This window comes from Oreochromis niloticus, linkage group LG6, assembly GCF_001858045.2.
Source record: "Oreochromis niloticus isolate F11D_XX linkage group LG6, O_niloticus_UMD_NMBU, whole genome shotgun sequence".
Classification (NCBI taxonomy): Eukaryota; Metazoa; Chordata; class Actinopteri; order Cichliformes; family Cichlidae; genus Oreochromis; species Oreochromis niloticus.
Window position 1 is genome coordinate 17,307,655 of NC_031971.2, and position 101,462 is coordinate 17,409,116.

Sequence of the window (101,462 nt, forward strand, 5' to 3'; positions counted from 1 at the left end):
AAACCTGAAGCTACCGCTTGCTACCAACCAATATGTTGAACAGCCAGTGAAAAGGAAAAATGTTGTCAGGAAAAGATCAGAATGACATACAGCCCCAGCACAAAAGGACCGATTTCTGTCTGATCCTAGCTAAAGCTGAGATGATATTAATTTCTTATTTGCCTTGTTTAGCCCAGAGCTGATGCAAAGCCGGAGACACAGACGGCACCTCTTCGCCCCAGAGACCAGCGCACTCGCGACAGACCAACCTTCACTCCACGGGGTCCCAGATCTGGTAATGCTAACACCGATCTCCTCAGATTAAAGATTCCTCAGTTTTGTTTTTTAAAAATCTGGTTTATTTATACTTTCTGTACGTCTGTGTCGCTGTTAGATGGCGTTGCATCTTCAGACTCTCAAACAGGAAAACAGCACTTGAGTTTTGTGAACAAAGGTAAATATTACTATCTCTGTCACTTGTTTTATTTCTTACTACTACATGATGTTGATCCGATATATGATTCTACATTTTCGTTGCCTGTTGTTCTGACTTGCAGGTAGCAGGGGCGATTCAGAGTCTGGTGACATGGATAGCAGGCGAATCGTTCGGTACCCTGACAGCCACCAGCTTTTTGTTGGCAATCTTCCACATGACATTGATGAAAACGAGCTCAAAGAGTTTTTTATGAGTATGCTTCTTTTTTTTTTTTTTTTAATTATTATTATTATTCTTTAATATATTTATTTTCTGCCACATTAAAAAAATGCAAAATTGATAAATGTTTTTTTTTTTTTTTTTTTATCCTCTGATCTTTCAGCATATGGAAATGTGGTGGAACTGCGAATCAACACCAAGGGCGTTGGCGGGAAGTTGCCTAACTTTGGATTTGTTGTCTTTGACGACTCGGAGCCTGTGCAGAGAATCCTGGGGGCCAAGGTAGAAGGGGCATGTATCAACATTTCATTACCCACTTTGTTTCATTTGGTGGTGGATTTTGGTGACACGCATTGCTACATTTCATTTGATGCTAGAGTTCACCTACGTGCTCAGTTTGAATAAACATAAGTCATTGTTTTCTGTGATATATTTGTTTGCATCCCTTGTCCTGTCAGTCACATATTGAGATTTTAAATATGCAAAGAGGAAAGCAAGATGATGAAGCCAAATTGCTATCGTGTCTCCACCCAGAGAAAGGAAAAAAACTTCAAGGGTCTTCTCCTTGAGCGTGTCTAGGCTGGTTTCAGACTTTCTGTTCTCTTCCTGATGGCTCTGTGAAAAATCTCGTTCTGACTGCTTGCACTAGTGCATCTGCAATTTAGCCACTGACAGACAAAACACAACTCTGGTGTCAAACTGGCCCAACTTTCATGCCAAGGATCATAACTGGGTCTTTGTCAGGACGATTGTAGTGTCCAATCTTGAATCTGTGGCAACCAGTCTGCCGCATGTTTGTTTTTGTTTTCTCTGTGAATCCATGATGAGACGATAAGCAGATATTTTACTGCAATTTCCTGAAGTCTCTGCACTACCTTATGCCTGCTCACAGCCCACTAAAAATTGAAAAAATTGGGGACCACAGCAACAAAATGTCTGCACGCCACCAAGCCCAGTCATAAGATTTTACCTCTTCTTTAACAAAATTGGAATTCAAGTTAAAGAGTGGCCATTTTGACACAGTGGAGAAGATCCAGCACAGTGTTTCATAAGTGCAGGTGTAAAGAATCAAATTTTCAGGGAGTGAACAAAAATGGCAGCTGTGCCTCAAGTAGTCCTGCAGACATGCTCAAGAAGACTCCTTTTTATGGGGTGGGGAAAGATTTTGCTGTTTGAGGCTGGGGTTATCAGTGATGCCCATGAGACAATAAAAATCCAGAAAATTGCATTTGATATCTAAATTGATGCCATTACACAGTAGCAGGTAATAGCGGGGTTTTATTGGTCAGTGAGGTGGTAAGGGTAAACCTTAAAAACACGCTTTTCAAGTTGGCGGCAATGTCAATCTCACCACTGTCGTTTCATTCTGGGTCGCTGCCACCTGAATGAAACAGACCTGGAGAGTAATCCTTAAATAGTCTGGGAGAGGAGCAAAGTGAAACGGCAGGAAAATGACCTTGCCCTTCTTAATTTTCCCTGCAGCCCATCATGTTTCGAGGCGAGGTGCGTCTGAACGTGGAGGAGAAGAAGACGAGAGCAGTGCGTGAACGAGAGACCCGTGGGGGAGACGAACGTCGGGACATGAGGCGCAACGATCGGGGTGCCGGAGGTTCACGAGGCGTCGTGGGAAGCGGGATGATGCGTGATGGAAGGGGACCGCCGCCTCGAGGTAGCATGGCCCCAAACCCGGCATGGGCTCTGGAAGAGGCTCCAGTGGCCAGGGAGAGGGCCGCTTCACGACCCCTCGTCGCTGAGAAGAGCAACCCTCCCCCCTTCAAGTGTGGAAGTAGTATCATGTTCTTCATCTTCAACCGTTCTCGTTAACGAAAAGAAATCTTCATGTATAAAAGTATATATTTGTTTTTTTTGTTTGTTTTTTGTTTATTTTTTTTGTTCCCTCTTTGCTTTGGAATGTGACACGGCCTGTCAACCATTTGTTTGTGAAATAGACAAAAAACAAAATAAGCAAACAAAAAAAATGTCGCTTATTAGTTGTGAGCTGAGCATCCTTTTCAGGTTTCTCAAGAATTCGCAGACTTTAATTTGTAAATTTGCGAGAAGAAGAAGAAGAAGAAGAAGAAGGAAAAAAAAGGCAAACCAACCAGGAGTAATCTGCCACATTAGGAGGGACTGATGAGACTTAACCACAATAATACAGCCCATCAAAAGAGATTATATATGCCTTGACTTAACTGGGGCGCTGCTTCAAGAAATCCCCTCTATTGCACATTTTATATGGTATGGTGTTCTGCCCACAGGTCGAGAAGAGTGAGATGCAAAGTTCTGTGCAGTTCCTGGGGGGGAAGCTTGCCTTTTCCTTTTTTGAGAGACCACTGCTTCAAATTGCATAATGCTCTCATCAATATGCACTAATGGGTACTTTTGTCATGTTACGTTGACATCCATGCTCGGAACGCAGCTGGAGAGACCTGTTTTGTCTCAAAGCGATACGACTTAACCGGGGCAGGCCTCACTCGCAGCCCGTCGGCTGTGACCAATGTACTTTTCACACTTTTGACCCAAAACAACCTTTCAATTACTGCTGGATGGACAAGATAAGCAAATCTACATGACACTTTTCTCTCATGAATCCAAAAAAAAAATCCTCTAATCCTGGACTTACACCAAATGAGTGAGGAAACAAGGATAAATGAGAAACAAAGCTGAACAATAGAAAAGTGGTAATGATGGCGGCTTGCTCTTGTTTTTTTCTTTTTTTCTTTTTTCCCTTTTGATTCTGAGTGTTTAGTTTTTCTTCTTTTATTTTTCTTTTTTTAAGTCCTGCCAGCTAGACTGCGAAACTGGGATGGTAAACACCTCTCTCCCTCTTCCCTCCCTTCCTGTCTTAAGTGCGGAGTAATTGAATAAATGTACAGCAAAAATCATAGTTTACTGTATGTTTTGCTTTTCTGTGTATATTCATTTCTCTCTCGACTTGATAAAAGCATGATGGTGCCTTCTCTTTCACCTTTTCCAGTCTTACTAAAGCTAAAAGTGGTTTGGGGCTGCTACACAGCTGCTCTTTTCTTTCTTTTTTTTGAACTGGTATCTGCTGAGAGCAGATTTTGAAAAAAAAAATACTTGCAGTATTCATAAGATTTGTTTTTCAGGTGCATATTTCATTTTCCATACTGTTTTATTACTACAGATAATCTGCTGTGAGTTTTGTACATTTGTTGTAATTGTGTGTTGTGGGTTTTGTAGAGACAATAGGTGCCTCATTCTCTGTTTTGTTAAAACAGCAAAGAGGTGCAGTCCCACATCTGAAGAACTTCACCCTCCAAAAAAAACAAAACAAAAAGCAAAAGGTACATTAAAGATGGTGGCAGTGAATTCTTGGTCTTTTGGTTTAACAGGTCATAGCTCCGCACGACCACGATTTCATTGAACTGACGCTTCGGCGATGTCTCAGAATAAAATTCAGACACTGGCCGTAGTTTTGATCGACTCATGGCAGCAATCGGGTTGACCCCTGGACTCACAAGTTGTCAGACTGTTGTTTTATTTTTTTTCCTCAGCAACAATTTTTGTAAAGATCTGTATGCGTGGGGCTCGTCGGGCCCCTCCAGCCTACAGACGAGCAAATAACTGCACTCACTTTTCTAGCGTTAAAACATTTGTATTTTCATATGCTGATTATTCACTGTGCATATTTTATTGAGTTATCTGAATGCTATACATGTCAGCTCCTCCTTGTCCATTAGCATGTTTTGTTTTTTATTACCACTCGGTAAGGGAGGGAAGACCTTTTGGTTTCAGCTGGAAAGGAAAACGTGTTTTTCTTGTTTTGTTTTTTTTTTTTGTTATCTTGCACTGAAACGGGAAGTAAAATGATGATGTAGCATTTTTCTTGACAAATATACTAATGAGGTCTTCCTTGTCTGGTGGTATTGCACTATTTCCAACATTTCTGGGACAATCTCGTCAGTCTCAACACAACAACCTCTCCAAATTTCTCATCTGGCTACGAAAAGGAAATTGGTCCTCGTAATTAGTGTGAAATGTCTCCTTCCCACTCACAGTTGAAACAAGACGTGGTAAACAAGCATGGTATAGTCGAGGTAGATTTTCACAGTAATGCTTGGTAATTTTGTGGTATAATGTTTTCAGATGTGGAAATGGCTTTTAAACTTTAAACTTGGCAACAGCTTTCGACCTAACATTGCAGAAAAATGACAGCTCCTCGAGTGCCTCAACCCACCCACCACCCTCCCCACCAAATGTCTATTTGTCAGGTAATTGCTTAACGCAGGCACTTGACTGCAATCATACTTTTTACAGCAACGGTCAATGAAGAGAGTGGTGAAGAAGAGCCATCATGCTTTCAAACCGATCTCGTGCTTTCTCCATGTCAGTGGTGGTAAAACGTTTGAAGGTAGAAATTTACAGATGGGTAATTCTTCTTTTCTTGCTGAGGTCTTCAACGACTCATCCCTCTCGAAACTTTAAAGGATCCTCGAAAGGAAAAAGGAAGAAAAAAAGTGTTAATTTATTTTTCTGTGATTTAAAAGTGCAGTTAATGGATCCTCGTTGTAAATCATTCCAACCCTTTCTTTTTTTGAATGGAAATAGAAGTATCTTCTTGGCTTTAGCAGGTGTGGTAAACATTTGGCTGCCATCTTCATTTTACTGTGTTTACCCTTGTTGCTATTACAAAACTGTTGTAGGTGGAGACTTTTTTTTTTTTAAGTTTAGGTCCTTATTTTATTTCTTTCTTCCTTTCCATTTTGAATGTGTTGGACTTAACATACAATAAACTACTGATAACATCACCGCTCATACAGTTTGTCATGTTTACAGGAGACTCCTCTCATAGGCCGTGTAAAGTTTAAGCCTCCAAAAACACACACACACTATATTAAACCTAGGGTTATGGAGGAAAAGAGAGACTCCCTGTAAAGTTTCTTGCAAAATTGCTTCTCAAAATAGCCTTAAAAGGTGTCAGAAAGTCTTAAGTTTGGTCATGCAAACTCTCATTTTTCTCTCTTCCAGTTTTTTCCTGTTTTTTCCTAGTTTCTGTTAGTGGTTGATGGCTGTCAGCCACATCAGTTTCCTGCTGCTTAATCCTAATACTACAACTGATTAGTTCTAATATTATGATTGCTAAATTATATTACAGTCAGTGGCTAGGTTATTGTTGGTGCAGATATTTGCTCAGCCAATCACATGGGAGCAACTCAGTGCATTTTGGCATGTAGACACGACCTGATGCTCAAACCAAACATCAGAATGAGGAAGAAAGGTGACTTTGAACGTGGCATGGTTGTTGGTGCCAGACGGTCTGGTTTGAGTATTTCAGAAACAGTTCATCTACAACTACAACCACCTCCAGGGTTTACAGACAATGGGCCAATAAAGAGAAAAATATCCAGTGAGCAGCAGTTCTCTGGGTGAAAATACTTTGTTGATACCAGACGTCAGAGTAGAATGGTCAGACTTCTTTGAGCTGATAGGAACAACAGTTAGTCAAATAACCACTCATTAAAACAAATGTGTGCAGAAAAGCATCTGTGAACACATGTCGAACCTTGAGGCAGATGGGCTACAGCAGCAGAAGACCAGACTGGGTGCCAGTCCTGTTATCTAAGAACAGGAACTAAAATTGGACAACAGAAGATGTTAAAAAAATATTGCCCAGTCTGATTAATTTCGATTTGTACTCTGATATTTAGGTGGTAGGTTCAGGGTTTGGCGTAAACAACATAAAGCATGGATCCATCCTGCCTTGTATCAATGGTTCACGCTGCTGGTGGTGGTTAATAGTGTTCAGGTTATTTTTCGGCACACTTTGAGCCTCTTACTACCAACTGAGCATTGTTTAAATGCCACAGCCTACCCGAGTCCATCTTTTTATGACCACGGTGTACCCATCTTCTGATGCCCATTTCCGGCAGGTTAATGGGTCATGAAAAATTTCAAATCATCTCTGCATCAGTTGTTTGATGCCGTCATGCCAACATGGACCAGAATTTCTGAGGAATGTTGTAAGCACCTTGGGCCTATCTGACAGGGGCAGTGCTTCGAGCAGCTGAAGTACAAAAGTAACTATGAAATGAAATAATGTAAATAATGTGTATATACAGTCTAGAGGAATATATACAAAATAAGAGAAAAGCACACAGTGGAGAGCAAAGTGCTTGAGAGTAGTGCAAAGAAAAAAAAGACTTGGTCTCAGCAGAGTCTGTTTGTGAGTGACCTGATGAGACCGTGGCTCAGATTGGTAAGGTGTGGTGTAGGGGTACAGTGTTTGTTAGCGGTCCGAATGGCCCATCGGAAAAAGCTGTTAGTGACCCTGGAGGTCGACCAGAGGGCAGTGGGTCAAACTGGTGGTGGGCAGGGTGCAAGTAATGACCCTGGTTTTCCTGAGACAGGAGCCAGTGATTTCTTGGGCGTTGATAATTACCTTGTTCACAGCCTTCCTGTTGTCAGAGGTGGAGCCTGCGTACCAAACACCCAGGCAGTAGGAGAGCACGCTCTCCACTGAGGAGCAGTACAAGGCTCCTTTATTTTTTTTTAAGGAATTTAATTTTTAAGGAATAAGGAATGCTCCAAATGTTTTCAGTTGGTGAAAGATCTGGACTGCTGGCAAGCCTCTTCGCCACCCAGACTCCTCTACTGGTATAGAATAGAATAGAATAGTAAGTGAGTAAAATTTATGTATATAGCACTTTTCACTGATAAAAATCACAAAGTGCTTCACAATAAAACCAGAAAGATACATAAAATAATAATGTGAAACAATTAAAAAAAATTAATTAAAAGCTTGTTTGTATAGAAATGTCTTCAGTTACTTTTTTTAAATAACCTGTTATTGTCATTGTACAATGAAACTTGTGGACAAAACCATGCTGTTATATTAGATGTATTAGATGCTGCAGTATGAGGTTTAGTATCATTTTACTGAAATACTCAAGGCCTTCCCTGACAAATAGGTCATCTGGATAAGAGGTTATGTTGAAGTCCTGTATATACGTTTCAGCACTGATGGTGCTGCTAATCTCATGGGAACTAAAGCACCTCCATACAATTAGAGATGTATGATTTTTAACCGAGTCTGGAGAATGTGGCATCCATGTTTCGTTTTGTTTTGGGGTTTTTTTTTTTTTTTTTTTTTAACTTCGGTTAATGTCTGGAAGTGTTCCTGAGCCCATGCAATGATTCCCTATTTTGATCCCGATTGACTGATTTTCAGCCGTGTCCCTTGTGTACAGAGATTTCTCCAGATTCTTAAAATCTTTTTATGACATTGTGTACTCTAGACGATGAGATATTCCAGGTCTTTGCAGTTTTACATTAAGGAACATCATTCTGTAATGTTTCCAGAATTTATAGAGCCATATTTAAAATATATAAGTTCATTTTTTTGTAGATTAGTAAACCTCTGAAGATGCAGATGTTGTCGTTCCCATAGCTGACAGAAAATGTGTCCAGGCTTCTCTCTGTGAAGCTTTTAAAAGACACTAGAGGACCACATGTTGCTTTTGCTTTGTCATTTGTGTCATGGCTCTGATGTGCAATGATGAAACTCTACTGCTTTTATATTATTGTACTGGATTGCTTCACTAATTTCAACATAAGTTTATTAAAGACACTGAATTACTTTTATGACTGGGTGCATTTGAATCGGTTTGTGGTGCTTTTCTTGTCTGTGCTGTGTGGAAGCAGCTGTGCGCAGGGCTTTAGAAACAAGATTTATGCAAATCAAGATTCACACATAATAAAGGACACGATCAGTAACAATGAACCCAGCCATCAGAGCAGATGGTAGATGGGGGTTAAGGGCACTGAAGACACAGTTACAGAAACAGTTTTCATTGCTGTAGGAAAATAAAAAGGTAATTCTTTATTTAAACAGGCAAAAGTGTGCTGTTGTGTTTGTTGGGAAATGATGTTTGGTGGCATGAAAGTTTACTTATTCTCTGAATGTTGTCTCTCCGGCTCTTCATGGTGAGCCAGAAGCAGCTAGACATCCATGTGTAGATGTTTACAGATAATTGAATGAACGTTGTTGTGCTTATCTCAGCGTTCTTGTAGATTTTTTCCCCCTCTTTATTCTCATCCAGATCACACACCACTCAGCAGATCTGGATCTATATAATGTTCCATGAGAAAAACACCATTTTTTCTTTGGGTCCAAAGTCCCCTGGCAGGTTAATCCAGCTCTGGGGTTACACGCAGGTTAAAATCGAGTAGATCTGGTTTCTGGTTTCACTTTATTTTACTTTGGTGTGTGCTTCCTCTGAGTGTGTTTCTGTAAACTTTGCTGTTTACCTGCTGTTTTCTGTAAGTACCTACACATATAAACTTAGTCACTCTGCTTAAGGATTGTTTAGGTGTGTATTTGACAGTTATACCATACCTATTAGTTATATTTCAAAATTAAAAGCATACAAAAAAAAATTTGTTAATAAAATGCATTAGACTGTACAGGTTCAAGTGCCCAACCGTCCTTTCCTGAATGCCTTTCCTGAGGTTCGCACATTTATGTGTGACAATTTGATTTCCCTCGGATTGAGTTAGACATATGACAGCAATTATAATCTGAAATAGTAAAATTCTCCAAAGTAGGTAACAAAGTTATGAATCAGTCATAAAGTGCACACGCCCAAACAGTTTTCACTTTGTTAAATCACTGCACGCTGACTAGGAAGTTTGGGTTGTTTGTATGCGCTGATCCAACCCTGAATTACACCATTAGAATTACCACTTACACAATAAAAAAGGCTGCTGTGTGCTTATGTCTGTCTGCAGGCTAATAATCAATTAAAGGTACAGTAAGTGATGTTTTTGAGGTAACAGAATATTGTATTCACAATTAAAAATTTATGGGTTCTTGTAAACTAATTAAGAATTAATACATAAAAAATGCATAAGAGGTTGCCAGTTTTTGTATATATATTTTTGTATATTATAGGCAGAGGTTTTAACAATGGACAGCTTTCACCTCGTGCTCATTCAAGTATAATAAACTGAAAGTGGAAATATTACTAACACTGAAACTGTTGGTATTTATTACACCCACTTCTGTGTAATTAAAAAAAAAATCCTCCTAACTACCATTTATAATTGTATATATTAATTCAGTATTAATACTTCCTTGATCACCAGTTAACCTAACATGTGTTTGTTTTTGGACCGTTGTACTTTGGAGAAGGTGAAACATGTCAACTCCATAAAGACAGACCCCAGCCAGGATTTGAAGCAGGAACTCGCTGTGAGGAAGTAGTGCTAACCACTCTGCCATGCTGCCATAATACACGTCTTGTATCTGTCAAGGCACCCTCTGACCTCTGTATGACCTCTTTTCCTTATGTGCATCATACATAATGGCTACTATATACACAGAAACAACAGTTTACAGTTTCAAGTTTACAGTTGTATTGTTACAATTGTTGAGAAATCAATAATTTCTCTTGATTTGATGCCCACTGATCTAAAATCAATGCAATGATCTAAAATCCACCTGGATAGTTACAGATCAAATTTAATTCAGAACAAACTCAGTGTATAAAGGATTGTAGCTCCTGTACAACAGTATAAATTTTAGAGATATTTGTATTCTTTGTGTTTTTTGCCACTAAATGACACATTTTACTCCAGTCGAACAGGTTAAATTTTACTTGAACAGTGTGTGAGAGTTAAAAACTTTAACCCTCTAATGATAGATTTAATTGATAATTGTTTATTTTATTGCTGCATTGCCTATCACAGAGCATAATCATTAGTTTTCTTGCCCTTTAAATAACCGGCTGGGTCTTCTGCTGCTGAGCCACGTATCGCCACGTTTGCGAGCATGCGCAGTGCCCAAACGTTAGTGTTCCGGGGTAGGTCAGTGTACACAGTGTAAAAAATATATCATTGTGTACTCTCTTACGTGTCTATTATACTGAGCACAGTGAGAGGCGGCAGAGGGGTGTTTTGTGAAGAAAGAGAGGCTCTGAATACGGCACCGAGATGAACTTCTTCAGAGGAGTGATAAGTGGGCAGGCAGCCGGGCCGCAGCCGTCCGGAGCGGAGACGGTAGGAAAGCAGCTGGGCTAGCAGCGGCTAGCTAACGTTTCTCCGCTGTGCGCCGTACAAACTGAGAACAGGGGGATAGAGTTGTGTTTTTAAGCCCGTTATTTTTTGCTTCGTCACATACAAACACTTAAGAGAATGTGTGAAGATACATTTCACTTGGCGAATGGCTGGCAGCGAGCTAGTTAGAGGGCTAATGAGCTAACGTGGCTAATCTGTCAGGCAGCAGTGGGAGTGTGTGTAACCTGCTGTGCAGCCACAATGAATGGAGAAATCCATGAAAGACACGGACACCAAGAACCAGCCCGTTAGGACTGTCAGCTGTTTACACGTCAGAGTTTTGTTTTGATTAAGTTTAATCTGCAAATCTACTGAACATATTGGGGTGATCTCGTAAAATGAGCTAGTGTATAACATAAAAATGGACCTTGTCGTGTACGTAGGGCGGCAGCGGACTATTATCTTTAGTACTGATTGCCTGCTAATCAATTGGTTTAAAGCACAAATAAATAACTGAATATCTGGCTGTACTTCAGCCAGATACTCCAGACAGCCATGCATAGTGTTCCATGCAGGAATCTCCTGACACATTGCTGACATTGCAGCAGACAGCCACATATAATCAGATCTTTGTATAGTGACTGCTCAGGGAGGAAGCTGTCACTCCTGAGAATGCACAAAACACTTGAACAGAAACCTTGTGAAATTTTTTTTTTTTCCACCTTGTTACTGCTCTTTCTGGGATCGGAGGTGTTAAATTAATTTACTGTTGACTTGTCGACATATTCTTGTCCCATCCTGCAGTAAAACTTATCAGTTTTCCAGGAAAATGTGCATTTTTTAGACCTGCGATTCCAGCCGCGTTTTGCTTTTGCTTTTGGAATAGGACCTGTATGAAAATGAAAGCAGTAAACCACACTACAATAAGTGCATCTGGTGGGCCTTTTTTTTTTTTTTTTTTTTGGCTGGGTCGACTTGTCCCCTTTGTCTCTGCAAATCAATACAAAGTTGTCACCTTCATCCCATGATGGGAGTAGTCTCTTCCAGGGTGACATGAAGGATTGCTGAATGGTTTGAGTATTAGAGTGATGCAAGTCATTTTCTGTGGCCTTTGCAGTCAGCCAGATCTCATTTTAGACAGACAACTTAGACACTTTGTCACACTGTCACAGCCGACTTTGATTTCATGGCAGTTTGCATTAAACATGTGTTGACTCATCATCTTAGTAATAAGAGCTAAGCAACTTGAGATACAGGAGATATCGTGCATTCACACTTGCGCCTTTTCATAAGTGATATGTAAATCTTACTGAAGTGACCAAGGTGCACATTAAGACACAAGCTGTCAGATGGTGTTGGATTAAAATAAAAGATTTCAAAACTTGAAAGGGTTCAGAAATACTAGTGTTTTTTCCTTTAATTTGTCAGCTGTCTGTGTGTGCTAAATGTAGTTATGTACAGTATTTTGTTTTGGGATTTTTTGCTTCTCCTCACAACTCCACCACAGAACCATTGGGGCTTAGAAACCACAGCTCTTTAAAACATTCCAAAAATTCTCTCAATTTCAGAGACATAAAATTACAGAAATTATCAGCAAGCATTGCAATAATAATTAAAAAATAATATGTCCATTAACAGATCCAGAAGCTGTGCGATCGAGTTGCCTCCTCCACGCTCCTAGAAGATCGGAGAGATGCTGTCCGTGCTCTTAAGTCCCTCTCCAAGGTAAAGTACAAGTAGAGACTCACTAAAAGGGCCTGCAGCTGTATGCAGTCAGTTGCTAGTTATATGGATTCTAACTTGCCTTGAAAAATTGTAATTTCTTGAAGGTTTTATTGAAATTATTTAAGAGAAGAGCTGTGAAACTTTGAGTTGAAATCACTGCACTAACATCATGTACATAAAGCAGTCTGCACATATCTTCTGCTTTGTCTCTCTGCGATAAATGTGCTGTCAGTAGCCTTGGATAAAGCTCTTGTTTGTCACATTCTACTGATTAAAATGAACTCATCTCTGACCTCCACCAAGTCACTTCTGTTCATGGACAGTTTTGCCATTAGCTGCACTGTCAACCATGAGTAATGAGTTTATCAGGCTTGAATAAGGGGTTTAAGAAGCACAGGGTTTCACGTTAACACACGTGGGTGTCAGTCCTGGTCTGCCACACAGATAGATGTGCAGGTTTCCTGTATGCCACAGAAATCCAGAATGTTTCTAACTTTTCATATTGACTAAAATTCCTTTATTTTAGGTTCTGGTTGCATTACCAATCCTATGAGCATTTTTTAAATGTTTTCTAGAAATATCGAATGGAAGTTGGAACACAGGCAATGGATCACTTGATTAACATACTACAGACTGACAGGTACGTTAATACTCATACTTGTAATGCTTGTGGATTACAGCTCAGTAAACATGCTAATGTTTGTCTCCCAAATACAATAGATCAGACTCTGAAATCCTCGGCTATGCTTTGGATACGCTCTACAACGTCATCTGCAATGATGAGGAGGAAGAACAAGGTATTACACCCCACATCCTTAAAAAATATGTAATTTAACTTGAATTCATAACTGGAAGATCTAAACTCTGATCTAAAGATGTTTTTAACTATATTGAAATGAATTCCTCCTTATTGTGAGGCTTCTGTAAATGGTTTGAACTGACTTTAAACCCATGTTTGTTTTGCATGTGTAAATGAGTTCAGTTCATGTTAAACATGGAAAGCTGTCAGTTTGCATTCCCTTCTTCTATACACTGATGATGACTGCTTTATGTAAAGACTCTCGTCTCTCTCTTCTCTTCCATGTTTTAACCTACAGATGAATCAGAAGGTAAAACTCTTTGACTGTGCATGATGCCAACCCCTCTAACACCAACGGCACTTATGAATCACACAGTCTCCTTTGTTTGGTTATTGAAAAAGAGCACATTTTAAATTTATTCCCTGCAAAGATTAAAATAAGCTGATAAATGAAAATGGTGTTGTCATGGCATGGGTTAACAAGTCTCTGTCAGCTGATACTGGACTTGGAATGAATGCTAGCTTTTGGGTGAGGCGTTGAACTTCTCTTCCTCCCTGCCCTCGCAGACGCAGTAGCCCCTCTCCCTGTCTCAGGGAAGCATAAGAATGTGTCTGTGCCTGGTCAGTACTCAAACTGTGCCTTTGTCCAGTAGCCTTAGTGCTAACTAGTTATAACTAACTTCACTAAAATTAGAGGGCACCAGAAAATAAACAGGAAGGCACTTTGGTGTTGACAAGAATGCTTCACTAATGCTTCATTACGCCCCGTCTTCTGGCTGTCCCCCCCCCCTTCACATTTTAATACCTATGTAATTTTGCACTGTTGTTGTTGATGTTATACCAATACTAATTATACCAATTTTTTTTTTTTTTTTTTTAGAAAGCGTTTTTATTTTCCTCTTTTACGTCTGTATTTGGATCTTTGGGTTAACAGGGACACCATTTTCATCTAAACCTACACTAACTGTTTTAGTCCACCTTGACCAATAAGTCTCATGCTTTACCACAAGCACTGCACATGGGGGAGATTTCTATCTACCTGGCAGTAGTGATTTACTTTTTAGCTCCGATTTGGTTTTAATTGCCATCAGCAGCCTGTCTCTGTGTCTTTATGCTGTCAGGTAGTATGCGTTGCGGTTTTTCAGAGTGTTTTCATTAAACATAACAGCCAACTGGTGCTGAAAACTTTGTTTAGAGCAACGACACAAAATAACCCAGTAAAGACGGACCAAGGGAAACCAGAACAATAAGCTGCAAGAAGCTAAAGTGTTAAGTAAAGCCAAAGATTAGGGCTAGTAAGGAAATTATCTGCAGGCGCTCCACCTTGAAATTTAATGTATATTAACTAATTAATTAACTAAGATAAGTTTATCTCAGTTAATTAATGTTAATCAATGATCTCCATTTTTAGTGTTGCAGGAAGAATGAAAAATAGTTTAGCTGCTTAAATCTAAAATGTATAACAATATATAAATGGAGGAAAAAAAAATATAAATATATATATACAGTATAGTGCAAAATGGAGTCAGAGCAGCACATAACGACCTGTTCTACTACAGTTAAAAGTGGGAGTGAATCATCAGTTTTTCAGTCAGGAGGCATATATGAGGACCTGTGGGTAGAAGCTTTTATCGAGTCTGTTTGTGGCAATAGCTATTTGCATAAAGTCATACCACTAAAAGTAGACAAGAACACTCTTTTTGTAATCTCGGTAATGGATCCTTAGCTGGGAAAAGCATCCATTTATTTTCAGTTCTTTGCTTTAAAGTGCTGCACCCATCCCTAATTAACTGTTTATCACTGTGGGCTTAGAATACACTTCCTTTGGCGGTAACCCTGCTGTCCTCTCCTGTGTGTAGCCTCTCTTGTCTTCCTGGTTTGTTCACATTTGTCACCCTGAGCACGTCTCTCATTCTCATGGTACCTGTAAAGTCGCTCGTCATTGGTAATTGAAGTTATACATGTGATCATCACTGCTGTGTTGCTCAGGTTGATTTATATGAACAAACCAGCTGGGTCCACACACTACATGGATGACTCCTGAGACGGTGACTCATTTTCAATCTCGCTTCACAGATGAGAACGCACAGAAGCAGGCAGACGACCTCAGCCTGCAGTTTACAGACACGTTCATCCAGGATCCCGAGCACGTAACCCTGCTCCTCACTCTGCTGGAGGTACGGAGCGGTTTTTGATCGAGCAGCAGAAACTTAAACTATTGTTAAATTTTTCCTGACCCCCGTCTGATGCTTTTTCTGCATTTTCAGGAGTTTGACTTCCATGTACGGTGGCCCGGAGTGAAGCTGCTGACTGCTCTGCTGAAGAACCAGGGTCCACAGATCCAGGGTATCATTCTGGTCAGCCCCATGGGTGAGTTTCTTCTCTCTGCATTATATCGAACTTTGTCACGTCGGGAATTTATCGCTTTAACAGCAACATTTTTTGTTTCTGTTTACTCTCACAGGTGTTTCCAGATTGATGGACCTGCTGGCAGACTCCAGAGAAGTAATTCGCAATGATGTAAGCACACTTATGTTTTGTATTAGACTGAACCCCTTTGAAACTGAGCGTTGAGTAGAGGTCTGTTTGAGTCTGTGACATTTTGTTTTCTGCCACCATCAGGGCTTGTTGCTACTTCAACAGCTGACTAAAGGCAACGCTGCCATTCAGAAAATTGTGGCATTTGAGAATGCTTTTGAGCGCCTCCTAGATATCATCACAGAAGAAGGCAGCAGCGATGGAGGTAAAGGGATTTTTACACAGAATTTTTTCTCTAAACACAGTGGGTTTTTTTGTTTTGGCTTGTGATATATCGTGACATCTGTCCTCTTTCCTGTGTGCAGGTATTGTGGTGGAGGATTGTCTGCTTCTTCTCCTCAACCTGCTAAAGAACAACAGCTCCAACCAGAACTTCTTTAAAGAAGGCTCCTACATCCAGAGAATGAAGCCCTGGTTCGAGGTTGGCGACGATAACTCTGGTTGGTCTGCACAGAAGGTCACAAACCTTCATCTCATGCTGCAGGTAATATGTCTAATTGTTGTCTTGATCTAAGTACCAATTAAAAACAGCAGAATATTATTTGTTAAAACTCTTAAATAACTGTTAAATAATGTTGTAATCCCAGCTGGTGCGAGTCATGGTGTCTCCAGTGAACTCTCCTGGAGCTACAGCCAGCTGTCAGAAGTCCATGTTCCAGTGTGGCCTACTGCAGCAGCTGTGCACCATCCTCATGGCCACTGGTGTCCCTGCAGATATCCTCACTGAGGTAATCGCAACAAACGCTCGTTAAGTTTGACACCATTGAGGCATTCAAAAGCTTCTTCACTTCCCACAAGCAAACAAGTACTGAGGCATGCCTGAGAGTTTAAAACGGTCCAATTTCTTTCAAGTCCGATGAAATGATTAGTGTGGCTAGTCAAGAGTATTCATGAGGGATGATGGCATCTGATTACAGTATCACACTCGATTTAAGTGAGGTCCTAAAATTTATGTTTATATGGTTTATACAGCAGTGGAACTTAAGCACCTCAATTCAAAGAGTAAGAGGTGTGGTCCAGTACCTTCCTTCATGTCATGCATTAGCACAGCTGCATTTAGGACAAGGGTTTAAATTCTCCTGAAAAACATGTTATGTTTTGGGTCGGTCAGTAAAGTAGAATGGCTGCAGGTGCCTCATTGATAGACAAATGTAATCATATTGGAGGAAGAAAACCAAAAATTAAAATGACTTCAGGAAAATAGAGCTGGGAGGATCCCATCCACAATGAGGATAGCAGTGGTGTGACTTGAATTGTTTGCTGACAAATAGTTATTATCCTAAGCTCAATGTCCACACTAAAATCTTGGTCGGCCAGACAGTGATTTATATGTTGTGTCTGGGATACTGTGAGCCCAGAGACTGTAGGGTACACTGGGAGTTTCTAAAGATTAAAGGCATGCCTGTTTATGGGGGCTAATTAAAATCTAGAAAGATCCAGATTGACATTTGGAAAAAAAAAAATTCATCAAATTAAAATGATGGGAGCTTCGTGCATCGAAGGAGACACTTAGACATGGAAACTGGTTTGATATGTCATGATACTTAGAGTAACAAAGCTGAAAAAAGAGAATTTTTGTTGCTCAGCAGTGAGCTTATGCAGATTAATTATCGTGACTTTGATTTGGATGCTTTCTTTCAGACCATTAACACAGTTTCAGAGGTTATCAGAGGCTCTCAGGTCAACCAGGACTATTTTGCTTCTGTCAACGCTCCGTCAAACCCACCAAGGTAAAAACACAACCAGTGGACTCACCTGTTAAATCTCCTTTATCCATCTAAATCCTGTGGTGACCTCTCTTCTTCATGTCCCCACAGACCAGCCATTGTGGTGCTGCTCATGTCCATGGTGAACGAGAGACAACCATTTGTGCTTCGCTGTGCAGTCCTTTACTGTTTTCAGTGTTTCCTCTATAAAAACCAGAAAGGCCAGGGGGAGATAGTTGCTACACTGCTGCCCTCCACCATTGATGGTCAGTAACAGTTTCAGGTCCTGTAAATAAATAACACTTGATCTGTGTTTTTAGATGGTTCACACTGTTTTAAGTGCTTAATAGCTCACTTTTTCCCCCCTTTCAGCCAATTCCATCTCTGCAGGACAGCTGCTGTGTGGAGGCCTGTTCTCAGCAGACTCTCTTTCAAACTGGTGTGCTGCTGTGGCCTTAGCTCATGCCCTGCAGGACAACCTCACCCAGAAAGAGCAGCTGCTGAGGGTTCAGCTTGCCACCAGCCTGGGCAAGCCCCCTGTGTCTCTGCTGCAGCAGTGCACCAACATCCTGTCCCAGGTAGGGCAATGATGATACAGAGGAGCGTGCTGATAGGCTGTGTGTCTCTGGTTGCCATAGGTTTCTTAAAACAGCACTATTGTCGATCACAGTGAAGAGAACAGTGTCACATTATTGTGGTTTTGCAGGGTGATAAGATCGTCCGGCGGGTGAGTAAAGTGTATCTGTGTGTGAGTGTTTGGGTGGCACCTGTCTGTGTTATGTTTTTGGCTTGGCAGCTGTAGTAGGGGTCTTGTTGGCCCACTTGTTGGGGGATCTTGCTTCCTTGTAACTCTTTACTACCCGATCTTTGTCCCTAACTGAAAGCTTTGACCCAGCGCTTCCTCATTAGGGTGACGCACAAGTGAATTCCTCCTCACACACTTGTAAGATGTAGTTGCTGTCAGTGTTTTCACCGGGGGATTGTGGGGAAGTACACAAGTGGACACCCGAGAGAGGTTCAGAGAAAAGGGACACATTGGCGGTTTTTAATTGTTTATCTCTGGTGCTATCATCCTGACACACACTTTAAACTTTGAACTTTGCTGTGCTGCAAGCCCTTATCTGTTTGTTCAGGAAGTGAGTACTGCAGCAACTTTTGGGCCTTCTCCTGTTCAAGTGAGTGACTGTCACTGCTCTTTGTCCTGTATTTTTGTATGGTGCACAGCAAAACTGGCAGATGATTTATAGGACTGTGTATGATTTTTAGGTCTTCCTTTGGGTTCAGATATTTCTGAACTGGAAATCCTAAATAATGGGATCAAAGAGGCCTTGTAAAACATAACCTTGGTACCAAAACAGATTTAAAAACTAACTTCATGCTGCTGAAAGGCTCCAAATTACTGCTGGTACTTATCTGTTGTGAAACAACTTGATAAAGGCTTCACGTACTTTGAGCTCCTATTGTTTGAGGCCTGAGGTTGGTCTTTGGATACTCACAACCCCTAAGCCTTGATGGTGTGCTCAAGTTTCCTACCAAGAGCTTGACGGTCACCTCCTGTAAAACAGGAAGTGAAATCACTTCATGTTTCAGACGCATTATCACTAATGAGAATCCTCAGTGTGGTTTGGTAGTTTGTGCAGGAGGCACAGTGTTATGTGTCTGAGACATACAACCTCTATTATCTGATATCCAGCCTGACGAACATGTGAAAACTGTCCAGCTAAGGCAGCTGGTATGAGCATGTGCTGTCTGGTGGCCCTGGTGCTCTGTTTAAAAACTGTAGAGGGCACTCCTGCAGGTTGGCTTTCCCATTTTAGTGTTATTCAAGTATCTCAGGATCTTGTTCATAAGTGTGGCTGAGATGGAACCACAAATCCAGGATTGTGCTCAAGTGTAAAGTGGCTAAGGCTTCAGTCACTCAGGCTTGAAGGCCATTATCGACTAACCTAATTACTTGCTGACAAGTTACAGCTGCATGCTAGTGACCAAAGCAATTATAAGGAGGTTATCAGTACAGGACTGTTATGCTTCATCATGTAGACTTCTGCAGAAAATCTATGTCATAACTTACAAACCGGAAACCCCGTTGTAAACCTACACTGTAACCTTCCATGTAAGCTGATGTGTAACTCCCGGTTTTGTCCAGGAGTCTAAATCAGTGTTTATACCCCTTTATGACGAGTTTGCCCTAATGTCCCTGTCAGCTGCTACTCACCAACCTATTGTGGAATAAACATTTTTATTTGGGGGGGGGGACTGATTATTTTCTAGGATTGTGGTAATGATGCTTTAGTAAACAATTTCACAGAAACACCCAGCAACAAATTGCCAACCAGTTGAGAAATACACCTTTTACCCTAGCAGCCACTGGTTGCCGACTGGTTGCCGACTGGTTGTGTGGGGCGTCCATTGTTTACTAAAATCTGCATATGTGATTTGGATTCTAGGTAGCGAACAGATTTTTGTCACTGATTGTCTAGAACAGAATTAAGAGCTCTGACAGTGGGTCATACTTGTGAAGAAGATGTCTTTCCCCCCCCCCTGAGATGTGTCAGGCATATGCAGTGTGCAGCTTTGTGTTGAAAACACACATTCATATGAGCCACACCTCTTCTGACTTACAGTCTCAGGCTGGCAGCAGTGCAGCCCATTAGGCAGTTGTAACTCGATAGCTGTGCCTTGATGTAATGTGTTGTGTTGGTGGTTTCCTGGAAGAGACACAGAAGTGGAAATGTTTCCTCTAAGATTATTTTTTTATTATGAAGCTGTGTCACACAGTATTTGCTTTACATAAGTCAATTTCAGCAATGTCTCAAGTGTTAATGGTCATCAGTGCCCCCCCCACACACAGACATATGACGTCTTTGTAGAGACCAGGCCAATGTGTGCTCAGTTGATGCCTGTGGTGGTCATTGTCTTTTCTTTTGTTTTCCTCTTCATTTTATTTATTTTGCATTGCGTCACATTTGGAGACAAAAGCTGAAAAGGTGATTTTGTAAGTTTTTGTAGTTTTGAATGCTGATTAGTTTTTATCCACACTTTCACTGCTTACTCAGAAAGAGAGCTCCTTTCTTAAAAGCATGTCGCGCGTTAAGTGTTAATGCACCAGTTGATTGGCAGTCTTAAGCCACAATTTAAACTTTACAGGTTTTTGCTCATCTCTGCACCGCGTCACACTGTTGTTTTTCATCATCTCATGTTCAAACTCCATGAAAATCATCCTGTCTTCCTTCAGTGATAGAGATGACATATCCACTCGCTGGCATCAGTTTCCCATAAATGTGCGCATCTGAGGGACATTTTTTTTATAAAGGAAAAAAATCCACATTGAGCTCTTTTAAAGATCTTAATAATGAAATAATTTGTCATTAAAGAAAAATCCTGAAAAGCACATTTAGCGGGGTTTGCTTTGCATGTGCTGACAGCTGGAAATGGGTTAAAGTTTCCATTGCAGTTTCATAACACTTTGCTTTGAAAATAATTGATTGCAAAAGAATTGATTTTAATGTTGATCATGTATTTATTTTATTTATTTACATATTTTTAGTATTTATCACAGGATTGCTTGCTCTGGTAAATCTAACCTGAGTCTAAATATCTGAATGTTTTTGTTTTGACTGTCCTTATGATAACCTCATTAACCACTAATGTATGACGTGTGTTGAAGGATTACTTTAACCATTTCCTTATTTTTATTGACCAGAAAAGGACATGCATTGTTTTAACTTCGCCATTTACACTGATAGGGATACTTAATTGTTGCTATGTACCAGCAAATCGGATGCTTCTTTTTTTAATGTAATTTACCATTTTAGAGCTAACATCTATACTCCGCTCATGCTCTGATGAAATGGCTGCTTACTAGATACATTAATTGGTTAAGTAATCTGGATCCAACCAGTAAACTATTCCCAGTCAGGTTTAAATGTGACGAGGATTCAGTCTGACTCTCTTTTCTGTGTTTTTTGTCGTGTAGCATCGTGTTTTTGTGTTTCTAAGTGTCACTGTAGTTATACAGAAACACATTGACTCTCCTTCTGTCTTGTTGTTTTTCTCTGCAGGGCAGTAAAGTGCAGACCAGGGTGGGCCTCCTCATGCTGCTGTGTACGTGGATCAGCAACTGTCCGATTGCTGTTACACACTTTCTGCACAATCAAGAAAATGTTCCTTTTGTATCCTTTTGTCCGTTTTACTACTTCATAGGGTTCTTAATGTCTCATAAACAAGTTGTTCATTATGCTGTTTTCTTTTCTTTCATTCAGTTTGATTTTGTGTTTAGGTTAAAACCTCTCATTCAGTCTTACTGGAAATTTGCAGCTTTACTTGGATGAGTCCTTAACAGTGACTCTTGTAGCTGACCGCTCAGATCTCAGAGAACCTAGGGGAGGACGAGAGGCTGGTGCAGGGCCTGTGTGCGCTGCTTCTCGGCATCTGCATCTATTATAACGACAACTCGCTGGAAAACTATACCAAGTAAATCTCTTTGACTCACTTAAACACGTGCATGCTCTAACTAGGTTTACCTAAAATGTTTGGTGACAGAATGACAACAATACTCAGTATGCACACAAGCAAACACATTATTATGGTGATAAGTTAAAAAATACAGATTACATGCATTTAACAAATCAGATTTTCATCATTTCAGCTGCTATATATCCATCATTTGTGTATCTTAAGTGTTTAAATGAGAGGTACATTGTTTGAATGTGGTGTCTTTGTCCACTGATTTGACAAATTTAAAACTCCATCTCTTCTATATATGAAAAATCTTGAAAAAAAATCTGTTTAATATAGTGACAAAGCTACTGTGCTCTCTCCTTTTCAGAGAGAAGCTAAAGCAGCTCATCGAGAAGCGCATCGGAAAGGAAAACTTTGTAGAGAAGCTGGGCTTCATCACCAAACATGAACTGTATTCGCGGGCGGCTCAGAAGCCCCAGCCCGTCTTCCCGTCTCCAGAGCAGATGTTGTTCGATCATGAGTTTACCAAGCTGGTCAAAGAACTGGAAGGTCAGTCCCGTCACATTCATTGTAATACGAACAGTTTAAAAGAACTATTGCAGAGGTTCAGTGGGCCTAACGAGTTATGTTCCTCTCCCTGCTTTTCCACAGGAGTGATAACCAAAGCGGTTCACAAGTCTAGCGAGGAGGAGAAGAAGGAAGAGGAGGTGAAGAAGACATTAGAGCAGCACGACAACATTGTAACTCAGTATAAAGAGCTGATCAGAGAGCAGGTAAATAATACCATTTTCATTTTGTTACATGTTGTGTTTGTTCAGTTTGATGTTCTCTCCTGCTGACGGACTGATTTTGATCACGTGATCCTCAGGACGCTCAGCTTCAGGAGCTGAAGGAGCAGGTGGCATCCATGACCTCCCAGAATGAACAGCTGCAGGCTACAATCACCCAGCAGCAGTCGCAGATCCAGCAGCACAAAGACCAGTACAACATCCTCAAGCTGAAATTAGGTGGGTGCACCTCATTGGCTGTGTGTGTGGTGTGACTTTAAATACATAAAATATAGAGATTTAGTTCATTTAAAATACATTTTCTTATAATGAATGAGAAATGAGGGACTGACATGCACGATTTTAATCCTATCAACCTCATTCCGGCGGGCACATTAAGGTTTTACTGCCTCCTTGCTCAGATAATAGAGTGACAGGGATGTGCAGCAACATCCCCAGATACTGTTTTATATCAAATTGTGCGAGACCGTCACGCACACAGCCACGTTTCAAAGGAACAATTTACTTTGTTTCATAAACAAAATGTTAAAGTGAAATTTTGTGCTTTTAGAACTCTGTAGCACTTTCTTAGCACACAACAGACGTGTGTCCTGATTTCATGCAGTCTTGTCATCACAGTGAGGTTATCAAGCGTGTGAGTGTCATACCTGTAATTAAAATCTGTGCTATAGTCCTATAATACAGTCCTCCATATTGCTTGTATCACTTTCAGAAGTCATTGAGAAATTGTTTTTAAAACCAAAAAGTTATTACAGGAGAAAAATGGTGCTGTTTTTTTACATTTCCTTGTGTGCAAGTTTGTGTGGCATTAAACAAGTGTGAGACAAATTAGTCGCCTCAAGAGATACTTGTAGGTTTAGTAGCCACATAGTAGCCAAATTTTCCTGTTTCCAATCTGTACTAAACTAACAAGGATGACAGTGAATGTAAAGGTTTCTTAGGCAAAATGACAGAAACAAAACCAAGAAGACACAAACCCAAATAAACTGCCTAAACTCTTCGCTATCAAAGCAAAGTAGCTTACATTGGGTGCTTCAGACACAGGTACCAGGTGAGCAACCCTTCACTGTCCTCAGAGACACTTCAGTGAGTGAAGACGATGATAAAATAGAAGTAAGATGGAATCAGCCTGCTATCAGTTTGTGATTGCATGGTGTCAAGCTTGCAGTTGTATGCAGTCTTTTTATAGCACAGCGATGTGATTAAATCAGTAACAGCTGAGTATCTCTAGCCTGTTACTTAGAATCAGAGTTCAACCTGAACCTCGTAGATATGAGACTGAAATTCAGAGGTTTATTCCCAAATGGTGATGTAGCTGCTGCAGGACGGTGATTTAACTGCAAAATTATGCCCATGCTGGGTTCTGGGTACTCTGGATTTCTCCAGTGGTCCAAAGACATGCAGTTAGTGGGGTTAGGTTAACTGGTGATTCTAAATTTCCCATATGTGTGAATGTGAGTGTGCGAGTCTCTCTGTGTTAGCCCTGCGACAGGCTGGTGACTCGTCCAGAGTGTACCCTTCCTGTCGCCCTAAGGTACCTGGGAAAGACTCCCCCTGTGACCCTTACTTGGATAAGCTGAAGAGGGTGGATGGATGACATAGGCTCAGATGCTTTGATGTAGCTGACTTGTCCCATATTGCAGAGAGACTGACTCGAGCACAGAGTCAAATTGATTGCAAAGTGTTAGTAAGTGGTCTGTTTCATAAATGAGATGACAGTTATTTCCAAACCTTTGTCAATTTGTCTAAGAATGTTTACAGTCAGTCCACATTAGGCCATGATTGTTTGGAGACAGGCTGCTTTAACCTTTGGATTAACAGTGGTCACAATGGCTAGTTAGTTGCTGCAACTACTTGCAGTTGGTTGCTAAATGCAAAAATTTCAATGCAGTCACCAGTAAACCACCAAGCTTCCCCCTCCTTCTACTCACAAGAAGGTTGCTATCCCATTTTTACTCCAGCATGATTGAGCCTGAAAGCAGCTCAGGATTGTAGATTTAAGGACAACATCAGCATCAGTATTGCTGTTGTTAGTGTACATGTAACACTTAAACTGAGTGTTTGTGCTCTCACTTCAGCTAAAGAGAACCAGGGTCAGTCCAACAGCCAGGGAGACGGCTCTCAGGTGAACGGGCTGCAGACAGAAGAGCTGACCCAGCTCAGAGAGGAGGTGGAGGAGCTCCGCAAGCAGCACTCGCTACTTCAAACACAACTTAGTGACAAAGATGCTCTCATCAGCAGCCTGGTTAGTATCTTTTTTTTTCTTTTCTTTTTAAGTCTGTGTGTGCTGGCATTGTTGTTCTGGGGGCTGATTCCAGAGAGATGTTTTAAAGCTGTTTTTATGCGTTTGTTGGTGTAAAATAACTGCAGGCAAAACAGTCCTCCAAACAGCTGACTGACACGCGGGGGAGCAATGTGGACTCTATACAACCACCAGAGATTAATCAATTGATTTGGACTGACACACTGCTTTCTATGTCTTATTTTAGAGTAAACACGTATTATATCATTATAATGTTTAAACCACACCTATAGAATAAATTAGAAGATGAAGAGCAACCAGAAAACACTACTGCAACTATAAACATGCAAACCAAATACAAAGACACAAAGAAACCTTTACGTTTCAACTTTCCGACATATCTGGATATGGGAGCTTCTAAAAACTGCTTCATGTCTGTGTTTGGGTTAATCACACAGTTACATATTGTATCTGGAGTGAAAGTGACTGCATAATGTTTTAACTCTGTGTAACTGTAGAAATCAGGAGCTGCACAGACAGCAGAGGGCCCAGCAGGAGGATCAGACAACACAGAGCTGCTCCAGGTGGGATTCATCACTTCACATCTGTCCCTGCTTTTCCTTTGAACCCCCTGTTTGTTAAAAATGTTTCAAAAGGTTAAGTGCATGAGGCAAATGCTTGTTTTGTCACTAAATAAGTGTTCAAATTACTCTTGTGCCTAACAGAGGTAAATCTTCAAGTGTACCATTTTATTTTCAGTTTTAGAGCAGGGCTTTCCCATTGACATAAATATTCAAGATGATTTATGATGTTTACATGTATGCAAGAGGGTGTGACTCAAGTCTAAAGAACCTCAGGAAGTGCAGCACTACGGTTTGCTGTAGAGTATTAGTGGTTTTAGGACACGATGGACTTCTGGGACACAGACTTTGTACTAGGATCACCTTATTTTCATGTCTCTCACAGTAAGAATGATATATGTCACCAGAGTTAAGCTGGAGGCTTTAATCAGATTGGGTGTTAGTATTTTGTACCTGTGCTGAATGTGTGCTGTGTTGCAGGAACTGGAGGCTTTAAGAAGTCAAGTTCAGTCCCAGTCAACAGAAATCGGCCAGCTGAAGATGGAGAGACAAGACCTGCTCAGAAGAGCTGAAGCTGGGGTAAAAATCATGAAAAGATCAATTTGACATAGATTTTCTGAAGTTATTGATTTAAACTAATGAACCTTTCTCTGGGTTCTCTCAGTCCTCTGACACACTCCCCTCTAGTGACAGCTCATTAGACGCTGCAAAGATGGCTGAACTGGAGAGCAGGTTGGGAGCGCAGACGTCTGAGATGGAGAGACTAAAGGTGTGTGAGAATATGTGATCCTCTAAATCACTTGACCCTCATTTACCGTAATGTTTTTATACTGCATTCAGCTTGGACTTCTCATATATTATCTCTCTCCCGTCTCCTTCCTCTCCCTCTGCGGCTCAGGCAGAGGTAAAGAACCTGTCAGAGAGCCGGGCGGAGCTGGAGAAGCAGCTGGATTCAACCACGAGCACAGTGGCCATTCTGCAGACGGAGAAGGAGAAGCTGCAAACTGACGTCCAGGAGTCCAAGAAGGAGCAGGATGACCTGCTGATGTTGCTGGCAGACCAAGACCAGAAGATCACCAGCTTGAAGAAGAGACTCAAAGATCTGGGAGAGACGGTAGAAAAGCTATTAGCATTTCCTAAATTCACCAGTAAAAAATATATAGTTTGCACTTTGACTGCCAATCTGCTTCATTTATCCAAATATAAGCGAGAAATTAGGTCAGTCCAGTAAAACTCAACAGTAGAAAATATGAAATATCTAATAGCCTTAAATAATATGAATATTTTTGTTAATTTTAGGAATATTTTGTTAACGGCGGGGACACCCAGCAGATTTTGGGACTGATTACTTCCCTGCATTAGTATTGTCATACAGGAAAATGTGTGTCACAGAGAAAATGAACATCCACATGAGGTGGAGCTGCTGTTTCAGCCTTTTGCCTCTAGTTTTGTTCTCATCCATCACCTGGTGACTTCCGCAAGTTTGCACTTTTGATGAATATTCTCCAGAGGACTTAAAACAGAACAAACATCAGGGTAACACTGCTTGTTTGTAATATCCTGTATCACAGACATTAAATTAGCAGTGTTGTTATTGAAACTATGACATATCTCATGATATTGATGTGGCTCTATGACAGTCGGTGTAAAATTGATTTGATTGCAGTTTTTAAAATAGCTTAAATATGTTTTTCAGTTGTGAGAGTTTTGATTAGATAGCCAGGTATGGAGGATTTGAAAGAGCTGGAGGGAAAAAAAAAAGAAGTTGGATTAAGTACAAAATTTCAAACTGTCCCTTGGTTTTTTGTTTTTTTTTTTGTCGTTGTTTTTTTGTTTGTTTTTATCCCAGTGTAGTGTGTATGTAGTCTGATCTGAACTTGCCCCAGATTAGTCAGTCTGATCCAAATAAATGAACAGTGAGTTGGTTCTGATTAGCGAGAGTTCAAAATAAAAACGACCACACTACAGCCTCAATCACACATGCCGAGACAGCAGTAACTAAAATGTGTATTCACCGACTGGTTGGCTAGTGGTTTCCAGCTGTCACCAAGTGAAAATGGCTGCATAGAGGGTGCTGCAGTCTTGCGAGCAGGTTGCAGTTGCCCATAATTTGCATGCAAGTAATTCATGAGTGTCTGCAGGTTACACAGAAACTACGGGCGACCACCGCAATCTGTGGTGCAGCACTGGTTAACTTTATGCACCTGTTGTTGTTCCCCCCCCCCAATCAACTGTGAGCAACCTGCAGCAACCGCTCACCAACTGGTTGGAGACTACAAGTTGTCTCCAGTGACCTGTGTCTGCTGGGTGGTTTCAAAGCCTGTGTGATTGTGGCCTATAGGGTTGAAATGGACTCTTTTTAGTCATTCATCTTATTTTTTTTATTGCAAAACAAACAAAAAAAACCCAGCAAGATTTTAGTGTCTAGTCTTGCACTAAGTATCATTAAAGCTCGTTAGCTGTCGTGGTAGCTTTAGCAGTGAGTAATTATTTAATAGTTACAGAGGAATAGATGCAAACACCTAAGTGCGGACCACTCAGTTCTGTTTCGTCTGTCTGCTTTAGTTAGACTGTGACCCTTTCCTTGCAGGTGGAAGATGAAGATGACCTTGACACCAGGGACCAGACAGACGACGATGACGAGGAGGATGAAGATGAGGACTAGAGAAAAACAATGAAAGGAGAAAAAGGAGAGAAAAGACTCTGCAGAAACGCACCTGAGAAACTGAGTAGGACTAAAATATGGAAGCAGTTTCTCGTCCGGGCTGCCATGCTGTGTTCTTCTTTACCCCGACACGTGTACGTGTTAGTTTTTGGACATTTTTAGTTCAAGATGACGATGTTCTTTCCAAAAACTCAATTTTCAGCGACAGCTGAGAGATTTAAACATGTCAGTGTATTCATCTCTGCTGCATTCACCATCAGTTTGTGATGGATTTTATTAGTTTTGTTGTTTTTTTTTTTTTCTAATGTACTGTCACATAGTTCCTAATCACAGAAAAACCCTTAAGTTAATTTTAACACATCTGGAGAATTTGCAGAAGCAGATTTAAAATGTGTCACCATGCATTCTCATTTTTCCCCATCCTGCACTGCTGCCCTCACCAGTACAAGCACCTGCAGCATTGGCGTCACCTGCACTTCGCCCCCCCGATCAGTTCGAGTTCAGCGTCACAGTTGTTCCATTTCACTGACTGCTCTGCAATATGCTGCAAAACACTGATGGAAAAGATGTAAAGAGACAAAAAAGACATATTTTTGCAACTTTTTGTCCAGTACTGGCATCCAGCTTCTGTATGATATTGTGTAACTTATCACTTTAAGAGGAACATTGAAATGAATAAAGAATCTATCTGTATGGCGGAATAATTGTAGATAAATTAAATTTTACTAAATCCATAATGAGACCTGGCTGTTAGGATTTTTTTTAATTTTTTTTTTTTTTTTAATTCAAGTGTTTAAAAAAATGTTCACGCTGAATGTTTTCATACCAAATTAATAACACTAAATGATTAGTGTCTGTCACTAAAACCTGAAAAGGAGGCATGGTGGGACATCGTACATTTACTGAGAATAAACTGTTGTACCCTAAAGCGTCTTCTGCTAAACACTTTTCCTTTCCTTGGTGAAAAACTTGTGGATCGAGAAAAATGTGAAGGAGAGTTCAGAAGGATTTCTGAGATGGAAATAGCTTAACAATGGGATGATGTGCTGAAACTACAGGTGGACTACAAAATATGCATCTTGGATGCTTCAAACATGTTCTCCTGATTCATGAAAGAAGGAACCACCATGTTGAATAAAAATAAATACAAATATAATATTTTGAAATGAAATGCTTTCTGAGTTTAGTTGTTTAGTTTAACTCCTGCCTGGCTTTGTGTGACTGGAGTAAAACTGATAATGAAAGCTTGGTAAAACTGCAAACTATATTATAATAAAGCACGCTATTAATAAACATAGTCGTCAAAAAAAGTATCCACAGTACTTTATCCAGTGCTGTGACTGAGTACACCCCATGACTCAGTTGCAATGTATGAATTACTGCATGTACTGTTAGTGAATGAGGGAGTCGCTTCTTGTTTAATGCCATACATACAAAGCACCAGTCTCTTAATGATACATAATGCTTTGTCATAACTGCATTTAATTAGGGTTGAGGAAAATCAGCAGCTTCATCAGAAAATGTTTTGGATTTCCAGTTACCTTGGAAACGTTAATAAACGAGCTTCAGTTTAATGGCACACTCCTGTTGACATAAATCCACCATGACGCATGTTTATGATGACGTTTGTGGGAGAAGTTGACACTTGATGGTATTAAACCATGGTTGAAAACAGAATGGGACCTTAGCTACAGGCCCATGTTTTCACAGAGCCGTGCTCAGTTAACATACTATCAGCCAACAACCTTGGCTGATAGTGACGCACACCTGTTTTCACACCTTTGAAAGCTGAGTTCAGTTTCACTAACTACTCTCGGGCCTGATTACTGTCAGTTTTGCTGAATCAAGAAATCACTTAGATTAGCATTCCCCCCCCCTCAATACGTTAAATCATAGTTTAGGAAGGAAGGAGGCAAATGCTTTTTCACAGCAATGCACAAGGATTATTAAAATGTTAAAAGTCCTGCCTCTACAACAGTTGCTTGAAATATTAGAAATTGGTGCCAGCGGATTATTTCCAATATGTATCTAATATTCTTTCGCCCAGTACCTCAGAGAAGTAGAGTCACATGTCAGGGTTGATTTTCCTGAAACAAAGGACAACAAATTATAAAACAGGAAATTTAAAACTTTTAACCAACAAGAAGCACATGCTGGTTAAAAGTAAGCCAATAAGGCAGATGAAGCCATGACTGAGGTGCCATGGTGAAAGCAGCATGAATTACTCATGACTTTTATTCATTACTAGCTGACTGTTAATGAAATTTACCAAAATTAATTTTATTCTGTTTATTTAATATTTTACTCACCGATTATCTTTTTCTGTATAATATAATAATTAAAATTTTTTTTTTACGTGTTAAGGTTATGATTGATAAGGCTTTTGTAATAGCGCTGTTTCACCGCTGGGGGGCAATAAAAACCCTGAAATGAAAATGTGTGGCAGACCTGTCACACAACATGGCATCCATCCCTTTTTTCTTTCTGTTTCTTTAAATTTTCCATATAAGCAATTAAAAATGATCTGGCTTTCAATTTTTTCACCATTAGTCTTTAAAAATTGTTTAGCTTTTACATTAACTTACATTAATCAACATCTGTGCAGTGTAACCGTTAGTAAGCAGAGTTTATATAATGTCCACATACACACACACACTAAACATAAAGCATATAGGATCTATGCAAACACAGTGATATGGATCATGCTTCACTGAGAGTAAAACAACACATCGCCACATTTGCTGACCACATTTCAGCAGCTGCTCTCGCTTCCAGACCCTGGGGCAAAACTGATGTGTGAGTTTTTATTGACAGCTCCTCTGTGTGATCCCTGCTGCCTGCCAGCTGTAACACAGAACACTGTACACGACACGCTCAGCACGGTTTGCCTACACAGAAACCAGGCGCTCTGCTTCAGGTGTGCATGTCAATGAGCTTTACACACACACACACACACCCACACACCACATCAGCAAAATGATCTATGTAAAATTACAAAACATGTGACAGAAAACACACAAACCACACGCACACACATACAAATAAAGGATCTATGCAAATACAGCGATACTCAGCGGGAGCCAAACACGAGAGTAAACAAGGTGCTAAAGCATATTGTTTTGATTTGGCTCTCAAATATACTGAACTGAGCTTCATTCATATGATAACCTGGCTGCTGAAAGGTGACACTGATGGTGATGGACTCTTAAAATAAATGTGCATCATCGATATGTTTTTCTACTTTTTTTGATGAATGAAACTGTAAACTGCAGTTAGGGATGGACACACAGGGTGCTGTTTAGCTGCTATGCATAATAATAATAAAAAGAAAATGCAACCAAGAGCAGACAGATTATAAATCAGGGATGTCAAACTTATTTTGATCTTATGTGTGCTGGACCGGTTAAAAATGCAATTAAAAATAAAATAAAATAAATGTATATTAAAATTAATATAAGACAAAGAAGAGCAATTTCAACAGTACGCCTCAGTTTTCCTACGTGATAAAGGAATGCTGTAGTAAGGTGTAAAACCTGTGAAACTACAGTAAAAGATAAAAATGTATGTCCTCCACATTTTCCAAAGCCGTGCAGTGGGCCGGATTAGAGTTTCCGAGGGGCCGACTCTGTCCCCCGGGCCCTATGTTTGACACCCCTGCTATAATTAAGATTTATTTGATTTTACAGTGGGTGAATAAAGAGCAGGTTAATGTAAACGAAACAGGGCTAATGCTTCCTCTGCTCTTGTGTGATTGATCGTGAAACTGTCATGTTGTGTGTGAAACTGTTAAAATGTTATTTTAACATCGCTTGTTTGGCCTTCAGGCTACTCGGTGTTCATGATAATATTTTTATATCTTTGCACTGATCGACCTGGATTTCCTCGCCCCTCCCTGCCTCCTCCCTCCTCTTCCTCCTCTCTCGTCGCGTCCTGTGCTCGCATCTCTCCTCATCCACCCTCCTCCTCCTCTTTTCTTTTTTTTCATGGTGGCTGCAGTTTGAAGGGCAGAGAAAATGTTTTGGCTGTGAGATTTTATTTATGTTATTATTATTATTGTTGTTGTTATTGTCTTCTTTTTTAAAAAAAATTCCGGGGGACTCTCAAGGTTGAGGCGGGCGTCATGACTTTTAAGTGACCACTCTGCCACAGCAATCGGTGATGTAACACGACTGGTTCCTGCTCCCCGGCTAGTCCCCTCCACCACCAGCAAAGCCAGCACATCCAGCAGGAGCAGCTCCACCGCTCGAGCCTTCTTCCCTCGGGGGAAACACTACCACCTGACGCCACATCTCGCCCCTTATGACCGTCTCAAAGGTGAGTTCCCTTCTGCTCCAACTTCTCGCTTTGTGTTGCTTACTTGCCATCACGCACTCGCTGCGTGTGCGGGTGGGACACTTTGGGGGGGGTCTGAGCTGCAGCCGGAGTTGGAGCTGTGCCATGCGGCTCCACAGCCTGCTCCCAGGTTGGATTTTAGCGGACGACTTTGCGGCAGCCACGAGGTTTGTTTGCACGCATTTCATCCCCCCCTACCCCACACCCCACACCCCACACTACCCCACACCTCCACACTACCCCACACCTCCAACCTCTTGCTTGGTATTTGACAATGTGACGCAGAAGTGGGCAGCGGTTTCTGTTACAGCTGATCGGGTCTCCCCCCCCCCCAGGCACACACAGTATAGCACGACTCCATAGCTCTCTGCTGTTTCTATGTTTGCATGGGTGGAAACAGAAAAACCTGCACTGTCAACTTCACCATATTTAAACGGAGTGAGTACAGTAGTTGATCGAATTGATTATACGTTAAGTGGACACTTTATTAGGTACACCTTGCTAGTCCTGGGTTGGATCTTTTGCCTTCTAAACGGCACAGGTGCTGGAAACATCTCTGAGAGATTTTGGTCCGTATTGACAGGATGGCACATCTATTAGATGTGCTCTGTTAGACTGAGGTTTGGACTGTGGGGGTCATTTGATTACAGTGAAGTCACCTGTGTTCAAGAGACCAGTCTGAGATGATTTGAACTTTGTGACATGGTGTGTTAACTAAAGCAGCCATTGGAACATGTCATCATAAAGGGATGGACATGGTCACAATGCTCAGATAAGCATTTTTCTGTGGCAAAGATGCTCAGTTGGATCTAAGGATGCAAAAGTGTGCTGAGAAAACATCCTTCACACCATTACATCACCAACATGAACCGTCTATACGAGGCAGGATGGATCCCCGCTTTCATGTTGTTTGCACCAAAATCTGACCCAACCATTTCAGCGAGACTCGTCAGATCTGTTGTCCAATTCTGGCGAGCGTGTATGAACTGTAGCCTCAATGTGGTCTTCTGCTTCATGGTCTGACATGCTGTGCTTTCAGAGATGCTCTTCTGCATACTTCAGCTGTAAAGCGTCACCGTTGCCTTTCTCTATGCTTGAGACAGTCTGAAGATGGTGTATGAAAATCCCAGTATAGATCACCAGTTTGTGGAATAATCAGAGCAGCCCGTCTGCCACATTCACAGTCACTCAAATCCCCTTTCTTCCTCGTTCTGATGCTCAGTTTAAACTTCAGCAGGTCGTCTTGAGCACATCCAAGTGTGATTGGCTGATTCGATACTGGGGTTAATGAAAGCAGTTTAATGAATAAAATTGAAAGTAATTGAAAATAGAATTAAATCCATAATTAAGTTTGCTTAAAAAGTATTTAGATTTTCCACATCTAATTATCTTTAGTATTGGAAATTTAGAAGATTTTAGCTGTGAAATCCACATTTGACTTTTTTTTATTCCAGCTATCAGTCCAGAGCACACACATGCTTAGCTGTCATGTATGATGGAGAAAAGCACACCGTCCTGAACATTATCTCTTTTTAATCAAGATAGCTGTCAAGTCAAGGCAACAGCTAAAAATGAGCACTTTCACCAAACAAGTACTGAAAAAAAAGACTGATATTAAAATAAAATTCTGCTTCTTTTTCTTTTATATGAAACAAAATTCAGTATTTAGGTTGTTGGACAAAGCAGCCTTTTTTAAAAAAATATTATTGTTTCTGGTTGTTTTAAAATATTAGCTCAATAGCTCAACAGAAAACAGTTTTAAATAATTGTTTAAAATTGTTAACTGAAGCTTTAGTTTACTTTTCATCTTTGAATAAAAGGAAAAAAGTAATCCCTACAGATAGCTGATTAGTTATCTGGTTAATTTTCAAACAACCGTGTGAACACGTTAGCGTTTTAAATAATACTTTTGTTTTGGAAAAACACTTTAAAGGTGTTTCATTATTCAGGACCTGCGAGTCGCACATTTGTATTTTTTCTTGTGAGCAAACACAAAATCCAAACAGTTGTACACTGATAAAGCTGTAATCAAAATGCTGCAGGTCCCATCAGCGAGTATATTGTGAATAGATTTGGTGTGGCCGTTCAGTGTAAACACCTCCCTGCTTCTAAGTGAAGCCTGTTATTTCTGCTCTGTGGGTGGCTGTACTCTTTCAGGCCACCAGTTCACCAGATTGTTTGGATCCATTGTGTGTTTTTTTTTTTTTTTTAAATTCACTTCTGTCTGGATGGGCGTAAATAAACTTAAGACAAAGAAAAATAACAGTTTGAGAGCTGTGTTTAATGAACCGAGTCTAATGCTCACCACATGTGGAGCTGTGGGACAAATTTAGGACTTTAGTGCCAGTTGGCTCTTCAAGTGTGGCAGTGCACATCAGTTTCACAGAAGGCCGGTCCAGAGCGTGCGCCGTGATTGGACCAAACGAATATTTGTATTATTTCCAGGGGATTTTCAGATGTGTGACTGAATTGTTTTATCAAATTCTTCCTTCTATTTTATTTTTCCATAAGTTGTGGTTAGTTGGTTCAGTGAAAGTCCCATTTAACTGCATTTATTTTCGCAGTTTGATATTGATATTCTCAATTTTCCTGTAGCGTTAGATAAAAACAGAGCTTTGTATCCAAGGTGAATATTTGGGGGAGATGAGACTGCAGATTTTTGTAAGCCTTATCCAGTCTGTTTGGGAGTCACTCTGAGTCACAGCGCAGTGTTTGGAGACAGGTTGCCTCCCACCAGGTGACCTGTTCAATTCCTGGCCCACATATTGAGGGCGTTGGCTCTGGGGAACCAGTTGGTCGTCGCAGCTAATCAGAAAGTGTTGCTGGAAATGGAAAAAATCCATTTAATCAGTGGGCAACCATTTTTTTTCCCTTCCTTTCTTCCCAAGTCAAAACGAGGGATTTTTACTCTACTATTTTTATTCTACTGTGACAGAGCCGTACAGTGTTTTGGTTTTGTGCTCATGTAATGTTTTTAATCTTTTTCAACATTTTTATCACTAACAGCTTCAAAATTAGCTCAAAGAACAGTTTACATTTATTAATGAGCCTCATCAATAATAAACCCAACTTAGGCCAGCCCAGCTTACTGCTTCCAGCTATTGGTAGGAGTCTTTCCTGTGAGATTCATGCAGCTTTACAGGGTTAGCTACATGAGTATCCATTTGACAGGTGAGCAGTTATAAAGTCACAGCTGAATCATGCATTACACAGCAGCTTTCTTCAGGTTGAGTCATGAGTGGTGCCATCAGGGTTTTTTTTTTTTTTTTTTTTTTTGGTGATCATTTTTATTAAAGCCCCTTTTGCAGCTTTTCGGGACCTGACTTTGAAATCTGCTTCTTCTTCTTTTTAAAAGAATTGCGGATTAATAGGTTACAGCTATATTTGTGACCTCTCAAATCAATAAAACAACAATCAAAATATATCAACGGGTATCCTAGCAACCTTGAAAACAGACTTTAAGGTTGCTGATATGGCTAGATAAAACATCGTCACCCATGGACAGACTTTTCACTGTTCAACAGGTTAGGAAATCATAAATGAACTAATAAAAAAGTTTGGTCATCAACCCCGGCGGCAAAGTTGGGTTTGTGATCATTAAATTTATCAAGCCGAAACTGTCAGCCCCACCTGTTAGCTGGAAAGTGGCAGCCCTGACTGTTAGGTGGAAACGATTAGCTCCCCCATGACTCTGACATATTTTCATATTTTCCCTCTGCACTGATTAAACTTAATAGGATCCAAGTTCAAGGCTCCTGTCAGGGCTGACCACAGACACCAGCCTGACCTTTCCGCCCATCTTTATGCTAAGCGAAGTGGCTCCTAAACACTTTCCAAGCATTTAACACTCAAAAAGAAGCTCCAAAAATGTCGAGCTGCTCTGTTTAAAGATGTAAAATAATAGTGTTTAGTTTAAGAATTGACCTCATTTTTTAAATACTTCCTAATGATACACTAACAGTTCGCTGCTCTCCCCCCTTTGGGAATTTTATCAGAGCGCCTGAGATAAACAGCGAGGTCAGTTACCGCTCTTCAGCTTGGCGGGGGCTTGATGCAGATTTCTGCGTGCCCCTGACAAAAAAAGTCTGTAGCTAATGAACAGCGAACATGTTTTGGGGTTGCGCAGAGTTTAAGACTAAAGCGTGTCAGTTTGAGGCACGACTTTTGGTGCCATGCTGTGTGGAGAGGTGTCATGCCAGCTCTCGAGTTGTCTAATTAGGCCTGTCATCCACCTAATGGCCAACCCGCTGCCAAAAACAGCATTAGACTAATGAGTTTGCCACACGTCTGCGCTTGTGTGAAACAAAAATCTCCCGACCACAAATGAACCCTCCCTGCTGTAGCCGGCTTTGAACTCGGGTGAAAAATCTTGACAGTCTCATTTTTAACGAGGTGTTTGTGGGATCTGTAGGCACCACAGGCTCTTCTGTTTAAATCCACTGTAGAGAGAGTAAAAAATCTGCTGCGCAGTTTCATGTTAGGGCCATAAAACGCTAACCTGGCATGTCATCACACAGACTGTTAAACGCATACCTGAGATTCCCTCGCTTTGTCCAGCCTGTGACGTGTGCTGTTTGCTATGTAGATCCTCATTTCCTCAGAATCTCTGAAGCAGAGCCTCTTTTGATTTTTTTGTTTTGTTTTTTCCCTGCTGTGGAAATACTTGGCTGTTTATCTTGTAGTATATCTTCCTGTCACTCACATCTGCAGCAGTGATGAGGCACTTGCTGCTGCTGCTGCTGCTTTTAGGGGTCAGTCTGTCCTTCTGTAACACCTGCAATGAACTGAAGGTGTGCTTTTCAGCAAACATGCCCTTGAATCAACCCGATGACCTGAGCGCTAGAAAATCTGTGCAGGATATATGCGGCTGTTAAGCTGCTGTTGTGCAATAAAGTGATGACAAACCTGTTGTTATGGGCCATTTAGTCCCCTGTATGACTGCAGCCAGAGCTTGGTTTGCATTTCCAGCAGTAACCTGTTCCCTGTGGGAGGCGGAGTTTCTAAGGTGCAGCCAAGCAGCAGCGGCTTTCCAGATTGGTGGCGTCAGGATCACTTCTCTGTTCCTGCTTCATTGATAAGTAACCCTCAGGTCTTTGGAGATGCGGTAAGGAGCTCAGTCATTTGGGAGGGGCTCAGATTAGAGCTAAAAGGTACCAATTGAGGTGGTTCAGGTGTCCAATAAGGATGCCTCCAGGATACGTCTTAGGTGAGGTGTTTCCAGCATGTCCTCAGGGGGGAGGCAAAGCATGTACCTCTCAGCTGGCTTGGGAAGACCTCAGTATCACGCTGGAAAAGCTGGAAGAGGTGGAGAGGGGGGCCTGGGCGCCCTAGCAACCCAGACAAGCAGCAGAAGCTGGATAGATGGATGAACAAACCTAGCAGCCAGTATAAGCCCTTTAAAAAAAAAAAAAAAAAAAAAAAATTGTACATAAAAATATTGTTACAATGTTGTGTTGTAACAGAGCTGAAAGAACAAACAGATTAATTAATCAGAAACGTGTTGCGAAAATCACATAATAAATTTTTAGCAGTGTTAAATTCACTGGTGGCTAATTTTCATCAATGACCTAACTTGCTTGCACAGCTAGCTAGCAAGATATCTCTGCAACTATAATATTGTTGTTGTTTTTAAAAAAGCTTAAAATTGTACCAATTGAGGGTAAAATGTTTTGCTTATGTAACATGTTTATTCCTGATCTAAATTTGGGCATTTGGAGTCCACTGGGACTCAGCTTTTTGGAGCCAGCCTCCAGGGGCCCAGGGAGCAGCTGCAGTTCTTCAGTGGCTGGACGTTGCTCTTTGGGGATTCGGTGATTTTAAGCATTTAAAAGTAATAAATCTGCAAAAACAACTTCAACAATAGCTACTGTAGTCATTAAATGTTCAGGATTGTAACTGTGCATGGTTTCGTCTTTGCAGCATTGTGTGTGTGCCGGCGCATGTGTGTGTGGGTGCCAATCATGCATTTTTACTTTCTTTGTTGAGGGTTACATCACTGATTTATTACCTATTAGGTTAAGAGGAAAACCCTGAAACTGAAGCAGCTCATGTCACATGTCCTCTGTTGCCATTACAGACCCGACTTTGTGCCCTGAGGTGATGTTGGAGAACCCTGTGTCCTCAATAAATGGTGCCTCATACATGACTGTACCTCCAGAATCAAGCCCCCTGTGGCCTTAAGACTCTTACTCTCTGCCCCCGCCACACCTCCTGTGGTTCAGTTTTCACTAAAACTAATGAAGGCCTGCTTCACTGCCCGGCAGGGTCAGAGTGATTTCACGGTACTTGTGGCCTCTTTCAGTTAATCCTGCTGTTCTCACACTGTCAATAAAACATCTGGTATGCACTTATTCTGTCTTTGCCAGGATTTTCTAACAGGTGGAAACCTGTTGAGTGTTCTTTGTTCGGAGATTGTGTGTCCTCAAAAACTCAGAGTAACACAAATTTCTGGTGATTTAATTTCTTTAAGTGCACCTAAGCAATAGTTTTCTAAAGTTCTTCATTGGGCATTGGCTGCTTTTTCACTCATTTTCAGTCCAGTCCTTGTACCTCACCATTTTCAGAGGGGGTCTTTGTTAGCTTGTTTCAGTCGCTTAATTCTGATCTGTGACTCATTCAAACATAAAAAGCACATAACTCCACAGGTGAACCAGTGTTGTGTCTACACATATCAGACAACATGGCAAAAAAACAATTTTAAATTGCATCTTTATGCATTTTGTTACCAGCAGCCTGTCAGAATTCACTCCCATTTCTTTAGTTGAATCCATGAAAATAGATGTCACAGTCCAACCGACCCAAAATAGTATTTTTGCACCGAGGTGATTCCCAAAGAGCTATTAGCCAAAAACTTGTCACTCTCTGTAACGGTGTGCAGTGTATCCTTAGAAAAAAATTGAGGAAACTGGACAAATGGAAGACAAAAAAGAAAGGGCAGGCCTAAGAATCCATCGATAGCAGATTAACAGTATCTGAAAGACATGTCTTTAAGAAATAGGGAAAAAATCCAGCAAAGACCAAACACAGGACCTGAGATAAGAACTTTAATCCTTATTTTAACGCTCTTCTCTCTTGGTGTCTTTTTTGAGAGGTGTGAGCAGTGATTGATGTAATAATCATAGCCCATCAGAAGCTCTTCCTCGAAGAAGCCAGACTTTTGAGTTGTTAAGTAGATTCATCACAGGGCAGTTGTTGTCTGGTATTCGTGGATCATCATTTGATGCTTCAGCCTGGCGGTCAAAGTGAATAAAATCTGCAGAGTTTTGGGCTTTAGAAAACAATCTGCTGGTGGATATCGGGGAAGATTACTGTACTTGTCCTGACAATGGTTTAAAAATCCCGAAAATGCTCTTATATAAATCGAGAGTGTGCATGTGACCACAGAAGCTCTCTGTCTTTGTCCCAAAGACTACAAACTTCCCTTAGACAAGCTGTCGTCTGCTGTTTGTCACTGCAGGGCATTTACAGTGCCAGGCATAATGACTCCTCCAACAATGGCTTCGAAAGTCTTGTTTGTCTTTCCACCCTGACCTTCTTTTTCTTTTACTGTTACGTCACTGTCACTCAGATCGGTCGTGGCAGGTTGCCGTGCACGTTTCTGACATGACAGCTGTTTGACCCACGTGGTGCCGGATAATCCCCAAACAGGGAGGGGATTATTTTAGAAAATATAGAGGGAGTCAGTAAATGTGTGCACAGTAAAAGTAAAATACTGCAGGCCAAGCTTCAGAATGAACAGCTGGTTAGGACCTGAAGGGTTTATATGCTGTTTCGTTGGTAGTTGTTCTATTGAGGCGTTTGATCACATCTTGCGCACATTGCTTGAGAATTGTTTGCCATGACACAGCCACCGGTTGGCGGGAAAAAACATGAATCTCCTGACCGGTTGGCAGTGGTTCCTGGAGGTTACTGGCTCTTGCTGGATGAGGTTGCACCAAAAACTTCCTTGTCTTGCTTTGGTTGCTATCAGGTTGCCATAGTTGCCTGTAGTTTTTTTCCCCCTCAGCCGTAAAAGGCTGATGGGGTGTCACAGTCACCCCGCTGGAGCATGCAGCATGGACAGCCAAGTTTGTGAATGCAGTAACTCAAGAATGAGGCAACATAGGATTTTCAAGGTCACCCCATTGAAGCATTTACTAAAACTCTCAAATGAGTTTGAATCCCAGTGAACTTGACTTCAAGTTAAAGGTCAGAGGTCAATTTTCTGAAAATGTTATGATTGAGATAACTCAAAAAGGACATCACCTAGTATTTTCAAATATATATAGGTTGATCTACTACAAGGGTGAGGGGTAGCACTAATGGCTGCTAGTATTAGACTGCAAACACTTGCTAACTCCTAGCTGAGCAGTAATGCAACTTGAAAAAGTGCAATGCAGCTCTTTCAAAGTAAAAGCTGTGCTTGAGCTCTGCAGGCAGCATGTTTCAGAAGGCGCTGCAGCTCCATTTCCAGTTTGTGTCGCACTTTTCACCCCTTCACTGCAGCTCAGAGATTAGTCCGAGTAGTCCTATCTTCGATTCAACCCGCGACCGCAGCAGTGTGCTAGCAACCAGTTGGGCGATATTCATTTTTCCCTAGCAAGAGGTGGTTGCTCGAGGGTCACTGACTAGTCTTTGGGCCTGCATAACTGGGGGCGGAACCAATACCACTGGTACAGGTTACTAAAATTAAGAGGTTGGATGCTGGCGGCTTGTGACAGTTTGTCGACTTTCGTGAGGCACCGAGGGCGGGTACAAAGGGCCCCTTATTCACTTGATCTTACATTTTCACCATGATTGTCACATGTCCAATATGGCAGACAAGATAATGTCACATGGTTACCGGTCACACCGTTACTGGTCACTCCCTGTATAATATCAGTAAGTTTTGATTAAAGGTCACAGTTGTTTAGTTTGGTGCTTTTTTTTTTTTCTTTTTTCATTTGAAAGAATTTCCATATAAAGATCAGAAGCTTCTGGTCGGACTTATAAAAACCCTGCTGCTTCAGGCAGTGCGCTGCGGTTGTTTTTGAAGTCGGCAGGTCTTAGTCATGAAGCAGATGGGTCAGCAGAGTCTTATTTATTATTCATGATAACGAGTGGTTGGCCTCTTCCACCTGTCTGCGTGCGTGTGTGTTTGTTCAGCCTATTGATTCATGAGATTTAAAGTTGCACATCATGAAAATTACTGTCAGAACAGTTGCAGACTTGCTCTCTGATGCCATGTCTGCATGTTTGCTTATTAAACCCGACAACTGCTTCCACGGATAAGTTTACAAGGTGATTAGAATAAGTGTCTCTGTGTACAGTGTTGTACTACATCCTCAAAGATATATATTACTGAGTGTGTAAAATTACATACTGTTATTTGTACTTGCAGCGAGGCATGAGGTTGAAATTTTTGTGTGCAGACGAAAATATTTCAGCAACTGCTGGATGACTTTGTGTTAATGGATAAACAAACTGGCCGTGCATTTGTTGCCTGATTTACATGTGGTTTTGCAGTGAAAGGTCTGCTAACAGATGTATTGCCATAAAACTTGGCACAGGCATTTAAATTCTGATCGCTTTTGTCTTTTCTTAAAGGTCTCATGTTACAGCCAGATCATTTATTCTACCATGCCTGCATAAACCATGTTTTAGCCTGGTTCTGTCTGCACGGAGCATGAGCCCTAACGGCACACTGCCAGCACTCTTTGCCAACTGGGGGCAGTACTTTTCTTTTTATGATGTCTCAGGGCAGGGTTTGGCATCTGTTCCTATCAAAAGAGCCAAGATTGATCAGTTTTTGCCAAAGAAATTTGTATTTAGGGGAAAACACATTTTTTTTTATCCTTATGATGAAGCTGACACAGCCTGTAAGGTATGAACTGGCCTATCCAATTTGGGTAAAAATAATTGTCTTTTTACATGTGAACGCGCTGCAGTGCGTTTTGTTTTCATAATACCATGTTCTGTTGCTTTTTGAAATTATACATCTTAAATAACACTTAACACTTTTTTTTAATGGCAACAAAACAGCACAGTTCTGTAGTGGAGGGGAACAAAAGCATTCAGATGTGCAACCTAATGCCACAGTCTTCCCAGGAGTGGTCATCCCAGCAAATTCACCTGAAGGTCTAATTGTGTAACACTCAGAGAAACAGAAAAACGCATGTGGTACATCTCGGTCTCTACTGGCCTCAGTTAGCATGTTTAATGTGACGGTTCATGACAGTCCAATTAGAAAAAGACTGGCTTGTTTGGAAGATTCGCTAGGATAAAGACTCTTCTGTCTAAAAAGAACACGGCAGCTCAGGTTTATAAAACAGCATCTGAACAAACCACGAGATTTCTGGATTAATGTACTTTGGACAGACGTTTGGTAAACGCCTCGTACCAAACGTCAAGCACGGCGGTGGAGGGGTGATGATTTGGGGTTGTTTTGCAGCCACAGGACCTCAGTACCTTGCAGTCACTGAGTGGACCATGAACCTATCTGTATACCGATGTGTTATAGAGTCAAGTGCGAAGCCAGTTCTTGCTGTTAAAGGCTGTTGAATCATTGGGTGTATTTAGTTTATCACCAAACTGCAGCGAGTCCTGTGAACATTTTTTTTTTTTTCACATGACTGTATAAACTCTAAGTTAATTGTGGAAGTGGCCTACTTTAGTTTATGACCTGCAGAGGTATATCTGATCTGTTGCCACTTTACTTTATTAGCACTAGTATGACTATGTTAGCCTGCTAATATAATGACTTAGTGAGCATGTTATACTTGGGTTAAGCATTAGCTTTTAGCTAAAGACTACAAACAAAACCATGTATAAGTGCATTTCTTTAGCTAATGTTTGGTTTGAGGCTTCACAGACAATTTGAGCCTAGCATGTCATGTTGCATGCCACAGTGCATTAATGCAGTTAGCTAATGGGCGTGATCTGATTTGCTGTGGCCTCGTTTTGCTCGACAGCAGGATGTGGCAGTACGCTGTCTGTGTATTGTTTATACAGAGAGGGTGAGCCTATATAATAGCAAGCCAATCCCCTGGAGTCTCAGAAAGTGAAGCTCACCTTGACTACAGTTACTATGGATAAAGTGGATGGATGGCCTCTAGCTGCTGCTAAGCTCATCGACACTGTATTAATCTACATGATGAGGATCCTTGTAACTTCCTTGGTGTGCTCTAATCAGACCAGCTCATTGCCTTTGTTGAATAATGAATCATGCTTTAGCTATCTTGTCATTTAATATTCCTTATGTGTACAGAACAAATGGTTAATTCTCATAAAAAGGTCCTCTTAGACTAATTTTAGAACATCAAACCTAATTTGGTGCACATTTTTTCCCACTTTTCTCTCTTTGATGCAGAATATTTTTAACTCTATCAGGAGTTTTCACTGCAAACGACACCAGCTGGCCGCAAAACAGCTTTACTTAGTTATAATTAATATAAGATAAAAAGACACTCCCTCAAGGGTACACACACACACACACACACACACACTGGTCTCTGTTCTGTGATGTGAAACGATGTGTGCTTATAACCACCCATATAATGTGATTAATATTTTAATAGTCCTGCAGTTTCTCAATGAAACGGCTCCTCGCACAGCTGAGATCTAGGTCACTTGGCGACGTTTTATGTATTTTTATTTATTTTAAACAGAGATGGAAACATTTAATGTGTCCCATCTGAAAATAAGAGGTAAAATGCATCGATGTATTCATATAAATATAACCATTTACAGCAAATAGTGCTGTTTCTGTCCCGAAAAAAGCCAAAAACACTTCATCCCTTTATTTAACAAAACGGCTAACGGACCACAAATGAACCCAGTATGATTCTGGATTTTAAACTCCCGTGTTGTTTAGTGTTGTATATTATTTTTATGTCTGTAAAAGGTTTGCAAAAACACTAAGTTACTACTTCAGTTACTTATGTGTGCTATTATGTAAAACGTGTGCATTATGTCTGCTGTGCAGCTAATTTGGCACACCCTTAAAGTAAAGCCACTACTCACTCCTCACTTCGCTTTCATTATTAAGTAGACATAAGCAACAGGGACCATGTATATTAAAAAATGACTTGTTCGCCATGACGTCGCCCATTGGGGTGGGAGAAAGCTGCCAACTACTAGAGGGCAGAGGCTACACTCAAGAAAAGCAACCATATGTAACCAATGCCTCATTTTTCTGCACAAGCTGACCAATCAGAGCAGACAGAGAAAGGGTCACAGTAAAATGTCTCAGGCACAGGACAGCTGCTTAGTGTAGGCACAGACTGGGCCAATACTAACACTCACTCTCGTTTTAGGAGAGTTATAATACCCAATAACTAAATGTGTTGGAGCTAAATTATTATTAGTCACTATCTGTAATACAACAGGTCGACTCTTTAGGTAACTATTGACAATGGGAGTGGTGACTGAACCAAGCTGGGGTTTGAGACACAGAGATGACTTGAACACTTAGATAGTATCAGATTACACGGATGTTTTCTGGAGCCTTCCTAAGAAATTACAGATGCCTTTCTGGGAAATCAACAGAAGGAAAACACCTGAATGAATGTTACATGTCTGAAGTTCAACTGTAACTGCTCTGTCTGCCTGTCTGTGACGTGATCATCATGCGTTGCGTGCAGTATGACCATTTCCAGCTAAATCTCTTAAAGAAAGTAAAGAAAAAGAAACCGATTTTCTTTCCTGGTTGTCAAATCCAGAATCTCGCTTTATTTACCGTTTCTACAATCCTCACAGTTGGCTTACATGTGCGACAACCGATAGAAGTGCCTGTAGATGAATCGGGATGAATAACGGATTTCAACATGCTTCGTGATCTATAAAATGAGTAACAGTACATCATTTGAATGCTTTTCCAACGCAACTTCAGGGTCCATTGGTTTTTACAAACCCTGCTTCGTGCCAAAGTTGATGTAAGCAGGTAGTGTAGCTGTGATATCACTGAATGGGAATCGTTTCAAACAGATGTGTTAATGGAGATTTTGGAGTGAATCAGACGTGAAAGAATGAGGCGTGCTGCACAGGCATGCAAACAAATTATTCACGTTAGATTTCGGCCAACTGGAGGTGAGATCACCATCACACAATGTTCTTTAAGCAGCCATCTGATGGTATGTGATTAAAGGTGTTACTCAAACTACAGAGAGCAAGTTTCCAGCTGATGATTAAATATCTGTGAATCACTAAATATACACAAGTCTTATGCAAGGGTATATCTGTCATTTCTTTAGATTCTGCTAAGGTAACGGGAAATCAGTGCAGTGATTTATTAAAACATACAATGAAATTCTTCAACACAGCCTGAACTCTCTTTGGCAGTTTTCTTGTCATTTCTTTGAGCAGTCTTCAGGAATAGTTCATCAGGTTTCTTCTTCTGTTCTCTGTCAAGATGATCCTACACTGCTTCAATGATGTTGAGGTCCAGGCTCTGGGGAGGCCAATCCATGACTGTTAGTGCATCTTTGTCTGTTTTTTTCTCTCTTCATGCTTTTACCGCACTGTTTGGGATCATTGCCGTGCTGAAAAATGAAACAGTCGCCAATCAGCTGCTTTCTATACGATATTGCATAACAATACTTTACAAATTTCTTCAGTAATCGTCACTGTGAACTGATTTCACTGTAGCTCCTGTGTTAATTCTCGTACCTCAGCCTTTTCTCTGTGTCTCCCTTCCTTAGGAATGACTTCTTGACAGCCACACTTCCACTGAAACCATTTCTAATGTGGCTTCAGCAAACAATAAATCAGCTGATGGGCAACATGCACCTCTCAGGTCCTGTGTCAGTGTGTCAAATGTTTGCTTGATTTTTCTTCAGGACATGGCTTTCAGATGCTGTTCGTCTACTATAGATGGTTTATTAGGCCTACCACTTGTCTGAGTTACTCAATACTATTTTTTTTGTTTGTTTGTTTTTGGGGGCAAAAGTACGATTATGTGTGTGTCAAACTGGCATGTTTGATAGCTTCGACTGAAGGAATGGGAGCAAATTCTGTCTTTTTGTATGGATTAGTCATCTCCGGGTAATCCATTCAGTTAGGTGCTGTTTTGTGCTTGAATGGTTCATAGGCCTGTTAAGTGGCTTAAAACATTTTTTAAAAATTCCTGTGGTAAATACAAGGACTGGGAAGAAAATGAGTGAAAAAGCAGCCAATGTCCAAAGAAAAACTTTGAAGGACAGAACTCAGAAAGCCTGAAGAACTCCAGACACATTAAAAAATTACAAAAATGTTCCCTGGAAGCAAAATATAAAGAAATTAGGTTTTCCTCAAGGACTTTTGCACACTTCTATAACTCTAGAACAGGGGTAGGCAACTCCAGGCCTCGAATGCCGGTGTCCTGCAGGTTTTAGATGTGTCCTTGATCCAACACAGCTGATTTAAATGGCTACATTACCTCCTCAATGTATCTTGAAGTTCTCCAGAGGCCTTGTAACTAATAACTAGTCATTTGATACAGGTGTGTTGACCCAGGGCGATATCTAAAACCTGCAAGACACTGGCGCTCGAGGCCTGGAGTTGCCTACCCCTGCTCTAGAAAGACAGATTTGCTTCTTGATTGAGCAGCTGGAAATAGACTCAAAAATTTGGGCATGTCTGTGTTTCCCAGGTTTAGACTCGTGCTGACATTTCATAACCCCGTGATTTTCATCAGCATAGTTAGTCGCACCTTAGTTTGTTGAGACAGGAGCAGATTCTGATCTTAAACTTGATTACTCGTGCTGCGTCTTGTGCGTTTTTAAAAACTGGATTGTCGACGGCAGATTTAAAAACTGATGTCATACCTGACTATTCAGTAAACTTCAAAGCTAAAAAAAAGTCTTAAAATAACATTTTTGCTAATTCCCAAAAAAGGGGAATTGCTAAAACTGTAAATAGTTTCTGTTGCACAAGCACCTGAATGCTTGACTCGTTACATGTACTGACACTGAACCAGACAGCTAGGAAGGTATTTTCATTATCTTCTCATCGCTTGAATCATACCAGTGTGCTCCTGATTGTTGGGAATCAGATGTATTTAACTTCACTTGCTGTTCGTACGCTTGCCTCGTTATGATTTCACTCTTTCAGCGTTTTCACTGCACGGCCCGTGTGGCTACTTTACTCAATCAGTATTTTATTTTTATCCAGGCAGGTGTGGCTTCTCATTTGCACAGTGAAGCAGAAAAACCAGAGCACAAGGTGACATGCAAATCTACGATAATTGGGGGGGAAAAAAGGAAAGGAAAACAGACTTTGCTTTTCTCTCATGCGGTGCTGTGCTGCTGAGTCCTCACCAATACAGTGGTGACATCCAAAGTGACCATCCTCTCATTTATTTGTTTTCAGGTGGACTCGTGTAAACGAATCTGTCTGTAATGGAGGCTTCTGTGTACACTGGGCTTCAATAGCTCCAATTCAATTGAATTACTGACTGCACCTGTATTTGAGCTGGAATGCACTGTTTGCTCAGTTGGCATACAATTTATGTATTTTAAAAAAGCAACCTAAACTTACTCTAGGAGTGAAGGCACCGAGGCGAAACACAGGACTGGCACTGAAACCAGATGTTTTACAGCCAAAACACAGTCAGACGGCTAATCAGCAATGACAAAGTAAAGAAGGGAAGGTCACTGTGTGTCTGCGGTGTCAAAGGGTCTGGCCTATTTTCTCACAGCAGCTAGTTATTAACCTGCCACTGTGTGAGTTGAGATTAGAGGGAAAGCTTCTGGTTTAAGCTCTTTGGAAGGAGCCACAAGCTTTTAGGACTCTTGCCCTGTGCTTATTGATAATTGCCACACACACAGACACATACACACACAGTCAAAATGACAAGCTTTAATCATTGCCAAGAGCTTAATGAAAGGAAATACAGAAGGTAACAACAAATGGATCCAAGGCTTCCAGTATGTGTTGTAAATCACAGTTGTCTGTAGTGATAAGGAGGTGATAGGGTACACGGTGATACTGGCAAATCTCTCACGCTCTGTCTGTCTGGTTGAGATCCTTGACATACCTTTTGGCAGGGTGAAACTGGCTTATGAAAATTTTTAGACATATCTTCCAGTCGGCCAGTAATTAGTAGACTTGTTATTCAATTTTTTCACTATTTGTGTAATAATTCTGTTCTTCCCCTGTAGGTTTTAGTTTTTAAGAGGTCAATGTGAAGAATCACTGCTAATGTTAGGGTTAGTTTTCCCTCTTTCTCTCTGTGATCAAACAGCAGCCCCTGATGAGCCAGCAGCTTCTCGTGCCTTCACCAGTTTGTGTTCTGAGTCTTATCTCAGAAACACTGTGACCGTTGGACTTTGTTGTGTATTTGGGGGAGATGTGTTTGCAGCGTTTTAGAGCTTTATCAGTAGTGTCGCGGCATGTGTGTGTCCAACAAGTGCATACTTCTCTTCTATGTTACAGATGAAGTTAAGTATAAGGTATCTTCACCTATTTGGTTTAGGCGCAAAATGTTTGATTGGCTTGTGAAATATATTGCCATGACTTAAAATTTGTCTGAAATGGTTCAAAAATGACCTCCCCCTTTAACCTACATTAATCTGATGCTTACACATGCCAGTCATTACATTAGGAGTGTAATGACTCTCCAGTCAGCTCAATCTCTAGCTAATAACTTTTGATCACAAGGTGATTCCACAGGTCACCTGGTGGAAGTCAACTTCAAACAAACTTGGTCCAACTTGACTGATTCAGTCTTGCTTCAATCAGTTCACGCTTAAAGATTGTTGAAGATTTGCAAATAATAATTGACATCTAATTTATAAATGTGGACAGACTGCCAAGATGTTGCAGTCAGTGTGAGTTGGTGTGCGTTGATGAGTTACTTTGCAGTAGTGAACCCAACCCAACCTTTTTGTGAAGCGAATATAACAAAGGCAACAAAATCAAAAGGTTATTGCACATGGTCACTATAATTTGGATCATTTCAGTCTCCCACCACTGTTTTCCATAGCTTGACTGTAGCATAATGGTAGCGAAGTGTTGCACTTATGGCGTCTCATTCATTTTGTGCACTACCTTGTTAATAAAGCAGGGTTTGTATACATCTATCATTCTGTTTTCCCCCATTTCAAGGAATGGTATCTTTAAACTTGGAAACTCCAGGAAAATGTGTTTAATTGGCTAACTAACTAGCATTAGCAACATGAATCCAATGGCTAATTAGCATCACGCTAATTAGTTAAAAAATTCTACTTGCTGTCCAGTCTTAGGACTACCGTGGGACCTACTGCACCTCTGGGCACATATAAGCTTAGAAGTCTCGCTCAGTCTACAGTATGTCATGCCGATCGTTACCTGAAGCATTTTTTTACTATCAGTCATTTGTAACTGTCAGCTAGCTGCGTGGAAATGGAGTTGTGCCAATGCAGATGCTTAGAATAATAAAGCTACCTTACATACCTACACTTTTCCATCCGTCAGTTACAGTAATGAGGTAATCTTGTTTCTGTTGCAATCTGTCCTGTCACGTACAATCATGCACAAGCTGCTACACAACGCTGACAACACGAGATTCTTGATGTTTGTTACAGATTCAGTTTTGGTTTAAAAATCATAACACCCACATAATATGCAGACTTCCCGTATATTGCTTTTAATGTTTTGACTTGTTCTTTTTTTGCTTGAGGCAGACTGGATTCACTTTATTCATCAAAATAATAAATATAGGAAAAAGTATTTGCCTTTGGTAACATTTAAATTGTGCTACCTTATGATAGCAATCGAAACAGCATGGTATCACAATATTTTGTGTGGGGATATTGTATTGATAACAGAAACGTCTATATCATATTTTTAAATGAATTAAAATACTGTGACTGACTGCAATCACTATGGAGAGATTGTCGAAGGTTTGCAAATAATTGTGTCTAATAATGCAGACAAATTGTCAACATGTTGCCGTCATGTTGCCGCTGGTTGTATTCTGGTTATATTCCTTTAGAACAGGAGGGTTATGAGATGTAAGAATGTCTATTTAAATGTAAATTTCTATGTATATAGAAACGTGTGATTTACATCAAGTTATCAGAGTTAATTGCTGTACTATCAAAAACTGAATGTATGTAAATCCCTAGCTTGACCTCATTCAATAGCAGACTACTTATAGCAACATTTGTGGCAGGATTTAGTGGCATGTTGGTACTGGATAGATCAGATATTCACAAAGTTTAGCTCTGAGGATCTAATTTGCATTTTGAAAAAAGGTGATAAATTGCAATATGCAGTTCTCAGCATATCGTGAGGAAAGTATTGTGATGCTTGGGCTATGTGGGGATTCCCACCTCTGCTACATCATAGTATTGTTACTGTCTTTCAGTCATTTATGCAGTTAGGACAGCAGTGGCTGGAGAAAACTGTACATAGGACAGACATTTATGTAAACAGTTGCTGATAATAAAGAAGAGAGAAGATTACTGGAGAAGATTAAAAACCATCTGCTATCTTCAATCAGAAAGGCAAGATTGAAGCATTAAATATGTGTACACATGGCCAAATCCTACCTTACTGCAGGTAAAGTAAACAGTCGTATTCTGAATACTTCCTCCCATTACAGCTAACGTGCACGAGCTCAGGTTTCTGTGGTAACAATGGCTGACCAGCCCCTCTGTGAAGGCCAGCTGCCAGTGGACAACTTTTTTTTTTTTTTTTTCCCCCCCTTTTTCTCACCCCATCCTCATATCGACCTGTTATCCTAGCGTGTGCTGCTAATGTGCCATTACATAATGGTTCACTTTGACTTGACGGTCCAGCTGAAGCCATGTGAACGGTTGAAAGGACTTTTGTAGCAGCTTGGCATTCTGCCCCAAATGCAGCCGATCTAATATCTGATGCAGGCTGAAGATCACAGACAACAGAAGGTTTGAGAGGGGCTGTCGCAGATTATTACGCTAACAGGAAATATTAGTTTGGTGCTTTTGTAGCGGAGAACATCTGGCCTAATCAGTGTGAATATATAAGTCGGCTAATGGTGAGGAGCTGAGCTGGTGCCCTGTTTGTTCCTGAAGATGGATCCACATTTTAAATCTTCACTTAAAATAGTTTAAATCACTTTTTACTATATAGTTTTACATTTTTCTCTTTGTCAGATCAGAAATCGTAGAGGAAGAGACAAAGAGACGATACGAAGCATACGTTTTATGCACAGCACCTTGCTTAAGTTTTAACCCACCCTTTATTTCTTTGTTTTGTTAGAATAGGAAATGGGTGGACTGATTTGATGAAACGTGAAAACACAGAGTGGGGACAAGCCTAACCAACCTGAAAGTCACTTTTATTCTTGAACACAGCTGGAACTTTTTTAGGTAAGCTTTCTCAGAAGTATTTAAGTAGTCTTCAGGAATAGTTCTCCGGGTTTCTTGAAGGACACTTAAAGCTCATCTTTGGAAGCTGGCTGCCTTTTGTTCTGTTCTCTTGTTCTCTGTCAAGATGATCCCATACAGTAGATGGATCAACTGAAGGTACAGAAGCATCTCTTAGGTCCTGTGTCAGATCTTTTCCAGATTATGTCCTATTCCTAAAGGTCATGACTTTCAGATACTGTTGGTTTTGTTTTAGGCTTGCCACTTCTTCTGTTTTCCTCCTCTTGCTCTGTTTGCACAGTTGTTTTTAAGGATGTACTGCACACCATGCCCAGATATTCCAGGCTGTCAGCTAATATGTCTTTGGGAATCACCAATGTCCAAAGAAAAACTTCAAAAGACACTCAGAAAGCCTGGCGAACTATTGCTTATGAACACTAAAAATGTGACTTGGATCAATCGACCAGTTGATTAAAAGCTAATTAGTATATTATGATCAAATTCCACATATTTACTACTTCCATCTTCTGAAATGTGAAGGTTTCCAGCTCCTCTTTGCCGTATACAGGACAATAAAATAATTTTTACAAATATTTTTTCATGAAGATGTCAACAATATTTGGCAGTAAAATGTAACGGCAGAAACTACTCCTACCCTACACTCAGATTTTCCAGTCGGTGCTTCAGTTTTCTCAGCAACTGTTCCACTGATCTGCTTCCAACTAACTCGGAGTATTACTCGTGATCCGAGTAGGAGGAGCATCCAGTTTGTCATAGTTTGGATTAGCGGTAACCCATCAGCGCACATATTTTGGCTAAAGGTTGTTCAGTGTTATTGTTTTCTGAAGTACCGACTACCTGACTGTGAGGCTTTTAGGGAACATCTGTAAATTGCAGCGAGACTGACAACAATCACAAGTAAACCTGAACCCGGAGAAAACGTTGCAGGGAAATTTGGTCACAGTTTAAAAACAACTGCTGTCAGCAAGTATGGCTCAATTCCTCATGCTTGAGCAAACCACTTCCTAAAAATGTTATCTGTTCTTTTTAGGCTCCCTCTGCAAACACATTTGGTGAAAGTATTCCTACAGTCATGCTTATTTTAAACACCTCAGCCGTAAGGAAGTTTTCACCACTTGGTTTCATTGTATTTCCTTTGCAGAGTTTTAAAAACCTGCCAAGCGCGTTTTTTCTGAAGAACTTTGAATCACTTGTGTCTGAACCGAGCCTCGTCTCTGAGATACTCCGGTCAGAGTTTCTAGGAATCCACATATGTGTTTTTTCATTACCTTTACATGTAAACAAAACCAATCTGGCAAGTAGATTGTTTCTTTTTTTATTGAGCAACAGGGTTCAAGATGAGCGTCTGCAGTTATGAGAGTGAGAAATCCTGATTGAGCAAACGCTGCGGAGGAGTGACTGGAGGGAGTGGCACTCGAGGAAGGAGAGGGAGTGAGATTACCTGCTGTCTCTCACTCCCCCTCGCTCTCTCTCTCTCTCTCTCTCTCTGTGCAGTCACCTCCCTCTCGGGGAGTGTACACACTCCTGCGCTCGCTCCTTGCTTGTTCACACACGCTCTGGGCTTCATGGTGCACACACACCCACTGTCCGTCGCCGCTGACTTGACTGCCTGTGTTGATCGTGCACATCAAAGAAGAAGAACTTGAGTTCGGGAGGGACTGTAAAATTTTTGGACTGGGTTTCGTGGTGCGTTTCTGTTCACACGCGTGTGGGGAAAGAAATCACAACAGCAGCAGCAGCACTGGTCCATGAAGCTGTGATAAAGAAAAAGAAGTGATTGTAGTTTGTTTTTGTTTGGGGTTTTTTTTTTTTTTTTTGTCTTTTTCTGATTTGGCTTGTCACTGAAGACAGAGATCAACTTTTTCCCTCTTGAGGACCTGCTGCTGGTGCTGCTTCTTCCACCAGTGACAACTTACTCGACAGGGTGAGTACTGCTGAACTCCCACCTCACCTCCTTCGCTCTCCCCCTGACTCAAGTGAGCCTTTTTCTTCCGTGTTGTCCCTCCATGTGGGTGTTGCTCCCTCTGATCTGTCTCTGCAGTTTGACATTCGCTTATTGATCTCTGTTTTTACTCTTTAGACCTCCATGCGTGTGTGTGTGCTCGCGAAGCTTTAAACTCAGGACTGTTGAGTGCACATCCATAAGACGGGCTCGAACAAGATGAAACAAAAACCGTTCTGCAGACTGACTCTGAATCTCCTCAGCAGCTCACATTTATTGTGACTGCACTTGTGCTCTTTTGGTAAATTATCCTACGGCCCCGAGATTGGACAAGTAGACTCTCATTTGCTACCATAAGCGTGGAGATATTTTCAGTTTTTTGCTGAGGATTAAAAAAAAAAAGTCAGTATGCAACAGAAGCTGTCCCACAGTTGTTGTAAAACTGACATCATCATCAGCCAACATCCCAGTCAAGTTATTTCTGCTCACAGATTCAAAACACTCCCATTCACTGAAATATGCGTCTTCTGGTTTGGATTTCAGTCTTTTTGAGGTCTTTTCATTAAGCTACCGGTCCTGATTCTCAGGTTTATCCACACGAGTGTCCCGAGTGGGGAAACTGTAAGACTCGGCTGGGATACGATCAGACATTTCAGGGCGTTCTTAGGAAACTTTGCTTGTTGATTTGTGGCGAAACCCTGACCGCCTGATTGCATCATCATCTCATGTCTTGTTTCAGCTTATAGTGAGTCTTCTTAGGAAATAAGTGCGCCTGTGATTTGTATCTTATTGTCTTGCAAATTACGTTACATATGGATGTCCTTCAGGAGCTAATGGATGTTCACCGCGTGAGCTGTGCACTCTCTCTCCAGCCGAGAACTAATGGAAAACTCTTAAGGGCAGACTTGTGTTAATGCAGTACCTGCTCACTATGATGCCTGGATACGTGGCTGGGTGGAGTTTGTTTTGCTTCATCTTTGCACTGTCACTTTAGAGAGTTACAGTTTTGGTCTTATTTTCTATCAGTGATAGCATCTCACATCTTCTTTCCATGTTTTAAACAAACCCTGAACTCTGAAGGTAGGAAAAAAAAGTCCTAGTAGGTTCCTCTAAGTGTAAACATGGAATTCAAACTGATTACTTCGGGAGAAGTTGTATCAGGACTACAGGAGCCCGGGATCGACCCACCAACCTTCCAAAGTATCCTTGGGTGAGATACTGACCCTAAAGACTTCTTCCATCAGTATGGATTAGTGATAGAGAAGTGCTGTGTATGCAGATTGGAGTGCAAAGTGCTTTGAGTGGTCAACAGGACTGGAAAAGCACCATTTATTTACGGAGGCTTTCTTCTTTGACACGCACACAAACACACAAATACACAAATACACACACTTCCAATTTTACCAGCAGTCCAGGATCAGTGGGAGGTGTTTGGTTGCATTTAAGCTTTTATAACCTAAAGAACAGATAACCAGATCTGTCTGATAATCAAGTTTTTCTCTTGACCTTCATTTTAGCAGAGCGGCTGTTTTCTCAGAATGCAGAGTTATCGTAGCTGCTGAGAGATTACCAGAAAACTGCAGAACAACACATAAGCTCTCCACGTTCGATTCAATTTTACACCAAATCACATAAACACTCACTTTAACGTGCTTTTTATTGTAAGGTAAAGACACAATAAAATGGAGAAAACGCCAACAATCAAATGAAGAAGAAATGTTCCAATAAATTCCGCTTTAAATCCCCGCAGAAACATTCGGCAGGGCTTTCACCATCTTTTCTCAGATTTAGAAATCACAGTTGTATCCATATTGACAGATACTTTCACAAAAAATGGGTGAGGTGAAAGAAAAAAAAATTGCCACATCAGCTCCATTTCTGTCAATATTTTGAGTTCTAATAATGGAAACCCTACAACGAAACTCCCATTAATTTGTTTTTCTGCCCATCTGTGAGCTCTCAGTCGGACCATCCACGCCCTGTTCATCCGAATGCCGTATACGTTAATCATTAGTTCACTTTTGTCTCTACGTGAGTTCATACACCTGTAAAACTGCTCGCCAGGAGAAAAGGACTCTGAACATACCTGGCTTCCAAAGTATCCATAAATCGTGCTGGGAGGTCAGGCACAGTTTTGATGAAAGAGAAACTGAGATGGTTTGGAGATAGCGGTGCGCCATTGTTATTTTTGTGTGTGTGTGTGTGTGTGTGTGTGTGTGTGATTGTGAGGATATCTCCAGGTAAACACAGCGAGGCAGGCGGGCATATCCTTGCCCATCGTTTCATAGTTACTCACATGTGCGCTCCATTGCTGTGAAGCGGCTCCAGGATTATCACTGTGGCTGTTATCCTATTACAGGAGAGAGGTTGTAAGCTGTCATCTGTGTATGATATCACCTAGTCTAAACAAAGGGAGGTGTGTGTCGCTCAGTCGTGCGCACACAGTGATTCAGTGTGTGTGCGCGCGTGTCTGTGTGTGCTGCCGCGCCATGTGCTCACACCTGTACATACCTCGTCTTGAATTTCACACTGAGCGTTTACAAAACACGACATCTGCAGTTTGAGAAGCCATCGCTCGTGCCCGCTTGTTTTTCTTCTTTTTCTTAAGATAGTTTTTAAGTTTCACTGTGTTTCGATGGGAATTACTGCTGACAGCAGAGGGGAGGAATTGATTTCATACTCATAGGAATTTTGGAGGCTAGAGGCTGGGCACCAATAAGTGAACTTTGAACTGTGAAACCCCTCCCTCAGTGCCAAGCTAGTCAAAGAAAGGAGTGGCTGCTAGTCTACGTGGTTATGACTTACGAGGTGGTTAAAAGGCAGTCTCTAGGAGAGGATGTATACACAACTACAGACCTACAAAGAACTCAGGCAGAACAAACCAGATGTACAATATGTCTTTTTTTTAAAGAGTCATATCTGTGTTTTCAGTTTAGTTTTATGACTGTTTTTACAGCCCCCTTAATGCGGTTACCGCTGTGACTCACTGCTCATGGACTAAAATAAATTTCCCTCTGACAAAAAAGACTGCATCTCCTCTCTTTATTTTTATTTTTATTTTTTTATTTTGCCAGACATAAAGCCTGTCAAAGAAGTCCTGATGAATAAAATCATTTCCCCACTGTCAGTGAGCATGCCTGGTTGCCTTTTGATCAGTAAGAAGCCACAGTAAAAATAGCCAGAATAGTGTTTCCGTCATCAGTTCTGTGAAGAGCAAAAGACAGGCCGCCCACCACCCGGCAGCCTGCTGCGTACCTGCTCCAAGACGCAGCTGAAAGAAAGCTGCCACCGGCCTGATTACAACCCACTTTAGACGTGACAAGATGTCCTAGGAAGCTTCTCCCTCTGGTCTTGTAAGCCTCAGCAATACATGAACGCTGATTACAGCAGTCCAGATGTGGTCCGGGTTGTAATTGCGTGTAGCTCGCTCGCCAACTGATGCATTCAGTCCTTTGCTAAAAATGTGCATCAGAAGCCTCAGTTAGAAAGGCGAGTGATGCCAAACCGTCCACTAGAAAGAAGAAATGGTATGATGAAAGACAGACTTCAACATTTGAAGAGGTTTGCAGACCCTTTGTGAACAATCTGGTTAATTTATTATTGCAAACCGTGCAAAAATCCTTTGCACTGGAAAATGCAAATTCAAATATTTTTTTTGTAAAGTTTGATATGTCTTGTTGCCATAATCTGATTTTAAAATAAGGGTTTTTAAAAAAAAAAAAAAAAAAACTATTTTAAACTCTGTAACAGTTCTATGACTGAATTCCCCTCACACCTTTATGGCTGTCTGGCATATTTACAGTTAGGTTTATTTAACTTCCAATAAGGAAGTTAACAGGTTTTTGTTATTACGGAGCAGATAGAGAAGAATAGAAGTCATAAAAACCTGATAATCACCATGAATTTGTTTTCAAAACTAAGCTTCCACCTTCAGACATCAACGAATCTGTAAGATAAGCTTTAACGGCGCCATCTGTGATCCTTTCAATGTTTTAACTTGATTTGATATTTAAACTACTTTAAGCACTCATTTCCATACTTTTAGTCCAGACAGTGCCTACACTTAACATTGAAGTTTAACATTGAACTATAACTATACAAACGTTGTTTTTTAAAGTTATTGCAGTGTGTGGGGAACAACTTTCAACTAGTAGTTTCACAAGTTACTTAACTCACACTGTAGCACGGTGTACACGAACTACAGCAAAAATAACTTGGAAAATATGTATTTTTTTTAAGTGATTTGATTACAGTATCTTATATTAATACACCAAATCTCTGTCTGTGAACCTACTACGTGATCAGGAGTTGACACACATCTTATAACAGTCACCTCTAATTTAATTCCACAAAATTTGAATAATATGATTATATATAATGTATTATGACACCATGATTTTTCTTGGCACCCACCTAACAATGGGCTAAAATGACATTTGTATAGTAGGGCAGGACCTGAGCATTAGCCCCCAAACATGGGCTAATTTTTAAACAGTCAGTCCACCGCCCCTGTTTTTTTTTTTTGTTGTTGTTTTTTCTTTTTCCCTCAGTCTCATGATGTGTCATTTTACCAACAACACAAATGGACCAAATAATACTGCAGCACGGCCATAAACGAATACAGTTGATGTGAAATTATAGCTCCACCAAAAATATGTTTTGGGTTTTTTTTTAATATAGTCACTGCTCAAAATGAAAAATGTGGGTTTTGTCAGTGGGGCTAGTTGAGCATCATACGTTGGTATGGTGGGGCTGAGTCACTTTTCCATGATGAACTGTGCGACAATCACAGTTAGGTTTTTACAGTTCAGGCTGGCTGACGCATGCATTACCCGGGCTCGTCTTCAGAGACAGCGGTCAGATTGAGTGAGGGGAGTGTACAGCAGGGAACGGTAATAGAAAAGTAATCCTTTCACGGCTTAAACTTATTTGAACCTACTTGAAACACAATGCAACTATGAATGTATGTGAGCTGCCAGCAAGCTACTGCAAAGTGTAATTAAACTACTGGTTTAATTAAAGCCCTTGTAAGACGGTTTCCATTCATTTTTTTAAAATTACAGTTAATTTAGACATGTACTGTATATTAACCGTTATTCCAGTGAGTGGACGGGCATCAAATTTTGTGGGTGTTCATGGCTTTTCTATCAAAACCAGGAGGTGTTTCTGGATTAAATTTGGTGCAGATGTATTCAGACTAATATCTCACATGGTCACAATTTTATGAAGAGCCTCTTGCTTTATTTTGCTTTAAATTATTTCAGTATTTTTATACTCCCCGTGTGTGTAAGCCATATAGTATCTGCTCTTGCATTTTAGCATATGAACTCCTAAAGTAATGGCTCACAGAGCTGCCCTCACAGCTCCAGACTCAGACTTCAAACTTGCTTGTTCAAGTTTCTTCCAGATATGTTGCTTTTTTTTGCGTCTGCTATAATAAAAAAATAAAAATTAAACTGGACTGGATAGGATTTGAAGATGCATCACGTGGCCCTGTGAAAAATCTGGATATTTTAGATGAATCGGTTTATCTGTGATCAATTTTAGGAGAAGCTTTAGCAAAAGAAGAGACATCATTTTTCAAGTTACTCTAGGCTATTTTAAGCATTTAGGTTATTGAGGATGAGCGAAATGTGTTTTTGTTATTGCAGCCATTGCTGACAATGTAACTGTGGTAATAGCAGTCATGGATGTGACTGATGAACGCCTGAGTGGCAATCAGAGTCTTAAACACCTGAGTAGTTTAAATCCTTCTCAGGTTCCCGTGTGACTGTACGAGGCTCTCTGTGACGGCCTCGGGCTAGGAGGTGAGAGGTGGAAGGGTAAACTGAGCCATGAAGTCATGCTCCACACCTCTGTAGCATTCTTCTTTCCTTTCTTTTTGCTTTCTCTAAACCTGATTTTTCTCCTTCTGTTGGTCTAAATCCTTCCTCGGCCTCTTTCCAGCCACACCTGCATCATTCTCACCATGTATTTATTTAGCCATCATGTGAAAAACCAGAGGGCAGTCCACATAAAACAAGAGCATGATGTCACTGTTTTCAGTGACAAGATTTGCTGTAGGTGCGATTTGTAGGAAAACACGAACCTGTAATGGGTTTATACCTCCTCCCCCTACTGTTGTTGTTGTTCTTCTTCGATGTCCCTGTAGCTCTCTAATCGCTCTCTCCATTTACTATACTTTCTTGGTTGAATCCATTTTTGCGTTCTTGTCCATCAGCCGCCTCCACCCCTAATTCATAAGTAATGACCATGCAGCAGGCAGGCGGAAAGCCAGCCAGAGCAGCAGAGCAGACATGCTGGCTGGCCAGACCTCGTCCCAGTGGACCAGAGCCACTTATCTCTCACAATAATGACATATGCATCGACTGGTTTAAGGGGAAGCGGCTAAAAAGAGAGTCCGGATTGGAGAAGTATTGCAGGTTTTTCCGTCCTTATACATTAAGTGTAGTAGACTTTATTGAGAGCTGTTATACATTTTGATGACACTGGCATCATTAGGAAAAAACATCTGTATGTGATACAAATACAAAATACAATTAAAATCTTTACTGCGGATATTGTCATTCACAACATATACACAGATGAGCTCATATGGAACAAAAGCGAAAGTGAAAATGTTCTCCCAACCATTTCCAGTAGGTAGATTGTTACACTTCAAGTTAGCCTTTCATAACTAGCTTTATAAGTCTATAAATAAAACCAGATGTGCTTAAAATAGATCAAAGATGGTTGTTAAAAACAAAGCCCCGAGCTGCTCACATTTTCTACCTTGATACATTTTATTCATGTTCAGTAGCTCGCTCAGTGGTGTCTTTATTTATTTTTAGATGTAACTCCTGTTTCTTGGATGCTTTGAAGTACTAACATGGAGAGCAACTCACTGTCAACGCAGTACATACTGTTTTTATATTGTAGTTTGGACGCTCGCTAGAAGTACGCCGACCTTAAATGGCCAAAAACGGATAAAATGATGATGTGTCTGTTTGAGGGCTTGTTTCATTACATCATCATTTAATATGTTGTGCTGACTTATTACATGGAACCCAAGCAGTGTAGCTTATTTCCAAATGAAGTGAGAAGTTATCTACCAGTTACTGCCGGGCGGTTTGCTCAGTAATTGTTTCACCACAGTCTCCTTGGACAAGAAATGCTGAATAATTGGCATATAAAAACAAGCAAAACCCACATAATTAACACGTGATGGTAATAAAAATGGGACTAAAATACTACCCTGTGGAACGCCACAAGATATGCACTTTTGGCTTGAGACAGCTTGTGTACTGAGGTTAACCGTTTACAGAGTATTTCCCCTCTTTGTCCTAATTACTTGACATGTTATGGTAAGGCCTCAGTCGCACAGGCCAGAAGTCCAATCAGTGATCTACCCGGCAACCACTGGTCGCTAGGGAAAGATGGGTATTCCTTGAAGGAACCTTTGTAATGAAAGTAACAATGTAATAGTAATTAATGTAATTACTAAATTTAGTACAGTAACATGCTACCTCGTCGCATAGAGGGTTCTGATCCAAAACCCACCATGTGATCGCTTTAGTTGCTGGCAGGATACCACGGTCACCAATAGATACTCTCATTACTCTCTACCATCTCTTTTTACTAACCGGAAAAAGAGATGGTTTGACCTCAGAGTAAAAGTTGTGCATTACTGCTGTAGTGGTAAAGGTGCAGCTTTTTCTTTGAAGGGAAACCGTCTCCATTTCACTACCACTATGAATAATTTGCAAGTTGTTCTTTTCCATGCAAACTACTAGCAACCATGGTAACCTGGTAGTGACCAAAAGGAGGTTTTTGGTGCAGCACTGCATATCACTTTCTGACCGATTTTCACACAAGCAAATTCCAGCCACCACTCCCCAACAGATCCAGGAGTATACACTTTTCCATAGTGACTGGTGGTTGAGTGAAGGGGTCACTGACTGGTCTCTAGGCTATGTGAGTTTTAGCATTTTAGCAATCGATTTAACAATTATTGCCACCAACCACTGTAACCATTCGGGGAATACACATTTTACACTAGCGACTGGTTGTTAACTAGTGTTTGCCAACCGGTCTGTAGGCTGGCATGACTGGGACCTGGGACGTGATGAAGTCACTGCACATATTTTGGAATAGATAGAACTGATGGTGCATACTTACATGGACTGTAGACAGCGGAGTTCACTAGTAGACTTGTCTTTTTGCTCATGTTATTGATCTTTAATCCCACTTTTCCTACCTATGTGCACCTAGTTCATATTAAATAGGGGCAAAATGGCCCACATAAGTTAGAAAAAAGTCATTAGCACATATTTAAGGTAAAAACGTTTTTGTTGTTTACAACATCAAATAATTTTTTCTACCTTCAGAGCGGTTTTTAATTCCTTTGAATGATGTTTAGTGTTTTTGTCAGTGATTTTGAGAACCACATTTTGGTTAAAGAGCAACCCTTCATACATCTGTCTGCCATGATGCATATGGTGTCATCCCTTAATGAAGTTAACCCCCCTTTTACTGTTTGTTTGATGCTCCATAGATGCTGCAGTAACCCTGCAGAACATGTCCCAGTTTTTATTTTATTGTTTATACTTTAACACGCTGGTTTTTGTGTCAAGACGTGACTGACCACCTCTGATACTGAAATAAAACCTGTCCTGCTTTTATTGTTTTATGGTTTACCAGTGAAGCCATTGCTGCTTTGATCTGAAAGGTCTGTGTCACAAAGCATGAGATAAGGCGAATGCTCTGAGAGTTTTTTTTTATTTTGTACTTTTTATGGAGCAGTGAGTGTTAATTTTGTGCGTGTGCCTGTTATCAGGTCCCTGTCTTATTACATCTACCGTTAAATAATACCCTCCTGTGCTCGTGAGACCAGGAGGCTTAGCGCCTATAAAATCCTCTGTCTTCATAACTGTGAGATGGATAGCTCTCCTTGGCTGACCTCTCTTCTCCTCGCCCTTCCCTCAGATGACATGGCGTCCTCAGTACCGCAGCTCCAAGTTCCGCCACGTGTTTGGTAAGGCCGCCACCAAGGAGAACTGCTATGATGGCGTGCCAATCACACGCAGTGTGCAGGACAACAGCTTCTGTGCGATCAACCCACGTTTCCTGGCTGTCATCACTGAGTGTGCCGGAGGAGGGGCCTTCCTGGTCCTGTCTGTCCATCATGTGAGTATCTGTACCTCGCATCAGGTTCACAGGCATGAGCCATGACATGAGACTATTTTTTTAAAAGCAGTATGTCAGCATTTACCTCATAATGCAGAGAAGACACAAGAATAGGGTGCCATTGTTTCTCACTTGTGTTGTTCCAGTCAGACAAAAGACCCAAACTGAGCACCTCTGACTCCTCAAAGTTAGGAATGACTCAAATACTGTGTCTGCTTTCTAAGTGGCAGCTGCTGTCCCAATGAAACCACAGCTGAGCTAATCTGAGTTTTTTTGGCTGGGTTATGGATGAAGTCCATATATTAAACAAAAAACGGTGAGGAAAAAGCTGTGACATTATGGAAGAGGTTTCAGGTGTACAGGTAATTGGCCTGCAGAAATGCTGTCTCTTAACTTGTCACATTTCTCAAAAGATAAAGTGAAAAAGTTCACTTTAATGTGGTTCTTAAAAATTGCTTCTTTGTTGACTAGAAATGGCATAGACAGCTCCATCTCTTACTGTGGATAAATTGAAGGCAAAAGCAAACAAACATGATCACAGTGCCTACTCAGTTATTAGAATAAAGAAAACACTGGATTAACTGTATATGTCACATTGTTGTTAATATCTAAGGCGTCAGACATGCAGATCTACAGACGGGTCAAGGCCCTCCTGGCAGCAACAAATGCTTGGGAAAAATGTGTATTCCCCAACTGGTTTGCAAGTGGTTGCTGGGTGAGATCAGTCACAAAGAGGGTACTTTACATGGTCTGCATTTCCTGTTTGTGTTACAGTTTTCACAGTTTCACTACCACTTGGTGAGTAGTTGAAGAGTGTTTGCAGACAAATCTGCGTCTTCTATGCAAACTACAGGCGACTGTGGGAATACGCTAGCAACTAAAGGAATTGGTGCAGCACTTTCTTTGTGACCAGTGCCACCTAGCAACAGCACGTGACCTTCAGTAACCACTCAGCAGCCAGTTGAGGAAAACACAGTTCTTTTTTAGCGACCAGTGGTTGCTAGGAGATCGCCGGCCAGACTATAGGCTTGCGTGATTGAGGCCTTATTAAAACAAATTAGGATTTCCGCACAAAAAAATCAAACAATTTTTCCGTGACTTTCTTTTTCTTCATTTTTTCAGGCTGATATTAAAAAGGTTTCCAAGATGTCTGCATCATTTTTAATCAATTTCTTCAACCTTTAACTTGTTTCCTAAGAGAGCACAAGGGTTGCAATGTCCAAATTTATTGAACAAACTGTTCTGAGAGCACTATAGACTGTAGCGATATTCAAAAGGGATTCGCGTGATCGTTCCTTTTCTGGTTTCACCGATATATTAATCAGCCAAAATGGCCCTTCTGAACTTTCACCACACTAAAAATTTCGCACGTTTGAGCAAAAATCAGCCAAAAAGTTCTCGCTTCTCAGCATTTTTCTTCTAACCTCAGATAAAGTGAAAGTTTTGGAGGGCAGAATTCTCTCTGCTAATTGTTCACCATCTCTTTCTTTTTTTTTTGTTCTCCCTGCATGGATATGCACACCTGGGTCTGATTATAAATAGCTCAGCATTAACGCAGCCTGAAGAATCTCTAAATAAAGTACAACCCTGGCTGCTCATGTGCTACAACCTAAACATCACATCATTAGTCTGTCTCATTCCCGCCTTCACTCTTTCACACATGATTTATGTGTGTTATGACATCCATTGGTGATGTCAACCACAACAGCAGAACAAATAAAAGTTGGCGCTCACGTTCTAAACAGATCCTCTGTCTCTCTGTACATCTCCCGTCCAGAGAGATTCATCAAGCTCCACACCTCTCTTTACTTTTTCTCTCTGTTTGAGTTATCACCATCCTCCTGGCATGGGTAAGAGTTGCATAGGAGCTTAGGAATGACATAACTCATGTTCTCACCCCTCTCTTCCCCTCCATTTCACTATTCAGAGGATGTGAAATTTCAGCACTCCCTCCCCTCAATCGCCTCCACATCCCACCTCTGCCACCTCTGCCTGTTACAGATGAGCCGTTGTTCTGTGAAGAAAGTAGTTAATGCATATAAATACAGGAGCAGATGTAATACTTTTTTGCGTGCATGCGTTGGGCTTGCTGGAAGTTTAAATAATGGTTACGTCATTTTCTTGTTTCTAACACACCTTACGCACCTACGGGCTAGATTATTGAGCAGGAATGTCAGTTTAAAGAAGGTTCGGCTTATACGAATGGAACAATTAGCCGGCTTGTTGAGGCGGAAAATCTTCCGCGTTGTACGAGTATCATTGGGTGTGTGTGTCTGTTAAAAACAGTTAGTGTAATTCCACCTTCAGCCTGAGTAGTTAGTTGTCATGTAGCGTTGGCTTTTTCTTGAATGAAAATACCCGCGCTAACCTGCACATGTCAGCACGTCGTGTTTAGATACGTGGAATTTTCACTTACCTTTGGTGGTTCCAGAGGCAGCTCTGTGGAGTCTGATAAACGCCCTCAAGGGATGTCACTCGAGTGTGGTTGTAGCCACAAGATACAAGTCTCAAAGTAAAAGGAAAAAGAAAAATCTGGTGTGGAGTTAGAAAGAAATGAGCTCATCAGATTTCTTTTAGCTGCTACATTACAGATTACTTAGCTGCATAATGCAGCAGCATCTCAGACTGAAATGTTGCCTCTCCTGCTTTGATTTCTTTCTTTTTTTTTTTAATTGTCCATCATGAGTCTGGTTATGATGAGCTGTGACTAAATAGATGGAATACTTATAAGCACCAAATTCACTCAGTGTGTAAGAAGATGTTTATACAGGCAGACCTGCAGATATTAACGCCAAATCTGCAGTTTCACTCAGATTAGAGCAAAAGTCTACGTCTTTTAGTGTCTGTCTGGGCTTTTGTTGTTCTTGTTTTGCTCTCATCTCTCATCAGTTTTAGGTTTTAACATAGCTGACTGCCTATTTAGCATCACTTAGCAGCTAAATCCAGATATTTTCCCAGAGGAGTTGGTAGAGAAAAAAACCCCCAAACAAAAACAGTTGAATTCATTGGCTGAAGACAAATGCAGCTCCAGGTGAATGCTAACGTTATTCTATCATACATTCACTCAGTATTATTAAACGTCAATAGGTTATATCGCTGCCCACAATTGGCCAAAAGAAAAAGTTCAGCTGTTAGAAGTATATAGAGGCAGCCTGAGCTCTCCAAACTCTGTAACACGGCTGCACAGAGGTCAAGGAAACTGCTTTTTATGTGGGCAGCTCGACTTCTTGGATTGAGCTACAAAAAAATTCTGAAATTACAGACACCAGTTCTGTGATTTTACGGACATAACCTTCAAGGGCACTTCAGGGGACTGCTGGCACAGTTTGTTTTAATGTATAGTATAGTGCAAAATTATTATTTTGCATGTTTTTAAATAGGCTGCCTTTTTGTTTTTCCTCTCTTTCCTTCCTCTATATGTTGGTTCTGTGCAGCTCAGGCTGGGGTTATGGTCACTACATGCCAGTTACTGTAGATAAAGGATAAAGCGTGATTTAGACTTCTGTGGGAAATCTACATACTAACTTAACCAGGAACTCCTCTTAACCCTACAGTGTGACTTTCCATGCCATTCAAGTCATTGTGGGCTGCGTCAACCCGACGTATATTATTTCTCAGGAGGTGCACATCAGGTTACGTGTGTGTGTGTGTGTGTGTGTGTGTGTGTGTGTGTGTGTGTATTTATTTGGACTAAATGAAACATTTGTAGTTCAGCAAGTCCACTAATACCAAAGAAGGATGTTAAGAAGAAAAATGGAGTAAAATGCAATAATATGTTTGTCTTGAGCAAATATTTAATTCAGTTCAGAACGAGAATCGCTTTAAGATGCTGTATATTATAAAGTAAAGAACCTACAAAAGTAGAGAGGAAACCCCAACTATCAGACATCTCCCTATGAGCAAGCAGTTGGTGACCGTGGGAAGGAAGAACTCCCCTTTAACAGGAAGAAACCTCCAGCAGAACCAGGCTTAGGGAGGGGCAGCCATCTGTCATGACCAGTTGGGGGTGTGAAGAGGAAGACGGGACAAAAGACACGCAGAGAGACGGAGATTAATGATAACTAATGATTAAATAACTAATGATTAAATGCACAGTGGTGTATAAACAAATAAGAGTGAAAAAAGGTGAGTGAACAAAGAACACACAGCACATCATGGAAGGTCTATTTTAGCATAACTAAAGTTCAAGGTCACCTGATCCAGCCTTAACTGTAAGCTTTAAAAGTCGAGAGGGCGTCCGTCTCCCAAATCCAAACTGGGAGCTGGTTCCTGAAAGCTGAAGGCTCTTTCTCCCATTCTACTTTTAAATACCAGCAGTCTGAGAGTGAAGTGCTCTACTGGTGTGATACAGTACTGTGAGATAAGATGGGGCCCAATTATTCAAGACATGGTATGTGAGGAGAAGGATTTCTCATTCCACAGTGTAGTGAGCAGCTGATTAACATTAGACATTAAAGTGGTTTCACTTTTGTTTGCAAGAGGAAAAATATTGTGATTTTTCCCTAATAACCATGTTTTGTGTTTTAAATTTTGCCAGACGGGTAAAGTGGACCCTCAGCAACCTCGAGTGTCGGGCCACAAGGGCAACGTGTTAGACATCAAATGGAATCCCTTCAACGACTGCTGCATCGCCTCCTGCTCCGAGGACGCCACGGTTTGTACACCGGAACGCACATTTTCAGTGCGGTTTACTGACGTGTTGTCATTTTCATGGGATTTGAGCATGTTGCAGCAGGGAGATCATTTTATAGCCTTCAGAAAGGAGCTAGAAGTCATTCCTCACATTCCTTAGCTCTGACCTGGCAGATGCTCAGAACAAATCACTGTAGAGAGAGAGGAAAAAAATCCCGTTTCAGGCTATTTCTTTTAAATGTCTTTCTCTGTTGGCTGTTCTTTATGGATTGAGAGAGAGATGGTTTGTTTCTCGCACTAATTTGGTCCTCTTTCTGTGTGTTTGTAGGTTAAAGTGTGGGAAATCCCTCCTCACGGTGTGTATAAAAACATTACAATACCGTGGAAGGAGCTCCAGGGTCACAGTCGCAGAGTGGGCCTCATCGAGTGGCACCCAACTGCTAACAACATCCTCTTCAGTACTGCCTATGACTACCAGGTAACGCAGGCACACACACACACGCACACACACACACAGACTCACAAACACACACACACACACAGACTCACAAACACCACCTCTTACACAAGCTTGGAGTCATTTATAGCTAAAAAGACAATAAGATAACGAGGCATGAACTGTGACCTAAACCGAGAGCGCTTATCTGTCGCAGTGCAGCCCTGCAGCTCACACTGAACTGACCTGTAAAGATTTCAGATATTACATTACACAGCATCACGAGCACTTCGTTTGTTAGCCTAAGAATTCAGATCGTTTTGGGCCGTAGGTGCGAAGTCTTAACTCCAGAGATACGTGCTCCAGTTACTGCCTGTATTTGCACACATGCTGGCCTCCCATGTTTAAACAATTCTGCCTCTTTTCATCCACACAGCTGAGTGCAATAGCACAAATTCCTTTGAGATAAGCAAAGTATGCACTGCTATGTCCATTCGCACAACCAGTATGTACCACTCTCTGTAATTACTCGGCCCTCTGAGCGGCTTAATCGTATGTTGCTGATGTCAGTGCATCGTTGTTTTTTGATACAAAGTGGTTTACTTGTAGCACACCACCAGTTACTTTCCACCCTTTAATGTGTTTGACTTCTTGGCATAACCACCTGCGTTGATCTCTGTGTGTTTCTGCGCCTCCAGATAATGATCTGGAACCTGGACTGTCCGGAGCCGGTGATAAAGAACCCCGTGCGGACCATCAGTCACCACCCAGATGTGGTCTTGTCCCTGTCTTTCAATACAGATGGAAGTCTTCTCGCTACCACCTGCAAGGACAGGAAAGTCCGCCTGATGGAGTCGCGCTCTGGAACGCTGCTGCGGGTACTGCTGTGTGCACGTGTGCACTTCTGTTATTTTTCCTTTTTTGTAATAGGGGAAAAACAGCAAGTGACCTGAATTTAAACACTTTGATCAGGTGGAAGAGTCAGACTTAAGCTTAATTACCTCAGTCAGAAGCTGCAAATGATATCGTTTAACAGTAGGAAGTTCACACCAGCGTAAAGTCCATGTGACATTCGGTCTAAATTGGCTCTCATTTGTAAAAGAAAATTATTGAACTGTAAGCCTGCGTTTGGTCCACAGCAGCATCACAGCAAATATTACATAAGTGGGAGTTCCCTGCTTGTTACTCCCCCCTCCGCTCCCTGCGTGGGCACCCAGGCACTCATCCAGCACCACACGGCCAGAATTGATACCTCTGGCCTGGCCTGGATAACAGAGAAGCTCCACAGACCTCAGGGTCACCAGCTAGTGATTCACACACTGTTCATCAGTCTTTTCTTGCTTCCTTTGCCCAGTCAGGGAACTGATACACATATTACATCACAGTGGTGCAACTAGGGATGGGTATTGATAAGATTTTCACGATTCCGATTCCATTTTCGATTCTGTTTAACGATTCGATTCTTTATCGATTCTCTTATTGATTCTTTTTAAAAAAGGAGAACACTAAGGTCGATTAGCTTAGAACTTTGTTTTATATCTTCTCTTTGAACAAGATAGAAATTTAGGAGTAACATGGCCTTACAAACCCAACAGTGAGATCTTAAGAGATCCACAGCCTACGGCTCTTCAATGGGGTGTCACAGGGTCCCCAGGAAAAAAAAATTGTAAATGTAAAATAATAAAATAAATATTCTTAACATAACATTAATTATTCTGTAGCAATTACACAAGAATATCCAGTAATGTCCCTGCCTACAATTAAACACATTCACTTACCGAAAATCGGGGGCATCTGCTGTGGCAAATGGGTGCAAGCCTTTGACCACAAACTTAGTCACTGCTCGGTGACATTCGTCTATCCTGGCCTGAAAGGAGACGCTACCGGTAGACTGCAGCGACAACTGCCAGCGAGCGCCAGCCAGACTCTGTCTCTCTCATCATGGTCTCCTAAATGCAGCTCACAGTAATGGCAGGTTTTGTAATAAGGCAGATCGCGCTAACATAATATGCACTGTTACTTGATTATTTACCTGCCGCATTAACGGGAGAGGACGTGCAAACGTTACCGCTGCTGCTGGGTTGAGATTCACGAGTCCGGAGCAGAATTAAAAACAGGACATTCATTTAAGGTCATCGCGTGTTTTGTGAGCAAATGCTTTTGCATATTCGTAGTGTTTCCTCCCTTAAATGAAATATCTACTTTGCAAGTATTGCAAGTTGCCCCGTTGTCATCCGTTCTAGTAAAGTATAACCAAACTTTTGAGTGGTTGAGCCGCTTAGGGGGCATGTTTCCTGCCAGGTAAATGACGCTCCGCAACGTGGTGACGTTATTCGGGGCGACGTTATTCGGGGCGACTGGAATCGATAAGGGAATCGTTTGCAAAGATGGCAAACGATTCCGAGGAATTGAAACAGTGGGAACCGGTTCTCAACAAGAACCGGGTTTCGATACCCATCCCTAGGTGCAACACAAACCTCTTTATATGACTTATAAAAGGCATAAACGTTCATCAGGGTTCATTGATTAATGCTGCACGTCATGTTTACTGTGTCACGTTTGCAGGAAAGCAACTTTAAGACGCACAGAGCCAGTAAGGTGCTGATCCTGGGAAACACCAAGATGCTTCTCACATCGGGAACGTCGCGCTACAATGATCGGCAGATAGCACTGTGGGATCAGGTGAGAGACGCTGCAGAGCGACAGGTAGCATGGCAGCAAGACGTTTGCAACAAAATATCGCAGTTTTACAAAAAGCTTTTGTGGGTTTTTTTGTAGCAAAGCAAATGCTAGTGGAAAAAAAGAGAAAAAAAGAGAAATGTCTAGTGGGGGTGTTATTTGTAAGTCGACAACTATCACATTGATTACTTGTTAAACTTCCTGTAGATGTTTCTGAATTCCAGGCCAGCATCTACAAATCAGGAGCATTCTGATGAGGATTTGCAAAGACAGGACAGACTCTGGATAATAACTATCGCAGCACAAGCATTCGTGTAAACAATCGTAATTGTGAGCTCAGCGCTTACCTGCTAGTCTGGATGTTGGAATAATGAGAGCACCCTGTTCCTTGGGGGCGATCTTGGCTAAAAATAGTCAGGCTGGTGTGAATAATTTGTAGTAAGTTTAATATATTGAACACTTATATCCAGGGATGTTAGCAGGACTGCAGGAGGAGGAGAAATCGAGAAATCGGCAACAACAGAAGGGCCACAAATAAGTGAAATCTAAGCTTACAGAGTATTAATAGTAACACGACTGAAGCAATGGTCAGCTTATTACGTCACCATTGGAGAGGTCATGACTTTAGGCAGCTTCATTTCCTGGCCTACATCATTTAAACCCCTGAGCATTGACATAAAGTGTTCTTACCTGTGAAATCATCTGATGTGCAGCCAGGTTCATGTTGTGACCTTTTTTGCACAAGGAAACATTTTTCTTTAGCGTTTTTCTAAAAACATTTGAGGATCTTTTTTTTCTTGTAAATTCAGTGTTGTTGTATTAATGATTTCTCAGAATACTTCCTTCACTACCAAACACCTCTCGAGCCTGTCACAAGTGCAACTCTGCCACCTAGTGGATGAAATGCACCAGTTCAGCAACCCTGCACGTTTACCTGAGCAGCTCACTGATTCCCGTGTTCAAGTGGAGCCAAAGTTATTTGTCACATCGCGATTATGTCATCACCCAGTCTGATCACACCTAGTAGTCTAGTAGTAGTAATAGTTGGTGTGCCAGGCCGGCGTGTTGTGATGATTTAGAGCGTATCGTGGGCGGAGGATTAAGGCAAAGCTCGGATTAGGGATTGAGCGCTCAGTGTTTTTAATTCGGCGCTGCAGAGTGCTTCTTATGGAGCAGTGGATTTAAATCAGTGTTTTGATATTTTCTGTATGTTGTTCACATCAGCGCCGCTTAGGTCTTGTGTTTTAACACGTTTTTGATCGTTTGATTCGTGTGTGTTTGTAGGATGATCTGTCCGCGCCTTTGTTGGAAGACAACCTGGACGGTTCGTCGGGGGTCATTTTTCCTTTCTACGACCCCGACACACACATGCTCTATCTTGCTGGGAAGGTGGGACTCTGAAACATGTTAAAAAAAACCCCAAATCAAATCAAAACAATCATATTAAAAGCTTCATACAGAAAATATTCTTTATTACTGCTACAGAGACTTCCCTTTTTGTCTTTTTAGGGTGATGGAAATATCAGGTACTATGAGATCAGCACAGAAAAACCATACATTCACTTCTTAACAGAGTACCGCTCACAACTACCTCAGAAAGGGCTGGGTAAGGAACACACACGCACATAAACACGCACTCAATTTTAAACTTTAATGAATGCCACCGACACATTATTTCCTAAAGTGAGTGTGAATAAAAGACGTGACAGTTGAACCCTGTTTGGAAACTCCGCCTACTGTGATGACACTGTGCACCTTTAAGCAAAGCTGCTGTGCAAATAAGCCTCCAATATTTGCATAGCCAAAACAGCTGATCGAAGGGGTTGTGGCTCAGGTCAGGTGTACAGGCAGCAAAAACGTCACATGTGCACTTGTTAGATTTGTTATTTTACCTGCTTGTTGTGGTTAAAATGTATATTATAAATTCCCAAACCACTTAATGAAGTGGACTTGTAGTGGCTCTGCTTTATAAAGTTACTCTGATACAGGTTAACCTTTAACTGCCTGCTGCTGCAGTAATATGATGAATTTCCTGGTGACGGAGGAAAGTGGGTTTTTGTTTTTTTTAAATAACATTTGAGTCCCCGTTGTTATGATTTATCTAAAAAGAACATAAAGGATAAACCTACTTCCACTGTATATTGTGACAGTTCTCTAAAGTCTAGACTCCTTTTATAAATACAGTGCGTCTTACCTTGACTAATATTGATTCAGAAAATAGAATGAATACAATCTGTGTGCGTCTGTGTGTTAACCTGCAGGTGTGATGCCGAAGCGAGGCCTCGATGTGAGCTCCTGTGAAGTCTTCAGGTTCTACAAATTGGTGACAATCAAGAGTCTCATCGAGCCTCTTTCTATGATTGTACCCCGCAGGGTAAGTGTTACACAAAAATTGCAGACACCACTGTACAAGGAAAAACAAACATCCGAGTGTAGCACATTTCACAGACCTAATGTCGAATGTGTTTCTGAATCTGCTGTGCACGTGTCTCCAGTCGGAGTCATACCAAGAGGACCTCTATCCAATGACGGCTGGAAACAAGCCTGCTCTGACTGCAGAGGAGTGGCTCAGTGGCATGGACAAAGGTTAGAAGTAAAGAAAGATTGTGTGTGGGATCTGTTTGTGTCCTGTAGCCTCTGAAATTGCATTTATCTGTCACCTTTGATATTCCGGTGCTTCACTTGTATGCTAGGGTAAAGGGAATATCCTTTCAATAGTCTTTTAGCTTGTTTAATGAGTGTTTTAATCCCCCCATTGTTTCCTAGGTCCAGTGCTAATGTCTTTGAAGCCAGGAAGCCAAATAGCAGAGTCCTTCTCAGACATGAAGGCAGTGGGCAACTCACTGGAAAACTCGCTGGACACTCGCAGGTCTCAGGGCAGACCGGGCATGCTGCAGCTCGCTTACATTCAGGACCAACTGGAAGCCAAAGAAAGCAAAGAGGACAGCAGCTGCAAAGAGGACAGCAGCCACACAGTGGATGACAGGATTCAGACACACGTCACCAACGGAGAAGATCTCACACTTTGCTCTCCTCCCAGAACAGAGAATGAGGTGCTGGATGGTTTTGCTTTCTCACACACACACACAAAGGCAGACGTAAAAGCAATATGAGCTATATTTAGTTGCATCCTAGTCAGTTATTCTTTACAATGGACTCGAAATATAGAAATGTGTCCTACTTGTTACTTAGCAGCTGAAAGTCGAGTACATGTCCCAGGATACTCTTCAGTTAAGGTTGTGTCATTTGAAAATGATAAACTGTTACAAGTAAACAGATATATACACAAATGAGGAGAAATTCTGAAAGTACGCTAAAGACACTGAGCTGTTTTTAGGTCCTGTGTAGTTACTTTTAGGAAACCTGAAGAAGCGGTGGCACTCAGAAGGTTCAGACTGCTTTAACGTGAGGCAAAAGAGGCAGAACAAACAAAATCCATCATGAGTAACGAGTGGTGGAAAATATTAAGAACATTTACTTATCACAAGATCACAAGAGGAAGCACAAATCCGTTTGGGGTTTGCATCAGGAAGGGCATCGGGTGTGAAATTCAAAAGAAGCTTTTACTGAAGTGCCATCTTGAAATACGATGCACTGATAAAATTCAGATTCAGCAGGTTTCTGTTACATCTTTGACTATAAAGATGGGGTAAAAACAGGTGGAAAACTGCACGCCTGCAGCGTTAAAACCCTACTTAATGTGAATGTGTCACTAGTTATTGTATTGACGGCAGCAGTTTGTAGTAGAGACGTTTAACTGAACCTGTAGCCTAAAAGTGAGGCAGACGTGTTCCCCGAGTCTCCAGTGGGCACAAGAGCCGTGATTTAACTCCTTATCCCGTGCGTGTGTTTGTCCACAGCTGCGGTTGAAGTTCCACAAGCAGCAGGAGGAAATCAGGCGGCTGAGGGAGCTCCTCAACCACAGGGACGTACGCATCAAACAGCTGGAGCTGGAGATTAAGAACATCAAGAACTCCCAGAGTCAGAGCTCACTTTAAAACTTTCTCCAATGGCTGAGTCACCCTCACCTCCTCACGAGGGTAGACGCGCACAGGTGTACCAACCTACCAACCTATACAACCTATACCAACCCCATTTTTAAAACTGCCACAGTCTTCATAAGGCCCCGGCTCACCGGTTTTCCTCTAACGAGCCCCACGCGCTCACTGCACAGGGGCCATTCAAGCCTCGATTTTATGTTTTTTTTCTTTTTTTTGTTTGTTATCTTCAGTTTGTCGTTTTGTCGACTCTACACAGGGTGCACATGTTCTTTGCTCATGTACATACTTTTAAAACTCTCTGCACCTTTTGACCATCCCTGCCCCCTTGCCTCACTTCTTTTGTACGCTTCACTATGCAAGCTCATTGTATATTTTAGGGTTTTTTGTAGCTGACGGATAAAAGGATGTTTGTGCCGCGTCGACCGAATGATGTGGCTGTGCGTGCGCTGCTTGAAAGTTGTCGCGGGGAGCAGACATCCTGTGTGATTGTGAGATAACGCTGCATTTATTTTCTATGCTTGTTGATTGTTTTGTTTTTGTTTTCTTTTTCATCCAACATTCAAACTACTGTAAGTGAAACGACTGTGTTTAAGTTCAACAGACAGATGTGGTATGTTTGCTTGAATGAGAGCGAAATGAATGAATGACTGTTTCGTGATCCCAGCTGTGTTCTGCCATCTCATTAAGCTGCATTTGTGTTTAATTCTTCTATCATTTTTTTTAATGACTGGAAAGTTGGTGGAAATGATCCGTTTTGCTGCGGTTAACGTGTAAGCCAATTCAGTAACTGATGCCATGTAGCAGTTTGGATCTTGACTTTTATATTTATTTTAAAATACGGACAGAGAAAATGCCATTTAATCAAATACTTGAACTTGCTGTTGTAATTTTGGCAAATACAGCATGCAAAATGTTTAAAAAAAAGGACAAAACCCTGTTTGCTTTTTCCTACTGGTTTCTGATCATACTTCATTTACCTGATCAGTTTTAGGGCAAAATGGTATCTACTGTTGTAAAGGACACACAAATTTACCTCACAGCTCTGATAAAGCTGTAATAACATTAATATGACAACAGTCAGATATTTTAACCAGATCATTTATCCTCTTGTTTTCTCTGGGTCTATTAAATCAACAAGCAGGACTCTTTTATTGCAAAATTCAATTCTGACTCAATTGAATTTTTAAAGATAATTCGCAACAGCATTCATCTCAAGACTTTTTCTATATATTCTAGTGTAAAGACTCTACAGAGTTATAAGGAAAACCCAGGCATGTTTGCCTTGTATGAAGTGTCTTGATTTTAGTTTAGAAACCTTACCTGCTTGAAATGTGGAGAACCCATATACACTGAAAAAACTGAGAAGCTGCAAATGTCTGTATGTGTATGTTTGTAATCATTGATTTAAATATGAACAAACAAGATTTCATCCATGGATGGATGGATGGATGAAACCCAATTCCAGAAAAGCAGTGATGCTGTGCAAAATGTAAATAAGAACAGAAAGCGATGATTTGCAGATCTCAGACTTTGAGAAAATCAAAACGGTCATTTTGAATTTGATGGCAGCAGCATGAATCATAAAGTTGGGAAATGGTCCTGTTTACTACTGTGTAGCATCCCTGATTCTTTTAACAGCAGCCTGTAAACATCTGGGAACTGACGAGACCAGCTGCTGGAGTTTTGTGCGAATGAAGGTCCAATCGAGGAGTCCAGCTGCTCAACACTCCTGGATCTGCTGTGTTTTGTTTCATGATGAGGCACATACTGGTCAAAGGTCTGGACTGCAGTTCAGCCATTCCCACACTCTTCTGTTATGAAGCCATACTTTTGTTATAAATGGAATGTGCAATTTTGCATTTTCGTGTTGAAGTGTACAAGGGATTAGCTGAAAAAAAGCCTCATCTTGAGGAGAGCACATGTTAATCTAGAACCTGAATATACCTTTCAACATTGATGTTCACATTTAAATACATATAGCTTCTTTTCTGCATGGTAGAGCTTTAACCTGCATTTATGGATGGAAGTCACTGTGAAGTGTTCCTGAGCCCATCTGTTTTTAATGCGGTGCTGTCTGAATATTGATTTTTGGCCTTGCACACAGAGATTTCTCCAGATTCGTGCAATCGCTGTAGATGATGAGAGCTTCAAAGTCTTCCTCTTTTTGCACCCAGTCATGTCACTCACCTGTTGCCAATTAACCTGATTAGCTGCAGTCTTCCTCCAGCTGGTGCTTTTTAGTGCAGTTTTCTTTCTTCCTTTTGTTGCTCTTCTTTTGAGACACGTTGCTGCCATCAAATGCAAAATGACCCTAATTTTTTTCCTTAAAATGGTTATTAGATTTATAAATCATTACATTCTGTCTTTACTTTACACAGCATCCCAACTTTTTTGTGTTGTTAAGCCCCACTATATTATGAACATACACATACAAAAAAGACGCCTGCAGATTCTTCAGTAAATGTATATTAATATGTCAGTATCACAGTTAAGTTATATGATATAAGAGGTCTGCACATTTCCAGCAGGTGAGGTTTGTAACTAAGCTGTCTAGACTGCAGCGGGCCTAAAGACAAATAGGATGACATTTACCAGTGTTGTGTCACATTTATTTTGTGCTGGGCGAATGTTCAGAGAGCGTTCACTCAGCACAAGATTTCTCTGCTATAATGCCTCAAAAGCTGGTATAAATAAAATCGGAACAAAAAAGCAAACAAACAAACAAAGAACCCAGTCATCAGCCAAATTATTGTTCTGAGCATTGGTATCCGCCAACAATTTCACAATCTGTGCGTCCCTAAAGTGGACCTTGAGTGGGGATTGATTTGTGTGCGGTTGTTTACAAGCGTGAATTGTTGAGCTCACTTTGAATATCTACGGAGCTGTGATGACTAAGCGGCCTGCATCTGCTGCTCACGGAGGTTTTTGTTATGGTTTAAAGTCCACAGCAGTCAGAGAATGTTTATCAAAACTAACAATTTTTTAATGTTTAAAAAAGTAAACTGCCTTATCATTTTAGAATAGGTATAAAATACCAGTACACTGTTTCAGCTAAAAAAAAAAAAAAAACACTTCTGAAACCACAATGAGGGAAAAAGGGAAAATAGACAACCTGGCCCACATCTGATTTACACACTCTGTAATTTATTCTTTATCTATTTTTAAAAGCTTAACCTTAAAACAGCAGGCTTGTGACTGCACAGTGTGCATATACTGTTTTAGCTGAACAGCTGATAAAAATCTATCCCGATAAACTGTAAAAGTGTTTTTTTTATTTGGGTTTTTTTTTCCCATCAGTGAATTTCTGAGTGGTTCTCATGGCTTCTGCCACCACCATGGTACAGTCAGACCAGAACATTTGTTGTTTTCAGATTTCAGGCAGCTGGTTTTAACTCCTTTTTCCCAGCCAAATTAAAAGATACATTCCTAAATAATAAATAATAAAAAAAAACCCTGATGTACGCATAGATGTAGATGCCACTTGCAGATATTAGACAGCACAGCAGCAAAGCGTGTTAGTTTGCTTTGAGAAGCTGGTTTGAGTGGTTTGTGGGATTAGAAAAACACTATAAATGCCAGTCTAAAGGTAAATACTAAGATAAATAGTCAGATGTAGCACCAGTAATCACACATGCCTGTACTGACGCACTTAGAGGCACAAGCACAACAGTGATTTTCTAGATTTGGCACGTTTCAGGTGCAGCATAGAAACCACACACATACAGATCAATGCAATTGTAATGGGTGCACGACCCCTTTGACCTTTGGCCGGACAGTTCTAGCAAAGCTGCATCTCATGCTGACTTTTGTCCAGTAGCAGCAATGCCTGACCAATGTTTAACTTCCACCAGAGCACCAGTCTCAACACATTCCCATCGTTCAGGGGCTGACTTGTGATGTCGCCTGAATAAATTCTCAGCCTGAAATGCTGAATATCACCAGTTAAATAGCAACAGCAGCTGGCATTTTGAGTCAGCCTGTTTCTTTAGCAGTCCTTTTATAGCTGCTGAACCTTCAACAGCAAACTGCCTGCCTACTGCTGAATCTGGTGGACCTTTTCATTAACACAACAGGCTCTTCCAGTACTTGGATACAAATATATTGCAAATGTATTCTTTTTAGGTTAACGTAATTGCAGTTGAAAATGTTTTTTCTTCCCTGATAAAATACCTTTAAAGTTGTCCTTTTTCTTATTGTCTAGTCACAGCATGTTCGTTTAATTTATATAGCATATTTAAAACAACTGCAACTGACCTAAAGTGCTTTCTGGGCAAATGCATTTACATTCAAGAGCTCCAAAAACCCAATTTCAAAACACTAAACTCACATAGACAGATATGAAAAAAGCAAGTGAAAATGAGGTAGATCTTTAGAGCTAATTTAAAAGTGTCCGTCGTTGGATGGGTTTTTATAGAGGATGGCAGTTACAGAGCCTGAGGGCAACAGGAAAGACCCACCTTTAGTGTTTAGGCAAAAAGGGGGTTGTAAGCTGTTGGGAGGATGACACTGGTAGGGAGGCAAAATACAGAGTTAAAAAATCTGTAATATACTGTTGAGCTTAATGAACTAAAAAAAAAAAAAAGGTAGGTTAAAGACCCTACAATAACACAGAGGAACACCCCAACAATCGGGTGATCCCTGGATGAACAAGCACCTGGCAACAGTGGGAAGGAAAAACTCCATTTTAGCAGGAAACCTCTGGCAGAATGAGGCTCAGGGAGCGAGGGGAGGAAGACAGGACAGAAGACGCTGTTGAAGAGAGCCAGAGATTAATAATAACTAATGATTAAATGCAAATGCACCAGATTTTTAAACAACTGTTTGGACATATATGGATAAAGGACCAAGTGCCTTAGTTGGGATGTTTATAGAGCTTCGCCAGCTGTGGTATCATTTAGTCTAAGGGAATGTTTTGCCATTCAGGATTTCAATCATCCAAACTATCAAAGAAGCTCTTTATGTGTTTCATCCACATAAGAGCGGTAGTGAATATATTAAGATGTATAACAAAAGCAGAGGAGGACCTAAAATGTAATGTTGCATTTACTGGAACCTGGTAATCCATCATATATATCTATATATACACTGTGGTGGATACTAATAAACAACCAAAGGATCCATTATTGAGGTCAGTGCATGTCTACGTGATCCCTACGAGCCAAAAGATCTCTAAATGCTAAGTTTGAATTTATTTCTACTCTTTGATCTGCAAGATGTCCATAACATGATGATCTCAGGGACACAGCAACTCCACCCGTCTGCTGTTCAAAGCCTTTTGGTTTTGAGGGGCAGCCAGAAGAAAGTTGGCTTGAGGGGAGGGAAGGAACTGCACCAAAGCTGAGTATAACAATTATTTTTCAACTGTGAATTATGCAAAGCTACTGTAGTAAAGTCCAAAACTGAAAATAGGGAGGTAGAAAAGAACATAATAGGCCTCATTCAAGGCAAACTCAAGTGGTTATATTGTTATAGTTGTTCAATTACATGACATGGAAATATCTAAGGTACTTTGTCCATGCATTTTTGCATATATATGCTCAATATTCAGCATGATACATTTGATATCTTCAAAAACAATCAGACCACCAGTGGAATCTGTATATTGTGAGTATAATGGGTTCTGTATATCTACATGAGTGTATCCATTTATTCTGGCTGATTAGACTTACAGGTGCACAGGTAAAATGAAACTGAAACAGGCGGTGTGAATGATGAGATACACTTGCCGGGGACTTTAATTACATCCTTCCAACTCTATATTAACACCAATATCTAATTGGTTAATCACATAGACAAGTTCAAACAGAATCAGAATGAGGTGATTTAATAATGCTGAACGTGTCATGGTAGTTGGTGATGTGCTGGTCTGATCTGCTGGGATTTCCCCAAAAAGCCATCTCTAAGGTTTACAGAGATTGGTCTGAAAAGGAGAAAATACCCAGTGAGCAGTAGTCCTCTGGGAGAAAATGCCTCGTTAATGCCAGAGGTCAGAAGAGAACTCAAAGTCAAATACCTACTCAAATAATCACTTGTTATAACCAAAATCTGCAGAAGAGCACCTCTCTGGTCTACAGCAGCAGAAGACCACACCAGGTGCCATCAGAGAATGGGAAACAGAGGCTACAGTTCACACAGGCTCACCAAAATTGGACCACAGAAGTTTGGAAAACATTGCCTGGTTTGACGAGCCTCAATTTCTGCTGCAACATTTGAATGGTAGGGTCAGAATTTGGCATAAACACAATATAAACAAAGCACAGATCCATCTTACCTTTGTAGCCTATCGGCAGTACGTGCTGCTGGTTGTGTGCAGTGGTGTGCGGGATATGTTCTTGCTTAACTTGGCTCCCTCTTGTGCCAACTGAGCACTAATTAAAACACCAAGTATTGCTACTGACCATATCTATCCTCATTTATGACTACATAGTACCCGTCATCTGATGGCTCTTCCAGCTCTGATGGATAACAAGCCTCCAACTATGTAAGGCTGTCATGTAGAAATGAACCAAAATCTGTGAGGAATGTTTCCAGGCTCTTGTTGAGTCTATGCCACAAAGAATTCATGTTTAACATAAGTACAACTTGGTACTAGCAAGGTGTACCCAATAAAGTATCTGGCAAGTGTACAAATAACTTTTCACACACAGCTGTGTTTATCTTAATCTGTAGAGGTTTACCAAAAAGACAGTAGAGTAGTAGTAGTAGAACAAAAGTCCCACTCCTTACATTTAAGATTTCTCTCCAGATTCTAATTACAAAACTACTAATCCAATGCTTTAATTGGTGGAGAAATGACATCTAGTTTAATCTGATTTCACACCGTGTGAAGTCACTGGGCCAACAAAATTGGAAACTCACTGCCAGCTCTGATACCCTTTGCTTTTGTCTTACCCTCAACAGCTCACTCGCGTAGAGTATAATTTAAATATACGCACATCATACATTAGTATGAATAATTAACAATAAGGAGGGAGGGGAAAGGGGCTGTTGTTTCTCCATAAGTGTTTTTTCTTGCCATTTCCTCCAAGTTATCATCACAGTGTTGTGGTACCGTGATGACTATTATTGCTCTGCTGAAAATTGTGATAGTAAAACTCTGCAGATGATGATCGTTCTGTTGCTCTGTTATGAATGTGGCGTACACCGAGTCCTCAGAGGGGAGAGAAACAACTCGACAAGCTGAAATGAAGCAATATCAATCCCTGCCCGAGACCTCTCGGCATTAAAGCATGCACACTGACAGTCTCTTACATTACACTGGAGCAATAATGTAGCTCACTTGTAGCATTTGCTGTCTGATTTAATAAACTATGTCATTTATTGGTTGTTGCCGACTTTGTATGAGCCTCACTGCGTCTGACTTCCACAGATTTTAATGCAGTTATTTTGTGTCTTTAAAATGTATTTAGCAAAAATGTTATATGTATTTTTTAATTCTTAAATGTTCCTGGGTAATCAAATTATCTCTGACTGTTGACATTCTCTATTAGAGTAAAACACAAGTGAAATATAAAACATGTCAATCAAACATGACCAAAATGTGAATATTTGAGAAAAGACTCTTTCTTTGTACAAAAACAGCACCGCTTCCTCGGTTCACTACAAATTACTTGGGAGTCTGAAAGTGCAGCACATGAAACAAACATTTTTCATCTGTACACAATTGTCTGGGTGGTGTTTTTTTTTTTTTTTTTATAAGGGCAGCCTGGAGAAGATCAGCAGCCATAAACTCTTTAAAAGAGATTATCGTTTCTCCACAATTCAGTAATGCAGTTTAGTTGTCATTTCTGGGCTTATTATTAAGAATAAAGGTGTTACAGACCAGTGGGCTCTGTCCTGAGGTTGCTTTGCTCTTTCTGTAAAGTGAAAAATGACTGCACTTAGTTACAGAACGTACTATAAACTACAAGCTTGTGAGAGGCAGGAACCTTTTTTTCATATCTATATTAATACAATACTTAAGCACCCATGTGTGCATTTAAAGGCACTGCTAAATGCCCCCTCTCAGCTTGATTCCAGTGTGAGTGATGGGAGAAAAAATTCACAGACCTCATCTGGCAAAGTGCAGCTGAAGCAAATATGATGCTGAATAAGTCAAACTGGGTGTTTTCTAAAGTCAGTGTTTTAGAACTGAATTTTCTCTATTTCATTTCCCAGTGAGATGCAGTGCACAGACAGATACACCAAGAGTTAATTTTATGCTGGAAAAAGACAAAAAAACAAACCAACTTTGGTCCCCATTTCAATAGTCGAACTCAGATTTCTGAGCCCCCAAAATTAACTTTGGCTAAAAGGCTTTTTTCTTTCCTTATTTTACAGAGAACAAATTGTATATATGTATCATTATACAGTAAGCATTTCTCCTGTTCGTATTGGCTGTGAAAGTGCCTTTGTCCTGTGAAAAAAAGAAGCCATTGTTCTGTGTAGGAATGTATTCTTAAGTTCAGCCAAAGCCAAAGTGAGGCTTCAGCATTCTGAATTTGCCAGTTGATTTTTTCCCTATGATATTGCTGCATAGCAGATTACATAAAGAAAAGAAAGGAAAAACAAAATTAACAGGCAGCATGGATTAAAAAAAATTTAGATTTTGCTTTTAAATCTGCTGCATTTGGCATTTCCTGTTGTGTCTGGGCAAAAGGAATTTTATGTGAAAGACTTTGGGTGCATTTTGTCCACATTACTTACATCACTACTGGTCACTATGTTTTAAACTCACTGGCCACATTGTTAGGTACAACTGTTCAGCAACATAAATATCTAATGAGCCAATCACATGGCAACAACCCAGTGCATTTAGACGTGATCAAGATGATCTGCTGAAAATCAAATGGAGCATCAGAACAACAAAGAGAGGTGATTTAAGCGACGCTGAATGTATCAAGGTTGTTGATGTCAGACAGGCTAGTCTGAGTATTTCAGATAATGTTGATCTACTGGGTTTTCCCCACACAAACATCTCTAGGAATTACACAGCAGTCAGGAAACGTTATGAGCTGAAAGGAAGGCAAATACAAACTCATTACAATCAAGATATGCAGAAGAGCGTCTCTTGAACCTTAAAGCAGATGGGCTATATCTGCAGAAGACCACATTGGGCCCCACTCCTGTCGGCTAACAGTAAACTGAGGTCTCTGGGTAACAAAGGCAACCATAACTTTAGTAGCCACTTGTTAAAACTAAGGTATGCAGAAGAGCATCTCTTTGGGCTACAACAGCAGAAGACCATTCCTGTCAGCTAAAAACAGGAAACAGAGGGTACAGTTCCAACAGCCTCACCAAAATTGGATAGTAGAAGTAGGGTCAGGATTTGTCATAAACAACGATGAAAGCATAAATCTATCCTGTATTGTTTCAGTGATTCAGGTTGGCTGTGAAACAATGGTGCCAGGGTTATTTTGGTACAGCAACTGTATGTAATTAATTAAACTGTATGTAATTAATGCAGTTCTGATGGCAAAATGGGGTCAAACCCAGTACTACCCAGTACTGAGAAGAGTTATCCTTCAATCCTCTTGAAATAATTTGGGGACAGAAGAGTGTGAAGAAAGAAAAGCACAAAATGTTAACATTTTATTTACAAAGTTGTTTTTTTGTCATACAGAAAGTAAAAATGTAGCTACAACCTTGATTTGTGCAACAGGCAGCCACACTAAAAATCATGGCTCGCTGGTTGCACAGCTGCTATAGCAATAATTTTATTGGGAAAAATAAGGAACGGAGAAAAAAAAATTAAAAGACAAAAAAGAGAAATAATAAACCCAACAACAAAAATTATTCATCCAACAAAATATTAAAAGCACAGACCCAAAACTAGATACCAGTCCCAAAGTCCTCACACGGGAATACATAAAGAGGGATCGACAGTGAAATTGTGGAATGCTGAGTGGTGGGCTGCCTGAGAACCTCGGGGGCCGTGAGTGGGGTGAGGTGGAGGGTGTTGGGTGGCTCTCAGTTCCATGGGGGGCAGGGGGAGAAAAAAAAAAAGAAAAAAAAAAAAAAAAGAGGGGGTGGGGGGCAGCTCCACTCGGCCCACCCATTCGGTACAGTCTAGCCCCATAAAAAGAGCTCAGCGCTGGGGAGGGGGGTTGACGTGGATTACAAAGGCGGTGTGAGTTGTAGGAGGGTGGACGTTCGGGTTTGTGGGGGAGAGGAGGGGTAACTCGGTAGGCTCTCGTTTTCAACTTTAGCTCTTAGTCGTCGTCTTCGTCATCGTCCTCGTCGTCCTCATCCTCTGGGTCTCGCTTTCTCTTCTCGCCTTTGCCAGTTTCTGCTTCTGAAGGTAAAGAAGAAAACTGCTGTGACAAGGTGCCAAAACCACACAAATTCTTGCATCTGCAAGCATGAATACAGTAATCCTCCACCCGTTTTAAACAGCTTCAATCTCTGCATTTATCACACTCTGTGGGCGGTGCTTAATAATGGTCACTATCATGTTGCTGTCCCTACATGTTACAATGGTGCGTGATTAGAAGCTCAAAATACAGCGGAAGAAATTCATCTTCAGTCCCGCCCTTGTGCGAGATTTTTTTAGTTAAGTGACTAACATTCTCACATCACATGTTATTTGGGATTGACTGAGCACTACTGTTATTTTAGTTATAAAGATAAATGTCAGTAACAGGTGCTCACTAAAGCAGTAATCTCTAAACAGATGCAAAATCAAGAAGACAAGATAGATATATATTCTGTATACCAGGTGAAGGGTTCCCACATTGCTGACGGAGTCATGAAGAACTTTGGGGACTGCCCCACATGGTGTAACAGCTGGTGTTGTATCACTTGACAACTCAAGTCAAGTCATACATGTAAATATGTTTCAAGTGTTTTTCAATTCTTTGTTTCAAAATTGGTTGACATTTTCGGAAGATTTCTGATGTTTTTAATGCTTTCTAACAGTTGGGTACGATCTATAAGTTAATAATTTTCCCTTGTTTTATACCTTTGTTGCACAAATATCTTGGAGAGGGAGTGTTTGAAATATATCTTTTTTTTGTTTTGGCAATAAAAATGGCCCGAAGCGAGTCAGTAAATGATGCTGAATAACGTCCAACATGTATCATCAAATTGGGTGGAGAGCAGGGTTAATACGGTTAATACTTCCACTTCAAAGAGAAACTTTATGAGTTGGTAAAGTTGGTCACCTGTTTGTTGTGTTTAATTCAGTGGTACTTTCCAAGACATAAGTCTATTTAATTTCCATCTTATAGAACAAAAAAACAACAAGTTGTCTCACCCCTGAATTAAGTCTCGGCCTTGAGTTGTGCAGTTATGCAGAGATATCGAGAGACTTCGACTGACTCTTGTAGTGATGTTTGAGCCAAAATTGTGAGTAAAGTTACTTTAAGAAGTTACATACCATCGTCATCTTCATCCTCATCTTCATCCTCTTCATCTACTTCTCCATCCTGACCAAAGTCTTCCTCCTATGTGAACAACATTTTACAAGTTAAAAAAAATGAGACGGTGCATCGACCTGCTTTAACAACAGCTCCACCAAGCTCCTTTCATTTTTCACCTCATCTTCTCCACTGCCTTCCTCGTCATCCTCCTCTCCTTCTACCTCCTCTTCATCCTCCTCATCGTCCTCTTCCTCATCGAAGTCCTCCTCCTCTCCGTCCTCGTCTTCTTCCTCCTCTCCTTCTGCGACACAAAAGTGAAAAAGAACAATCAGTCGACCGCAAAGTGAGAGCGCACGGAGGCTAATCACGGCGATCGCTTTCACATTTTCACTTTCCAGAAACGAGAGAGCGATTGGCGTTACTCAGCCGTGGAGCCGTTTCTAAATAAACTACTGCGGCGTACGCATTTTTCATAATGAGCAAACGTGTCACCAGAGCAACGGCATGAATGATTGAGGAGTCTTTAATTGTTCTTGAACCACAATGAGGCGCTCCAACACAGAGATAAAACCTCATTTATGGTCTGTTCGTTGGATTTGACGACCGAAAAATACGCAAAATCTATGCTGTGGCCTTGTTTTTATTTTTACTACAGCAGAAAAAGCAGAGCCATCCGAGACGGGAAAGCACAACTTCATACCTTCATCTTCATCATCGTCTACACCGTCTCCATCCACCTCTCCATCAGAGTCTGAGGCTTCCCTGTCCTCCATGTCATAACCATCCAGGTAGGTGAGCTGGGGAAGCAGCTTGAACACGCTCTCTCTGTAGTCGTTCAGGTTTGTCACTTCACAGTTGAACAGGTCCAAACTCTTCAGGTTGTCCAGCTTTTTCTGTTGGCAAGAAGAGAAGAGAAATGCTGTGATGAGATTCTGCCGCTGAAATGTGGTAGTAATGGTACTAGGCTCCAGTTTCCGCGTGACAATGAGATATAATGTGAGACGACAGAGATCCGTCTGTCTCAAGTTTGAGAGACTATTAATTACTGAATGGGCTATCCCTTAAAATACCTCTGGCTATGAGTGGAGTAATCAAAACAAAGCTGCTCTGTGGCAATGAATATTCCTTGTTGAAACCTCACTTCCCAATATAAATCCTAATGTTTTGGTTTGATTATGATGAACACTGCATTAGCTGGTTTACTCTTTGTGAAGTGTGTAGCATGTAAATGACCCCCAAACACATGTGAACACATACCAATGGTTCCAATGTGCTGATGTCTTTCAATTTGTTGCCACTCAGGTTTAGATGTGTGAGGTTGGGTAGTTTTTCTGCTAAAACATCAAGCCCGCCGCTGATCCTGTTGTCGCTCAACTCCAGCTGAATGAATGACAGTAAAAAGAGAGATTAGTCCAGATGGTTCTTTGCACATTTTATTTTTTCCCCCTCCTTTCTTTTTTGTCATGAATATATGAGAGTGAATAATCACTCCTGCTTACCTTTTTCAGTTTTCCTAGTTTGGGCAGATTAGAGACTGAGATTAAGCCGACGTTTATCAAACTGAGGAACTCCAGGTTGACAAATTCAGCTGTGAGACCTTCGATTTTTCCTTCAACTGATCGACAATTGTCCAGGACAAGTTCTCGTACCTGGAATTGAAAAAACAAACAAATAGTATTATTTAAAAATTACTTGTACTTTTTAATGCATTTGCAAGTACTACAACTACTTGCAAAATTTTTATACCTTAAGTGTATTTTAAAACAGACCAAATGTTAAATATTCCAAAATATATTTCGCAGATATTATAATTTTTTTTCCAAACAAAATCATTAAGAAAGGCGTTCGGGGAATATAGCAGCCCTAACGTATTAATAATCAGTGGGTGGTGGTGTTTGTAAAATGGCCCTTCACTTTGTGTAAAATGATTAAAGGCGTTTTATAGTTGCTTAAAATATTAGAAAAAACAACTCTGAAGGCGGAGTTACTTTGACTCCGTTAAAGCTCACACTGGTTGCGCAAGTCATTGTTAAACGTTACCAAAAAAGTTCTTGTCAAGCGTCAAAGACCGCCGTTTCTCGATTAAAAACACCAAAATGGATACTCAGTCTCTATCTAAAAACACTTTGCTATCACTGTGTGCTTCGTTTAACCGACCGCCACAGTTCGTCTATTGATTTCTTTGAAACGAGGAAGAGCAAAGCAGCGGCTTCCCATGGCCTGCTGATGCAGTCACTAATGACAAATGCAATGATTTTGTGAGCTAGCTCGCTACAGGCTAGCCATTGCCCCTTTTAAACGCTGCCGTGCCGTAGAGGAGCAGCTAGAGAGGTCTGTCTGCCCGCCATTAGCCAACCCAACAGCAACGGAAAGGATTGCGAATACACCCTTAGTAAAGAGATTCTTTTTTTCTTTCGTTAAACCAGCTTTCGTGGGGGAAGTGGAATATTCCTTGTCGTCGAGCGAATGACCGATATTGGCAGTTTGTTAGAGGGTACAGCATCGCTTTCAGGTCGAAGTGGCGAAGGAAATATATTGAGAACGGAAATTTAGTAAAAAACAAAGATGGAGACAGTTCCTTTCTCCCAGAGCTTCAAAGACGACAGAATGACAACATGGCGATTCCTGAGCTACAGTATGCAGTCCTCTGAACGCTTCAATGGCGGAAAGTGCTGTTAAGAATGAGCAATAAGCGTTATTTACATATAACCGAAAGTGTTTTTTCGGTGTTAAATTGATTTTATTTTGTGCATGATACGAGGGGGAACGCCGAGCGGGGAGCTTTTGGCTGCCCACGCATGAAGCGCGGTGCGCCGGATCTCCGTGTCATTCGAGCAGGCTGGCTCGATCAATGAAGCCGCTGGCCAACACATGCATCTGTGTAGTAGCAAGCGCCAAGTTTAGCAATAGTAACGATTACTGGAGCACACTGTAGTCGTGTTTGGTGTTTTTACTTTACAACTGGATAGATTTTGTTGTCTTTGACCGGTAGCGAGAAGGGGGTAATATGGCGGGAACCTAATACCAAGTTAGCTGGCTGGTAGTCTGAATGGTTCTGAAACCCCGGACCACCAGGCTTCATTCAATAAGCATGCGATTCTTCTTCGTCGTCTTTAAGACGATGCACGGATGATAAGTGATACTATAGCTTGGTGCACAACTAGAGAAGAATTAATGAGGGAATTAATTGATGTACACTCCCTTTAAAAACTTACAGATTGCAACGTGTCTTTAAACAAATCAGCACCAACAGCAGCGGTTGGCTGTTTGTTGAGTGTCTCCCGGCTCTAAGGTTTTGGAGTTGCGGTGTATTTTCACCATTAGCGGTTTAAGGTACGGATGACTCGTGAACCAAGTGTTTTTTGTTGTCGCTGCCTGAATCTTTGTGGCCGTTTGATGTAAACGTATACTCCACAGAAATGTGAACATACGACTCGTGATCTGCGACGGCCCGTTTAACGTTTACAAAACTCGTTTGTTGTTCAGCACCAGAGTTTAAAGTGATTTTGCAATTATTACACAAAAAAGCTCCCCCTTTTTTTCCTTTTTTTTAGCAGTTATGCTAGCAGCAAACATGGCTTCCAAGGTCTGTATAAAATATACCGCTCTGTGAATGCCGAACGCGGCGCAGGAAACTGCTTTCTCCTCATATCGGCGCAAAAAGAAGTTTACTAATTGTGCTACAACGGTGGAGTGTAGCTGAATCGTGTGTGCACCATTGACCAGGGAGGCTGCGAAACGGTTAAAGCACTGCAATAATGCCAGCAAGCTGGGGGGGAATCGCCGTTTCAAAGTAACGACTGAATATAGCTTTTCTCGTCTCGTTGCCCCTATACGCCCAATCCCAGCCAGCATAAAGGCTCTGGCTTGTTATGCGACTGTTTTCCGCCCCGTTATAAATGAGAAACACAATCAAAAGCCCATGTGGTCACCATTACGTTAGCCACACAGGGTCACTCGCAAAGCAAAAAAAGTAGCAAGCTAGGCTAGCAGGGGCTAGCCTGAAAACTAAGGGTTGGTTTTAAAAAAAGCACGACTCACATCAGACGGTGTCCTGTTTCTAAGCTCCAAGTGGATCCTCTTTTTCATGTCCATTTTGCCCTATGAAAGTTAAACTTTTCTCCTCGGGGTTTTGCTGGGATCTTCAGTCCAAAGGCAGAGATGCCCTAATGGAGGGAGAATATAGGACTGTATAATGAACTGAGCCAAACGCTAAGTTAGTCGGAGAGAGGGGAAACCATGGAGGGAAACGGGACTGAAACAAAATATATGCTCAACAGCGCCATCTGCGTCCAGAAACGCCCATCGCTTCTGAAAAAAAGGCATTGCAGTCACAAAACATGACGCTGCCCCGAAACGGTGCTATGGTGCAATTTATTCTATGCAAGGAAATTACTGTACTGTGTTGTTCAGTGAAGACGGCGGGGTTTTTCTTTGAGAAGTCGGTTTTATTCAGCGAAGGATGTGCACGAACAGACGCGTGTAGCGTATGCAAAACAAATAAGCAACCAAGCAATTAAACGGCGATAAAGTAGGTCACATGGTGAACTTTGTTATGCTTCATTTAAAAGTTTCACAGGAAATCTCGAATGCATTACTGCTTTATAGTCAACATATAAGCAGTGTAATTATGAGGTAACCATCATAATGTATGCCTATTTAAAAAAAAATATGTAAATATGTGTGTGTTGGGTCTTGTGAATGTGTGATACTTTTTACATTGTAATAAAAAAGAAAAATGAACAAAATTGTGTTGTTTCTTGGTTCCTAAATGGTTGATTCCTACCCCCAACCGCTAAAAAGGAGGGCTATATGTGGTTTGCCTTAAAGAGAGCATTGTATATACACATATGGACGGGTAGAGCACCCCATACAACCCCTCCTCTTTACTTCCTGACACTCTCCAGCGTTGAAGTAGAAAATCTACTGTGCTTGTAGTTTTTTTTTTCTTATGTTCTAAATTAATTAGTGAATAAGCTTTAATACTATAAATGAATAACAAATTATAGCCCGTTTTAAGTCTAGTAAATATAACAAATGTATAAATGCTAGCAAGATGTGTTTGCATAGTGTGCCGAGGGCAACCAATGCAAATACCCTAACTCTGGCCACATGCATGTTAAAGGCACAGTCCATACAGTGCATATATACACACAGACACTGTTTTTAAATCAGTGTTTGGTAGTTGAGAAGCAATGCCAGAAGATGGCACTGTAATATCTACACTGACATTCCTCACATTTCATTGTGCAACGGTGGGGCTGTGTGTGAATGACAGCCCTATCTGCTTTTGGCTGTAACAGTAATGCTGGAGGGGGTTTATTAATGTGTCAGTTGGAGTTTTATTAGCTGAGGAGTTAACTATGTGCAGTTTGGGATCTTTTGAACTGCTGGAACTCAACACTAGAGGTTTGGTTGATTGTGTTTTGTGATTTTAATTTGAGTGTGTGAAAACCTATACTTAAACATACATGTTTTCATTCAGCTTCTTAGCACTCACAGCTTCCACCGGTGCAGAATGTCTGTGTATAGATTCTCTTCATATGATGTTGAAAAGAGAGTGCATTACGAGCACCTTCATGCAGAAATCAGTACATTTAGAAAGAGGCCTTTCAACATTTCCCCCCACAGTGCTGGGAGCAATTGGCAGTTGAGTGTTATTTACTCTACTGGATAGCTCTTTTCTCCCTCTCTCTCTCTGAGTGTCTCAAACACACACACATCAGGGCTCAATGTGTTGTTAGAAGATTGTGAACACACCCCAACCGAGCAACTTGCCATCTGAGCGATAAGACGGGTATATGCCCCAACTCTGGACGAAGACAGGAATTTTGTTTGGTCTGTAGTGTGGTTTACCTACCAAAAAGGCATATTTCTTATGATTTGTGGATTAATATTATGAATATTCTACAGAAATATTTTGAGCTTTTGTGTTTTTTCTTGATATCATATTTAAAACTTAATAACTTCACATATATTGGACCCCTATTTAAGAAACTGTCCAAAAATCAGTCAAAGTCTTGCTCTTGTTAAGCTACAGCAGTGCCTTTAGATCAGCTGCTGAAGAGCTCTAGTACAACATATATATTTGTTACCCTATCATACACACACACACACACACACAGAAAACTTGCTGTTGTCTTTTTCCCCCCTGTCTGTCAGTTTTGTGCCAACTCCTCCAGCTTTACAAATATGATAAGACCAAAGCTGCAAGAACTCTCCCTGCACTGTGGTAATGGTTAACCAGATAATTCGTCTAGGGGTGGGAATAGAAAACTGTCAGAAGTTATTCTGTCGTCTTTTTTTGCGCTTGCCCGCCTTCAATGAGTTGAATTCATTCATAGCAGGACTCAGAATGGAGGACACATCGCAACAAGAGAAACAAGAGTTGGAATATAAAAATCCAAATGAAGAGGAAGGTAGGTTTTTTTTTTTTTAAAGATTAATCTCTTCTTTGGAAATCGGCTGCTCAAGCATTTCCACACCAAAAATGCTGAAGGAGCTGGTTATGTCTTTGCACACACTGCGGTGCTGGTGGTTAACTCAGAAACAGACCTTTGATCAACATTTAAGTAATATCACAAATCTGTCTGTTTTCAAAGTTTGCCAGTGTGTAGCTAGGAGAAGAAATATCTTTATATTGTCATGAGTCAAGCACATTACCCAGTCATGCAGTTTGTCTTTGAATTTCTAATGCACCATATGAACATGATTTCTGTGCACGGCTCTCTGTTTCAAAGGTGGGATCCGTCGCCGATTGCGAGACAGGGACCTTCTCAGGAAGAGAAAGGCCGAAGCAGAAGAGAAGGAAACTAACCAGTGGGTTTTTGGGTAAATTTGTAGCAAAAGCACAGACAATGTTAGCGCTGCTGCCTATGTTTACCTCTATGCTCATGGAGAAATCTACAAATTTCAGCACTTAAGTGCAGTAGAAGAAAGTGGTGGTCCTATCCAGAAAAGTTTAGTAGCCTGCGTTGAAACACTGTACAGTACAGTACATGCAGTACATGCTGAAAACACTATCAGCATTCTGGCTGCTTATCACTCCTCTGGTTTATATTGAATATGGAGCAAGAGGAAAGCAAAGGTTGCTCTGCTCTTTCTATTGACGCCACAGATCTGGGTCAAGGACTTTGTACTATTAGCTTTGCAAAACTGTCACAAAGAGCTGTATCAATGTCCACTGTTGTTGAAGTTAATTGCAACTGCGGTGCTCTCTCAGGGTGGAGAGCCAACGGAAAAGATCAAGAGCTGAGGACAAGAGCGGTGCGAAGAAGAGAGGGAGGCCCAGGAAGACTGAACCCACACCGCAGCTGTCTGCTGTTCAGGAAGAAGTCGAAGCACTTAAGGAAACTCCTGCAGTAGTGGTGGTACCCGAACCCGCTGTGGTCATTCAGGACCAAATAACCAGCTCTCTGCCTCCGCTGTTTGGGCTGGAATCACAACCAGCTTCAGTCCTTGCTGCTCCTGCTCCTGCAGCAGTGTTCGAGTCTGTGCAGAATTCAGCTCCTGCTCCAACTCTGGCTTTTGCTGCTCCAGTTCCCGTCCAAGATTCAGCTCCTGCTCCAGATGCTGTCTTAGTCCCAGCTCAGTCCCTAGACTCTGTTCCAGCTGTAACTCCTGCTCCTCCCTCAGCTCCTCCCCAAGTGGAGACCCTCTATACAGAGTCACAAAGCAAGGAGGCCCCAGGCCAGGTCCTGATTGAGGACTTAGGCCCAGATGAGGAGGAGGACGTCTCTCCATTGCAAGGCAACAAACGTGCTAATGAAGGTTTGTATGTTGTAAAAATACACAAAAACAATACTTTGAAACACTGTCTGGTTCGAAAGGTTTAATGATTATTAAATTGTCTGTCTGTCTTTTTTTTTTTTTTTTTTTTTTTTTTTAGATTTGAGTGAAACACTTTCGATCAACGTGCCTGAACAAAATAACGTGTACTCAGTTCCAACTGTCTCTGCTCAGCCTATGGCTCAGGAATATTTTCCAGGAAATTAATTGCAACATTTTTTTTTTCTGAAATGCACTGTTAAGATATTGCTTTATACATGCAAAGCCTCGTCACAGTTTGTATCTGAGTATTTTTCTTCTTCTTTTTTTGTGTAGTGTGCACACACAAGATGAGGCAAGTCATTGCTTATTTGAAAGATGTATGAATTCAAACCAAAGCTGTATGCTTATTTATTTTGGTTGTGCTTCACTGCAAAGCTTATGATCTTTTTTTTATATACTTTCAATTTAGTATGCAACCAGTTTTGCTGGCCTTTATTTAAAAGTTAAGGGTATAAATCGCTGGTAATTATGTATTCAGAATTGTGGATTTATTTTTACAGAATTTTGTAAAAGTTACTATTCGTCTAATAAAAGTCACTTCTGCATCATTTAACAGCAGTCGTTATTATAGGAGTCATCAGCTGTAAAATACATCCACACGCAAATACATGAGTGATATGAATTAGAATTAACTCTCTTTTCATTAAATGAAATAATTATGTAACCATTTTGTTCACATATGACATCTCTCCACTCTGGTGAGTGAAATTAAATGATGTTTGTTGTACAGTTTGAACAGCATATCTGTAGATTTAATCTGTGGCTTATCTGTTAAGTCACGTGTAGTGAAACATTTAGCCCTATCTGCTAGTGGCTACTGGTAGTGCTTATAATGTACTCATTTGTACTACATAAAGAGGTGGAAAAAGTACTGGTAAAAGCTGCAATAACTGATTAATTAGTGAAATGACAGAAAAAAAGGTAAAAGATGCTCTACTGGATTGAATGACTATGGAGGCCAAATTTAGTAAACGGAACTCACTGTGTTGTTGAATATACCAGGTTAAGATGATCTGAGCTTTGGGAGATTATGATATCCTGCTGGAGGTAGCCAACAGAAGATGGGTACAGTGTGGTCATAAAGGTGGACATGGTCAGGAGCAGTACTTGGGTAGGCTGTTTAGATGATGCTCAGTTGGTACCAAGGGGACCAAAGTGTATGAAAAATATCCTCCACACCATTAATCCACAAACATCCTGAATCACTGATACAAGGTAGGATGGATCCAAATTCTGGCCCTAACATCTAAATGTTGTAGAAGTAATTGAGACTCATCACACCAGGCAACATTTTCCCCGATTTTCCATAGTGCTGAATGAATGTATGTAGTGAAAAGTTTTAATATTCAACAACAGTGTTCAACAAACCAGGTTGAGGTGATCTGAGCTTTGTAACCTGGCATGATTTACTTTTGTAAATCAGCTGATTTAAGGATGCAAAAAAAATAAAAATAAAAAAAATTGACAAGTTGATTCTGTTCATCTGGATGTTGCGTTTTCAGTTGGAGAAATGTTTTGTCACTCAAAACAGTGACTTCTTCAGTCTCTGAAAACTTCTCCCACTGAAAACACTATGTCCAGATGAACAGAATGAACTTTTTCGATTTCTCTACCTGGATGATTGAGCATGCATCAAGACATTTTCACTATTGATTAACTATCGCTTTAATTTTTGCAAATTGTAGCCTCAGCCATTTGTTCTTAACTTAGATGTGGTCTTCCGATGCTGTAGCCTATCTAGTTCAAGGTTCAAGAAATGCTTTTCTGCATATCTTGTTTGTAACCAGTGGTTATTTGTTGCCTTGTTGCTTTCCTATATGCTCCTCTGAAGATTCTGCCATCAATAAGGCATTCTTATCCAGAGAACCGAATAGTGTAGTGGTAAGACCACACACCTTTGGAGAGGAGGTCACAAGTTTGATTTCCTCCCAGTGTCTAGTAAGGGTGCTGGCTAGGGCCCCCCCCCCCATGCCAAACACCAAGCCCTGGAATGGCACGGCTATGTCTGCAGCCTGTCCACAGCTCGGACACGACACATTTCACTGCATGTTTTACTCTGTATGATTGTGTATGTGACCAATAAAGCTCGTTTCGTCTAAACTACCACTCATTTGGACCATTCTCTTTAAAACACCAAATCGTCTGGCACAAAAAAGTCACTCTTAGATCAACTTTCTTCCTAATTCTTATCTTAGTTTGAACTTCAGCAGGTCATTTTATTCACATCTGCATGCCTAATGGACTGAGTTGCTGCCAAGTTGAACAAGTATATCTAAGAAAGTGATCAGTGACTGTACATATGTTAGTGTAATATTAATATACAAGGCTTTAATTAGTGATTTCGAAAGATTCATTAGTGCTTAAGCTGCAATGATCCCCTGTAGGTGTTGAGGGGAGTTTAACTTCAAATACCTAAAATGACAATTCATTATGTTTCTTTTTAATTGTGTACAACCAAACCTGTTGAACAACTAGTCCATTCAGAGCTAGAGAAATGCAGGATATGCACATGTACCGATAAAGACAACACGACTAAGTATATACGACATTACATTGATTTCGTTTGTGCTATGGTTTGCCAATATGTATGTATTTATTTATTTATTTAAAAGGCAGACTGTATTAAACGTGTCTTGGCTGCCCCCTGTTGGTAGAAAACATTCCTTCATCATGGCGTGTTTTGTGCAGCACATGTAACTACATATTATTTTTAAATGACGGACGGGTAATTTAAGCGAAACGGCAGCAAAATAAGCCTGAAACCAACGAGCCCACAGCAATGACACACTTACAGAAGGGATTCAGATGAGCCGACATGTTTCAGTTTAACGCGTGAAGCACTCTTGGTTGGCCAACAATAAAGTCTAGCATGCACTTCCGCGTTGACAAAGTCTGTCCGGTCTCAGCAGCAACAACAGCCGCTAAAAGCTTACGGTTTCAGAGTTGTCGTTTGTCTTTATGTTAGTAAGATGAGTCCGCTGTGTGAGTGCTGCTCCGAGCACATGAATAAACTGAACCAGCAGGTTTCTGTGATGCGAAAAGAAATCAAGAACCTGAGGTATGTTTGTAGGTTTTGCACCGCCACGTGTTTTTCTCACGAGAGACTTCTTGCTATTTTAAGAATTAAACAAATTAAACGCCATGTTCTGTTTTGCATTGGCCTTTTTTTTATTTTTATTATTTTTCAGGGTTCCCATTATTATTAAACGCTCATTCTCAACATCTTCTGTAACAGGCAGACGCTAGACAGTGCAATTAGAGCTCATCGCAAACAGCTGCTGGCTGTTCAGGCTGCTGTGTCGAAGATTGGACTCAGCGAAGAAGTTAAAGCTCCAGCACCTTCACCACCTTCACCGTCACCGGCAGCACTAGAGCGAGGTAGTAACCACCAGCGTCACAAACATTTGTAATTACAAAAACTAAACAAACCCCTCAAAAGTAACACTTTATAATACAGCCTGTGACTAAGGGCGCAATTTCCCTGCAATTAAGTGGAATTTCAGTGTATTTTTCTTGAAATTACAATCTAAATATATTTACTTACAAATACTTAAAGGTAGTACACTAGAATAAGGGATTTACATGTTTTTACAGGAAAACAGTGAATTATATTATAAGTAAATATTTATAAGTAATGGTAATTTAGCTGAAATATATTAAAACAATCCCCATCTTACATCATAGGTATGCTGTACTTTTTGTGGTGCAGGCTGTATTATGGAGTGACTGAAACTTACTTAACTTCCAGGTATTTTACAGGAAAGAAGATGCAAGTTATACTGTAATTAGTTATAATTATGACATAACTACTTTTAGTGTGTCATTACCTTTTATATTGTAGCAAGCCAATATTTTTCCACCTTACATTGTAATTTTTACATCTTTATTATTTATGTTGTTATTTAATATTCATTATGTTGATGTGCATGATGGATTTTCTGTTATTTAATTGTCCTTTTTTTTTTACTTTGTGCTGTACAAACTTGCAATATAATATGTGTCTCCTTTGCTGTAAAATACTCTTGCTGGGTAAGGTTAAGCCACTCCATTGTACGGCCTGTACTTACGCATTTCTTAAATTTACTTACAGTATAAATATTTCTTTGTTTTCTATTAAAAAACCCCCAAAACAACTGACTTGTTACCCACTTTTTTGTGTGCCTACCTTTAAGTATTTGTAGGTAAATATAATTACATTGTAATGTCAAATAAAATACCTAAAAGTTTCATTTAATCACAGAAGAATTACACCTTTGGTGACATGCTGTGCTATAAAATGTGACCAAAAGAGGAAGAAAAAAATGAACCCTAAAACAAAGACCACTCAGGAAGGCTAATTTTGCTTTGAATTTTAGTTTATAACAATACATCAATTATACCTACCAAAATAACACTTTTGGCTCAGAGATGTTCAGCGTGCACAAACTCATGACGCTTTTTCTTTTTATTGGCTTATGTATTTGTGTAATCATTTCCCACACAGCAACCAATAGTTGAAACTATGTGATTCAGCCTTGTGCTGTAAACTTAAATTTCACTGACCTTGCATTGAATAGTGATTCTTGATCGGTTTTGCACCATTGGTTAATATTGTAATAAAGCTGAAATCATGAACAAAGAGTGAACGGGATGGTTTACTACAAAGTAGTAAGAGCTGCTGCAATGTATAGTTTGGAGACGGGGGCACTGATTTTCACTGTGACTAATTATCATCACACTGTCAGGTTTCATCAGAAATTTAATTTTGCTCCAACATTAATTTAGCCTTAAAATGTAAGTTTTAACCATGATGATGACTCAGATGAAAAGTCAGCATCGTTTCAGTGTTGTATTACTAACGGGGTTGGTCATGTATCCTCTAAAATGTGACCAAAATAGAAAGAAGGAAGCCATGTTGACATCTTCAGGGTATTTGTTTTGCTCTAAAGCCAAAGACTTGAATTGTCTGTCATCAAGTCTGTAACTAATTTAATCATTTCAGCACTAAAATAAATTCTTACAGTATATATATTTTTTAATAAATAAAAAAACACACTTGTGGAATAAAAGTGAGTGCGAAGAATAAATTGCAGGCCAAGGTAAAAACAATGTCTGTTGCAAAACCTGGAGCTAATATTCTTGTCATTGCAGGGAACATCCAAACAGTCCCAATCGGTTACATTAGTTCCTGTTTTTCTGTGAAGAATGGGACTCCCCGGCAGCCCGCTATTTGTGGCCCTTCAAGGGCAGAACTTCAAATCCAGCTGAGTGTCTTCAACAACCCGGAGCACGCTCTGGTGGGGCTGGAGCAATACTCCCATGTCTGGTAGGTTTTATGTGTGTGTTTATGTACAACACGTTACCAAATATTATTACCCAACTTGCAAGATATTTTTTTTACTCATTTTAACTAAGCATGTTCACGTAAACACTATTTCCCGTCATCTACCTTTCTTTGTCATCTGGCCTCTGCAGGATCATTTTTCTCTTCCATAAAAACGGGCACCTGAGGTACAAAGCTAAAGTGAGGCCGCCCAGGCTGAACGGGCAGAGAGTCGGTGTGTACTCGACACGCAGTCCTCATCGCCCGAATGCATTGGGCCTAACGCTGGCAAAGCTCGACAAAATACAAGGTCAGCGTCACTAAACGCGTGTGTGTACTGATCTGAGCTGAGTTATTTCTCTGAGGGAGCTGACATTTCCTTAGCTGCACTGATTTGTTGCTTGAACCCTGTTTGAAGCACAGGGTAATTTCTCACTTGTAATAATAGTTACAGCTGTTAAATCTCACTATTTTAAGCAAACTCTGGTTAAAACCCTGTCCTAGTTTTGTAAAGTAGATGTTTTAGCTGTATATAAATATGAATGCATTTCTTTCTTTTCTAGGTGATACTCTACACCTGTCAGACATTGATATGATTGCGGGCACCCCAGTCCTGGACATCAAACCCTATATCCCAGAGTATGACTCCCCCGACACCCGGAGGAGCTATGAGGAGGACTCAGAGCCCTGTAATTCAAACACTGACCAAATGAATGAGGACAAGAGAAACCTCACTAACCTCCCTGAAGGATCAGACATAGATGTGCAGTTAAACACAGAAGATCGAGGAGCAGCTAATGATTATGTGGGGAATCTCCTCCCAGAAGAAAAAACGAATACTAACGCAACAGGTTCATCTCATATCAGTGCTCAGTTTTCACTGTCCAAAGACCTCAGTAATGTGCTGGAGGAGGTCAAGGCTTTTGTGAACCAAGACGTTTTCTTAAGTTCTGAAAGTAAGAACCGAGGTTCAGACTCTCCTAAAACTAAACCACCTTTGTTGGAAGTCGACCATCCCTGCTACGGAGAGGAAGCCTACACTACCATCGCAGGCTGGATCAGAGAGCCTCCTGTCGCAAGTCTGGATGTGCGATTCAGCCTTCACGCTGAGAGGGAGCTGGCAGAATTCATCCCTGCACATCTGTCAGGTAAGATGACTGAGATCATGGGAGATGCCGCGCTTCTGGAAAGTATTCACAGCGCTTCACTGTTTTCATATTTTGTTACAGACTTATGTGGTTTGTGTGTAGAATTTTGAGAATGAATTGAATCCATTTTGGAATAAGCCTGTAAGATGACATAATGTGGAACAAGTGAAGCGCTGTGGATACTTTCCAGATACACTGTATGTTTGTCTCCAGAAGGGGGCACTGTTGTATCAGTAATTAATGTGAAAGCCTTCATTCATATGTGAGCAGAGAGACTGAAAAACAAACTTGTGTAACACACAGGACTGTCTGAAAGCCACAGACCCAGGTTTAAGTTTCTGCGCAGTACAGAGGAGGCAGTCGCTGCCATCAGAGGGGTCCTGTCAGCAGACCCCCGATCCGTCTACAGGAGGACTCGCTGCAAGGACAAACTCTTTTTCTTCACCCTTGACACGGCTGACATCACCTGCTGGTTCGGACAAGGCTTTGCAGAGGTGCTGCAGGTAAAACCTGTAGAGCCGCACATTGCTTCAGTATGAGAAACTTTTTCATTGATGGTTTTTGAGCTGAAGAGAGGAGTCTTTGTGACACAAAAACACACTGTTGTTTGTTCCTTTCTTTTTGGTATTTCTGTCTAAATTCTCTGCTGGCAAACTTTTATTCAAATCATGCTGGCTTACTTAAAATCAGACAGAAGATTAATCAGGTATTGTATATTCAAAGTTGTATTGGATAATTAAATAAAATATTTACTTAAAAAACAAATGCCCTTTTTTCTGTTTGTCTTTAAAAAGTATTTACAAATTGGAAAAAAATGTAAGTAGTTGCACAAACGGAGTATAATTTATTTTCTTTCTTCTTTTTGCAAATGGTTAGCCTTTTGAGCACTGGAGCAGGTTAGCTGCTAGCTCCTTTTGCTTTCTCGAGAGACAGAGTCCTTTAATTTATGTGTTATTAGGATACATCAGTGGAAGGGAGGATGTCTTGTTTTATAATTGTCTTTGGGCAATGAAACGGGCCGCAGAGCCTCATAAAATTCATAAGCACTCTGAAGGAGGCCCTCGTGGGACGGCAAGAGTCAACAAACGATTCAACAGAAAGATTCATGACTTAATCAGTGAGCAAGGACAGTAGAAGCACGTGTAGGAAAAAGGGTCCGCTGGCTCTTTAGATGATGTGGAGGGACCCCACTTTAGTCTGACCACTGACATCTT

At 40.8% G+C, this 101,462-nt stretch overlaps 6 protein-coding genes across 17 annotated transcripts in view; 5 read left to right on the plus strand and 1 right to left on the minus strand.

Moving 5' to 3' along the window:
• Positions 1 to 5,406, plus strand: part of g3bp2a (G3BP stress granule assembly factor 2a) — a 10,861-nt gene extending 5,455 nt beyond the window's left edge. For 2 of the 3 annotated variants that reach the window (XM_025907892.1, XM_005456954.4), the window contains 5 exons: positions 172 to 274; positions 374 to 433; positions 537 to 668; positions 798 to 925; positions 2,117 to 5,406. In XM_025907892.1, coding sequence (XP_025763677.1) covers positions 172 to 274; positions 374 to 433; positions 537 to 668; positions 798 to 925; positions 2,117 to 2,458 — 765 coding nt within the window. In that variant the 3' untranslated portion in view covers positions 2,459 to 5,406. The remainder of the gene's footprint in view (positions 1 to 171; positions 275 to 373; positions 434 to 536; positions 669 to 797; positions 926 to 2,116) is intronic. The other variant, XM_019359987.2, reaches the window with a different exon arrangement.
• Positions 5,407 to 10,400: 4,994 nt separating this feature from the next.
• On the plus strand, positions 10,401 to 29,084 carry uso1 (USO1 vesicle transport factor). 5 transcript variants are annotated; one of them, XM_019359986.2, is made up of 27 exons: positions 10,401 to 10,654; positions 12,290 to 12,376; positions 12,952 to 13,016; positions 13,097 to 13,173; positions 13,474 to 13,485; positions 13,743 to 13,796; positions 15,252 to 15,352; positions 15,443 to 15,545; positions 15,640 to 15,695; positions 15,798 to 15,918; positions 16,019 to 16,197; positions 16,301 to 16,441; positions 17,355 to 17,443; positions 17,531 to 17,685; positions 17,792 to 17,997; positions 18,126 to 18,146; positions 21,481 to 21,591; positions 21,774 to 21,892; positions 22,248 to 22,429; positions 22,532 to 22,653; positions 22,749 to 22,887; positions 24,747 to 24,913; positions 25,429 to 25,494; positions 25,972 to 26,070; positions 26,156 to 26,260; positions 26,390 to 26,605; positions 28,082 to 29,084. In XM_019359986.2, exons 1-27 carry the CDS (start codon positions 10,589 to 10,591, stop codon positions 28,154 to 28,156), a joined length of 2,934 nt encoding a protein of 977 aa, XP_019215531.1. In that variant the 5' UTR covers positions 10,401 to 10,588; the 3' UTR covers positions 28,157 to 29,084. The 5 variants fall into 5 exon arrangements, with proteins under 5 accessions (XP_019215531.1, XP_005457015.1, XP_005457016.1 ...); XM_005456958.4 differs by lacking the exon at positions 18,126 to 18,146; XM_005456959.4 differs by lacking the exon at positions 13,743 to 13,796.
• A 2,992-nt stretch (positions 29,085 to 32,076) lies between these two features.
• On the plus strand, positions 32,077 to 77,740 carry coro2aa (coronin 2Aa). 5 transcript variants are annotated; one of them, XM_003452215.5, is made up of 13 exons: positions 32,084 to 32,180; positions 32,262 to 32,470; positions 62,681 to 62,881; positions 67,419 to 67,535; positions 67,842 to 67,991; positions 68,648 to 68,827; positions 70,515 to 70,631; positions 71,913 to 72,017; positions 72,138 to 72,234; positions 72,890 to 73,002; positions 73,124 to 73,214; positions 73,395 to 73,681; positions 74,489 to 77,740. In XM_003452215.5, the coding sequence occupies exons 2-13, from the start codon at positions 32,456 to 32,458 to the stop codon at positions 74,624 to 74,626; spliced, it is 1,611 nt and encodes a 536-aa protein (XP_003452263.2). In that variant the 5' UTR covers positions 32,084 to 32,180; positions 32,262 to 32,455; the 3' UTR covers positions 74,627 to 77,740. The 5 variants fall into 5 exon arrangements, with proteins under 5 accessions (XP_025763437.1, XP_003452263.2, XP_019215530.1 ...); XM_025907652.1 differs by having other exon boundaries at positions 32,077 to 32,470; XM_019359985.2 differs by lacking the exons at positions 32,084 to 32,180; positions 32,262 to 32,470 and adding an exon at positions 32,558 to 32,655.
• A 6,446-nt stretch (positions 77,741 to 84,186) lies between these two features.
• anp32b (acidic (leucine-rich) nuclear phosphoprotein 32 family, member B) lies at positions 84,187 to 90,648 on the minus strand. Its single transcript, XM_003452263.5, has 7 exons — positions 90,010 to 90,648; positions 87,468 to 87,617; positions 87,226 to 87,348; positions 86,669 to 86,861; positions 86,145 to 86,269; positions 85,986 to 86,052; positions 84,187 to 84,902 (listed from the first exon to the last, which is right to left on the minus strand). The coding sequence occupies exons 1-7, from the start codon at positions 90,061 to 90,063 to the stop codon at positions 84,820 to 84,822; spliced, it is 795 nt and encodes a 264-aa protein (XP_003452311.1). The 5' UTR covers positions 90,064 to 90,648; the 3' UTR covers positions 84,187 to 84,819.
• A 1,556-nt stretch (positions 90,649 to 92,204) lies between these two features.
• On the plus strand, positions 92,205 to 94,462 carry hemgn (hemogen). Of its 2 annotated transcripts, none has more exons than XM_005456968.4 (4): positions 92,205 to 92,387; positions 92,709 to 92,787; positions 93,191 to 93,738; positions 93,857 to 94,462. In XM_005456968.4, the coding sequence occupies exons 1-4, from the start codon at positions 92,324 to 92,326 to the stop codon at positions 93,961 to 93,963; spliced, it is 798 nt and encodes a 265-aa protein (XP_005457025.2). In that variant the 5' UTR covers positions 92,205 to 92,323; the 3' UTR covers positions 93,964 to 94,462. The 2 variants fall into 2 exon arrangements, with proteins under 2 accessions (XP_005457025.2, XP_003452312.3); XM_003452264.5 differs by having other exon boundaries at positions 92,206 to 92,387; positions 92,709 to 92,799.
• A 2,109-nt stretch (positions 94,463 to 96,571) lies between these two features.
• On the plus strand, positions 96,572 to 101,013 carry trmo (tRNA methyltransferase O). The gene is made up of 6 exons (XM_003452265.5): positions 96,572 to 96,856; positions 97,034 to 97,176; positions 98,929 to 99,103; positions 99,253 to 99,410; positions 99,664 to 100,248; positions 100,552 to 101,013. Exons 1-6 carry the CDS (start codon positions 96,768 to 96,770, stop codon positions 100,785 to 100,787), a joined length of 1,386 nt encoding a protein of 461 aa, XP_003452313.1. The 5' UTR covers positions 96,572 to 96,767; the 3' UTR covers positions 100,788 to 101,013.
• The last annotated feature ends 449 nt before the right edge of the window (positions 101,014 to 101,462 follow it).

Bases quoted from the DNA above. Each gene is read 5' to 3' on its own strand.
- hemgn (XM_003452264.5), top strand. From the start codon at position 92,324: ATGGAGGACACATCGCAACAAGAGAAACAAGAGTTGGAATATAAAAAT. The intron at 92,800-93,190 runs GTAAATTTGTAG...GTGCTCTCTCAG, and splicing joins ACTAACCAGTGGGTTTTTGG to GGTGGAGAGCCAACGGAAAA. The intron at 93,739-93,856 runs GTTTGTATGTTG...TTTTTTTTTTAG, and splicing joins CAACAAACGTGCTAATGAAG to ATTTGAGTGAAACACTTTCG.
- anp32b (XM_003452263.5), bottom strand. From the start codon at position 90,063: ATGGACATGAAAAAGAGGATCCACTTGGAGCTTAGAAACAGGACACCG. The intron at 86,270-86,668 runs GTATGAAGTTGT...TTTGTGTCGCAG, and splicing joins AGACGATGATGAAGATGAAG to AAGGAGAGGAGGAAGAAGAC. The intron at 84,903-85,985 runs GTATGTAACTTC...CTTTACCTTCAG, and splicing joins TGAGGATGAAGATGACGATG to AAGCAGAAACTGGCAAAGGC.
- coro2aa (XM_019359983.2), top strand. From the start codon at position 32,867: ATGTTTGCATGGGTGGAAACAGAAAAACCTGCACTGTCAACTTCACCA. The intron at 72,235-72,889 runs GTAAGGAACACA...GTTAACCTGCAG, and splicing joins ACTACCTCAGAAAGGGCTGG to GTGTGATGCCGAAGCGAGGC. The intron at 73,003-73,123 runs GTAAGTGTTACA...ACGTGTCTCCAG, and splicing joins CTATGATTGTACCCCGCAGG to TCGGAGTCATACCAAGAGGA.
- trmo (XM_003452265.5), top strand. From the start codon at position 96,768: ATGAGTCCGCTGTGTGAGTGCTGCTCCGAGCACATGAATAAACTGAAC. The intron at 99,104-99,252 runs GTAGGTTTTATG...TGGCCTCTGCAG, and splicing joins GAGCAATACTCCCATGTCTG to GATCATTTTTCTCTTCCATA. The intron at 99,411-99,663 runs GTCAGCGTCACT...TTTCTTTTCTAG, and splicing joins AAAGCTCGACAAAATACAAG to GTGATACTCTACACCTGTCA.
- uso1 (XM_019359986.2), top strand. From the start codon at position 10,589: ATGAACTTCTTCAGAGGAGTGATAAGTGGGCAGGCAGCCGGGCCGCAG. The intron at 13,797-15,251 runs GTCAGTACTCAA...CTCGCTTCACAG, and splicing joins TAAGAATGTGTCTGTGCCTG to ATGAGAACGCACAGAAGCAG. The intron at 15,919-16,018 runs GTAAAGGGATTT...TCCTGTGTGCAG, and splicing joins AGAAGGCAGCAGCGATGGAG to GTATTGTGGTGGAGGATTGT.